This window comes from Nelusetta ayraudi, unplaced genomic scaffold (assembly GCF_046127955.1).
Source record: "Nelusetta ayraudi isolate G7.1 ecotype Tasmania unplaced genomic scaffold, CSIRO-AGI_Nayr_v1 ptg000017l, whole genome shotgun sequence".
In the NCBI taxonomy this organism is placed as follows: domain Eukaryota; kingdom Metazoa; phylum Chordata; class Actinopteri; order Tetraodontiformes; family Monacanthidae; genus Nelusetta; species Nelusetta ayraudi.
In genome coordinates, this window is record NW_027466067.1 from 9,061,802 (window position 1) to 9,205,026 (window position 143,225).

The 143,225-nt window shown below is 46.1% G+C and overlaps 4 protein-coding genes and 1 long non-coding RNA gene across 10 annotated transcripts in view; 3 read left to right on the plus strand and 2 right to left on the minus strand.

Moving 5' to 3' along the window:
- Positions 1–4,488: 4,488 nt before the first annotated feature.
- Positions 4,489–6,636, minus strand: LOC142887066 (uncharacterized). Its single transcript, XR_012926497.1, has 3 exons — positions 6,054–6,636; positions 5,837–5,958; positions 4,489–4,647 (listed from the first exon to the last, which is right to left on the minus strand). It is a non-coding gene; the product is annotated as an uncharacterized LOC142887066 (long non-coding RNA).
- Positions 6,637–8,994: 2,358 nt separating this feature from the next.
- Positions 8,995–54,787, plus strand: gli1 (GLI family zinc finger 1). The gene is made up of 13 exons (XM_076025268.1): positions 8,995–9,367; positions 42,464–42,573; positions 44,810–45,033; positions 45,676–45,777; positions 45,870–46,068; positions 46,222–46,390; positions 47,834–47,941; positions 48,225–48,365; positions 48,501–48,650; positions 49,022–49,186; positions 49,405–49,647; positions 49,759–50,068; positions 50,246–54,787. Exons 2-13 carry the CDS (start codon positions 42,503–42,505, stop codon positions 52,816–52,818), a joined length of 4,455 nt encoding a protein of 1,484 aa, XP_075881383.1. The 5' UTR covers positions 8,995–9,367; positions 42,464–42,502; the 3' UTR covers positions 52,819–54,787.
- Positions 54,788–59,019: 4,232 nt separating this feature from the next.
- LOC142887546 (zinc finger E-box-binding homeobox 2) lies at positions 59,020–93,474 on the plus strand. Its single transcript, XM_076025271.1, has 8 exons — positions 59,020–59,449; positions 82,789–83,097; positions 85,820–86,029; positions 87,160–87,353; positions 87,980–88,091; positions 88,354–89,720; positions 90,174–90,357; positions 91,278–93,474. Exons 1-8 carry the CDS (start codon positions 59,392–59,394, stop codon positions 91,847–91,849), a joined length of 3,006 nt encoding a protein of 1,001 aa, XP_075881386.1. The 5' UTR covers positions 59,020–59,391; the 3' UTR covers positions 91,850–93,474.
- A 2,317-nt stretch (positions 93,475–95,791) lies between these two features.
- Positions 95,792–136,558, minus strand: arhgap9 (Rho GTPase activating protein 9). 5 transcript variants are annotated; one of them, XM_076025276.1, is made up of 23 exons: positions 136,368–136,553; positions 135,935–135,993; positions 127,637–127,731; positions 122,321–122,657; positions 121,315–121,513; positions 120,826–121,220; positions 117,368–117,622; positions 116,816–116,899; positions 112,869–112,931; positions 110,378–110,518; positions 110,171–110,269; positions 109,008–109,069; positions 108,819–108,906; positions 108,386–108,481; positions 107,376–107,474; positions 106,627–106,732; positions 106,085–106,204; positions 104,171–104,269; positions 102,543–102,620; positions 102,285–102,338; positions 101,219–101,353; positions 99,033–99,138; positions 95,792–96,736 (listed from the first exon to the last, which is right to left on the minus strand). In XM_076025276.1, exons 4-23 carry the CDS (start codon positions 122,540–122,542, stop codon positions 96,550–96,552), a joined length of 2,688 nt encoding a protein of 895 aa, XP_075881391.1. In that variant the 5' UTR covers positions 122,543–122,657; positions 127,637–127,731; positions 135,935–135,993; positions 136,368–136,553; the 3' UTR covers positions 95,792–96,549. The 5 variants fall into 5 exon arrangements, with proteins under 5 accessions (XP_075881391.1, XP_075881390.1, XP_075881392.1 ...); XM_076025275.1 differs by lacking the exon at positions 135,935–135,993; XM_076025277.1 differs by lacking the exons at positions 102,285–102,338; positions 135,935–135,993 and having other exon boundaries at positions 136,368–136,554.
- Positions 136,559–136,864: 306 nt separating this feature from the next.
- mars1 (methionyl-tRNA synthetase 1) overlaps positions 136,865–143,225 on the plus strand; it is a 16,368-nt gene continuing 10,007 nt past the window's right edge. Inside the window, exons 1-8 of one of the 2 annotated variants that reach the window (XM_076025272.1) lie at positions 136,865–137,141; positions 139,593–139,683; positions 140,310–140,388; positions 140,538–140,669; positions 141,663–141,738; positions 141,914–142,098; positions 142,687–142,805; positions 142,946–143,062. In XM_076025272.1, the coding sequence (XP_075881387.1) occupies positions 137,039–137,141; positions 139,593–139,683; positions 140,310–140,388; positions 140,538–140,669; positions 141,663–141,738; positions 141,914–142,098; positions 142,687–142,805; positions 142,946–143,062 (902 nt within the window). In that variant the 5' untranslated portion in view covers positions 136,865–137,038. The remainder of the gene's footprint in view (positions 137,142–139,592; positions 139,684–140,309; positions 140,389–140,537; positions 140,670–141,662; positions 141,739–141,913; positions 142,099–142,686; positions 142,806–142,945; positions 143,063–143,225) is intronic. The other variant, XM_076025273.1, reaches the window with a different exon arrangement.

A 143,225-nucleotide genomic window follows, 5' to 3' on the forward strand; every position in this document is an offset into this window, starting at 1 on the left:
TTTTATAGCTATACGCCTAATATGGTGCAATCAAAATGCTCGAGAGCGGTTCCAGGAGACTCACTCTTGACTCGGTCAAATGAAATCCCTTTGCGCTGGATCACTTATTCAATTAGCCAGCTGAGATGTGGGCCACTACCTAAGCGCACACAAGTCCCGTACGCCAAACAAGAGTGCGTGAGGGGAGTGGAAAGTAAAGACGACTGCAGAAACCTTTTGCCCACGTACACTACAAAAGCAAAAGCACTTTAGCTGTGAACTCACATCACTGAATCAAAATCTATGCGGCTGGACGTTTGCAAGGGGCAAGATTTACTGTATAGATCTGCATCTAACGTATTGCTTTGAAAACAAGAGTGACTTATTACACTTAAACAAAGCCTCTTATTTACTGCATTGACTGCATCTAATTTATAAAGTAGGTATTATGGCACCATTTGAAAGTGCCCAGGCTTGTAAGTGACATTTCAATGTGCCCTGTCCCCAAGATAACTTAAATCCACAGGATAATCCCGTTAGGAACAGACCTAGTTACCTGATATATCTCTATTTGTTACATCAGAAGTTCCTTGTTACAGAACAACATCCGGCAAAGACAGCGTGACCTCGGGGAGAACCTTTTCCTCTGACCTGGAGTCGTATACTGTAGTTACCTCTCCGTCGGATGAATGCTGCCATTAAAAGAAAAAAGAGAAGAAATCCACATGGAGCAAAACATGTTTGAACGGCTTTTAATGATGTGAAAGTTTGACCAAAATTAGAAAGAATAGTAATTAAAAATATCACCTTTTTTTTTTAATCAAGATTGCTGCTGAAATTAGCTTCAGCATGAACTAGTAGTTAGCGCTGTCGCCTCACAGCAAGGAAGTTGTGGGTTTGATTCCTGGGCACTGTGCATAGCACAGTTTGCCTTTTCTTGCTGTGTCTGTGTGGGTTCTCTCTGGGCACCGTGTATGTCGCGGTCGGATATTACCACCGTGACCAGTGTGCAGACTTAATGGGATCCTCAGTTCTTTCCAGTCTCAATTAAAGTTACCGCAGGTTTTATTTTGGCAGTCAATGTGTTTCACAGGACAACGTCGACCTTTGAAACTGCAAACTGCGCTCTCGTTTTTGTTTATGTCGCACGTTAGAGATGGCATTATGTTGACGATCTTGGCTTGGGATTAAAGGTGAAAGGGAAAACTTGGATTTGTGCGAGTGAGCTGCTGCTGGAATGCTTTGAATCCGTTTTTACCACCCGAGAAGAAAAACACAGAACGAAGAATATTCGTGTTTAAACGTATCAAAATATGTACGCTTTAAATGCCTTGGAGCAAATTCCTCGCAATGAGGTTAATATGTAGGTATTATATCCACACTTGTTCCTGCCCAGTCAGGTCTGTTGATGGGGAATATATAATTTACTTGCATTCCTGGCAGCCTCTCTGTCCAGTTTGGAAAGGCACTAGTTACATTGACTTATACCATGCCAGCAGGGTGCACTGCAGAATTGTTGCTAGTCAATAAATAACAAAATGATTTTGAATCGTTTTAGGTTGACACAGAGAGGGGTTCAAACGAGTATATTAACCAACCAACCAATGAAAAATCAGTATTAAAAAAATAGAAAAAAATGTTTGTTTGATGATGAGTTGACAAGTTTCGACTTTCAGCTACAATTATCAATAACAGATGTCACTTTGTGCTGATTTGTGGTGATTACATACTTGTTGTTGTTGTATTTCCCTGTGACTGTGTGACCTGAGGCGCTGTCAAGCACCCACTTGATTTATCAATGGATACAGGGAAGTGTTCAGGAGACTTGAGGCGGGGCTCCTATGACGCTGCATCAAGATTGCCAAGATTTGGGGAACTGCAAGATTAAAAAAACAAGACAAGTACATATGAACAAATAACAATAATACACATCAAAACACCTACTGTGAGCTGAATCCTTTGAAGATTAAAGATATACATATATGCATGTATGTATCTATACACCGTTTCAACAGCACATTAAATCTCTTCCACCACTGTCTGACTCTTGACACAGAAGTGCTCAGATTTCCAATGGCAGCACGCTGCACCTTAGTCATAAATGCTTGATCAGACATGTTGATCCTGCCCATCAATATGTTTCATAAACCTGTTCAGCAACTGTTGCAGAGACCCAGTCTAGCCGACTGGCACTAAGGAGAAAAAAGCTCACTGTGAAATACCACTGTTTAAACTGTCAGCGACACCTTTTATGCAATGGTGGTCGACCTGAGCGGGTTGTTGCTTCTTTGGAAAGACAACTTTTGTTTGACTATTGTATGTGGGCGGGGGACAAATAGCACTAAATAAAGGATAAGGACCCATTTAATATGCAAGCATTTGAATAGTCATATCTTCAATAGTAAATATTGAATATATACAGTATTTCTATGAATATATATTTAATAGTATATATGATTGACAATTTGAAAAGCTATATCTTACTGTTTTGTTTTGTTTTACTATGTTTGCAAGGTGTGTGTATTGGAAGGTGCAGACTGTGAAAGTCCTCCAAAAGTGCAATTCACTGTCTTGCCATTAGAGGACACCAAAGTTGTTTGTTTTTTTTTAAGTGAGGGCGAACCTATGCCACCGATTTTAGAAATATAAAAAGGATTAAAAAAAAAAAAGTTCTTGACCATTGCTTGCAACCAACCATTGTATACAAATCTCTCTCTCTCTCTCTCTCTCTCTCTCTCTCTCTCTCTCTCTCTCTCTCTCTCTCTCTCTCTCTCTCTGTCTGTTTGAATGTTGTTCTGTGATGTAACGCCCATGATTATATGGGAGCTGCATCAGCGCAGCACAGGGAATTAATGTCGACACTTGTAGCTGTTTAGCCCTCAGCTTCACTCTGGTCTTACCACACACAATTACCTGTAGGGACCTAATTCTCTCAACAATCCATCCAATCAGGCTATTGAATGCTGGCCTCTATTGGAACTCTATTAGAACGAGCATGACCTCCTTAAGGGTTAGTCAGTGATGGTTTTGCTATGTAGTTGTAGTTGCAGTTGTCATTTTGAATTACAATATAATATTGATTAGACTGGATAAGGCAAACTGGGCTGGGCATTTTCTAACATTTCAGTAAAGTTAATAAAAAACATGGTCAGATATACAGTATATGCAAATATAAATGTATCCCAAACCCACCATGTCATTACATACATACCTTGTGACACAGTAGTGTGCAGCGAATAACCTTACCTGGTTGGATAAAATATGTTGGTGTTGAGATGATGCGGAATAGTTTCTGCTGGTTGCAATGGGAGGATTCTGCAACTGGCAAAATTCAACAAAACATTAGAATTCAAATCACAAAATTAATTCAAAATAAAACAAGGCAGTGTTTTTTGTTTTTTTTTTTGTCAAACTCCAACAAACAAAAAACAGACACAACCACATATTTGGGTTATAAACCAGATAAATAATATTGATAAGGCTACACTTTTTTGTATAGAATTTAGATATGAAGAATTTATTAAGAATGTCAGCACCAAGTGCATAGTGTTATTTTACATCATCATTAGTGCTACTGAGGTGTTAATGTCTGAACAAGTGTGTTTTACTGCTGTAATTTGCAGTATTCTCAGTCCTGTGTAATGCTGCCACCTGGTGACAGATAGACATAGTTTTTAAAGAATAAAATAAAATATACAATAAAATAAGGTACGGATATAGAGAAATGTTCTTATAATTTGTTCTCATATAAAACATAAAGCACAATATCAAAGCAAATTATGGCAGTCATATTCTGTAATATAATAATATAATAATATGCAGTATTTATGTTATGGGTGTTTTGACCACATTAATAATCCAGATTAAAAAAAAATATTTGAATTAAAATTAGCTGTTTATCTGAAATAAATCGAGCATTTACCTTTAAAATGTTTATAAAATCATTTTAAAGATACAATACATTGCAAATTCCCACATTGCAAAACAATCCCTTGTCAATCAATTGCTTGTTTAAATAGTTTTACAGACTACTGAACCTAATCCAGTCAAAACAGGAAGCCAGCTAAGACTCTTGTTCTGCCGCTTTCACTGCTCAATTAAATCTCTCCACAGCGCTCCGTTATAAACTTTAATTGAATGACTTTATCAAAAGTTGTAGTGGTAAAATATCAAAAAACACATTTATAAACTTTCTTTCTAATACTTAGAATACTTTTATAAATAAACTTTTATCCATTTTATTACTTAAATACAGTATATGTCCACATACCCCGTGCCACCCTGTTGCAAATCCTAAATCCAAAAAAAATAATGATTAAAATAAAATAATGTCATAAATATGCTGTAAAAATGTGCCGGGGTGGTGGGGAGGGGGGCTTGTATTCTATTATGATTATCTAAGACACGATAAAGGACATGTGGAGGCATTGTGAGTAAACGTCAAACATATTTGAACACAAAACTGATGAATGCATCTTGACTCACTCCTACCTTCCTGGGTGCACTGACTGCAGCGTCACAAGCTGGCAGACTTCTCCGGCGTGGTTTGTCAGACACTCTCTCCGAAACAGACTCTCCTTTTCTTCAGCGTGCAAAGTCTGAGGTGAAACTCGGTGCAGGCAGAGCGCGTGCCTTATGTAGTACCTGCAGCCCAATCAGCCTTTGACCCTGGACCAATGGGAGGAAAACATGTGCAAAGGACCATCTGCAACGGAAAAACAAATCCTGTAAAAAAAGATTTTGCTGAATGGGGTAATGGTGTCCAGCTGTCCTGCGTCTTAGTGACAGAAGCTTTCTCTCCTGCTTACTTGGCAATCCTGCACATTCATCTGAGTCCACCAGTGGCCCGTGATTATACAAACCGGGAAAGTACAGCATTTGTTAACTTTGTTTTTTTTTTTTTTTTTGCAAGTATAAAAAAAAACAAAACAATTACTGCATTGCATTCCTAATGATGACGTGGTGTGATCTCAGTGTCATGGTCAAGCTTTAGCTCTGGCTTCTTGCACCTTTACTGGCCTGACTCTAATCTGTCTCGTCCAGTAAGCCCTCCACGGGCTTTCGACTGAGGCATCTGCAACTTTTATTAGCATACTTTACAGGTTGTGATTCAGAGAGCATCTATTTACATGACAGGCAAAGCAAAAAAAAAAAAAACCAACAACATTGTGATTGATTGGGAGCAAAGAGACGATGCTGTGCTCGTTTCCTCTGCAGCTGCATATTTAGCGTACACTTTTGTTGGGTACATTCACTACTTATTACAGTCAGTTCAACTTGTTCTCATAGTCAGCAATAGTTAACCCTGCCAGAGTGTTCAGACCGCAGCTCTCAAGATTCTGAGATTTAATCAAAAGCAGATAAATGTCACATTTCATGTTTGATCATGTCTTTGTCTTTTGGAATCACACTGCAAGTCACGCCATCCTGTAACCTGACTGGGAATTTAAAATGCATTTCCACTGTGAGTGCCAACATTCAAATAAATGTTATCATGAATGATATTCAGTGCTCCTCCGTTGCTTTCTCCCCACACCTCAGCAGTTGCATGCATTTTGCACATCCAGAAGAAAAGGTAAAGAATACTTTGCAAGACGTGCAAAAGTAACCATTTGCAAATAAAACTTTTTTTTGCAGCTTGGTTTTGTTAACCAGTCAAAACCAAGGTGGGTATTGTCTGGTAGTAGTAGAGTTTACTACTACCTGTTCTGCAGTTTAATAATCGTGCATTGAGTGGATTGCATGTAATTAGTTTCAAAACAATCATTCATAGGAATACCTAAGGAAATAAACAGAGGTGAATGCCTTTGCACAGACAATCCAATGGGAACCAGGCTCACGGGATTTGCTGCCTTACCTTTAATCCCTCTCCATTGATAATCTCACGTGAAGCATGTGCGGCTTGTCGGCGCAGTCAGGTGTAGCATATGGCTTGGGCATCTGGGAGTTCATTTATATCCAAGGTTTCCCTGCTTGGCTCTGCAGTCGGAGGCCAAATAAAGACTAAAGCCTGTGACTTTCATTGACAAAATCAGATTTAACCGTTGGCCCGTATGTTCTCAATGGACTCTCACCTTAGTCCAGGTCACCAACTGTCCAGGACTCCGCTCACCTTTCGCTGTTACTTTCAACTGATCTGCTCTATGGAGAGATTTGTTTTATTTTATTTTACATTTAAAATGTATTGATGAATGCTAAAACCATCAAAAACAGAAGCATCGCTGGGCAAACACTGACCTTTGTGGTTACTGCTCTTAGTTTGTTGATGTTTGTTAATACTATTATATATGTCACAAAGCGATTATGGGGCTACAACATATACATCAACTACTTGAAGATATATATAAAGTAGGATCTACTACAAAGCAGACAGTGCATACAAACGAAATCTTAGGTGGCCTTCTTACCTTGAGATGTTCGAAGTCACTTAACCACACATTTTTAATCCAACAGTAACATAAATTTTAGAAAAGAAATTCAGTTCTCATTCTTGACCTGCGGCCTCCTTGAACACTTGAGTACATTTGCTAATTATAATGAGTGTGCCTGTTCAGTGTTTTTCGTAGTTTGTTTATGATCCTATCAACGATAGCGTGAAGGTGAAGATACCAGTACTACAGTCCACCACTAGAGGGAGAGCCAGATGTTTTGGCGTTATGATTTGCGAGCTCTGGTTTACCAGCTGTGACGCCACACATCACGCATATGATGTCAGGGTATAAAAAGTTCTGGTCTACAGCTGACACATGGTGGCCCACTACCTGATAAGCGGGTCCAGCCTTTATGTAAAGACAAATACTTAGTATAAGCAAAAGAAAACACAGTATTGTTATTCAGTTTAACTAATCAATCAACATTTATTTGAATTGTGTGTGTGAATGTGATGTACAATAAAATCAAGAAAATACTAACTTTAATTAAAAAAAAAAGAAAACTGACAACACAGTTGAAGTTATAAACTATACAAAGGAAAAAAAGGACATTCGGTGCAAGCGCTCGTCATTGCCATTTCCTTGGAAAATAAATTAAAATGAAAAGCAATCAAAAAATTAAAATGGTCTTTACCTCAAACAAACAGGAGAAAAAAAGTTTGAAGACAAGACATCCTGAATTTGGAATTAAAAAAAAAAATCCAGGTGCAAATAAGTTATTTGTCAAAAGGCCTTACTCTTCCACACAACAGCATCTGCACGTATTTGTGACTAGATGATTGGCTTGGATTTTATTCTTAGCGGTAACAAGACAGAAGAAATTTAGTGTAACCCCAACCCTGACCCGAGGACAGTAGGAACAAGCTGTTATTGGTTCATTCGTAATATCAACATTGGTGAAGATCCCACTGTTATAAGGTCACAGTGAAAACATTTAATACTGACAAACAACTACAATGACAATTAGAAAAGTAAAAACAGTTGTCTAGACATTTCCGAAATGTACTTATTGCCACCTCTATGTGAGTCATGATCTCACCCTGAGGCCACCCCGAGGAAAACATTCTTGCTCTGCCACCCCTGTCTTCATTACTACCTGTATTACCAGTATTAGATGAAGTGAAAACTGAGTTCAGCTATATTTTAAATCCACTTCATGCCAACAGATGCCTTTCAAGTGAGACACACAGCGTAAGAAAGTTCTGAATAAAATACTTCTAGGCTTTGGGCTGCACCAACTGAACTCCAGTCCAGGTTTTGTGGTGGATTTGAGCGGCCGTGCTCTGCAATCTTCAGCAGCCAGCATCCCCACACGTAGTCAGTGAGCCAGCAGCCACACACGCTGTCCTAGAGGCTGCAGCGAGACGTAAACACCAAACAAGTACAGACTGTCTAGCTTCAATTAACACATCTGATCGCTCTTGATACGGGCTGATCAAAGTGTGCGCAGTTGTCAAAACCGGATGCTGTGATGTGTTGTTTTGTTATTTCTTTAGACCTTTTAACCACACACACACACACACACACAGACACAGACACACGAGTGTTACCAAGTTCATGCACACGGCAGACTGGCTAAGGAATATACATATATACATATGTGCAATTTATGGAAAGGATAGCATGCTGACTGTTCACACACAGTATTGTGTGGCGTGCTCCTCTCCCTCTCTCTCAGTGGTGGAGCCAGAAATTTTTCCTTGAGGCGGCCACAGGGTGAGATTATGACTCACAGAAAGGTGGTAATAAATAGATACCTGAAGCGTCTCCATGACTGTTTTTTTTATTATTATTATTTTAATTGTTACTGTTGTTGTTTGTATTTACTAAATGTTTTTGATGTGGCCTTATAGCTGTCGACCCGTTACCATTCATATACATATATATGTGTGTGTGTATATATACACATATGTGTGTGTGTGTGTGTGTGTGTATATATATATACATATGTATATATATATATATATATATATATATATATATATATATATATATATATATACATATGTATATATATATATATATATATATATATATATATGTATATATATTTATATATATATATACATATGTATATATATATATATATATATATATGTATATATATATACATATATATATATATATATATATATATATGTATGTATATATATATATGTATATATATATATATATATATATATATATATATATATACACATATGTATACATATCTTAGAAGCAAATTTTCACCATTGCTGAATATCAATAGTAAACCTACATCATCTTGTTCCTCCTATCCTAGCGTCAGGGTTAGCGTGACATTAGATGTCTTCTTCTTTTGAGAAGAGCAGAATCCTAACCAGTCATCAAGTCAGAGAAATGTGCAAAAAAAGACATGGAGGAGATGGAAGTGTAAGACGTTTAGTCAAACGATCCCCCCGCCACGGCCAAACCCGGGCCACCACGTAGCTCCGCCCCTGCTCTCTCTCCCTCTCTCTTTTTAAGAAAAACAAAAAGTGAACTTCCTGTTTCGGGGTGGTCTGCAGGCTGCGGAGAAAGGGAGGGAGGGAGAGAGGGGGGAGGGGGAGAGGAGAAGAAGGAGGGGGAAAAAAGAAGAAGGGGGTGCGCATTCCCACATTGGCCGAGCAGCCAAACTCCGGAGCGTCGTCGTGCGGGACTCCCGACAGCCGAACATGGGGCTCAGTCTCGTCACCGCCGAGTGAGAGAGACCCGAGGGGGGGCAGAAAAAACTAGTTCGGGATAAAGCGTTTGTTCCATCTCCATCCGCGGAAGGAGGAGGAGGACAGAGGAGGAAGAAGAAGGGCTTTTTTTTTTTTTTTTTTTTTGTCTGTCTGTCTGTCTGCCTGCCTGTGTGCGTGCGTGCGGACTGGAAACCCGGAGCTTTTTTCTCGGGGGGGAACTCTGGGGAACCGAAGCCGAGACTTTGATGCTGATTATTCCCGCGCTGACCTGAGGTGAGTGGCGCCGATGATCCACGCGAACTTACGACGAGGCGGGCACGCGTGTGTCGAGGTGGGGACGGGACGTTGGTGTCTTGCAGCCTGTTGATCGCTGAGCGCGCCTCGCTTCTTGTGTTGCCCCCAGTCAGTCAGCCAGCCAGCCAGCAGCTACTAGTGGGGGATGATTCTCTCAACTGGCGCCCCCCAAAAAATACAGTTACAACAGAATGTGGCTGAGATGGGGGACAAGAGCGAGAGACACCCAGCCAGGATCCAAGTCTTCTGAACTTTGGCTTCCTCCAAGTGCCAAGCTGGGGGAGCCACACACACACACACACACACACACACACACACACACACACACACACACACACACACACACACCAGCTGTTTCTTGTAACCTAGAATAGTTGGGATGCCAATTTCTTTTCCAAATGTTGAGTTTCTGTCAGGACACCCACGCAGCAGCAGCAGCAACAACAGCAGCAACACCATCAGCAGCAGCAGCGTGTGAGGCTGGAGGAAGTCGCTGCAAACCCATTTAAAGGAGGAATCCAGCTCAACGCGTGGCTTGATATCGATTTACTTTTCACAATAGGGGTGGGGGGGTATAAACGATGGTGCGACGCGGCTGTACGACAGCCCTAATCTGCGACAGATTTGTTCTAATCTAATTATCCACCCCCCACCCCCTGTAAGAGGTGGCGGGAGCTGTTAATGTGGGAAGATTAGCTGCTGGTCTTCATGTAGTGGCCCTGGACTGAAGAGTCAAGTCAACAGTGGACTCAATAGAATGGCCAAACACTTATTTATTCTAAAGTGACAGTGGGAAGTGCTCGGCACACAGACCCGCAACCTCCGGGGAAAGTATTTGCACAGACACGCGAGCAGCGTATCGGAGTGAAAGTCATTTCTTCGAAGTATTAGATTCTAAAAGTGGAATAGCATTTTTTTTTTTTTAATCAGGCACAATAATGCTTGACGAGAGGTCTTAAAGTGCCTCGTTTTCAGATTTCTAAGGAAATCAACGAGGCTTGTTTGTTTTTGCACCATCGATTTCAAGGCCGCCGCCAAGGGGTTTTGATTTTTGAACGTAACTCACACAGAGAAACGCTCTTCTCGAGGTTGGATATACATACGGGTAATGAACTGGGGGGGGGGACGTTTCGAAAGTGCACTTGTCCTTTGGCCACGTGTGAAAAGCTCTACAGGGGTGCTTCCTTGCCCTCCCCGGTCTTTATCAAGTGTGTTAGGGCCAAAAGGCTCATTAATGGGAATGCTCTTAAACAAATAGACCAGACAGGAAGCGACTGTCCTGCTGCCCGCTCCCAGGAGAGGCTGATTGGTGCACTCACCGCCATATCAGGGCGCTGATAAGCCTCTATCAGGCTGAATACGACTGGTAATACGACTCACAAAAGCAAAGCGGGACACAGCACAGGCAATACGCCATGCAATGTGTTTTTGAGTCTTTAAATCAACCGGACGCACTCGCTGTAAAAACACGGACCCGTTCCCTTCCATGTTGCCACAAAATACCTGATCCGTGGTCACTTCATGTTCCACCCCCTCAGAAATCACGAGCCGTCCTCTCGCCGGACTTAATTATTGAAAAAGTCAAAATCAGAAGTGCAGCCGGGCCTTCCTGTAGCCCTCGGCCACGTCGGTGACGCGGGCCGAAACGTAAATTTGCCTCCCCCTCCCAATCACCTCCGAAACGGCTGCCACCCAGAGTCTGCAGGCAGCAACAAGTGGTGTGTTTTTGTCTGGATTCCATTTTGGTCCGCTCAGCAAGAAACATGCGTCACGTGACGCCCCTGCAAACCAACTCCCCCCTACCCACCCCTCTCCCTTTCCCAATCCCCCCCCCTCCCCCCACCCACCACCTCCCACCTTCCAGCGGGAGGGAGAGGGAGGAGGGGAGAGAAGGACCACCCTCACTGGGATCACAGCCCCTCAATCAGGCCCTTTCACACCCCGTGAACCTGAAACAATCGTGGTTTAATAGCAGCTGTCTGTCTGCGCCGGGCCAAAGGCAAGGCGGAAGGCTCGGCTCTCTGGCCGGGACCGATCAGCCGACCGAGGGCCCGCGCCGGAGGAGAAACAGAGCGGACAGGCGCGGAGATGCTCCAGAGGACACATCGCCGCACACAAACACCCCTTTATCTCTTCAATCCCCCCTGCTCGCTCTCCCCTCTTTTCCCCCTCCAATTCCTTCACTTCTCTGCCGCGCTCTTTGAGGTTTTTTCCCCCCGTCCGTTGTTTACAAACTGTTGTAAAAAGCTACATTTTCCGCCGAGCCGCGACGTCGCCAGCAGCAGACCTGCAATTGTCGCCTACAGCGCCGTTCTGTATACATTCGAAATATTTGCATTGTATCGGATTCCACGAGTTTCCTCCGGGGTAATCGTCCCCTTCCCCTCCGCCGCCACCGGCCCTCGCTCATAATTGAACACATCAAATGATGCTGAAAAGGTGAATGAATGACACCAGGGGGCAAAGGCATTAGAGCCTTTAAAGGAGCTTGAATTGCATTAACCAAAGGGCACGGACAATAGATGGGGGGGGGGTAACGCTTCAGTCATGGGAAATATTCGGAAAATCATTGTTCACGGTCACTTGGAACCTTCCCACCCATTAGGCAACGTGTCAAACAAATTGCAGCGGCGACGATAAAAAGGAATTACCTAGCGGGACATTTATTGTGTGTGTAATTATGTCAGTGGATGGATGTCTCAGGCGGCGGAGTTGATTTATTTTTTTTCTTTAAACTATATTAGAACTTTTGAAAATAGAGCTTTAGGGAAAAAATATTCACGCTCAAGATCGTGGTTAGAGCAAATAAACTGTGGTTACAGCATGGTAATCGGCTTCGGCAACCAAAACACTTGGTTAAGGACTGGAATTTGTTTTGAAAAAAAAAAAAGACCTAATAGCCTGTGTCAGCACAAACTTCACTCTACCATGTGGATGTCAAACAGTAATCATCCACCGCTCTGACCTCAAACCCGTCTCTCAAATATTACCTCACATGCGCTCGGATGTGCAACGGCAAATACTTTAAATAGCGACGTAATCCCCGTCAGCTTACATTCAAACCAACCTGGTTGTTAGGTATCAAAATTAAGTAGCAACCTGGCTCATATTGCTCGTGGACGAAAGAAAAGCACATTTAATAAGACGTACACAAAGGCACAAACAGTGGGAACTGGCGGCGCTTGTCTAACAATGTGGAGCAACTGTGCTTTTCCCTGAATGTGACCCTGGGCCTTTGCTGTCTAAGATGAAGTAAATCCTTTTCTGTTATTTTTACACAAGGAGTCTACAAATCTTTCATCATCTTTATCCTTGAACAAATCAGTGCTAATTAATTGATGCTTGATTTTATTTTTCACCAGACAGAATTCTACAATCAGAGGAGGATTAGTTTAGTGTTATAGCGTTATTACACTGTTATTACACCATAGTTATTAGTGTAATAAGAATAAGAAGCATTAAAAATCACAGGACTTTGTCTTCGTGGTCCATCTTTAAGTTACCTGCTAATTACTGCCAGCAGCAATCCTGGTGTTCTTCCCTAGAGAGAGAGAGAGAGAGAGAGAGAGAGAGAGAGAGAGAGAGAGGGAGATCAACACTGATCCATGTTTTCAGGTTGCAGTTTTTCACATTGAAGGCAAAGGCAACCAGATACTGCAAGCAGGATTTCTCGCAAATCCTGCAAGATTCAACGGCGGCACTCCTTATTTAACAATGGCCTTTAGTCGTTCAGTTTTCCGTGAAAGGAAATTTTCTCCCCATTCCGTGATGTTGAGCATCGATGGGTTTCAGTAGGAAGCTTTCCATGCACTCCGGACTTAAGTTGTTGTATTTGTTGAGTTGCTGAGTGATCGGATTGCACATTTGGTTTGCATCTGTTCAAGTCTAGCAGTTGAAATCAGTCAGCCCATCCTGTCCTGCCTCGCTTGTGTTACAAAGACATCCAGCATTTGTAATGATACAAAGTTCGGCTGCTGCTGCCAATTTGCTGCAAATTTTTTTACTGATTGTTCCAAAGAAAAAGCAAGTAAACTTGTTGAACATCCTTTTTAAGTTGCAGTGTAAAGAGCCATCGGTGTTGCAGGACGTATCAAGTTTCGCATTGTGTGCGTTGAATTCACCAGACCAACAAGGCCTCGCTTAGCTTTAAGAATATCCCGACCAATCAGCGTCTCTGCCTTTTAGGGTGGTCCCGATCTCCAGTCCCCCCCGCCCATCCGGTTAAGCCAGCAGCTCAGCAGTCTAATTCCAGACTACTACATATCAATGTTCGCAACACATTTGTCTCATATTTTGGGACAAAAAATTGGTGTTTCTGCTCCTGTCCTGGGACCGAGGGATTATTGTACTGTACTGTTGGAAGTGTGTGATACAGTTTTCAACATGTGGCCGACAGTAAAAGACCCCTCCGCTCTCCTCTCGTCCCGCCCCCTTCTTTGAACGACGGCGGCGGCGGTTCTCCCATACGACCGTGCGCGCACACGTGTGCCCGGGCAGCGTGGCCCTCCAACCGCCTCATGTGGTTGATATTAGAAATCAAACTAACGCTAATAGGATGCAGGTGAAGCCGCGGATCGCTCGCACACGCACAAAGGGACCCACCCCGACGCGTCCTCCTTTCCCGGCGCTCCCCCAACTCCCACCCGGCTCAGTTTGCAACAATGGCACTGTGTTTTGGTACTCTTGGTCGGCCACGGATGACAGAGTCGAGACTTTAACGCCATTCGTTCGTTTGGGAGTCGGAAACAAATGGTAACACGACCCGCTACTGGTTTCTTGCTCCCAGGTGTGACTCCACGTTCATTGTGTGTGGTTCTCCCACCACAATTTTTCAACTTTCTTCGGGCCATGTGCATTCTGACTTCTCAGAACCCGGTGACTCACGGCGGCAGGAAGAAAGCGAGTTGGTGGTGGTAGAGCAGGAGGAGGAAGAGGAGGAGGATGCAGTGTTTGTTATTTCCAAAGGTTGCTATAGCCACGCTGCGTTCGGGTGCTGCCATCTCTCGTGCAATTGCAAGACGTTCGCAGTGCGTGGGACGACAGCGGCCCTCTTGGCTTTTCCTCCTGCACCACCTCCCCCCCCTCTGACGTCCTTCCGTCTTGGTGCCAGGTAGCTTGTGAGAGTTTTGCTGAAAGCGATTTGAGGGAGCGCAAAGTTAACTCTGCTGCCAGATTAAAAGCCTCGTCATAGCCTCTGCAATCTCTCATTTCGGCGGACCACTCCTCCGGAGATGTTTGTGTGGAACTGCAGAAAAAGCCGAGTGCCAGTTTATGTGTGAGCCTGTTGCGACTCTGCCGCTGGTAATAATCATGTCCGACATCCACGGAGCAAAAGAGAGTTGGGGATGGCGGCGGGGTGGGGTTGGCTGGGAGAGGGCGCAGATCCGTGTTTCGCGTGTGCTCATGATGAGCCCAGTGAACAACAACACTCTTATCTGAGATGAGATAAAATCCCAAGATCCCTTGCAACCCGCGGTTCTACATTCCACACGCCACTTAATGTATACAGCGAGTCTATAGATAACCATCTACGACAGCGGAGCTGGCATTTATGACTGCACATGCCGCAACTTCTACTTCTACACATTTTAAAGATGTATTGTGATGTTGGTTTGAATAAGAAGAAAAAAAAAACTGCTTTGCACTGTGTGCTTTCCTGTGAGACTGAATTCAATTTAAGCTCCAGATTTTTTGTTTATGAAGACCATTTTAAAATTCCGGCGACGAGAACACACGCCAGACAATAAAGGCCTCGGTACTGGTTTCCAGTTGTAGAAAAGTCCCACTGTACCCAGTAAAGGTCTCAGACAGGAAGAATGGAGAAATCCCCAAATCTCCCAGGCAAAAATCAAAGGAGAACAAATATTATGCCCTTTTTTTCCACTCCAAATCAATCCGCGTTTAAAGCGGAGATCTCGACAATTGGGTAAACACGGTGAATTGCATTTGCCTACTTTCATACTGTATATTTGTCATGGAAATGGAGATTGTCTCCATGTGTTCTAGGTTTATAGAGCAACCAAAGCTAAATGCTAAACAATAGATTAACTCAACCACAATGGCATTGTTGCTCAAAATTGCATGTTTATGAGAACGGGAATGGTGTGGTCATCTTTCAGAAACCACACAAAAAAAGAGATTCTTTCTCCCCGTTTGTGCTCTTCTCCTTTTATTGCTTCCCACCCGCCTCTCTCTCTCTCTCTCTCTCTCCGCCTCCACTCCCTCGACTCCCCCCACCGTCCCCTCATCCCGCCACCGTCCCCGTTCCAACGCTGCCGTTGTTCCTCTGCAGCTCAGCCACTGGCGTCTCCTTTCTATTCCTGTTCGCCCTGCTCTGTAAGTAAGTGACAGCGGTGAGAATCTACAGTTGCCATGCTAACCAGATCAGATGCCAGAACAGGAAGTGGGTCCGCGTGCACGGACGCGGCACGGTGACACTCGCACATGACTTATTGCCGCCGAGGGCCAAATAGAGGGTCCGAGCCGTCACCGATACGCCGACATGATCTGCTGTGGGTCAAAGGTAACGGCGCTCTCCATCAACCAGCGTCGTGTTCACTAGGGCACCGTCCCCGTCCGCGCGGCTTTGGCAAATGTTGCAGATAACAAAGTCTAGTTTCATTTTCGTAGGGCAAATCTCCATTGCTCGTGCTCCATTTGCAGGCAAATCGAGACGATTTTAAAATTTGAAGCTCCCCAGTGCGCGATTAGCAAAAATTAATGTGTTTGTTTTGCGGGGCCTGTGTGGAAGTCAGTGGCTCAACCTTTGCAGCCTCAAATGTTTGTCAAGAGATAAGCTCCTTCTTGTTCTGTTGCATTAAACAACTTGAAACTGAAGCTTTTTTCTGGTGGGGGGGGGGAAAGTAGCTCCTCTTGTGAAACAACAAACTGTTGCGACGGTCGTTTCTTTCTGTGAGAAGCAATTCGATTTGTTTTTGCTAGTTTTTCTCCTTTTAGAGTAGGGGGAGAAGAAAAAAGAGCCCCTTATGAGGATCACAGAAAAACACGGTTCCTGTGCATTTGCTGTTTTTTTTTTTGTTTTTTTTTGAAAAATGAATCAAGCCTCAAGAAAAATAATGTTATTGGCACGAGCTGAGAAAGAGCTTTCCATTTTCATTAACAGTGGAATTTGTTGGAAAGGAAAGAAGGGCCGGGGAAGAGTTTGGGTGAGCGGGAGGAACATTTCATAGTGAGTGCGGAGGAGTGAGAGAGAGAGAGAGAGAGAGAGAGAGAGAGCGAGAGAGAGACATGCAGATTGTTTTAAATCCGCAGCGAGTCAGCCTCTCAAATTTATGCCCATGGGCTGCTTCTTGGGTGGGCTGCAGGGAGGAGCTGTAGCAGGGGAAAGTTGCAGACTCCAGACTGCTCGCCTTGCTCTGGAGCTTGGCTCTTCCTGCTGGAACACATTTTCAGCTCCACCGTCCTGACTGGCCCCGCTCTGCCTTACTCGACTACACCGACTTAACTCGGATCAACCGAGCTTTTGGCTATTCTGGCTCTATAATATATGTAACGATATATATTATTGTATCCTTTTTTCTGTCTTGGGTTTGATGATCGAATGACCGCTTGAGGCTACAGAAAATGTGTTTTGGTTTGCTGCTTTGGTTTTGTTTTTTTTTCACAAGGGACAAACGCTTCCATCCCCCTCAAAATAAGGTTTTTGATTTTGCGCCGATTTTGGTGGAGGAGCAGTTTTTACTTGAGAAATGACAGAGACAGCCCTCGATCAGATAAGGCACATTATGGCTCCTCTGTATTTCATACCAGCGCCGGCTGTTTGTTTAGCTCTGGGCCCATATCGAGCCTTTCCAAAAGATCTCCTGATGTTCAGCATGAGGGAGAGGAGCTCACTCAACAACAGGCTGTCAGGAAGCGTTTCTGTTTTGTAGGCTGGTGGCGAAGAAAGAAGCTTCAAACAATATGCACCATGTTGGAGTTCCGCCTCAGCTTTTACTGCACGGTCACACTCGCATGGATCCACAGCGTTCAGGAGCTTCGGTGGAACCCCTCACACGCTTCGCCGATTACATCACGAGCCCAATGATTGACAAACAAGTTTAGCTACCAGGAAGCATGTCGAGGTGTTTTGTTACCAGCTTCTTTTTTCTGCTACGCTAACACGCTTGTCAGGCTGCCACGTCAAAGAGCCGCGGAGGGAAACGCAAGAGCGCCAAGCCAAGTCGGGGCTCAGATGGACAGGAATCTTTCTAAAAAATGGTGTAGTCCAGGCTAGCGTAGTTCCGTGTGTTCTAGAAGCCCAGATTAAGGCTGGCTAATGCAAAGAGAAATTGGCTCTTTTTTTACATTCTGGAAATGCATTAACTGGAAAGCCAGCGTCCAAGCTTTTGTGAACAGGGTGGTTTCCTCCGTCTCCGGACGGCGAGCACAGCTGGAGGAGGTGATCAGCGGCATGTAAATCAACTCAACGGAGAGCCATAATCTAAACTTCACATTTCGAGGCTGCCTGGTCGGTGGCTTCACCACCATAATGTCCTCAGTTATACACACACGCACACACACAAAAAAGCAAGTTGCTGCTGTATGAAGAAGAATCAACGGATTGACTTTGTTTGGGCTCAAAATGCCTTAATCATCAAATAGTGTTTTTTGTTGTTTTGTTTTGCTTTTTTTTTTTTTTTTTTTACAAAAGCAAAGCAAAGCACATGTTGGCCTTGAAGTTGAAACATAAAAGTTATGAGGAGATCAGTTGCACGTGGGTGTATTCCTCAGCTCAGCCCCGGCTCCTTCCAGCCGGCATGTCTGGCTGCTCTGTGGCCTAATTCGCTCTGAAGGTATTACGGTTATTGGGAGGCTTGTAAACCATTAAATCTTTATTTACAAGAGAAAGAAAAGAGGGTCTGGGTGCCTCGCTACGGCCGCTGACCCCACTGTAAGAGATTGAGACAACCGAGCATCTCAGGCGGCGGCGGCAGCGGCAGCGACATCTGTTCCCGTTTGAGGGCGACTTGCAGACCTCTCCTCAATTACATAATTGTGCCTATTAATTACACGCGGAGAGGCCGTCATTTCCTGGTTGCCAATAGCTCGCATAAATGAGCGCTAGTAAAAAAAAAAAAAAGAAAAGAAAAGGAAGAAGAAAGAAACAGAGGCGCACATGATTGCAGCCTGCGGTTGAAACCCTCCCGTGTTCGCGAGCGAGGCCGAGTTTAAAATAAGAAGAAAGAAAAATTCATATAGAAAATTATATATGCAGTGAGATGCACATTGAGTGGCGGTGGGGGTGGGGTGGGTTGGTTTGGGAGACGTGGCGACCCAGCTGGCAGTCAGGGAGCTCTCGCATAAAAAAAAAAAAAATCTTGGGGAGTTTGTCGCTGCTCCCTGAATCGGGCATCCGCTTATTGTGGCCACACACACACTCACACTCGCGGCTGGGTCGCTGCCGCTGCAGGAGACCCGGAGAAACTCCTCACCTGCATGTTGTGACTGGGCAGACGCAGGTGCGACGGCAGGGGTGGGCTACATGCCCTGGCGGGGGCGGGGGAGGGGTTCTGTGTGAGTGCGGGCACTGAGGGCACTGAGGGCAACCAGGAGGAAGGTCTGTTTGGGGTTTTTTTTTGGTTCTGACCAGCCCTTATTCTTTTTAGAATGACTGGAAAACAGAAGACTTGCTGAAATGTAGGTCATGGGGGAAAAAGCGATAAATTCAGTCTCTGCTCATTTTGTCATTATCTTTTTTTGTGGCCTGATTTTCAGTCTGTTTTCGAGAAGATGCCCAAGAGATTTACTCGTCTTTGTGGCCAAAACAAACAAAGAAAGAAAGCTAGGTGGTCAATTTCTATCTAATAGTAGAATAAAATAGTTGCTCCTCCCAAGTTCTGACACTCTTTGAAATCGCCGCCTCATCGCTGCCACTTCATACTTGTCCTGCTAAGTTCTTTTGGCAGAAGATGCGATACGGTGCGAGTGACGATGCGGCGTCCTCCTTTTATTTCGCCCGTCCTCACGCCGCGAGCTGACCTGCTGCTGCACTCAGCAGGAGCCAAATGTTGGAATGACAATGCGGCCGTCGCAGCTGTTGTTGTTGTCTCACGTCCGGAGCTGTTGCACTCCTCCTCCTTGTCCTCCTCCTTGTCCTCCTTCTTCTCCTCCTGCACTTCTTTCTCCTGACACTCCTCTGGTCGTTGCCGCCAACTTACTGCCATGTGGCGACGGTGGTGGTGGTGGTGGATCAGCCTGTGGGACAGGAGCTCCCACGGCCAAAAGCACCTGCCAGCAGGACTTTGTCTGGGAGGGGCTGCAGTGAAAGGACGAGGCTGGGAGAGGGAGTTTCTCAGCCTTTGGAGGGCAGGGATGACGGAGGTACCATGCTGGGCATTCATGCCAAGGCTTATGGGACTCAGACTCAGCTGAATACACACGGGGACAACGGGGGAGCCACGCTCACTTTTCCTTTTCACACGCATTGCGGGGCTGCGCGTTCACACTGCAGCACTGCCGGTGACCCGCACAGTTTTGATTTAAAACACGAACTGTGTGAAAGGAACTCGCTCTGGTTTACATCCCACCTGTTTATCGGTTGTATTGAGAAGTCGAGTTGAAACTAAGGGTTGAGCACGGTGACAGTGCCCTCAAGATTCATGGGGTTATTGAATTATCAAACATTGATTTGCCAAATCTCTGCATAAAACCTGGTTATTCTTGTTTCACTCCACCAGCAACAGCCTGAGAAACTATGTTCGTTTATTGAACATCAAAAAATGTCATCACAGCTAAAGTATAAGATATTTATTGTGCTTAAATGTATGATGCCATAGAAATTATATTTAAAACTGAAAATGTTATTTGTGTTAATTAAATTTATTTGTCAAATATGTTATATAAGTGAAACAGCTAAATAGTTCTTTGGTGTTTCTTTACCTATCCAAGTTAACAACTATAATGAATTAATATGATCAATTAATTATTAAATCATAATATATATTACCACTTCCTTTACTTTTTATTTGGCAAAATTGTTCATTTAGCAAGTCACGGAAATTAATGATAATTGTATTTCAGCATTGAAATTTGGATTCTCTCTACTACAGACCAAAAACATGCATGTGAGGTGAATTGGAAATTCTAAATTGTCTGTAGATGTGTGTGTGTGTGTGAGTGTGTGTGTGTGAGTGCGAATGGTGGTTGTCTCTGTGTGGCCCTATGATGGACTGACGACTTGTCAAGGGTGTCACCCTGCCTTTGCCCTATGACAGCTGGGATAGTCTCAAGCACACCCACGCGACCCTGAGCTCAGGAGGAAGCTGGTATTTAAAATGAATGGATGGCTCCTACTTACTGGTGTATTAGCTATTACATAATAGTTTTTTGGTTTTTTTAGGAACTCTCAATGTTGGTATTTTAGGACAGCTGGGGTAAACCTTACGTTGGGCGGTTTTGGAAAACATTTTGCGAGGCACTGTGCATATGTGCATAGCTCAAATCTTCCTGAGGGTGACAGTCAAAGGAATAATGGTAGAAATTTTACGGACAGATTCAGCTCTGAGGTCTTTCACATATGATTCAGGAAGCGTTTCTCACAGTGACGACAGCCATAAAGCGTCAGCAGCGTATTGAGTTGATTGTTGTTCCATTATCACAATCTTCTCAATTATTCCCCTGTATTTCTGTGTAAATAGTCCTTGATCTGAATGTAGTCTGTTCGCTGGAGAAAAAAACCTCCTTGCAAAATCATGCAGGGCACATACACGAAGCAAGCAGAAGTAAGTGTTAGTAGCGTGACTTCTGGCTTGTTGGCGCTTGCAGCTTTTCTTTATTTTACAAGGTGTCACGAAGGAAGAATTGTGCTAACCACCAATTTAGCTGTAAACTTGCAGAGTTTGTTTTTTTTGTTTTAGCTTTGTTTGTTTTTAGTCGTTCCGCCATCGGTTTTATTGCCATGTGAGTGTGAGCGCGCTTTGCTGTTATGAATATTTAATAGAAATATATATATTTTTTTAATTATCCGGGGGGGGCGTAGGTTTGATTTTAAGTGTAGTTAAAACTTTGGAAGGCCTGTTGTCAGGTGCGAGCTGAAAACCAGCAGCATGACGCAGTTGTCTTGTTTTTTGTTTTTTTTTTTTAAGAACAAAAAAAAAAAAAACTCCTCTGGTCACTTTCTCCCGATTCGATGACGATGCATCAGGTTGACTGTCCATCATTCTGTTCCCGTCACTCCCACACATCACGGGACCTGCAGTTGTTCCTGCACCGACGCGTTTATTGGCCATCATTAGCTGGCACCTGCGGTCCGTTAAAAGCTCGGAAGGGTGGGGGGGTGGGGGTGGGGGGGGTTTGCTGACAGGACAGACACGCAGAGCTTGTTGGGTTGCGACTCGTGGGTTCGTGTCAATGGCGAGTGGCAGAGGAGGAGCGGTAACAGTGCCTGACTGGCTGTCGGCGGATGCAGACGGAGCGGCGCTCGAAGTCTGAGGTTCGTCGGGCGCAACGTGTGGAGGTTTTCAACGCTGCGGGACACGGTTTTGTAGGTGACCAATAGAGGATAGAAGGCAAAACACAATTTTCAGGTGCGATATTTCAGGCTATGGGCGGTAGTTCGTCGCGCTGCAGAGGGCAGTCGCTGGATGCTGGAAGTAGCAAACGGCTGAAGCCCGCAGGCTGGTATTCAAAGGGCTCATTTATCGAACCTCTTCACACAGCTGTGGAGCAGAAACGCGGTCAACGCTCGTGCGTGTCGGCGTGCCTGTGTGAACGTTAAGTGCCGGTGGGCAAAGGTTCTCAGACGTGGATGTTTTGCATAGGAAGATTCTGGGTTTCGGACCTGCGACCGGCGTATCGCAGGACCGAACGAAAGCCAATTCTACTGCGTGCGATCAAACTGGCTTCAGTGATTACAGTCGGTAGTTTTGAGTGGCACACCCATTGTTGAAGGGGGTAACTAGAGTATTTCAATTTAAGTTTAGTATTTTGGTGTTGTTTGATAGAGCAAAGTCAATAGATACATAGAAAACAAGCTTCTAATTTGTGTTGTTGTTACTATTGCGCTTTTTATCTTCAAAAAAAAGCTTCTACAAACTCTGATGTGAAGTGTGTAGTAGTGTGCAGCGAATGAATTTAAACGTCACTGAAATCCGTGTGGCCTGCTGTGTGGCCAGCCAGGCACACTCGTATCCACTTTTTAGACAGTTTGCTTAAGTGTTCCCTATTCCCTTCACCCTCCCTTGTCTCGTGTGTCCCAGCTCACACCCCAGCTTCCTGTGGGAGAGGGCCGTGCCTCGGGGCAGGGGGATGTCTGTTACCAAGCAGCCAGCTCTGCCACACATGCTCCAGCTTGTTGGCCTCAGTCTGTGTGTGTGCGTGTGTGTGTGTGTGTGTGTGTGTGTGTGTGTCCGAGCAACTAAGTTCTGCATGCGAGTGTCTCTACAGTGTGTCTTTTGTCTGCCAGCGTATGTCTGTATCCAGATCTTCAAAGATATGGCTGTTTTCTGTCTGTGGGTTGGAGGTGACTGCCTGGAACATGACGGCAAAATGCAATTATTGTAGGGCTTTCGCTGCCGTGCAGGTTCATCTCGGGCTGCCCAAACACCCCTGTGTGAGTTTTTATCTCAAGGACAACAGAGGTAGATCTCCCCCAGAAGCCTCGCTAAAACATTCATCGTCTCCTGTTACGACGGAAAATAAATACTAGCGCGTATGCGCCACACCATTACCAGGGCTGTTTATTGGTGTACAGCGGCTAATTCGCCTGAGCCAAGCACCGGAGAAAACTGTGCGCGTCTGGAGTGAATCTTCCCTCAGAGTTGCAGCTCACCCAATTTAAAATGTAAGAAGACTGCAACGAGACGCCTTGGATGTGTTTCATGTAATCGTTAATGCGTTTGGCTTAAAGCAACCGTCGCACATGTTAAAGATTATTTTGATTTTTCTTCCAAACAATTCCATAATTACGTTTTGACATTTGACAGCGCTTCAATCACTTCCACTATTTCACCTCAACGTTTGTACAGTTTTGTTGTTGTTTTTTGTCCGCTCAATGTGATGAACAGCTGACAGAAACACATTTGTCAAATAAGCGCTGACGTAGCAAACGTGTGACTCGTGCTTTGTTAGGTTTGGCCATCGACTCTCTAACCCTAGCCTTAACCCTACTGCCATGAGCATCCCCGACAGCTGACATGCCAGAGGGATGAGTAACTGGCCAGGACAAGATGGGCATCTAAATCGGACCCTTCCACTTCCCCTTTTGTCCTTTTCCCGCCGATTTGTTGGACTGCCGAGCAGTGTTAGCGTGTTCCTAACCGGTAAACATTGCCTAGCAACGTTGTCGGCTGCTGACGTAATGAGCTCCGGTTTGTTTGGTCAGTTGGATGGTGGGTGTAAAAACGCCAACTTGGCGGTCACGCCCCATGTATGTATACATACGTGTGCAAATGACCTCAGTTCTGGAGGGCTTTTGGTTCAACGTCATGTCTGATCGCTCATTTTCCCTCATGGCGGAAGACCGTCTGTGGTGTGCGCCCTCACAAACTTGGTTTGTGTGTTTAAGGAAAAGCTGTGTCTTGGAGTTGAACTTCCACACACATGTACACTTTCATGACCTCAGCGGTGCTGGTCGGCCATCGGAACCGACCGGGTGGTGCGTCTGAGGTGTGTGGCTCACCACCAAGTCACTGGCCGCAGGGTTCACGGCGTCTCTTGTCACCTGCTCACACAGACACACACAGAAAGAGGGAAACCCCACCATCAGCCTGAGCTAACATCAATATTATTTCACTGGTGCAGTGACTGTCATGGCATTATTGCTATTTATGGGTTTATTTTGGGGGGGAAATGTTTAACGGTGCTCATATGCCAAACAGTGGAAAAGCCTTGTCATTGACAACAGTAAGTGTTTTTGATACAAGCTTCCTCTCCGCTTTACCCATTGGCCATGCTTGCTAACTTAGCACATTGGAATGTATCCTGAATCCCTGCATCTGCAAGACGGCTGGACAAAACCTCCTGTCAACCACATTCAAAGCAGACAATCACATTGTCACTACTGGTTTCATGAGGCAGCTACCGCTTCAGGCATCTTATTGGTTGCGCGGCTAACGTCACCCATTCCTTGGAACCCTGAGGCACACGATGCACTGCGCTGGTTTTATGGGATGCGGAGTAGTTGTTGAATCCTAAAAACTACTGAAAAACACTTTAGTAAATCAACTGAACCCTACCTGGAAACAGTTTCAGCCTGATAACTAAGGCCCTGTCCACACGGGAACGTTACCGTTTTCTTTTTTTCTTTTCCGGGGTCGAAAAAAGTCGCGTCCACGCGCTGGCAGAGGGAGACGGAACGGTGGGGTGAAAAAGATGTAATGCTTATGCCACAACGAAACGTGGCGCTGTTAACAAACGCTGACACAGCCACCGGACCCAAGACTTAGAAAGATGGCATTTCCGCCACACATTAAACACACAGAAGACAAAAATGGCGAGGAGCAGGAACAAAAGTGAGTCTGAGGTTTTGTGAGGTCACACGACAGTGACGGTGCGATGACGTCGTCGTTTTACAAGGAAAATACTTTTTCACTGTCCAGACGGCAACGATGTGACAACGACGAAACGGCGTTGTCAGATTTGCCCACTCTGGGACCCGTTTTCAAAAACATACCGTTTCGGGGGACCCAAAACGCCGTTGCCGTGTGGACGAAACGCCTTAACGGTTAAATACTTTACCGTTTCCACCAAAAAACGTTCCCGTGTGGACGGGACCTAATTCTGACAAGCCCTCGGCTGGCAGCTCCTTGGAGCACCTTTGATGTTCGTGTGTGAGATTGCAAAAACATTGTGTTTTGTTTTTTTTTCTTCCCCGAAGACGTGCTCAAGCCTGGCATACTGGGCAGCGCAAGAACACATGCAGTTTGCACAAACTTATACATTCTTACCTCCACCTCTCCGAATGCGACCTCAGTCAAGTGAATGAGATAATTGACTGGTTTTCTCCTCTCCAAACGTTTCCTTTCTTCTTTTTTTTTTTTAATTTGGAGTGAGCCAGAGCTCTTCTGCTAACTGACCCAGGGCTCTGAGGAGCTGCACATAACAGGGCGCCCACATTGGCTTTTGTGTGCAGGAGGGTCTTTACATAACCCACGTAACCAAGCACATTGTCTAGCAACCAGCCGGCCACTGAAGAGCCTTGTAAATGTTGGAGGGGGTCTGCTTGAGTGGAGGCCAGTAGCTCAGCTCAGAGACCAAGGGAGCTAGGCTAAGCCATGACCAAAGGCTAGTTTGTTAGCGTAATAATGCCCCAAGGCTGCTTATGCAATGAGCTTCTTTCACAGAAAAGGGGTTACGTTTTCCAATTTAATTAGTTTCAGTATATTTTTTTAAGTGGTTTCTTTTTCTAAACTTTTTTTTTCTACCAAATTTTAGAAACCCCTCCCCCCCTTTCATTTCCTTCACTGCAAGCCATTTTGGGTTACCTAATCTGCGTGCCACCTACCCTGTCCCTCCACAAAGCGCGGCCTTCTCCACCCCGTTCCCAGTGTTTGGGCAGGAGCCAGAATTCCCTTGGAACTGCCAGGATGTTGAGGTATATTTTTCCTCCCCGCTCGCTACGATGATTTCCCCCCCCCCTCTTCTCAAGATATTTTCTTTTGGCAGAAGAAAAATGTTTGCGTGTCTCTCTCGTTGCACCTCCCAGATCACACCCCAGAGATGTTTCAGAATGTTTGAGAGCCTGTGCAGGGATTTTGGAAAGGTGGGGTGTGGGGTGGACCGAATTACAGCAACCGTTATGGACACGTTAGTTGCACTTTGGCGGGGTACAGAATCAAACTGATTATTGGAGCCGATCCAGCACTGGGAACACGTTAGGCCGTGGAAGAAGCAGAGAACTTCAAGCAAGACGTCCCTTGCTGCAGGAGCGTGTGAGGGTGGCGGAACAGCAGGGCTCCCACAGGTGATGTCTGACACAGCGACTCATTATCAGACCCACACGCCGCCTCAGATCACATGATAATGACCCATTTACCACCGACACTTGATGCGCTGTCACTCCTAACAGCTCCCCGCCAGGACAGAGGAAGCTTTTACTGCCGTCCCTGAGGTGTTGCCATTGTTTCACAATACACAAAGACAAGGTGTCCTGATGACCCCTAATGGCCCCTGTGTGAGTCCTCAGACGGCCCACAGTTGCACCACTGAGGATTTTCTCGCTATTGTCTGCCGGCGGCCAACAACCGCGGTGGCACGGTCGGAGTTTGGAGGCGGGGGAGGTGAATGAGGCTTGTATGGGCGCTTTGAAAAGATGTGTGAAATAGGAGTATGGGTATTAAGGGTCTTCGCTCCGTCGGGGGTCCATTGTGCTGAAGGCTGAGCCCCCTACCGGCATCCATGATCTCCTCCATTGACACACAAGCTGTGCTCCGCTCCCTGTGTGTGTTTTTTGTCAACCTCTTTCTCGCTACATCATCTCGCGCTCTCGCTTTCTGTCGCTTCTTCTTCCCCCCCAGAGACTCAGCCCGGTCCTCTGCTCTCCTGTTGGAGCCTCCCGTACTAATATCTGTGCAGGGCAAAGTTTACAATAGCTTTTTTTGTGTAAACTTTGTCTTTTACCATAGAAGCATTATGAAACTATCGCCCCATTGCTGTTGAACAGTGAAGATTTGCACTTAGATTTACACATAGATTATACTCTATAGTCGTGTCTTTATTAAAGAGGCCTGCAAATTGCCACCTAAAAAAAAATGCAGGACTTTTTTCAGCCGTACTCACACGACTGCCTAGCCGTCAAATTCCCTAGAATGCAACAATTTCACTTGGGGTTCATTTTTTCGGTGCAACACTCACCAGAGAAGCAACGTAAACCACATGAGACCTGGCAAAACAGGAAATGACGCAAATGTACGGGTCGAGACGAGTGCCGGTCCTCTGGTAATGCCGCATATTTTACTTTGGTGAACAGTGACACATTTCTAGCCCAACACTTCCATCGGAACAAATACAGAGCAGTTATCTTGTCATCAATCCACGGGATGCGCCTCTTGTTCTCCATCCTTGACTGTCATTATCAGCTGTCCTGCGTATATGAGTCACACAGTCTGATGATGATGAAGAGGAGTTTCTTCACAGAAGGGTCGTGTCTAAGGTTTCTCTCCCAGATGTCATGGCACTGTTTGCAAGCTTTTAAAATGTGAAACTTTTGCTGGCGAAAATGCGCAATCTCCGCATTTCCAGCCCACCTTCCTCGCCGTCTTGCTACGGCGAGCTGTGGCCGACACACGAGTGCGCACGCGCGTGTGGATGTGTGCACACGCGCGCATTTCATGCGGACTGTGAATGCGTGTGTACATACACCTATTTGCACAGCGTTATCCAGCTTGCGCGAGGCCAATGGGAGTCGAGCGATTGTCAATAGTTGAAGTCAATAAAAAGCCGTCATTGACAAAGGGAGAACAAACAGCTGCAGTTTGTTCAGGATTTCCTAACAAACACTCCACAAGGAGAGCCGAGGGATGGCCGAGGCGTAGAGAGCGAGGGAGAGAGAGAGAGAGGGCTCAGGGCTCGACTCGTCCTGTCTAATGGCAGATCAAACAGCGACGTCTCACTCCTCTGGTTATGCTACAGAGAGGGATTACTCCCCTGAAAAGGTGATAATCCATAAACAAAAAAAATAGCGAGAAAAAGTAAATCGTTACTGAAGGTTAAAAAGAACCTCCAAAGACTGGAAGAAATAATTTTAAAAACCTGGTAAAACAGGACAAGAACGTAGTTATAACAGACCTTTTCTTTTTCTTTTTCTTTTTTTTTGCGCTTGTCTACGTTGACGGAAAGACTCATTCAAATAAATAGGTGTCTTGAGCTGCTCCAATCAGACTGTAAAGCTTCCGTGGCACAGTTTAAATAGTCCCGATCTCAACGGACTCTTTTCCTGAAGTTAGATGCCATTTGTTGCCGCTCGAAACCCGCAAAAGTTGTCTGACGCTCCTCTCTGCCTCGTAAATGTCCGGTCAGACTAGGACAAATGTGCTGCCTGACCGCTTGTGGCCTGCGGGCAGAAAATGAAGGAGTACGCGACTTTGTAGGGAAAGCGCGCAGTTAAGCGTCTCAGTTTGGCTCTTCAGGAAGCCTCGCCGGCTGTGGTGGCCCGGAGCTTTTAGGACTCCTCTCTTTATTGCTTCCTGTGCCGTCCCCAACCAACCTTGGCCCAATGTCGTGCCTGCCTCTCTCTCTCTCTCTCTCTCTCTCTCTCTCTCTCTCTCTCTCTCTCTCTCTGGCTTCTACCTGCCGTCAGTCGAGCCATGCCCATTGGGGAGAAATAGGCGTAAAGCGAATGACGACGGTATCCCTAACTTTTACTCGTAGTCGAGGGGGGAAGAAAGCCCAACAACAATGGAAGTGAGGCACTTGGAGCCCTTGTGCAAACAAAGTGTCCTCGAATGGAGGGGCCGTTTAAAAATGACCGCACTCCACCAACAGAATGCGACCCTCCTCTCTGTCCCGTCACGTCCTCCCACCTCCTCCCTAAATCATTCTCACTCCCCTACCTCGCTCTCTTCCGTGCCCTTGTTAAAGACATTTGGACGGTTTTGAAACAAGTGTCCTCGTCTCCTCCTGGGAATTAAAATGGCCGTATCTGTGTCGTTTTCACAGGTTGGGTGGGTTGAGGTTTCAGGACGTGGGGGTTAAAGGAGAGAAGGCGCCACAGTGCTGGATATGAGCAGGAAACAGGGAATGAGTGGTCCGGTTTTGAGAGGAGAAGCTCAGATGTGAGGCGGAGTGCTTAAAATTCATCCCACGGTGCAAACAAAAGGGGGAATGAAAAAGGGGAGGGGGTGCAGGACAGAAGAGAAAGTGAGTGTGGGGGTGGTGGGCAAGATTTTCGGGGTGAAAAGAAGATTGTAAGCCTCAGCAGTTACCCGCACAGCCACCCCCCCACCCTTCCCTCCCCGTTCCCCAACTCCACCGACATCTTTCTCCCTCTCCCCTTTGGAGTCGTGGCAAAAATCCTCCCCAGGAAAGGCTAGTTGGATGGATGGATGGATGGATGGAAAGAATAAGAGCTTAGCACCAGTCTCTCCACGCACCCTTCCAACGTAGCCCAGATCTGCAGAGTCTGAACGGTAGTGGGGGTGGGGGCGGGTGGGGGTCAACCATTGACTCAATTACAAGACAAACTCTCCAAGGACACTACACGGCCACTCACAGCGGACCCCGCGGCTCTCGGCCCGGCCTGTTGATTTTTTTTCTCTCCGCCCCCCCCTTTTCCTTTCTTTGCCTGTAAAATGTTTGCCCCTCTTCAGGTGCCCCCCGGCAGACGTAGGAACTCCGGCCCTCAGCGAGACTTTATCCCTTTCAGCCGCTGAAATGATTCCCCCCTCTCTGTTCCCGCTGAAGGGCCGGTAGAGAGGGAGCGAGTGGAGAGGCAGGAGCAGGGCTGGGAGCCCTCTCTTTGTCACGCTTTATGGCTGGTAATGAATAAGAAACGTCTGGTGACCCGGGAAGGGAATTTTTTTTTTTTTTTTAATCCACTCACAGGTGGAATTATTCTCTCGTAGTCGCAAGTGGTGCGAATCCGATTCGCGTCGACGGAATAAGGTGAAATTTAGCCCGTTGGAAGAGTCCATGCGGCGTTTGAGGCTTGTGCGGCTCGAGGCGTTGGGTCTTGTAGTTCTGCTTCAAACAGATGTAGTTTAAGTTTGGCGGCTTTCCTGCTTGGAATCTATTAGTACGTAGCCCCCCCCCACACACCCCCCTAATTAAAATAGAAAGATATTGTTGAAAGTTGCTCAGCTGTGAATAGTCTCAGTATTCACAGCTAATGCGAGACAGATTAAGGGCAGCAGAATAAAAAAAATGTTTTACAGAAGGTCAAAAATAACAATCCTCTCCATTCTTTCAACATGCAAAGTTACTTTTCTTTTATTGAGTGGCCAAATTTGTCTTTTTTTTTTGTTGTGCTTTTACATGTGTAATAAACTGGATGCAAGTTGCCACTGGAACGACAAATTGCATTCTCCTCAGTAAGACAACTAATATTTTGTTAGTGTGTAATGTATTGACACTGACAAGTATGCAAAAATGCAAAGTGGTCTAAAAGCGTAGTGTTCCAAAATAGGAAACGTCACAAACTTCTCTGTTGAAATGGCGGCGGGTGATAATAATGAGTTGGGAAACATCTTTTAAGCATGACTGCTGTAATTCGCCACTGGTAGCTGAGCAGGGTCCGCTAGACATCATTAATATATGCTAGCTAGCTATCGCTTAGCCCGGGCAGCACTCTGGCATCGACTCTGTAATGTGCATTAATTGTGTTCAATGTTCTCCAGTCGCAGATGTGCGGTCGGTCTCTGGACCAGTTGCAAATACTTGTATAGTAAGTGTAATGGCTAGCGTTAGCCTTTGCAATTTTGCGACTTGGACGGCGCCGTGGAATTTAGCACGACCTGAAGTCCATCTTGACGTCACACGGACGACGACAATGCGCTTGCTCCTAATGAACACCTGTGTTTTCTATGTGCCGATCACACTGTGAGCATTCTCCATTGTCCCGGCGACCCTGCATTGATAAGGTCGGACAATACAGTGAGGAATGAGATTTCAACAATAGACCTCCAGTCCCTCTCTTCTTATTCAAAAGGACTGCTGAAGCATAGTGCCGCTCTCTCGCTCTCTTTCTCTCCCTCTCTCCTCCTTTTCCCCCTTTCTTCTGCTTCTCTTCCTCCATCGGCCTGCTTTTCCTCCAACTCTTTCTCTCTCCTCTGCCATCTCTGTCCTCCTTGCTCTGTCCCTTATTATTCAGCCTGTTCGTCTTTTGTGCAGGCGAGGCCAGAGCATAAATGCCACACACAGTCTCTCAGTCGCCTGCTGTACGGCAACATTACCGCTACCAGATTTTTTCCATCTGAAATGAATCACTGTCTTTTTTTCCCCCTCTGTCGGCAGGAAATAGTAGTAAAGTTGTGCTCTCGTCGCTCTCCTTATATCTCTGCTTTCCCCACGCGTCAAGCTCTTTGTTGTGCCTCTTGGTTATTTAAAAGCTTCCTGGCTGTTGTGGTCGCATGGGCACTTTTTTTTTTTAGACAGAATTTACACATTATCCTTGCAAAAACGGAATAAGGTTTTACCTTCTTTCTTTTATTTTGGTATGAGTGCCAGTGTGTGTTACAGTGGCCTAGCGAGCAAACTAAAACTAAACATGGAAGTCAATTTGCTGTGGCTAAAGCCAACGTACAAAACACTGGTGGGGTGATAATCTTAACTGTCTATGTGTTTGCTACTTTTTTTTTAATTGAATTTGTAGCAATCAAACAATTTCCACTTGTCTGGTGTGTACGATTTTCAGAACATGTGTAAGTTTACATGTAGATAATTGAGCTTTTTGGGGTAATTTGTCTTTAAATTACTCAGTTGTGCGTCTGCTGCATATGCGTGCGCATCACCGAGCACTGCACAGAGACACAGGCTGGAATTTAGGGCCGAGACTCAGCGAAGGGAGCCCCTACCCTGAGCATGAGATAGAATCAGTGTTTACACGCACAAATAGCTGAAAGCCTCAATGGTTGCAAACATATCCCACACTTTTGTAAACTGGAGTGCCGGCAGGAGGCTCAGCGTCTTCACCGGGCCCGTTTTTGTTAATGGAAAGCACTAATGCTGACTAATTCACCTTGATTGTGTGACACTTGTCAACCTGTTTGGGTTGATCGGGTTGTGTCTGGTTCCTGAAAGGTAAACGTCTGGAGGTCTGACAAATAGTAAGAAGTCGTAGAGATGGTGGCATTTGACTACTTGTGATCCCCCCCACCCCACCCCAATTTTCCTCCCAGTGCAAGATTTGTTATTAGTCAGTCTTGACTGATTAAACACAGACCCAACCGATTTATTTGGGTAGGGTTGTTTTGAAGAGAAAGTGGACTGGCCAATCACAGCCAAGCTGCTCGATCTGTTGCAGCAACAACAGTTTTCCAGTTCTTACTAAAAGCAGAACACGAAGCGGTCAGAGGCCTCTGCACCGCCTTGCAGTCAGCAGCCGTGTACACCTCAGCACTCCTGCGAGCTCGTCCTTGCGACGACGGTGCTCTGAGGTCAGTCTCAGACTTGGTGCAGAGCGACGACTTTGTGACGCATCCGCGAGATCCCACATTCCTTATCTGTGTGAGGTCTCCCACACATCGAATATGAATTGTGGTCTGAAGGATCAATTTCACAGTCAGTAAAAACAAAAACTGGGAGGAAGAAAAAATGGTTTAGATGTTTCAAATTCAATTTCCTTCATGTGTTGCCAGTTTGTTGTGTCTTTTTTCAGTTTCACCAGTGCACTGTTTTTCCTTCAATGAATGTGTGTGTATGCGTGTGCATCAGCTGTGTGCGAGTTCGTGTCCTCATGTGCGCGTTTTAAGCCCCTTACGGTTCACAGCCAGCTCAGTTGCCGATTTGTTGCCTTTTAGTTATGCTAATGCCACTTAATTACAGCCCTAGTGAGAACCTAAGACACAACCCCCGACACACACACACACACACACACACACACACACACACACACACACACACACACACACACACACACGGATTTGTCATTTGTTTCTGCAATCACAACAAATGTGTTGTTTTTGTTGCTGTTGTTACTACTCGGATGTCCCCACGATCTGACGCCAGTGCAGCAAAGACAACCGCCTGATTCGACTTTAGCATCCGTGTCCTGCAACGCAAGTTGGGTCAGTCGCTACAAGACCCCAGCGGTCTTTCCCGAACGCTTCTCCTTCTCTCCTCTGCGCCCGTACGCGACCTTCTCGATCTGCCGTATCCCCAGCAAGTCTAAATATCTCACACTGGAACGTTCAAGTAGGTGGATCCGCATCAGCAGCCTGGCGTCTGGCTGTCTTGGCCTCTCGGGGGATGCAACTCCGCCCGCGTTTGCGTGTGCAAGCGCGAATGTGAAATGTCCGCGTTTGTTTAGCTTGTCACGTTCCCTGGACAGCAGTGACTCGTCTCTTTCTGACAGCATGGAAGCTCGTCGGCTCCGTCAGACCTTCAGTGAAGCATCTCATTAGTTAAGGGAAAGTACGTCGAAGCATTCTTGTGCGTTTGTCACATAACAATCCCCCCCAACTCCCGCTCCGGGACCGCTGCCAATTGAAAGCCACTGCAGGCAGCGGACGCCTTGCCCCTCACCAACATCTGGGTGCAAAGCCAAACGCCTGCGATATATTAATTCTGAAAGCGGGACCACACAGGAGACTCGGTCTCGGCGATCCAAATTTCTTCAGCAATCGTTGCCTTGTGTAAATTGAGGTTGAAGTAAATGGCAAGCAGAATGAGCAGAGAGAAGAGCATTGTTCCCATCCCCGCTGTTTTGCATCAACGCATTTGTCAGCGATCACCCGTTTGTGTGTAATTGATTGTCTCTCCTCAAATTCCCAGTGTGCGCATGAGTCGCAGTTCGAGCCATGGGCCGACGCAGTTTGAAGTGAATCATGCGTTGCTTCGCTTATTCACGTGTAAATAATCATGTTGGAAGAATGAACTGTCAAAGCTCATGAAAGATGTTCTCCTCGACATGTAAAGGAGGGCGGAAAAGATGGAGGTATGGCATTTTGCTCTTTGCAGGGAAGGAACCAGAGCGAGCGAGAGCATTCAGGAGTGTTCTTTTAGTCCTACGGTTGGAAGAGGTTGGCGACAAGCCTCCACATGTGTACTCAGCTGCCGGCGGAAATTTAAATGCACTCACCGTGCCGAGGTGAACCACCAAACTTCACACGTCAAGCTGGAGAGTGACTTCAATCACAGCAGAAAGAGCATTCTCACTTTTTTTGAGAAGCAAAAAATTCTGCATTTTGCTCTCCGCTTTGCTTTGACTCTGGGCTGCTGGGACGTTAAGTTTGCAATCTTTTAGATCTTACATTTAAAAACAAAACAAATCCCATCTGAATCATTTAGTCAGTTTAAATATTACAAAGGAAGGGGCTGCTGTTACCAAATGGCTCCCTGGTTCTGATAACATTTAATGGGCTAGTTTTAGCTTGAACAGAGAAAATGTCTGTTGGTCAAAACATCTCACAAGTTTCTAAGATTGGTAAGATGTTTTAAAATACAACATTTTCCTTCACTGCATTTTTAATTATTAATATATGTGAACTTGTAGTGCCCGCGTAGAAACACAACAATGAGAAAATGAGTGGTAACCACTTGACTAGACCTGCTGAACTGGATAGTCTTTGCTGTTTCTTCTAGTTTTCTTTGTTTGAGAGAATCTAGGAACTCATCTGGTGGCCTCATCTGCGGAGTGGTTACACACACACACACACACACACACACACACACACACTCACACACACACACACACACTCACACACACACTCACACACACACTCACACACACACACACTTTCTCTCCACTCTCCAGCCACTGGAGCCCCTCTTTCCTATGTCTCTTCTCCGTCATGGGTTTTCCACCTCCGCTCTCTCCTCCTTGACTTCCAGCTGTGTTACACGACGAAGGAATATAAGTAACAGCAGGCCGGCTATAAATATCGCTTGCCCACCCAAGACTGTTAGGATTATTATTTTCCTTGTAATCACTGCGGTCCCTCTAAACCGAACAGGTTATTATCTGGTTCTCGTTCTCCGGACCACAGTTCAGCGTGCGGTATACATCCCCAGTAAAATCCGTCTCTGGTTGCTGGTGTCAGGGACGATACTGACCGGAAATGATTCACAAGGCCTCGATTTGTACTTGGCCACTGGAGTGACAGCGTGGACTCGACGGCGGAGAAAAGCCAGGAGGGGGGGGGGGCATGGGAGAAAAAGGAGTCACATACAGCTGGATGGGATCCAGCAGTGCTGGTGAAGCCCGTTGCTTTTTCTTCCTACAATGACAAAGCGCAGTCCTTTCCCCGAAAATGGGGGGTTGGGCTCCGGGTTGTTTATAGACGTAGCCTTTCTCTGAGCGTCGGCTCAGCCTACAGCTGGGAGCCAGCTGTGTGAATCCACCTCCCCTCGTCTGCTTTATCCATCCATGCTTCTCTCCCATGTTCCTTCCCCAATCTCCTCGACTCCCTCCCTTGTCGGAGGAGTTCAAGGAAACGCTCGCAGCCGGGGCATCGCATACCTGAGCCACAGACGCGCAAAGGAGTATTAGCAAAAGTCGCCGTAGAAGACGAACTGGGGAAGCTGGGAGGGGAGAGCGTGCTGGTAGCTGTTTAGTAAGGATTGTACAGGGAGAGGAAGGAGAGGAGGGTGGTTGGGGGCTGGAAACCACAGGTATGCGCGCGAGTGGGTGGCCTTCGGAGAGGACAGTAGAAAAGTCGAGTTGTGGGAGAGCGAGAAGAGCCGCGATTCTTACGGGAGCTAATGTGCGCGGATGTGGATCGAGTCGTCGGCAGTCCCTGGTCTCGCCCCTGCAGGACGTCTCGCCTCCGCCGCCGGTGGCCAGAGGCGCAGAGCTCAGCCGATGCAAGAGAGTGAAAAGGAGAGGCAACCCACTCCTGATCTTAAAACAAACAACAGCGAGTCACCGACTGTTCGAGCCAACAGTCGCGAGAGCACTAAAACAATAATCAGGACGGTGGCGAAGGCAGCGCGATGCTGTACTACAAGGAAGAGCCACTTAATTAGGGTCGCTACTGCAGCAAACGGGCTCCTTTGTCAGCGCGTCTAACCAGTAATTTACCTCCTCCCGTGTGTGCCAATTTTGTTTTTAACAATATAGACCCACTCCTCCTCTTCCACTGCCATCCTTGAACGTTGGTGTTGATCAAAAAATATGGCTTTGAACCGGCTTCAAATCAAACAGAATCCTCACTGGGTACGTCTTGTCTCTCTCTCTCTTCCGCTGGTCCTCACTTGAACTGCAGCGTGGTGGCCCTCTCGTGCCCCGATGTCTGTCATCAGTCACTCGGTCTGTGTAGCAACAAGGGATCAACGTTTCATTCGTTTCATAGCATCTCGACAAGGTGAGAAGCCGAGGAATTGAGATGTCAGGCTTCCGCACCTCGGAGTTTACAGTACAGGGAAAGGGGAGGTGTGAATGAGCTGACTCCAGTCAACTACAGTGCTTGTCTAGTAAACATTAGTTTAGGGCTTTAGGGATTCTTGATTCTCAACTGCAACTGCCAGTTTACAAGTTTGTACAGTTCTGAACTAGGAGGGCATCCATAGTATTTTTGACCTGGGAGGGAACTTTGGCTCAGGCAGTCTCTAATTTGAAGAATGTCTTGAATGCTTGTGTTTTCACCTCTTGAAGTTTCACTCATGAAATTTGTTTTGTCCCCATTTTGAGGTTGTATGCCTTGATAATATGTTTTCTCATTGTTTTGTTCTTTTATTCTGGTCTGCGGTCGCTAAATGCTAATAACGCGAGCGATAGTAGACACAATCCAACAGGTCTTTGGCAGTCCGGCGATGTGAAAGCTTTGTCCGTAAGAAGTCGTTTTTGCTTTCCATCTGGCAATATTTTGTGTAGAGGCTGCAGCAAAAATGAAATGATTTTGCGTTACATTTTTAGGTGATTACCAAATTTAGATCTGAAAACAAAACAAAACACAACAGTTGTTTAATTTAGTGTTGAGGTGTTTCTGCAGATACTGACTTTGCATAAGCATTCTCACACAGAATTTAAATACGGTGTGCGGAAGTGACCACGTTTGTCATATCGCAGTAGATTTTTCCAAACATTCACACTGCATACAAATGCACCATCCAATGATGACGGGTGGCGATTCTATCACATGATTCAGCATTTTCACTTTATTTGTAACGCATCACTTTGTTTGTAAAGGCCTTTAAGGCCCTGTACGGCTATAATTTAGGTAATATCTATTGAGTAAGCTTAAATGCACATTACATTTCTTTCCATGTCTATTTGAATAGACAACTAATGTGGCTATAACTTTTAACTAACATAGCAATTAAATATGTGCACCAATTTTGTTGATACTCGGGATTGGACTGGTAACATTTGATTATTTTTAGTATTTTTTTGGAGATATAATGTTAACTACGGACATGTATTTGAGAGTGATGCTGATTTCTAATTGGCAGAGCTTCAGCTGGACAGGCTTGAAGGCCCTTTCACTAGAACTCACTGTAGCTGTTTAACGAGATATGACGCTGATCCTCCGTGCAGCAGGTCAGTGAGTAAGGCTTACTGTGCGTTACAGTGATGTCTCCGGCCGTGTGGCCTTACAACGGTCACGCCAACGGCCCCCCATCACATTACAACAGCTGTGAGGAATTTACAGAGTCTGGGTAAAAGGGGCAAAAAAAAGACAGGAGAGGGAGGGTCGGTGGGGGGAAGGAGGAAAGCGGGGGGGCGGGGGGGAATGCGGCAAGTCAGTTGTTGGGTGGAAGGGTTACAAAAACATAGCCAGATATTGAAAACAAAGTTTACCACTGAAGGACAACAACGGGGCTAGCAGAAGTCAGTGGGTGAGGAGAGAGAAAACAAGAAAGGAAAAGGGGGGAGGGAGAAAACAGCAGATGAAGCTGAGGCAGACCCTGCAACGTGGTTGGCTGAGAGGCCGAGTCCCGCCTCTGTCTCCTCCCCTGCCCCCTCCCTCGCCGAGTCTTCAGCCTTAACACAACATAATCCCCCACAAGCCCAGCCACATCAGGAACGGCTGGCTACATTATAGCTGCCATTATCGTCTCTCAAGTCATAACAGCTAGAGAACACCCACCTCGACTGCTGCTCCGGCAGGCGGAGGGGGAGGGGCGAGGAGAAGCCACAGGAGCAGGAATGAGCTGAGAGAGGGAGAGAGGGAAGGGGAGCAGAGGGGAGGGTGGAGGCGGTAGCGAGGTGGAGATAGAAAAAGCAGAATGAGACGTAGAAAGTAGGTGCTGACAAGAGAGCGTCGCGGAGCAGGACACGGGCTAAACATGTTGCTGCCGTGTCATGGAAGTAAAGCCATGTCAAACGAAGTGCAAAGTATTTGCACATTTGTTGAACATTCCTCAGTGAGAAAAGGAGAGGTGACTTTTAGAGTCTATCATTAATTGCCACTTGTTGCCTTGGTTGAGGAGGGATAAGAGCAAAGGATGTGTGATCTCCGGTTTACGCACGAGTGGGGGAATGTAAAAGTAACGTGGCGAGGATCACTTGTTGTTGTTGGGTTTTTTTCTTTTGTGTAATGCAGCCAGCGACTTGTGGTAGCATTTATCTTCCCTCACAGGGGGGAAGAACTGCCACTTAATGGGAATACCACAAATAGCCACCCCAAGCTCAAACACTGTTTCACTTTTTACATGTTTACAGCGATCAGGAAAGACACGGGAATCCTTATATTGGGAGTTTCTGGCCAAAAATAAAGCACACAATTTTATATGTTCTTGTCTGGCTAGTTCTTACCCGACTAATCAAACGATGGCTGCGTCCTGGTCACGGAGCCATGAGTCACATTCTTAAGGTATGTTCTTCGAAGTCGTACCGAGACATTCGGCGAAAGAACAGCACGTAAAGAAGTCCCTTCATTTTCACACAACTATAATAAGAGGTTGCACTTTAAGGTACTTTCCAAAAAACATGTTGGCTTGCAAAGTGGAACTGGAACACAACTCCTACCCAGGAGACCTGCCTGAGACCAGCAGTCACTAGTCATTGCCGGAACCTAACCAACAAAACTTGTGGCCAAAAGCGAACCACAGGAGTCGAGCTTTGTGCTTAGCGTAGCCTTTTTTTTTCTTCTTTTTTTTTTCTGCATCAGAAGGATACTAGCATCATTCTGTGAACAAGCCTTTGTGCAGTTGTGAGTCAAACAAAAGGTAAATTTAACTGGCTTGTTTCAATCGGTTCAAAGGTCTTGCTTGATTTTGGATCGGATCACAGTCCGTGTAAACTGTGACGGTTCTGTAACGTCACGGATAAAGATATTCGCTCCGTGTTCGTCTCCTGCTGCTCGTACTTTAAACAGGGAGGATGTTTCTTTGCTGTGGCAGTTTCAAAACAAACAAAAAAAGAAATACAGGAAGCTTGATTACTCTAGCTAACAACTCTATAGTCAACAGTGGTGGGCTTCTGGGTATAGCTGGATGATCCCACACATAAGTCTGATTAAGTTTATCCAGTGTTCATGTAAACGTGACAATCTGGTTTCTCAATTTGAAACAATTCAATGAGATTGGCAAAAAAACAAAAGTGGCCATGTGTACGCACTTGAAATGGTCCAGACTATATCAGATCTAGTTGTTTTTTTAGTTCTGCATAAGTTTCTTAATGCATCAACACAGACTCAGACTGGCAACTTTGACTTTTGGGGGTTTGGGTCCGAAATGTCAAGCATTTAAAAATCAGATTACTTCTCTGGGGTGGTGATGTTGGCGACTTGTGTACCACAAGTGTTTAAATTGAGTGGTTTTATGTGTATAAAGTGAGTGGACATCCTGTCCTCATCCTCGGGACCTTGGTTTCTGACCAGCTAAGTGTGCCACAGTGGAGCAGGCTTGTTTGGTTAACCGTTTGATTTACGGCCTTGGGGTTTTTAATACGCTTCTGCACCATCCCTCTTAAACCTAGCACCGCAAAATTACACGAGGGACTAAAACTCCCTGTAGGTTACTCACAAAATATTGTCCTGAAATAGCACAATGCCATATATGTACCTACACACCTGCGTGAACACACAAACTGGGCGCCTCTATTTATGTACGCTTGTCTACGTTCATAGGGATTATTTAACAAAAGCCTGCACATATTTACAAATGATGAATTAGAGAGGGTAATCATTATTTTTTTTTTACAAATACGCAGATGAGTCATTGCTGTTCATAGTTATCAAGAACACTGGCACCTTTCAAAGATTTTCTGATTTGATTGCAATGGGCATCATAAAAGTTTTGAAATTTAGACGGCAACTTGACAGAATTTCGCAGGTGAAGGAGGCCCTTTGTAAGAAGCTCTTGAGATTGTGGTTTTGGTCTTACACTAATTTGCGTTCATTAAATAAAAAATAAAAAAAAGTGCATACATTTAGTTTATAGGCGTCCATATTTAAATAAATATTCAATCTGTTGACTTATTTTATACATGCACTGAATTTCCAGTAATTCACTTGAGCGCAGGCCAGTTTCCAAATGAATTGCGAAACACACAAGTGTCCATTTAGCTACAACAGTGAGACTAACTCACTAACTCACCGGGGACGCTCTCGCAAACATACCTTTCAAAAAATTCCTGCTTGCTTATGCGCTGGTGGTCTCATAAATTATTCACAGATTCACCACCATTTTTCACGTCAAAGCGTGCGCGCACGCACGCACGCGGATACACACACATGCGCACACTTGTCCTTAAAAGTTCATTCTACACCTGCCGCTGGGCTTTCACAGTGCAGCTTTGGAATAGTCAGTCACACTCACTCTCGTACACTCAAACACTGTGCAGACATACATGGTGGCCACTACCCCCTGCCATGGCTGACAGGTGTGTGCATGTGTGAATATGTGTGTGTGTGTGTCCGTGCGTGCGTGCGTGCATGTGTGTGCAGGTCAGGCTCACGACCCCTTCTTGGTATTTATTAGTTTTGGACAGCTGAGGAGCTGGCGAGATCTCTATTTAGCACTTCCTGCTCATTATCATACACACGTCCAAAGGCAGCAATGGATATGTGCAATTAGCGCTGCGCCGCCCACGTCACTTTGCCACTCGCGAACTTAGCGCACCAAATCCCTGCGGTGGCTTGCGGGCTCAAATAGGTCCCCACTGCCCTTTTAACACTTGTGCTACTGCATAGCAAACATGGCAACCTGTAAAACTGGCAACACACTTCTGGTATCTGCAGTAGAGAGGAGGGCTTCTCTTTTCTTCTTTTTGCAATGTTTGGGTGGTTTCTTTAAGAAGGTGTTGACGGTTGAAATGGCTGGATTGCGAAATTGACACAAACAAAATGAACTGAAGCGTTTTTATGAGTTTTCTTATGCGTTTACGGTTGCCTGGGGAGAACGAAACATACAAAAGACGTTATCAACAGGTTTGGGATTAGGAGTCATTAAACACTTACCATCAGTCTAATAGTGAAAATTGCTGTGCACGAAATATTTATTTCATAAATATGAACAAATTAGGACTATTAAACTATTTCCCCTTTTCCTGTTGTTGGGATGTTATGGCATCATCTTTTACATCAACATTTTGATGATAATTACCTTCAAGAGCCCACAGTCCTGACTATTTAGTATCTGCACTGATGTGGTTGGATGTAATGAGCAGGTGCCTGTTTCCCAAATCCCACAGCTAGAATTACCCTGCACATGCCCTCTTGCTGAAAGATAACATCTCAATATGACTTCCACACAAAAGGGGGGCTTTGTCCTTCTGTCGGTTTTTTTCCTTTGGTCCTAGTTGCCACTGTCCCTGAACGTTTTTTGATTTGCTTTTTTCTTCTATGATTGGTGGTAAAACTTTAGTGTTTTGAGCATCTTGATGTTCAGATTAAGCTGCTTTCCGGGATGATTTCAAAGTTAGGGAGAGTTGTTGGTGATTATTAGCAGTGTTTGAGGTGGATTACAGATTACAGCCCAGGCAGTTGTTGGTGTCAAACGGTTTTAACTGTAAAGGTATGTTAGGGCACATGAGCACCTTCACATGACCTGCTTTTACATTGCTTTTTCACTGAGGGCACATGCGTATCTATGTCTAATCTTTAATGCTTGTCTGCACTCTATGTGTGTCTTTTGTGCCTGGACATTAGGTCTGCCAATAAAGAATTATTATTTCTGTTGCTTTGTATTTTGGTTTGCAGGTGAACAATTTGTGAAGATTAATGTTAGAACATGTACTGTAATTATCTCACTGGCTTTCGAATAACCTCAAATAAAATGTATTAAATTCACCCTATATTAAAGCAAAATTAAGTTTTATTTGTCTCCTTAGCTTTGGTCATGCATTTCCTGAGGAGCACCAGCTCGGTTTAAAATGTGTATGACTCTGGCCTTTTTAGAGAAAGCTTACTTTGCGCATAAACTGTTATGCTTGCCTGCTTGGCTTGACCTGTTATTAACATCCTACATATTCCCCACGTCCCCAACCACCTTTGTTTTCATCTATTTACCTTTGCTGTCTGCAGTAGTGTAGGTTGGTCGACTGTGTTTGGTTTTCCTGTCCTCAGCCTAACCGAGCTTGTGTCTTTTGTGCGTCAGGTTCAGGGTCCAAGGGGAGCAGTCGGTCTCAGAGCTCCAATGCCTGTGGACATGCAGCCACACCAGGGGCTGTATCACTACGAGACCTCACCCAGCCAGCCCTCTGGAGGGTAAGACGCCACTCACCACGTCCTAGCTGCACACACAGCACTTAACTTTTGGCATTAAAAATGCTTTTAATTACTTTGTTGTTAATCTGTCTGGCCTTTTTTTATTTTTTATTTTTTTGCATTTTGACAAGACTAAAATTGTAATGCAATAATATAAAATAAAATAAAAATAAGCGCTATTGTAACTAGAGAGCAGGACATGCCAAATGAAATTAGGTTAGCATAGCTTAAAAACTTGTTCAAACCCCAGTCAGGTACATGTATGGGAGGTACCTGTTTTGTGTCACCATTTCTTCAGGCTAAAAATAACACAAATAAATGCCTAACACCAGATACCAGATATTAACCAGTCTCTCTAATCAATGAAAGTTTTTTTTTCCTTTTAGTTAGTTTAATAACATGTACAAATAAAAAATAAATAAATAAATATATATACATATATATATATATATATATATATATATATATATATACATATATATATATATATATATATACATATACATATACATATATATATATATATATACATATACATATACATATATATATATATACATATACATATATATATATATATATATATATGTATATATATATATATATATATATATATATATGTATATATATATATATATATATATATATATATACACACACACACAAAAATAGAGTTCTCACTGGTTGGACAAATATCGTCATTGTTTTAAATTCGACTACTCTCTTTTTTTGTTTTTAGAAAATAATTTTCTGAGCAAACAGCCTAATTATTGCATCACAAGTTGGAAGATCAGGAGATTATTCAGGCATACATGCTGCTACCTGTTAAAATGCTTTCCAAGAGTCGTTCGACTCTGATCACTTGCATATTTCCCCAACCAAACATGACATGGATAAACTAATAAAAAAAAAATTTAAAAAATCATCTGCCGCATTTAAGAAAGTAGGGTGATGATTGGGCGATGATTGAAAGTAGTTTGAGGGGCTCAGGGCACCGCTCCTATTTCCATCCCCGCTGATATTCAGAGGGTGCAGAGTCTCCCCTACAATTGTTGTGGACACAGAACAAGCTCAGCCCGTCACTCCTCCAGCCTCCTCCTCCTCCTCCTCCTCCTCCTCCTCCCCCTCCTCCTTCTCCCCACTGCCCTCCGCTCCCTCCCTCATGCCACCCAGGTTGTGGGGTGGACTCAGCCTCTCTCTGACAGCTGCTAATTACAGGCTGACCAGGCCCCGCTGCGCTCTGCATGACTGCCTCGCGCCCCGCTCAGGTTACCCAGCAGAGAGAGAGAGGGTGAGAGAGAGAGAGAGAGAGAGAGAGAGAAAGAGACAGAGAGACAGAGAGGGAGAGACAGAGAGAGATGGAGAGAAAGGTGGCTTGGCAGGACAGAGAATGACAGAGGGAGGAGGTGGGCGGAGGAAAAAAGAAAGAAAGTAAGGGGAGGCAGAGTGGCAGAAAAAACAGAGGGGGTGAGAGAGGGAGAGAGAGAGAGAGAGAGAGAGAGAGAGAGAGAGAGGGCTGCAACAGAAGGGATGAATGGGAGACGGGAAAGGGAGGAAGAATGGGAGGGAGGAATACTCGGGGAAAGCGGCACAGTGGATTAGAGAGGACAGATTAAGCTCCTGTTTGGAATACACGTTTGTAGTGAAAGAATTAGAGAAAAAAAAACTGAAAGGAAGACTTAGGCGAAGGTGGGTGAATGAAGTCTGTCCCTGTAGCAGAAAATGGAGGGAAAGACGGAGGGGAAATAGATTCAGTTGCATGTATTTCCCCCCTTCTTTTTGAACAGGGCCCATTGGGACTTCAGAAAGATCCAAGAAAATACACAAAAGATTTCTGATTGAAAAGTACAAATGTTGATCCCCATCAGAATCAACCATCTTTTTTTGTATGGTTGTTTTGGTTTTTTTCCGTAGGGGAAACCCAAAATGAGAAACTTTCAGTTCAGTTCAAAAGCCAAGAGTTATACTCCATCTAGTGGTGGGAAAGAGACATTGCGCCATTTTAAAGGTCTAACGAAAAACGTATCAGTCCCCGTAGAAGTACATCAAATTTAGTATCCATTCTCAAAAAAGCCAAGTAATATTTATTCACAGCTCTAATCCTGCATATGCAATCTTACACACATTAACTGCTATAGTTTACTGGGAACGTATAAATTGCTTAGGTTTGTATCTAAAAACTTTTCTTTTTTTTTGTTCTCAAACGTTAATGTCTGTTGTCCTGGTTTATTTGCAGCCTGATCCCATCAGACCAGCCCCCCTACAGTGATGTGTCTTCGCTGCGCGCCCCACTCCCTCCCCAAGACTGCCGAACCATGTATAATCCCATGACACCCAGTATGACTCATGGTTCTGGGCCAGGACAAGGGATTGGCCACTGCATGGATCAATACATGAGGCCACCCCAGGCTCCTCCGCCACACAATATGATGGGGCACAGAGGCATGCTGCCCACGGAAGGTGAGTCAGAGTATCTCTTACGTCTGTTTAAAGTGAGCAGCTGCTCCTGATTTGAACTTTTAAGATACCTGAGAGGCTTAGTCAGGCACGACGGCGGAGAAGATCAGCGGGCGGCAACTCTGCTGTAGGTTGGGTCGATCGGAACAACCGTGTTTACTTATGGAAGGCGAACTGAACGTGAAATAAAACTTTTAGCTTTACACACACATAGAGACAGAATGGGTGTCGTTTTTTGTTCTTTTTACTTGGCTCACCGCACCAGTGCTTGGAAATGGCCGGTGTGTGTTCTGCCATTGTGTTCAGTCCCTCGGGTTTCATTCAGCAACACAATCTTCCTGTCTGAGTGAATAAGCTGAACTGGTTGAAGTGAAGCTGAACTGGTTTAGACTCTTAGACCGTCAAGCACAGTGTATCATTTTGAACTTAGATCAGACTAGTTCTGGTTGGCAGTTGTAAAAATAAATAAAGCAATAAATGAGCCAAACAGTATAATTTCCTTCGGAATGAAGCTGAATTTGTCGGACTCACCAGCAATGTCAAAATTGATGCATTGCTCTTTTTTTTTGTTGAATTGAAGAAACTCAAAGTCTTACGTCTGAGGAACTGAGTGCAGCTGCTGCTCTTTATGTCAATGTCCTCCAGGTGGCAACAGCACCCCCTACTGTAACCAGAACAACATGATGTCCTCTCAGCACAATTTCTGTCAGATTCCACCCAACTCTGACCAGATCTGCTCAAGTGATGGTGAGTTCACAACACCACTGAAACAGCGGAAAGCGATTGACCTTACGTGGTCTGACCCCGACTCGTGTGCTCTCCTCTTGTGCACCATCAAGGCTCGAGGTTCTCCACACCTCGCTCCATGCTGAAGCTGAGCAAAAAGAGAGCTCTGTCCATCTCCCCACTGTCTGATGCCAGCGTTGACCTACAGACTGTGATCCGTACGTCCCCCAACTCCCTAGTGGCCTTTGTCAACTCTCGCTGCAATCCCAACGGTGCCAGTTCCTATGGTCATCTCTCTGTGGGCGGCCTAAGGTGAGACGATGCTCTTTTCTGTCATCCGTAAAGGCCGTTTCTCCGTCATCACCTTATGATGAAGCGACTGGAGTGGTGTTTTTTTTTTTCTGCAGCATCAACTTCAATTACACCACAGGTGTTAATCGGTTGCGTTTTTTTTCCTCTTCACAGCCCATCCCTCGGCTATTCCAACAATATAAACTGCCAGTCAAGGCAACAAGGGTCCATGTACGGAGGAGGTGGGGTGACACCTCTGGGGGTACACCCTTCAAATCCCTGCCAGGCTTCCCGCTTACCTCCCCACAATCCTCGGCTCCATGCACCACCCAAGCACGGACATGTAAGACGACCTGATATTCACTTCAGAAAGTAGTTCAAGCAGTCAGGTCTGCACAGCATCCAGAATGGAAGATAAATAAGAATTTGATGCTAAAAATGCATTTGTTTTCAAACTTTATTAGTATCAAAGTGTCACCCATCCATTTTTATTTTCATCTCCTTGCACTCAGAGTTGCTGATTTCTATCCCTGCCGCCTGGGCTAGAAAAGGATAGTGATGTTACGCTCTGGACAAGGAGCTAGTTCAGGGGTGTCAAACATATGGCCCGCGGGCCTGATCAGGCCAGCAAACTGTTTTTTCCGGCCCATGAGATGATTTTGCAAAATATAAAAATTGCAATTTATCAATGAAAGAAAGTGCTGTTCTAAATGTGTCCACTCGGTGACACAATACTCAATACTGGGGCTGAGCAAACTGGCACAAGTACAGCCACTCACGTCTCCTACTGGCTACCCTCATTGCCCCAGAACGTCTCCTACTGGCTACCCTCATTGCCCCAGAACGTCTCCTATTGGCTACCCTCAGTGCCCCAAAATGTCTCTGTCGAAACTGACAAAGTTGATGCAGAGCAGTGTTGCCAACTTGGCGACTTTCTCGCTACATCTGGCGACTTTTCAACTCCCCATGGTGCCTTTTTTTCTTTTTTGTCAAAAGCGACTAGCGACTTTTCCTGGTGTTATTACGTTGTGATCAAGTGCAAATGGTCAATTATGCAAATTAGGCGATGACGTCATTTGGCTACTTTTACGACAGCCAATAGCGACTTTCCTTACTGAGGAGTTGACAACACTGATGCGGAGTGCAGAGCGCTGAAATAACACAAACAAAGTAAAATAAAGAAAACAACTGGAAGTTGTTGTTATTTTTACGTTATATTATTACCATACCATGATTTTACCGGTCCGGCCCGCATGGGAATAGATTTTCCTCTATGTGGCCGTTGAACCAAAATGAGTTTTACACCCCTGAGCTAGTTTATCACCAAGGTCATGTTGAGACAATCAACCAACCACCGATGAGAAATTTAGACTTGCCAGCTAGCTTAATGTGTATGCACTCGGACTGTAGGAGTAAGCCAAAGTACAGGGTGAAAACCCACTCAGACACAGGGAGAACATGCAAACTCTGAAGGACTGGGAGGATGTTCCAAAAGCTCTTGTTTTAGTGTCCTTGCAATCTGATTGCAAGTGGATGAAAAGTCAAACAACAAAGTAAAATGTACCTGTGTGGGCATGACTAAATACGCAGAAATATCAACCGGAGGTGTGAAAAAATTAGGGCAATTGAATAGCTGACGCAGAGGGCAGGCGGGAGTCAACAATATAAATAAGAGAATAGCAACCACAAAGTGAGGAGAGGAAATAACCCAAATCTGCACATTGACAATGAATGGTGAGGAGATATTCAGAGACAGAATTAAATCTGTACATACTTTTTTTTGCAGCTGAAGACGGAGCCAGGTCTTGGAGGCGTGATGGATGGAATGAATGTAAAGAGTCTGGAGGAGAGGTCAGAGGGAGATGTGGCCAGCCCATCTTCTACTGGAACTCAGGTACAGTCTTCAGAGTTTATCTACCCATTTTTCCATTTGCTAAATAGCCGGGAATACAGGAATATTAGACTTGTATCCCCAATATCTGGAAGTGACATAGTAAACATAGAATATGCACAATTATGTATATTACTCTTTGTTTGCAAAGAACCTGCGCCATACCACACAAATTGTGTTATCCAATGTAATAGAAACATGGCCTGTGTTTAATGTGCTTAATTAAATGAGGTGTATTTCGGTTTATTTTATCATCCTCATGTCATGAACTGTCTGTGCCCACCAGGACCCCCTCTTGGGTCTTCTGGATGGTAGAGATGACTTGGACAAGGAGGACGGGAAGCCTGAACAAGAGGCCATATATGAAACAAACTGCCACTGGGAGAGCTGCAACAAGGAATTTGACACACAGGACCAGCTCGTTCACGTAAGTCATACATTGAGCAGTTGAAGATGTGGCATAGTGGCGTTGTTAACGGTGGCGATGCGGAAAACAAATACACTGGTAAACCCGCATCTGTGCTAAAACGTGCGTCCGTTTCTTTTCATTTGTCACGAGCAGCACATCAACAACGAGCACATCCACGGAGAAAAGAAAGAGTTTGTGTGTCACTGGCAGGAGTGCTCTCGAGAACAGAGGCCTTTCAAAGCCCAGTATATGTTGGTGGTTCATATGCGAAGACACACGGGGGAGAAGCCACACAAGTGCACTGTGAGTTTCTAGTTCATTACACGTACAAGCGCTCCAATGGAAAAGCCTTGAAAGCTGCCGCCCACAACATCAGATTACACGTTTGGTACATTTATCGCTTAACAGTGGATAGAATGAATTGTATCAAATGGAATTGAATTGTGGTCTGACAAAGTGTGAGGTGAAAATACATCCAGAAGTCTGCCAGTGTACTTTTACTTAAACATAACAACAAAAACTTAAGTAAGCATTAGCTTACCAATAGTAATGCTGGTTGGGAAGAAAGCAAAAGTCATAGTTTAGCCGTTTCTGGTCAAGGGTTATTAGCAAAGATGATTATATTTTCTTCTACTTTGCTGTTTTCATAACGATGTCTCATGGCCCTGCTACAGTTTGAAGGCTGCAATAAAGCCTATTCTCGCCTGGAAAATCTGAAGACCCACCTGCGCTCCCACACCGGAGAGAAACCTTACGTTTGTGAACATGAAGGCTGCAACAAGGCTTTTTCCAACGCCTCAGACCGGGCCAAGCACCAGAATAGAACTCACTCCAATGAGGTACAGTATTTGGCAATATCCATCCGTTTCCCGTGCTGCGACAATGTTGTATTCTGGTGATCGGAGCTGTAAAATACTCACTGAGACAGATATTTGGACCTGTCATGTGAGCATATGTGTAGGATTGAAGAATTGAATCCCATTCACAGCTATTTGCTTGTTTCATTTGGTGTGGAAGACTATGTATACTCAAAATATTTTATATGCTCTTCATACAGAAACCCTACGTATGTAAAATCCCGGGCTGCACTAAGCGGTACACAGATCCAAGTTCTTTGCGTAAACACGTGAAAACGGTGCATGGGCCTGAAGCCCACATTACCAAGAAGCATCGTGGCGACACGGGACCTCGAGCCCCAGGGTCAGCCATGACTCCTGGTGGCCAAAACTCTGAACTGTTGTTGGAGAAAGAAGAGACTCGAAGGGATGACTGCAAACTGCTTGCTCCCGAGACTGCTCTGGTGAGTGAAAAATACATGGAGCAAGTCTTAAGAAATAAGCATAAACTGAAATGTCAACCACCAAACCATAATTTCCATGTACATGACAAGATATTACGAAAATTATTTCAGAAATCCCAACCAAGCCCTGGTGGTCAGTCATCCTGCAGCAGTGAACGTTCTCCCCTGGGGAGTGCCAACAACAACGACAGCGGGGTGGAGATGAACCTGAACGCAGCAGGCAGTTTGGAGGATCTCACAGCTCTGGAGGACGGAGCAGGAGGGGGAGGAGGAGGAGAGTCCGGAAATGGCGGAGGAACCATGGGAATGTCAGCCCAGGCATTGAAAAGACTTGAGAACCTAAAGATTGACAAACTTAAGCAACTTCGCAGGCCAACTCCTCCGACTCGCTGTGCAAATAACAAGTTACCTGCACTTCCTGGTATGTTCTATAATAAAATCAACGAAGTTAATCATCACGTTATTATAATGTAAAACATATGACTTTTCAGTCAAATAGTTGTTTATCTAAATCAATTATTTAAATGTTACACTTCAGTTAACTGTATTGGATTGCCGGAATTAAGTTCCTTCTTCTTCCTTCTGCATAACATTGCAGGTCCAGGGGAGAATATAGGAATGTGTGCCCCTTCTCCTCTTCTCTCCAACCGACGAGTGATGGAGTTATCTAATCATGACTTAGGAGGTGGTACATCCATTAGCTGCTCTTCCAATGACAGGAGAGGAAGTGGTACCAGCAGTCTAAGCTCTGCATACACTGTAAGCCGTCGGTCATCCATGGTGTCCCCTTACTTGTCCAGCCGGCGCTCCAGTGAGGTCTCACAAATGGGAGGAAACGCTGGAGGTGGATGCCACCTCTTTGACTCCGATCAAAGTGGAGCAGATCCCCTTTCTCCTGAGACCAATCGCAGAGGAACTTCATGTCCTGGAGGAGGGGGCGGAAGGTTACCAGGTCTTCCAAATCTGACGCCTGCCGAGCAATACAATCTAAAGGCCAGATATGCTGCAGCTACTGGTGGACCACCACCTACTCCTTTACCAAACATGGAGCTGGCAGGTACTCCAGCGAGACGAGGAGGTGTTTTGAGTGAGTACCAAGGGCAACCTCTGCCACCGTTCCTTCAACCTGGTGGCCCACGTAGGCATAGTGCCAACACAGAGTATGGCACTGGTGTCATCTACCCTCATCAGGCTCCAGGTAACAATACCAGACGAGCCAGTGACCCAGTTCGTCCATCACCAGATCCTCAGACCATGCCGAAGCGTTTCAATAGCCTTACTAATGTTGCCCTAATGAGCCGCAGGAATGCATTGCAGCACCGTGGCTCTGATTCCAGCCTCGCCCGCCACATGTATTCCCCTCGGCCACCAAGTATTACGGAAAATGTAATGATGGAGTCTGTAGTTATGGAGCCCCAGCTTGCTGACTCCAGGGAACGTTCTATGATGATGCCACCAACTGACCGAAGCTTTATGGGATACCAGCAACAGCATCAAGCTCACAGAGGAGTGGGAGGTGGGACTTCCCTGTCAAACCAGCTGTCTCCAAGTCATGAATCTCTGAACTGCTCTGATCAGGTTTTCATGCAAGGGCACTATCAGAACCAAGGAGGGGAAATTACATCTAGGGCTACTGGAAGCTCAATTGGACAGGCTAGGCCTATACACCCAGAGGGTATGTCTAATTCCCTCCTTCAGCAAGCTGAATACAGCATGAGTACCTGCCAGCTCAGCCCTTCAGCTCCTCATTATCCTACCATAAATCAAAGTGGTAACACTGGAGGCCCTTGGAATGACACCCACAGCCAAGTACAACCTCCCAGTCGTGCTCTCCAGAACCAGCGAGGGATGCAGTACTCCGATACCAGCTTGCAGCCGCAGACCAACTTCAACAATCAGGCAGCACTCTACAATAGTCCTGATGGAACCCACAAACTCATGATCAAACCTGAGCAACAGTTCCACCCCGGGATGGGAAATGGGGATGCCTGCCAAAGCGCAAAGCTCCAACAGCAGCGGCTGCTTCTACAGCAGACTCAGAGTTACCCACAACAGACAGGCCAAGTTATGATGAGGAACTCCAATAATCCCAATTGTGACTTCCAGGGCCAGAACCAGAACTCTTTTGCCAGCGGAGGCGGTGTGAGCTTAGGCTGCTCTGGGAACATGCTCTCAGATGGGCAGAGGTCAGAGACCCCAATGATGCAGGTAAAGGAGATGATGGTGAGGAACTACGTTCAGTCTCAGCAGGCACTCATGTGGGAGCAGCAACAAGAACAGCAACAACAGCAGCAGCAGCAGCAACAGCAAAGTGGAATGAAACCTCCTTTATCTGATAACACAGATGCAAACGCCCAGACAGCAATGATGCTTCACAGTCCTCAGCACAAAAGCCAATCGGTTTACTCCAATCAGCCGTATTCACCTTACACCAATCAGAACCTGGTCGTGAGTCCCCACAGTCGAGGGCCTAGCTCTGTTACGCCTAAAGACCAGCAGCTGACAGGTCTCCAAGGATCATGTTACGGTCAAGAGATGGTCGCACCCAGACCTCCTCAGGGACGGAAGCCTCTTAGCCGTCAGAACAGCTTGTCACAGGTAGGAGGAGTCTACTTGGGCAGCCCTCCCCACCTCAGTCCTGTCCAATCAGCTCCCAGCCCCAGGCGAGGGGTCCGACTCCCTCCAGTTCAGCATCCTCAGCACCCGCAAAGTGAAATGTTCTCTCCTCCAAATAACAACAATATCTATTGCTCAGGTCAAATGAACATGGATATTAACAAACACATAGACCCCCAGAGTGGGCCCTGTCTTAACCAGCAACACGCTTTAGGCTCCAACCTTAGTCCAGCAGGTGGCACAAAATCTGATCCCCTGGCTCCATATCCTGAATCTGGCCCCATCTCAAATGCCTTGGAAAATCTGGACCTGGACAATGCTCGGATAGACTTTACCTCTATCATTGATGATGCAGAGTCATCCTCATTCAGCCCAGTCAACAACAACCTTCAAGGACAACCAGGCTCCTCCCAGGCGTCATCTCGTCTTACCACACCCCAGACATCTGTTACCCTTGCTGTAGGCTCTGATATGTCAAACATGGCTGTGGGTGATATGACATCTATGCTAACCTCACTGGCTGGGGAGAATAAATACCTAAACACACTATCTTAGAGAAAGACTGAAGTATAGTTCTTAGCCATGTCTCATCTGGTCTTCATCTGAAATGAAATTTAAAATCTGTAGCTAAGTGTCAATAAGTAAACAGCCATGAGTTTGAGACCATCTATCATTTTTCTGTTGTTTGTTCTCTTACATGAAAGTCCGACTGGGGTAACACATACAGAACAGGTCAATGATTTATCAGATAATGTAAAAATCACTAGTGTGCAACGCCAACAGAAATGTCAAGGCCGAACTTCCAACACAGACAACCTTAAAGCCAAAGGTGCCTGATCATCCTGCCATGCTGTATTGTTTCTTTACTGCCTTGGTACTTTGTGCTTTTCTGTGTTTATATAGAAAGCACAGAACTATATGCCTGATATAGAAATCATAAAGCAGAGTATGAACTCTTTCCAAACAGGCATTCCAGTCACATAGGACTGTGGTAATAGCGGAGCAGGAATGGTTGAATGTACATATGTTTTATATACATTTATTAAATGTTTTGTAAATGACAATGAGACAATGGAAACGTCATCCCTGTCTTTTGATTGGTCCCGAAGGCTCAAGTTCAGAGTGCTACAGTTTCTAAAATGGTGGTACTAAGAACTAGGCTAAAGATGAGATATGTGCTATTATTGGTTGAGAATTCATTTCTCTGGGCTACTTAATGTAATCTGTATTGCTAAGGGGGCCCTCCTTGTCATAATACATTTATCACAGTGGCATCATATCAGTATTCCCACACTTGCACATTACAGTTACAGACACACACACGGCCTAGACACAGACACTCAGGGCTTGTTGGTGTTAAAATCTCTAGTGTTCAAGTTAAATGTATTTCATAATTGTCTTTCCAGAGAGTTTGCACTCTACATGTTTACTGCAAGTGTTCCTTAAACAGATTTTGTATTATTTTGTTGGTTGTGTACAAAACAGAAATTGCCTCCTTTTTTCTAAGGTACATACATGATTTAGAACACATCATCCTTCTTTGACTCAATATTAACACAACATATGACTCACATGACTGAGCTAAGGATGGTAATTTTAACATAGGAGGGTCAGCTTTTTTTTTTCTTTAAATCTGCTATCCAATCTATGCCAGTTGCCTACATTTAAGGAAACAGTGTTGCTGCATTTGGACTCAAATCCCAAAGAGAAAGCATTGGGAAAATCTGCATTACTAATTAAGAACAATGACTCAGAAGTATTAAAAGATACGGCCGTCTGACAACAAACGTAGCTTTGTGCAGCATACTCTCCGGAGAGGTCTTCAGCTCTTTTAGGAGATTCAATTTTTATACTGTGGCTTTGCACTGACTATGGCACTCACTGTCTAATGGAAAGTGATCCATGTTTTCTGTTCATTATTCACACAAAGTTCATTTTGATAGCAATAAAATAACATTGTATGTTAACATTGTATAAGTCATTTAAGAAGACAACTGAGCACAGCTAGACCCAATAAAATGTCAGTTAACTATAACGTCAGAATGAAATAGACTTAATGGCAAGTTTATTACACCTTAGCCCGACTGAACAATTCTTCATTTTGTAAAGAGTACAGCCTACCAAAGACACCTTAAAATGACTGAATAAAAGATGCACAAATAGTTTATTTTTAACAAAACACTAACATTAGCAATAAGGCGTATACAACTGACTGATAGTGCTGTTCTTCAGAATGTATGAAATGTTTTGTATAAAAGTATCTTTTATATTATTAGTCTTTATGGATGTTGCTTTGTATGTGAGTGTGAGTTGTTTTTTTTTTTGTTTTTTTAATAACTGTCATCCTTCATTCTGACTTTTTTGCTGGCAAAAGAATATCAGCTTTAGCAACAGAAAGCTATAATAGTAGTGTTAACTATAATAGACAAAAGCCAAGTGTTATATTTTGTGTACAATTTTCTACATTTTTATACAAATGTGCTATATTTTACCATTTTATGAATAAACCTGATCAGAGGGATGGATGCAAGATATTTGTCATTCTTATTGACTGTTATCTATCAATGTCAAAAGTGACATACCACGATGTATTAATGAACATCTGAACAGTTTGGATATATAAACTTCTATTATGTCATTTTAAGTTTCGGAAATTAGTATCTACGAGACAACGCTCGAGAAAAATATGTTTGTATTGTCTGCTCCAATTTGTGCGACAAATAAGTGCAGTTTCTTCTTTTCTCCAATAGAGAGCAGCACAGCCTGAGCTCAAAACCTAAAAGTCAATAGTTCTTCATTCACAACAAATGAGGCCCTGCAACAAAAGTGTGATGCTCAATGGAAACAAGCCTCTCTTCCTCTCCTTAAAAAAAAAAAATAAAATCTTTTTTCTCTATCATTGAGCTCAAGAGTCCTGTAAACAGCTAAACCAACTATATTGCAACCAAAAAGCAAGTTCAGAATATTCATTCAAAATCAGCACAGTTGGAATTTGGTTTTGGCAAAACTATTTTAATCTGCATAAATAAGTTGAGTGGGTTAAAACCAAAAGCATTGGTTGAAGTAAGAATGATTTGGGCCTTTGAATATGACCATCATGAAAGATATTCTAAAGGCAACATCAAACCAAAAGGGCTAAAACTTTGTGAGGGACAACCTGACAATAGTTACATTACGTGATACATTAAAGATAAATAAATAAAATATCAATAACTCAAAAAAAAAAAACCCACCTTTTTCTCAGTTATGCATTTGTGACTGTCTATTGATTTCACACTGTGTTCGAGTGAATTATTAGAATTGTCAGTACTGGGTAGTTTTCATGTGAAAGAGGGAACAGACATAACGCGTGATTTTCTGTGACAGGCGTCTCATTTGCCGAATTAATAGAGTACCTCGCGCCTTTCAAACAGATCATGGCGTATCTCTACCATAGCACGCAACGCTGTTTCTGCCTGCAACGAAAGTACGAAGCGTTAAAAACCTAAAACGAAGACGTACTAATTAGTCGGTTCTTTCTGTTTTCCTGTGACTGAAAACGGTGGGACGCGGTTTCTACGCAGTTAAAATTCCTGTCAAAAACCATGTCAACATCAGCGGCGGGTCACGAAAAAAACATACTTACCCCTTCTGCACTACTAACAGAGAGCGAGACACATCACGCGCTCACTTTTTAAAAAACTTTCTGCCAAATGGGAGGGAAAGCCCCGGAAGTACAAAAATATCCGGGTTTTTTTTTTTTTTGTTTTTTTCTTATTGTTGTTGTTTTTTTTGTTTTGTTTTTTTCCACGTATCACGTTCTGGTCGCACTGTCACTTAATCTTCGGTGTTTGTTGAGTGTTCAAATATGATTTACAGTGCGTTTTATGTAATATTTTAAAACGGTATCACCACCGTTGCTTTTTACAGCGTTGGCTTATTTTGGTTCGGGAGCCGCAGTGTTCTTGGAGCGAGTTCTATTGGCATTGCGGTGTTGTGGCATGGCTCAGTGGACTCACGGCAGCCGCCGGCCGCAGCCTGGCACTGATGCTCTGGTTGACTCATTCGCTCCAAAGCAAGGGGGAAGTTCTCCTGACGGGGACCACTGATTTACAACCTGGCACATCCACACTTGTTATTTGAAACAATAGATGAATCTCAGCCACAGGGTCAGATATGATGTTTGTTTGTAGGAAGAGTCTGTGCGGGTAGAAAGGTGAAAAACAATGACATCTAGAATACACAGTATTATGGGAACAGACGTGGGATGGACATTTTTGTGGATAGCTGCAGGGCTTTTTTTTTTTTTTTTTGCTTGGCACATTTGTAAAGGCAATCATGAACCTTTTTATCCCTCCAAATTTTCAAAATGTAATTACTCTTGCAGATTTTAACTCTGCAGGGCTCATTATCGTATAGGTGGAATATGGGTAATAATAACAATATAGTGGAGCTAAAATAGGACTGCTGCCTGTGCACTTTTCAGTTCTTCATTGCACCCCTTTTCGGACACAAACAACCTTGCGATTTGTGAAATTCAAAACCATAATCGTGGATGGGTTTGTACCAGACAGAAATTTCGAGAGGGGGAAAAAAATTACAAAGCACCAATGTTGTGATTGTGTTTCCTCGGATTGTGTGTCAGCTCTCTACACTGTGATCCCAGCTTATTCTGCAGAGTTACAAATGGAAATGCCAAAATAGGAACGGAGTTTTTCAAATGCAAAGAAGTGGGCAGAATAATGACTTTTCTCTTTTCTTGTCATGCCATTCAGAGAGAGGCTTTTCTTTCCCTTTGTCACTAAGGTTGGCATATAATTAACTCCTGCTTAATATGCTGTTTAAGGGCTCTCCTCCCCATGCAAGAAGCTTTGAACCCATAGACCGCAGTTGGGGACAAAACCCCAGTGGGACTGCTTCCTTCATGGTCCTGGTGTGTGTGTGTGTGTGTGTGTGTGTGTGTGTGTGTGTGTGTGTGTGTGTGTGTGTGTGTAGTCGCCTTAATGGTATGTTGTGTCTTTGTACCTAGTGTTAAACAAAAATGTGTGCACAAAAATCCGGTAGCAGGTTTACAATGCAATGATTAAGGCCATTGATCATTGATCATGGCACAATTAAATGTATTTCACCTGGTTGATATGAGGTAAAGGTGTGTTTACAGAGGGTTTGGAGCAATATATATGTATTTTTATTTTAAATTCTTTAATGTAGTCCTGTCTCTTGCTTGCGTGCAACAACAACACTCCACAAAACTAGATTTGTAATTTGTTTTTCCCTTTTCAAATCAATAGATATTTTAACAGAAGAAAAAAAAATATTCCAATTAACCTGAACCAGTGAGGTGATGTGTGAATATATACCAGCATAACAAAAAAAAAAAAAAAACAGCTCCCAGGACCTCTGAAGCACCTCTGCACCTCTGTGACCCTGATCTGTTTCAAAGTTTATTGCCCTCTCCCCGACCACCTCTTCTCCTCCCTCTCCTCTATCCATCCCAGCACAAAAAGCCGTGATGACCCTTCTGTCCCTCTCTTTCTCTGGCCCACTCCCACCCCACCTTCAGGATGCTTTCTCCTCCTGAATCCATTAAAGCGCGAACCCCAAGCTGGGTTTTGCTGGGATGCCTGAAAGAATGAAGGGGGCTCACTATCTCTCTCCTTATGGTTTCTAATCATGAGCTGGTGATGTTTTGTGTTTTGACTAACACATACAGTCACCGTCAAGGTAAGAGTCTGTTTGTTGCACAACCATATACAGTAGCTTATAATAAATTTTATTTTGCGAGTATTTTAACTTTTTTTTTATTATTTTATATTTTATTATGCATTAACGTGAAATCACATGTGATTAAACCGACCGCCATGTTCTTTCTTTGCAAATCCATCTGCCTCTTACTTCTATTAAGAAGCTCCATTAGGTTAGTGCGTTTGACTGCTCTGACATTGTTACAACACTCAGACCAAGACTATGCTCCCTGATTGGCTGCCAAAGCCAGCCTGCATTATCTCCCAGAGATACCAACTGCTGCTGGTGGTGGTGGTGGTGGTGGTGTCTGCGTGTGTGTGGAGGGGAGGTGAGGTGGGGGGTTGGGTGCTCACAAGAAAAGCCAAGGTGGGGGTCCTGAACAGCACGTTGAAGTTTTATTTCGGATGTTTTTTTCAGTTGCAAAACAGATTACAGCGCGGGTTGCAACACAAAAGGAGTGCCAATGCACCACTTCCTACAGCCATCCAGGAGTGAATGGGCCGCAGGACGGGGGTCCTCTCCGGGATACCGGAGCGCAGGTGCGACGTGCATAACAGTCGAGCCCAATAAAACTCTGGAGGGGTGCGCGGAAGGGGGCGAGGGGCGTGTGGGGGGTGCGCTCATTACCTACTTCCATTAACCTGCGGCTCATGTTAATCGAAAAAAAAAAAAAAAAAGAGGTGGGAACGCCGCGAGATGAGAAAAGGTAACACCTGCACCGAACCTATTAGAATACGTGAAGACGCCGCGCAGTTAAAAAGAAAGAAAGAAAAAGCTGTGATGTATCGAATTAATCGAAAGAAAGGTTAGACGTGCACCCGTGGAGAGATCAGAAAAAAAAAATGCACAAAACAAACAGGAATGAACAAAATAAAAACTTCAGCACTTTTGCCGGTAAGTTCCTGTTCGGGTTATTTTTTTTTTTTTTTAGAGAGAGAGAGAACCGTCGGAGTGAGTTCCCCCCTGTGCAGAGGAGGGGGCTTGCGAGGCAAGCACGACTTCTTCGGGACAAACTTGTTGTCAAAGTGCGTAATAAGTGTCGAGCCACACGGAGCACTCCCACCCGAAAGGGGCTGCATGGTGAAACCGCTGCGCGAACGCGGATAGGTGCGCGTTCTTTTTTTTTTTCTTTCTTTCTTTCTTTTTTTTTTTTTTTTTTTTTTTTTTTACGATGCCAGTAGTGACCCCGGGGCCAACCTTTGGTGCTGACATCACGCCTCCTCGCTGCTGCTCGTCGCCGCCGCCGCCTGGAGTCCCATCAACATGTGAGCGTCCCGCTGTGACCCAAGGCGATGCCTCCTCCTCGCCATTCATTCTCAGGCAGCCACTCGGGACAAACACACAGTCGCACCGTTATCCCACCCGGACCACTGTTTTCCTGCAGCGAAATAAAGCGCGACAAGCATGACAGAAGAAAGTCGATGTAAGCGGCGGAAACAAGCCAACCCCCGGAGGAACCGAGGTAAGAAAAGACGCTGGTAAAGTTTGATTGTTTTTATTTGATTTGATTTGATTTGATTTTTTTTTTTTTTTTCCGGGGGGAAGTCGGTAAATGATGCGGCTCGATGTTTCCACGGACCGAGCGGAGGCTCTCAAGTGTCCCTCTGATTCTTTACTCCACACTTTCTCAGAGGGCAACAACAAAAAAAAAAAGAAAAGACGCGTGTCACTCTAGCAGTTTGTGTCAAATGTCCGCACAGCGCGTCGACAAAAGTCGTGTTTTTGGTCGCTTTTTTTTTTCCTCTCCTCCTTTCTGTTGCGCGAGTTGTGTTCGGGGTTTTGGGGATTCGCCCTGAGGCGTAAATAGCGGACACAGGGAGTCTGACTTCCGCTAGGATGGCACACAGAAGGATTATTCATCACGCGCACGTTTACAATGTTGCTCTTAAAACGTCTATTGACTCAAATCTAAAGTGTGGAACTCGATGTAATGACCTGTGGCGTTTCGCCACAACTTCTTGCTCCAGTTGCGCATTTTTGCCAAATTCGGCTACATGACATAAAAGTAAGAAAGAAATAAAATAACTTGTGGTGTTGAGCAAACTACAGATGTGACTCGAAGGGTCGAACACAGTCTTAAGGCTTTTTTTTTTTTTTTTCTTGGAACTTCTGGCGTGTTTTTTTTTTTTTTTTTTTTGTCTGACAGAAAAGTTTCTTGTAGTTCCCTGAAGTGTTGCGTAAAGAAAGCGGTAGTTGGGTTGCTTTTTAAGCTGGCCCAGCACTTTCTAGGATCTACAAGAGGATCTTTCATGGTGTGACATGACTGAAACTCGCCTGCTTCCATTAAAACATCCTTTTTCTGGTGGCAACACTCTTTCTTTTGACCTTTACTTGAAAATAAAACAAGAAGATCGTGTTGATGATTTATTTATTTAATTTTAAGACGTTTTAGATACATTTTTGATTAGATAAGGTTGAAACTCTTGCAGGAACTCACTTGACAAAAACAAATGGTACAGATAGTAAAAGTATTTCTCAATTGTGCTCTTCATATGTAAAGATTTACAACCTATTTGTGTAATTTCCACCCTGTATAAATCCTTTAAAGATGTTGCATTTATCCTACAACCGGCATGTGGAATGAATTCTGCTGCACGTTTTTTCCTTCTTCTTTTTTATTTATTTCTCTTCGTACGATACGATCAATCATCTACCTATCAAAAAAAAAAAAAAAAAATAGTGGATAAACTTGAGCAGACCTAACGTTTTAGATCAAGGCTTTACTTCCTGCAGTGGTGCGGAGGGAGAGCGAGCGAGAGAGAGGGCGAGAGGGAGAGAGAGAGAGAGAGAGAGACATCTGGGCACGGTGGTGATTCGAGAGCGTTTGTTGAGACTTTGTTGCTCGTGCATCAGACGGGGGGGGGGCGCGCCCTGTCTGTATGTGGCTCCGAACTCACAAACAAGAAGTTTGTGCATGCACACACGCGTAAACATTTGCTCTTCTGTCCCGCTGATGAGGCCCGAGAAGTTATGTCACAATGAAAATCTTACTTCCGTAAACCAAAACAAACAAGAATTTAACGCAACGCTGACAGACGGCCGAGCCCCAAATGTGGCCCGAATGTTAAAAACATAAATACACATCCAGCTATACTTCATCGCTAATGGGGCAGGCTGCAGCTGCCGCTCTGCCCGATCACTCGTGCAAAGGATTTGTTGCATTGATGCTTTGAGATATATCCTTTAAAAAAAAAAACACACACACACACACACAAAAACCCCATAACCATAACCTCAAAGACAATCACAACCCTGAACTCAGTTTGTCATTGGAGTTCTTCGTGTTTCCCTCGCAAGAGAGGATACTACGTCCTGACACAAACACACACAAACACGCACACACGCAAACAGCGGCGAGCTTATCGGAATCTCCTCAGGCCCACGAGAGGGTCTCGTTCGAGGGCCTCCGATCCGGCACGCGGCTGCCCTGAACCTATTTGCCGCGAGTGCCGTGTTTACTTTTATAGCTTACATTAGTTTGCTGTAAGCGTTTCCTCATTTGATTCTGAGAGGTGTGAAGCTCAGCAGGAGTGTCACCAGGGTGAGATCCTCTCGTGGCTTCAGAGTAACGGGTAATTGAGCGTGCTCGCGCGTGCCCGCACACACACACACACACACACACACACACACACACACACACACACACACACACACACACACACGCACCCTCTCACCCTCTCACCTTTGACTGTCATGTGGCAGTTTGTCGACCAACTGTAGTCTGTTTCTCAAATCGGCACCACGGTGCTGATGGGAAAATATGTCAGTGAGATGACACCCTTACTGTCAAAGATGTGTGACTTTATTAGAGGACCTATTACCTTCAGCTCGGGTCGGTTTCGCTGCAGCAGGCGAAGTCGCATCCGAGTTTTTTTTTTACAAGTCGGGAAGAAGCGAGAAACGAGTGTTCCGTGGGGGACGCGCCGTGCGCGGCGACTCGCCTTCACGCTTCTCCTCCGCAGTGTGCGTCGCACGTGCGAGCGGCGCATGTGAAAAGTTGGCGCGACGCGGCCGCAGAAATGTGCGTATTAAAAGCTCGGTAGGATTTGGAATGCGCTGGAGGCGCTTGCGTGAGCAGGAAGTTTGAAGGTCCTTGATAAAACCCCGATGAATTTGGCAGGCCAGACTCCTGAGACGGCGATCCGGGGATCCTCTCCAAACCAGAAGAAAGCGAAAACGGCATAAAAGTATTTTCCCCTCTGTCTCCGAGGCGCCTATTGATTAGGGCCCCTGTCTCCTCCAGTAAAACTGCCAATGTTCAGCGATGGCAGACGGCGCGATGAGATTACCGCTCCTCGTTGGGGCCAGATTGAAAGCACCTTTGAGGCTAAGCGAAGGCACATGTATGCGCGAGATGATGACCCGTGTTTACGGACCGTACGGGGGTCCGGTTTGAGTTTCAAAGAGTGCGAATTAATAGCCGAGGAGCGATGGCCAAAGTTTTATCATCCGTCCTCCGGGCCTGCGCTTGCTTAAATCGATGCTTTCTGACACTGTGGGGTCGTTTGTCTTCTTTTATTGAGATTCAACAGCGAGACCTGTTTTCCCGGGAAGGAAAAGTGCTGATTAATGTAGAAGGGGAACAGGAAACGACATTTCATATTCCCCGGGAAACGCGGCGGCGCACAGTTGTGCGGCATTTAACGGCGCATTCTGTCTTAATGACTGTCACAGAATCAACACTGTCGCCGCGGCACTGACATGAAATCCTATAATCAATCTCAAGTTGCGTGACGCTTTTCCGCTCGCACCCGCTCCTCGCCGAGCGTCTTTCCCAGAATAACCTCCGAACGGCCAACGAGACGCGTTCGGACCTTTTTCGCTCTTAAATCAAAAGGAGGACTCCTGCTTCCTGGGCGCGCACGCAAACACACAACCGGCCCGGTCACCTTGTGTGTTTTGCTTGCTCTCGCCCTCTCTCTCTCTCCCTCTGTTCTTAAGCTGATGTGCCTTTTGAGGAACCCCCCCGCCCCCCTTCTCCATGTTTCCCTCAGTCCCTCTTTCTCATTTTTCTCCTTTTTTCAAGTGCCAATTTATTTAAACTCCTTCCCCCCCCCTTTTCTTCTTTCTCCTTCATTGATTTCCAAACCCCAGTCTTTGTATGCAGCTGGAGCCCAGCTGTGTGTCTGTGACTGCCTGTGTGTGTGTGCGTGTGTGTGTGTGTGTTGTGTGTGCGTGCGTGCGCGTACGTGCGCGCGTGTGTTTGTGTGGGTTTTTTCTGGCACGGGGCTGCGACACTGAGCGTAGCGCACTGTACACAAAGGACTTGAGCAGCAGAAAAGAGAGAGGAGGGGGGCGGGGGGTGGGGGGGGGGGAGGAGGAGGAGTTTAAACATTAAAGACTGATGTGCTTGTACTGTAACAGAGCAGAGGGGGCTTTTTTATTTTTTCTTCTTCTCTTGGACCGGGCCCCGGGGTTAACGGCAGATGTATCGGCGCTCTGGGATGAAGGGGTGGGGACAGCGAGCGAGACGGCACCACAGGTTATTAGCCGGACTCTTGGAGGGGCTCAGCCCCGGCGTCAGAACCAGGCAGGGCGGGCGGGCCGGCGGCGGGCGGGGGCGGCTGGAGTCACAGTGAAAACGGCTCTCAAGTGTGCGATGACAAGAGACGGAGTCGCCCAGACAGAATGTGTGGTGGCGGGGGTGGGGGGGTTGGGGGGGGGGGGGAGTCCGAGCGGCGTCTCTCCTCCTCTGCTCCCCGCGCGGCGGCGCGGATTCTCTAATCCTCCCTCGATTGGAGTCCGTCGCTCCGAGTGTTTGCCGCGCGGGTCGGGTTGTCGTATCAGTGTCGCGGCCCCCCTCAACCCCCCCCCACCGGGTCTTTGCCATGTGTCAGTCGGCCGGAGGGTGGGGAGAAAAGCGATTTGAAATGCCTTGACAAAAAAGAGGAAAAACAAAACTTTCTACGCTCGTCCGAGGCGGTTCGGCTGCGGAGGCTATTTATGCTAGGGGCCGTCTTTCCGGGTTGACTGCAGCGAGCGGCCATATGGCCTGTAACAGCAGCAGCGACTGATCTGCGTCGACGTGCAAAGCTCCAAAGTGCGCTTCATTCGCGTCCATGAAAAAGTCAAAATATCTCTCGACGCTGTAAAGGGGCCAAGTTGCGAGTTGCTCAGCCGCCAAGCCTCTTTATTTTTCCACGTGGAGGCCTCTGCTATTTCCTGCTCGTTGCAGGTGGTAACTAGCATCGAGGCGCATTACTGTAAGGAAGATGAAAGGCTACAATTCCTTGCGTTTATTCGCTGTCCAGTCAGCTGTCAGCAGATTCGCGTTCCGCCGTATTTCCGGTGTTTTGGGAGTCTTGCGCACACGCGGCGCTTCGCTATCAGCTCCGTAAACATGCTAGCTTCGGAGGTTGCACGTCCATCTCCCCCCTGCGTCTTTTGAAAAAGGAAATGATTAATCTTTTTCATCAGTTTGAACCGTAAAAACAGGCTAGCGAGGTCGCTGCGTCAGTAGGGAATCGCGCAAGCACAAACTGTAAGACGCCGCCGACACCACTCAGCTCATAAGGTGTGTGTGAAATGTGTTTCGAGCGCGTGCTGAGGTTGGCACTTTTTTCGCACGTCGAAAATCAACTGCAGTCCTTGTGGCTTCTCACTCGCAAACCGGCATCCCTATTTTCGTATCAAAGGTGTTTCTGTCTCTTGCGAGCGCTTTCTACGCCGCGCGCCGTAGATTGATTTGGTTTAGTTTAGTTAGTTTAGTTTCGAATGAACCTCTTTCTATTCTCAACTTTTCCATGTGCCGCGTTATTTTTTGCGCCCTTTGTCATTGCGCTGGCAAGACTTCTCACCATTAAGTCTATTTGCGGCACTTCCTTTTGCGCTGGCCGCTGCCTTGGGTACCACGCGTTTGATATCCTGCACATGTCTGACAGAAGAAAGGGCTTGGAAGTCATCCGCAAAAGCCGGTTCTCTGCGCGCAATTTATAGATATGTGCTCTTTTATAACACCTCAAATTAAATTTGGAGACCCCGCTTCAGCTGTCATGTATTACAAGGCCCAGATGGGTGGCAGAAAGAAAAGGAGGCTTGGAGGGAAGCCGGGCTGAGAGGCAAAGCGCCACTCCGAGCCGCCGCGGATTGCCAATGTCTATCAGGAAACTCAATTAAAAGCTCGTTAAACAGTTCGACTGCAAGTGGGGGAACTTCAGTAAATTACAAATTAAAGAACAAACTCAAACTCAACAACATCTGCAGCGCTTTCTTGCACCTCGTCACGAAGCGACACTCGTGGTTCATCACTTTTTTTTTCTTTTCTTTTTTTTGTCCAAGAACTTTCTGTCAGTTAGTTCGCCTCCGCTCTGCACCTCTTTTTTCCAGCCGAGGCCGCTGTTGGGAGTGGGGCAGAAGGGGAAGTCGCTCGATTTCCAATCTTTAAAACCCTCAGTGCGGCTTTATTCAAGTTTGCGTGTTTGGTGCGGCTGCGTCATCTCAGAGGCTGACATTGATTTGTTCAAACAAGCTTTAAGGGCTATGATGCTAAAAAGCTACAGAATGATTGATGAAATGTTCGAGCATCCCTCTCGTGGGGTCCTTTAGGTTCTGTGGTTTCATGGGTTTTTGAAAGAACACGGTGCATTTTCTCTCATTGTGTCTGTAACAAGCGCGCCCTAACCTGGCTGGCCAGATGGATCGTATCCCAAATCTGAGAGATTTTATGTCACACACCCCACTGGGAAGAGCTCATAAAAGGGGAGGATTGTTCTAAAAAAAAAAAAAAGAAGAGTGGAATGTGATTGGATGAACGTTCTGTCGGCAGAGTAGACCTGCGGTTTTTTTCCCCTACTTCTTCTTCCCCACTGCGTGACGGGCCGCTGCCGTCGCTTACGTGTCCTGCGATCCAACTGAAAACCCTCCCGTGTGGAGAGCTCGGAAAGGTGGACGTACTCTACGAGATCCATCGGCACCGGCAGTTTAGCCCCGCCGCCTGCCGTCCTCGGGGAAGCTAGTCGAGATAATTCTGTTTGGGTGGATTTCAAAGTAGCAGCGAGGCGGCTGAAAGAGAGAGCGGGCGAGGAGGCACAAAATAGTGAAATGAGAAAAGTATTTTGCGACTGTTTATTTCTGTGGTTGTGGTCTCCCTCCTTCATATCCCTGGCTCCCAGCGCTGATCTGCCTGCAGACCTGACCTCCTTCCATCCCGGCAGCCTTGCCCTGTTCCCAGGGAATTTTGCCCAAGTCAAAGGCGCTTCCACACGGCTATCTGCATGCGTCATTCCCCCTCTGATGTCTCGTGGCGGTTGGCAAAACAGCTCGCCTGTTGTCTCCTGCATGCGAGTCCAGATGTGCAGCTCATCTTGCAGCAATATGGATAAATTTGTTGCCGCCACTTTATTTTTAGTTTTATTATATGCAGTAGCAAACCCATGCTGTGGCAAAGGCTACGAGTCAGTAAACAGAATCATGTTCTCATTGTAAAACACTTAGTATGTTTACATGACGTTTAGGGGGGTAAAAAAAAGTTAATTTAGTCTTTCAGGCAGGATGAAGCTGCTCTTTCAAATTACGTGTAAACACTTTGGCCTGACTGAAATCATGTAAAATAAGATTTCTCATGCTCTGACTAAAGCAAAGGCTGCTTGAACGGCTGAGATGTCAGTTTTGCGCTCTTTGCCAAGCTCCTGTCAAGCACTTTCAGACGGTCTTCATCACACATCACTCAATGCAGCCAATCAGGGACCACAGCAGGAAACGGGGGGAGGGGGTGAGGAGGGGGGGTGGTGGTGAAGGACGCATTAAAAACATAAAAAAAAATATAAGACGTGAGAGAAGCCGAGAAAAAGTTTTTCTCATCAAGATCTGGGTGGCATTTCTTTAAACATTACAAGAAGCTAAGAATGGCACTGAAGGCTGCTCTTGGTGGGAAAAGATGGTTGTTGTTTTTTTTCAGTTTGAATGGCTTTGGCAAGAGTTTGGTCCAGCACGATGGTACATTGTGGCTCAATGACAAGTGTGAGTTGTCATATTCACCAAAAGGAAGCGCAAAGCTATTTACTAACTGACCTGAAATCGAAACAAAGACGTCGGGTTGGTCTGCTTGGCAAGTGCTCGCCAAACGGTACTTAAATGTTTTCTACGGGATGTTCCTCTGATGGTCACGTGATATTAATCCAGTCGGTGTAGAAGATGTTCTACCATGATAGAGCATGCGTAAACACACGGAACTATGCTGCCGTTTAAGGCAACACGAAGACCAATGAGTTGGCTAGAATGTCCTGGAAGCAGTCCACAACGCTGTCCTCACAGCCCGTTTTGCACGTCTCACACGCTAACTCTCGACAGCAGGGCATCGGGTCGGGTCGACTTGCGCTCAAGACACTAAAACCGCAGAAATCCGTCATCGGTTACAACTTCAGGTGCCTGCCACGAAGTTAACGCTGCGGTGGCTACTCTCACAGCGGCATCAATCAGAGGTACTGTAGGTGCAGGCACTGTCTCACCAGGCTCTTGATTTTGCTTACAGCCAGGTGAGAAAAAAAGAAAAGAAGTCAGACGTGCATTGCGCTGGCCAACGAGAGCAGCCTGGTGGAGATCAGCCAGCCGCTGCACTCCCTCCATCTCCTTGTACCTGCGATCACCTGGCACCACCACCTTCGTCTGACCTCGACTCTCTCTCTCTCTCTCTCTCTCTCTCTCTCTCTCTCTCTCTCTCTCTCTCTCTCTCTCTCTCCCTCTCACACACACACACACACACACTCACACACACACAGATACCTGGGAGGGAGTAAACACATTCCATGTTGGAGAAAGCACGGCCGACTGGTTTTTTCGGGCCCACCTCTCCCTCTCTCTCCAGCTCTCTGCCTCCTCCATCGCCCGTTCTCGCCGTACATCCTATTTTTATGCATTTCCACTTTGTCCCCACCCGTTACTTGTTGGCCCTGTCCACATGTGCGCGGGTAATTTTTCTCTCTCTTCAGCTCTCTCTCTCTCTCTTTTACAAATGTCGGTTTTCCTTTTTGTGGCTTGGCCTTTTTCGTCTGCAAGCAAACATATTTGTAGGACAATGCAAACGCTTTGGGTAACCTAAATTTAGGGTGGTATACTGTAGGGCAGTGGTCCCCAACCACTGCCCTATATTTTTTATGTGGGCCGCACATAAAAAATAATCAACTTCCGTTAAATTTATTCCGTTTTATTTATTATCTGAGACTGTACAATTTTATTTTGAAAAATTTACCGGATTCTCTCCGTTACATCCATCTATGGCTCAACTCTCGACGCATGTCAAGGCGCTTGTCTCGGCCTCGTGATACGTTACCGCTAGGTTAGCGGCCAGCAAGCTAGCTAGCAACATGAGCGAAAACAAACGTGTTTGGAAAGAGGAAGCGGCCCAGTGAGGAAAGAAAAAAGAACGAAAAAGAAAGCAACGTTTCACAGACAATACCAGGAATCCTGCCGCTAACTTTATCTCGTCAGAAGAAGAGGCAATGAAGCCTTCAAAACTGCTTCGCCACTCAGGGACCCTGCATAAAAAGACCTGCAGCCTTTGGAGTATTGGGGCAGGGGGGGGGGAAGGTGTATGTTACTCATGTTATGTTGTCGCTGTGTTAAGAGGACGCTGCTAATAAAGTTCCAAACGAGTACACATTGGACTGTCTCACATTAAACCCGGGCTGTGGTGCAAAAAAAAAGGTTGGGGGTCGCTGCTGCAGGGTTCTCTGAGATTGACTGCGTGCTTTTGTGCACATCCATGTTGTTTGACGTCATGTTGTCCTGTGCGGCGGTTTGAACTGCCACGCCAGTTGAGCGTCTCCTTCAAAACGACCTGTTTGCATCTACCCAGACACATGTACATGTGCTACTCACCCGCCATCTTCCCCGCTCAGCTCAACTCGACAACCGCTCCACGCACGACGGCCAGTTTTGCCGATGATGAACCATTTCCTGTGAAACGCAGCGTTTCCTCTTTTCTTCAGGGCTTCTGATTGGCCACCGTGTCCTCACGGCCAGGGGTAATATCGCCACCTCTTGGCGTGGCATCTGCTTGACATCTGCCTGACGAGCTGCACGTGCGTTTCGTGTGCGTGGCACATGACTTCAAACAGCCGACGATAGGTAATTAATTAACTATCTCTTTTTGACAGGCTCGTTTCCATTGATTTAACTCGACAGTTTCGACGACTGCTTCTTCCTGTCAAAAAGAAATAGTAAATGAATCGGCCGTTGGTGTTGGTGAGAATTTGTTTGCGTTTTAAACCTTAAAAAAAAAAAAACGTAAAAAAAAAAAAAAGAAAAAACTCACACAAACGCCTCGGAGATAGTGAAAACTTTTCCTCTGCGGATGCTTCACCACTGCAGACGGGCCGGCGCTCGCTCAGCCTGCGCGGCTGCCGTGGCAGAACCTCGCAAAAGTAAGCATTTACCGCATCGATTGTGCATAATAATTTGGCTGTCAGCAGGTTTCTTGAGCATCGCGGTTCCCACTGACAGGGCAAACTTGCCTCATGCATCTAAAAGTTGAACTTAGGTGGCTCAGGTACGATGAGTAACAGGGTCCATCCACCGGAAGCTCGAGCGCAAGAAAGGAAGCGACAGAAATGTGCTATCAGTAAACACTTCTCCTCTCTGCTGTTCATCACACCGTTATCTGCTAGATGATCTCTGTTTTTAACCTTTTTATCTAAAAGAAAAATGAAAATTCGAATTTGTTGGTATTGCAAATTCTCAACACTCTTTCAAAAAAAGGCACTTTTCCCCCCAGTATGAACTTATAAGGACACAGCGTATCCTGAAGTCACATGGAACGAATTCCTATTTTCTATTTTCAGGGAATTTTTGTCTCTCGGGGAAATGTGGTTATGAGTATGCGCTCCACATTTCCAGCGTAGCGGCAATTACGGAACGGGACAGTAGGTCACATGGCAGCCTTTTCCGCGTTCAAGGCGGCGGTAACGTCATCTGAATGATAGAAATAATGCTCGGCCGTGAGTGTGTCCAGGCCTGATATTAAAGCCCGATCTGAAGGGTTGACTTCATTAGGCCTCATCTGCGCTCGGGTTCACTCTTCCGTCCACCTTCTCTTCTCTTCTCTTCTCTTCTCTTCTCTTCTCTTCTCTTCTCTTCTCTTCTCTTCTCTTCTCTTCCAACTCCTCAACGTGATTGCCATCATCACGCCCCTCCTCCTCCTCCTCCTCCTCCTCCTGAGCGTCTCCCTTGTCCCACTGACACCACACACTGCTCCCATCCCCCGAAAACCACTTCAAACAGCCAGCGCCATCAAAGCCCGCAGCCAGCCAGCCAGCCAGCCAGCCAGTCAGCCAACCAGCCAGCCAGCCAGCCAGCCAGCCAGCCTTCTGCTTCGACTTAAAATTACTGTCGTCCAAGTCGCGAGGCTGCTTTCCTCTTCTGATACACATCAAAGATCCCCTTAAACTCCCAAAGTTTTCTTTTTAAACCTTTCTTCTTGTCGAGTCGTTTTTTTTTTTTTTTTTTTTACACATACATTATTTCATTGGTCGAGCTTTATATCCTCGCCCCTTTTTTTCTTCCCCGCCTGCCGCCACTCTCCCTACCAGAGCGGGCCAGGTCAGTAATGACATGTGTGGATGTGCTGCCTTTGCATTTTCATCCGTGACTTTAATTAGTTTCTCTCTCCAAGGCGTTGGTCCAGGCCCTTCACATGCACAGCACACATCCAGGCACATTTAAAGAAAAAAAAAAAAATTCATTTCCCCCTCTCTCTCTCTTGTCTGCCTGTTGTCTCTCTCCAAACACTCACTGTACATTGACTTCCCAGGGCCTCTGACACTCAGCCGTCTCCCTTGTGTTTTGCTGGAGTAAACACGTACATATTTTTTCTCTCCCACGCCGGGACGTGAACGATACACAGACGCAGGGGCCAGCGCGCGCAGCAACTGTCAAACTATATCCATAAATGTAAAGTAGCGCGCGCTGTGTGTGTGTGTGTGTGTGTGTGTGTGTGTGTGTGACTCACGCGTTTCCCAATCAAAACTGCCCGAGTGCAGAAAGAGCAGTTTGAAAGTCTGCGTTCCTCTTTCTTTCTGTCTGTATTTATTTATGTGAACGGGGAAGGGGGAGCGCGCGGGGGGGGGGGGGGGGGGGGGGGGTGTAGTCGAGAGAGAGAGGGAGAGAGAGAGAGAGAGAAAAAAAAAAAGCCTGAGAAAACAAAGCAGGAAAAGAGACGCGAGGGAGGTACACGCGGCGTTTGTTTGAAGATTGTGATGAGCGGCCGGGGAGAGAAAGATGGCGAGGATAAAAGCAGAGTGACACATTAGAAAGGCATCCCTTCAATCTCTCAGCAGAGGCACGGAGGTCACATGTGGTCACTCTGGGGCTGTCTCAGCGGCGCGCCAGGGTGCAGTGTGGACGCAGGCCAGAGGATGGCGCCCCCATCTGTATGTTCGGCAAACAGGAAATGACTGCCTCGTCTCGTCCTCGTTCTCACGCGGCAAATTCAGACCGCGAGAGGCCTGGTGTGTGACACTAGACTGGGATTCACTGGCTTGAAGCAGGGATAAAAAATATAGAGGGGGAAAAGAAAGAAAGAAAATTGGTTGTGGTACATCAAATCAAATATTATTCATCAACATGATTTTTTTTTTTTTTTACATTTTTATTATTATTAGGCACTGTTAAAAATATAATTTATATCTACGGTAGTTGAGAAAACTGATCTGCTCAGTGTTTTGACTGTTTTACAGCGACATCCCAGCCCATCCAAAAGAATAAAAGATCAACTTCAGAAAACAAAGATCAACATTAACCATGCTTGAAATGGGCTTTCCTTAGAATCAGGAGCCACTAAATCTCACACACGCAGATTGATGTCTTCATGACTGCCAGAACAGCCCCAATGTTTTTTTCCTCTTTTCTTTTTTCTTTTCTTTTTTCTTTTCTTTTCTTTTTTTTTTTTTTTTTTAAAAAGGGTCAACATTATTATTAGTCATAACTGTAATGGAAGGAAGAGCCGTCACAATTGTTAAAAGACCACTGTCGTGACTGATGGACCCTCTCTGATCTTTTATATGGTGGGTTCTTCAGAATTCCTGTATCTTGTGTTTCAAATTAGCTTCGGGTGGTTCAATGAAGACATTTCGGGGCTTTAATGCGGTACATTGTCAAGAACACCACATCTTGCAAAACACCTCTAACGGACCTTATGGGGATACCAGGCATACTTGTTTCAGCCTCAAAACAAATCTCCCATAGTAAGTCCCTAAAAAAAAAGTTGCCGCTTGGGTTGAGCTAACCCCCGATCCCACATTGTATTGCCGTTAAGCTCGAAAAGAAGTTTTATTTAGCATGCGGCCCTATTAAAAAAAAAAAAAGGGAAAAAAGGAAAAATCCTTCAGAACCTCCGCGCTCCGTCGGAGAAAGTTTAATATTCAGAAGAAGCCTATATTGTGTGGTTTCTTGCGCCAACGTACAAAAAGCGGAGCCACATCAGAGAGCTGGAACCGCTCCCTGAGCATTTTCATGTGTCGAGGGGGGAAAAAAAAAAAGAAAAAAGAGGGAAAACAAATTTCGGAGGTGGGGGGAGGGGGGGCGGAGGGGAGATGGGGGTATTTATAGAGTGGTGTGAGAGTCTTTGCAATGACAGGAGCCTAATGAAGAGCAGTTTCAGGCTTTAGATTCACAGTGCGGCGAGCCTGCCCGCCGGGTCCCCGCGTGACCGTTGCCCAGCGTAAGGTTCAGAACCTGCACGCCAAGAGAGGGTGACTTAAAGGAAGCGCTAATGCAAATGGGCGGCGTGCCAGCCGTCGCGAAGCAGAACTCGGTCGCACAAGTTCCCTATCGGCGGAGCACATCTGGCCGCGTCGAACGGCGACGCGTCGTCCCAAGACGGCGAGAAGCCATCGGGAACTTGAAACGAAACCTTTTTTTTTTTTTTTTGCTGTTGTTGTTTTTTCAGAGCTGAAGCCTTTTGCGGTCGAGACCTCTCAGCTCGGTGGGTGGTGTGAAGGCTTTGGCTTGGGACACGGTGTAATGATGTGTTTCTGGGAGGCTTGACATTAAGAGGAAAAAAACAAACAACCCTTGACCGGCCTTTTCTGACACTTTTTAGGAGAACTGTCCCTTTAAATCACACACACACACACACACACACACACACACACACACACACACACACACACGGCAAAGCTTCACTTGCCGCGTGTGTGCGACGCCCTGAAGCCAGCTCGTGAATCACTAAAGGTATCGAGTGACTCAAATGTCACAGTTCGACATGACATAACAGGGAAGTCCAGAATGAAGACAGCGGCTCGTCCAGAGCTATATTTGCCAGATTAGTAGAAATTTGCAGCGTGCGGCGGGGTGTGCGGGGGAGTTATTTAGAGTTGTGTAATGAGGAAGCGAGAAAAGGAGGCGATAGATTATGCGCGAGGCAGTGGGGCGTCGCATTTTCACCAAACAATCGTCCTCCACCTGAGCAGTTCTGCCTTTTATTCTTTTCTTTCCCCTCCCCCCGAACATCATCAGCGACGGCTTCCAGTTCACTTCTGAAGAAAAAAAAAAAAAAAAAAAAAAAAAGAGCTCTGCGGACGGCGCACAGCAAGCGCAAAGCCAAGGCCGGTGTCTGAGGTTTTTTTTTTCTCTCTCTCTCTCTCTTTTTTTTTTTTTAGCACCGACTTCGCTGCTTGTTTCCGAACAACATGTCACCGCGGTGGTCGGCATGACAGGTGAACAGTGGCGAACACGCAGGCGGTGGCAGGAAACCTCCCAAAGAAGAACACTGGCGACCGCAAACGCTTCTCTGCACACCTCTCCGCTCACCTTGTGTCACTTCTGAGCAGCAACAAAAAAAAAAAAGAGAGAGAAAGAAAAAGAAAAGAAAGATGGCAGCATGCCGGCCCTCTTCACACATTTTTTTTTTTTTTTTTTTATTGAAGAAGAAGAAGTGCTTTCAACTCAGGTGCTACTTTATGACACCCGGGTTGCTGTGGCCCCCCTTCTAATCAGAGGAGCAGCAGGCAACTTGCAGCTTAATTCTGCACTCAGCACTTAAGCTGTAGAGTTTTACACCCTGCACGGCTTTATGTATATTTATATATATATATATATAAGCAAAGAAGCTAAATGCTAAATCCTCTGTCATTTTCCACTTCCTTCCTTTGCCGTTTTTAGCCCTTCATGACAAGGCACGGCGCGGACAATGAGACCGACTTACTCACTTTTTCTTCTTCTTCTTTTTTTCTTCTTCACCCGCCTTATGGTTCATTCTGGGTCAACTGCCAGAAAAAAAATAAATAAATAAATTAAAAAAAAAAAAAGCGGCGGCAGCGCCGTCCGGGGCAGGAGATCCATGGTGTAATTACGCAACAAATGATAAGCCAGCCGTGTGGCGGCGGGTGTCGGTCGGTCGGTCGGTCGGTCGGTCGGTCGGTTGGCGGATGATTGCCTCCTCGAGTTCTACCTGCGAGAAACGCTAGGCCATTCATTTTGAGGGTTTTTTTGGCGTCGCGCTAAAAGCGTTTTAGGTTGCAGACGTACGTCGCGGATGCCACCGCAGTCTAAGAATACAGCGCCAGGGTGGGATTATACTGGGGGTGTCGGGGTGACGGGGGGAGGGTTGAGGAGCACAGACCCTTTGTGTGGTTGCGTTGGTGTGGTCTGCGTTGGTGTGTGTGTGTGAGCGCTTCCTTGCCCTACCTCGACTCAACACACTGCAGTTTCCTCACTCTGCTGCTGCCTGTTGCCCTGATGCCCCCGCGCACCTTCACCGGGCTTTTATTTTGTTTTTTTGGACTCGTTTCCTGTCCGTATCGACTCCCATCTCCCACTTTAAACACAGTTGGCACAACGGACGCAAAAGCACAGACGTCCAGCTCCCTCCGGCGGCACGCGAGGAGGAGCAAATGTCAGGAAATTTGTAACGGCTAAATTTGTTTGGCTGGCGGCGGTGGGGCGGTGGGGGGGGTGGGGGGTGGGGGCAGTGTGATTCAAGGATTCAAGCGTAGGGAGACAAAGACGTCTGCTGTTGTGGGGAAAAGACCAGAAGGACGGCGACGGAGTCGTCACACTGTCTCCGTCTCAGTCCGTCCCTCGTTAAACACAGAAACACGTCGGGGGGGTTTGTCGACGCACATTAGTTTCAGTCCCTCCTGTCGTCTCATCTCTCTTTTTGAGGTCGGAGGGCGGCAGGTTTCCGCCGAGGTGCCTCAACTGTTTTCTGCGGCAGGTTCATAGATTACAGATTAAAGGGCAGGCGCCAAGAGAAACACAACAGCAAGAGCAAGAGCAAGGAGAGATCACAGCCGCTGATTAGGGCTGTCGATCGAGGTTTTGTTTTCCAGCTGATCTCTTCAAGTGTGTCCGCACGTGTGTGTATGTGATTCTCGAAAGTGCCGCCGCCTGCACGGGTTGCACTCAAAACGCAACACGCGACGAATCTGAGCGGCTCTAAGCGAGCCAAGCCGAGCCGAGCCGAGCCGAGCCGAGCCCGCTAGCTTTCGTTGTTAGCAAGATGCCCCGAAGGTTGACATCACATGGGACGTCACATGGGCCTTTAATTGAGCAGATCTGAAAGCAAAACCAAGAAAGAAGGAACAGAAAAGAAAAGAAAGAAAACAAGAAGAGGAAGAAGAAGAAGGAGAGCCTCAGCGGCAGGTTTGTTCCCGGTCGACACAAATCTCTCGGATCGACGAGGGAGAATTTTTTGTTCGCGTTAGCTCAGTGTTTGTGCTTTGCCGTGCTTTTTTTTTTTGTTTTTTTTTTTTTTGCGCTTCCCGTCCCCTCCCCCCGTCGCTCCGGAGCGCACATGTCGCCCGTCTGCTGCACATTCTGCGGTGACACTTGGGATGATCTGACGGGGTGTTGTCTCCTAATGAGAGGGACGTCTGGAGGGAGAAGCTCCTCCAGCCCTCACAATCCGTGGAGTGTCTCTGTCTTTTTCTCACACGCACACACGCACACACACACACACACGCACGCACACGCATGGCCGCTAAGACACACACACACAGACACACACACGCACACGCATGGCCGCTAAGACACACACACACACACACACACACGCACACGCATGGCCGCTAAGACACACACACACACACACACACACACACACACACACACACACACACACACACACACAAAGACGCAGAGTCATTGCGTTTCATTTCTTTGCTCTCTGATCTTGTTGTGGTCCCCGCGCAGTGGGCCGCTCTCGTTCCCACTTTTGTGCGCGCAACACAAAGTTGTGTGTCGTCTGTTGTCCTGCATTTGGATGCGCTCACACTCTGCGTGTGTGTGTGTGTGTGTGTGTGTTCGAATGCGAGCATGCACTGGGGGAATTTCCCTCTGTGTTGTGTTGTTTTTTTGTTTTCTGTTTTCTGTTTTCTGTTCTTACTCATCGGCGTTTTGTCCAATTTGTTGTTTTTTTTCTGAATCGTCTTCTCATCTCGGCCTCGGGTCCTCCGCCGCCGCCCGTTTGTCGCTCTCTGCCACCACCTCTTGCTTTCTCTTTTTCGTTCAAGTCTCGACTTTGATCCTCCATGTGCTAGTTTCTTTCATTATTTATTTTTTTTCAATCTCACAGGTGTCGCTGCACAATCGCCCCGGCTGTTGCCACCTACTTTCCGTCACAGGCGCACACTCACACTCACACACACACACACACGCACACACACCACAGGCCTTTTGAGCTGCGAACGCTTAAAAAAAAAAAATCCCATGTTGCACTGCACTGCAATAACACGAGTTTTAGCGTTGCGCAGCCTCCCCACTCTCACGATGACAGTCAGCGTTTTCACGATGCCGAATCTTCAGCCTTATTTACCTTCAGTCGCTAGCAGACTTTAAAGGTCCAGTGGGTAACATCTTTGAGGGAGCCTGGCATCTTCCTCAAAGAGTGGTGGCGCACAAGCTAGCAGCTAGCTGGGAGCAAAAATACGAGAACCGAAGGGTAGGTAAGCCAAATCACTTTCATTGTACTGCGTGTGTATACTTTTATTGTGTATTATGTATTTATGGGCGGTATGTTCCGCTTCTACCAACATGAAAGTCATAAATCAAGCTAAATGGACCTTTAATGAGATGACTTTAATTTACTGACTGCGAAATCAAAATGTGTTTTTTTTCCGCACCGTAGCGAATCTGCGCCGCCATTAGCCAGGAATGTTTTCCCGCCACCTCCAGGCCGCCGGAAAAGCAGCAAAACAAACGCATCGGTGTTTATTCTTATTGGCTAGCACGTCGTTTGGCCCCGTCCCGCGTCGCGACCGGCTGTCAGCGCGCATGATTCAATCTGCGAAGCGCTTGGACGACGAGAAACCGGGTAGTGGATGAAAAAAAAGAGAGAGAAGTCGTCGCCGAGTGCCCGCTAGCGACGGCGTCATTAGGCGATAAAAGCCGGTGGGTGAAACCGCGGGGTCGACGACGATGCTGAGTGACGTCAGGTGGGACGGCGGTCGGCCGAGAGAGAGAGAGAGAGAGAGAGAGAGAGAGAGAGAGAGAGAGAGCGAGAGAGAGAGCCGTGATGGAGATCAAGGTGGGAGGTGTCAGCTCCTGCTCGCGGCAGCACCTCTGACTCATCGTGAGAATGTCACACAGCACACGGCAGCAGGCCAGCTGCCACAGTGACAAGGGTGTTTTTCTGTGTGTGTGTTGTGTTTTTTTTTTTTTTTTCTTTTCGAAAAGGCACGGTTAATTTCTCAGAGACGTGCGTGCGTGCGTGTGGATGTCAACATGACTGCGGTGCGCAGAAAAACAAGAACTCTCCTCGTCCCTGAGACTCCTCTCTCCTAGGTACTGTAAAAAAAAAAAAAAAGAAAAAAAACAAACTCACGACGCTCTGTCCTGCTTCTTGCTTCGCGCCCGCGCGGGCACCGCGACCCCCGTGTGGTTTGTTTTGTCGAGCTCAGGACTAGCAAACTTAGCGGGTGCTCTTCTGGAAAGGGGAGGGAAAAAAAAAAAAAAAAGCCAGTGCAACTGCAGCTTTAAGTGGAGTGGAAGGAGATTTGCTTTTCAAGATTTCTTCCTTCTTAACAAAAAAAAAGGTGTGGTGAGGTTGTTTTATTCTTAGCAGCCTTTATCAGGAACATGTGGCGATCGGTATGGCTGTAATCTGGCGGTCGTTTCCTCTCGCAGTGATCGTCTCGCTGCAGATATTTTGTGATGAGCGCACGGGGGGCTGTTTTTTTTCTTCTTCTGGGTTCCTGTTGCAAACTTAGTCAAGTGGCGAAAGAAGAAAATGAAAAAAAATTGATACAGAAAAGTGAAGATGCTTTGAATTGCAGCCGGATAACCCTGAGAAATTTGCTCTCTGACGTTTTTGGCTCGTCGTGCATTTAATTGCGAGGTTTGTGAAGTTTTTCGAGATGAGTCTCTCGGCAGTGGAAAATGTGATCTTGGCGACGCAAGTGCACCGTCCAGGGCCCGATGTGAAAAACTCCCCGTCCCTACGCAAAAGAATCCGTCAGAGCTTCGTCGCGACGACGTTACGTCGCCGCGCGTCTGTAACTCAATCAGCCGAACGGCGGAGAACCACGCTGTGTGAGTGGCAAATTGAGCCTTACCTTGTTTGTTTCCATTTAAAACCATAGAAACAAACAAGGTAATTTCTGGGTAATTGCCGCGTGTTTGCCGTCGAGCCACAAAATTACTGAGTCGGTACACAGATCGCATGTGCGCGTCGTAAAATAAACTGCGAGCCGAGCGGGGTTATCGTACCGCTCGGTGCCCTGCGGGACTCGGCGGCGGCGTCGGGGGGGGGCAGGGAGCGGAGGGACGACGCGGCGGTGGACGATGATTGATGGATTTCTCTTTGTTTATCCACTGGAACTCGCGCCGGCTTTCATGTGGCTTTTGCATTGTAATGCGGCGGCGCGGAAAGAATTTTGTTTTCGCGCACACGCGCACGTGCAAGCCCGCGGGGACGCGTCGGGCCGCCCGTTTTCTGCCAGGGGTGCCTTGGAAAGACAATGCAAAATAATACTTAAAGGGAGGAGGCGGCGGGAAGAAGGGCGGGGGAGGGGGCGGGGGGGCGGGAGGGGGTTGGGGGGTTGTGAAGCCTGGGATGGGATGGGCTGCCGAGATGCGGGGTCGGTTCCAAGGCGACGCTGCACACACTCGCACATTGTCGCCGTCGAACGCAGGGGTTCCCAAGAACTCCGTCCGCTCCATTGGCCCCCCACGGACAGCGTCAGCAGCCCCCACGGACAGCGTCAGCTCCTGGCTGGGGACCCCCGTCGTAAAGCAGCAGGCAGAAAGAAACATCAACTTTTGGAACATTTGCTCTTGCTTTGATTTGTTGTTCAATTATTGCTCCATTTGTTTAGAATAAGGAGACTATCAGCTAACAACATGTTGCTGATCGTGGCCATGTTTTGTTTTTCTCAACGTTTGCTGCTTCATATTTTCTTACCTTAGCTGGCCAATTCTCAGGGTTTTTTTTTTTCAGCAGTGTTTTCCACAGCTGGGCTGTCTTGTCTGTTGCTTCAGTCTCTTTGTTCTATCTGGACCGGTTTGTGGAGAAAACGCCATGAACAATGTTTTTGACCGGGCTGGCAATCAAATGAAATCCTATACATATAGCACATAGATATAGATTATATAGAGATTAAATCTCATAACAACGATTAAACAATAACTAGATCATCTTTTCTAACAAAAATAATAATAAAAAAAAAGATTGTATTATTTATTTATTTGCATTATTTGTTCTTATCTTCTCTCCAATTTCCTGCGGCCCCCGAGCGGTCCGCGGCCCCCCCACTGTGAAAACCGCCGGTCAAAGCGACAGGGGACGGTCGGCTGAGGTCGGCATCTGCACCTTGGAGACTGATGCAGCACGGTCGAGTTAGCGCTCGGCGCTTCGATATGAGTGATACGATATGAGTCACGTTCGTCCCACGCACGCTAAATACAGTGCATGCACAGCAGCAGCAGCAGCAGCAGCAGCAGCAGCAGCAGCAGCAGCAGCAGCAGCAACAGCAGGGACGGCCGCTGCCGCCGCTGCTGCCGCTACCGCTGCTGCTGCTGCTGCTGCTGCCGTCTTATTTCACACTTTTACTCGGGTGAAACCGTCGGTTCCTCCCGCCGCCCGCCGCCGGCCTCCCAGCGCCGTCTCAGGATTTCTCTCCTCGGCTCCAGCGAAAGAAGACCTACGTGAAGGACGGGGACGCCTTCCAAATAAATAAATCAACGGGGGCCCCGGTAATGAAAGCCATTCCGGGGCCGGTGCCGCTTTAATGACAGCACATTAAAGGCTCCGTGTCGCTCGCGAGCTCCAAATTTGATCAAATTTCGACTTGATCCAGAACAGATTTTTGATTCTTTTTTTTTATTTTTTTGGTGCCTCTTTTGTAGCCGGGCAGCAGTAACTCCTACAGGGCTGATAGGTCGACCTCGATTACGTCATGCAGCTTCGCGTCTGTCTGCTGCAGGGAGGCATAATTTGATGGCCGACGTAAAAACCCCCTCCCGCCCTGCCTGCCCCGCCCGCCCGGCCCGCCCGGCCCGGCCCTCCGTGTGTCAGCAGGGCCGCCCGGCGCCGCCGACTCTCCGAATCGGGGTTTTTGCATTTTTGCGGGCGGTGGAGGGACGGAGGGTGCAGAAGCTGATTCATACAGATAGGTACGTAGGTGGAGGTGTCGATACGCTCAGAAGGAGTTATTATTATTACACCCAGCTCGGCTCTGAGCCGCATCGCCGCGGCGGCGGGGGCTCTCCCCGCGCGGCGCCCTGTGGTCCCTTTGTGCTCTTCCAGTAACACGGTGCTAATACAGCTTAAACGCGATAAGCTTAGTCGTTAGTTTAGCTATTTGTGTTTTTTTCCTTCCCCCTAAGAGCGAAACATCACGTCGGTGTTGCCCGCCCCCACCGAGCGTCGAGGGCACCGCTTGGAAGAGCTTTAAATGAAAATGACATTTAAAAAAAAAACACATTAAAATCAAGCGTGAGCCAGAAGTTGTTTTTTTTCCTGACAGCCGAGCGCGAAAAACTTTTTCTCGCTTTCAACCGGTTTCGCTTAATGAGGTGCGAGGCCTCGTTTTCGCTCGCTTCTCGGGAGAAGACTCCCAAGGATGAGGGAGGAATTTTTATATTTTTTATTATGTTTCGCCGCTAATTGGAAGCATGACCGCGTTGATGCGAGACCTTCATCGGACGCCGAGCAGAACTCCGCAGTTTCCTCGGAAAATAAAAAAAATAGAGTGGCGGGCCGCGCCGCGACCCCTCCCCTCCGCGACCGACTCGGCCGCCGCGGTCTCCGTTTCGCCTTTCCGTGGAGCTCATCCCGTCAGCTCAGCCCGTGATTGGCTACGGCCAATCAGCGCCTTCGGGAGCTCAGAGCGCTTCAGCGGGCGCTCTTGGAAATAAGAGAGTGCAGATGAAATCCTTGGCATGTGTTTGTGATTCTCGTATTGTCTTTGTCATGGGAAAAAGTAATGCGCCTCTCGGGTTGCCGCTGCAGTCTGGGCACCGGCAGGCCGCACTACTGCAATGTGTTATTTGTTTTTTTCTTGACTTTCCCCCCCCGCCCCCCTTCTTCTTCGTCTCGCTGCGGCACCACAGGCTCAGCCGCATCGCGACACGCACACGGCCCGACGGGCCAAAGAGTGATCGATTCGGAGATAGAAGTCAGATTCCGCCAGCTTCAGAGCACAATGCGCGGCGGCTGAGCGGTTTCGCTTCAGACTCCACCAACCCCCCCCCCCCCTTTCTTTTTTTTTTTTTTTTTAAACACGCAACGTGATTTACTGTCCTCACAATCGTCGGGGAAACCTAATGTGCAGCCGTGGCCTTAGTTAGCTATGCATACTTTAATTTGATTTATTTTGATTTATCGCCGGGGTTTCAAATGAAACCCACATTTCACTCGCGGCGCGCTCGGATTAAAGCCACGTCTTTGGAAATCACACCGACGCTGATTCGAATTTACTATTAATGCTGGATATTTCCCCATCAGAAGGGCGGCACACGGGAAAAAGAAAAAAAAAGAAAAAACACTGACACGCACACACGCGCGCGCCCGCACGAAACGTTTTACACGTACGGTTCTCAGGCTCCATTCGCGCAAATGTGAACCTTTCACGCTGAGCCTGCTTGTATTGATCACAATCCACCAAAGCCATAAAAATGTCCCGTGATATGAAACACATTGTAGAGCTTCGCATGGTTCAGCAGCTTCACTGCTCTCTCTCTCTCTCTCGCTCTCATTCTCACACACACACACACACACACACACACACACACACACACCAACGAAGGCCAGTACAAATAAGTGGAAAAATATAATAGCCAAGTTGTGTCTTTGCATTGTTCTCCAAACAACAGGTGGGGAAACATCTTCATGTAAGAAAAAAAGACATTTCACGCACACTTTCTTGGATTCAGAGACTCAGCGTGTGAGACTCAGCAGCGTCTCTTGGACGCAGAGCATGTTGCAAACAATGCTAACGCTAATCCACGATGATCTCGCATCTTTCGTACGTGACATCATGGTGAAATGTTTAAATCCCAAGCAGATCCACTTTCTGGGCTACTGTGGATACGCGGTGGCCTCGGCATAACAAGTGGGCCAGTTTGTGTTCATTTCTGAAAGTCTTTTAGTAAATGTTGATTTTTTTATTTTTTTATTTTTTAATTTCATGCCAATAGATCCCTTTGAAATGTCACAGTTTTTTCTTCTTCTTCTTTTTTTTAATCGTAGTAATTTTGTATGATTATTTTCAAAAAAACTCCATATGAAACTTAAAGGGACATTCCAGTCAAAATGAATTTTAAATCACGCGGCGCATGTAACCGTATCATTCAAAATGTCACCATTCCGAACGGCTCGTCCGCCTGTCAGTCAGCTTCTCTCCCCTCACCTGGTCCTCTCCTCCGCAGTGGATGCCGCCCAGGTGAGTTCGCTGGGGTCCGAGGGGGAGGATGAGGTGGGCCTGTGGGGCCTGGAGCTCCAGGAGGGCGTGGACAAGACGAGCCTGACCCCCAGCGAGGGCACCGAGGAGCCCGGCAGCCCCTCTCGCTCCTCACAGCCGCACAGCCTCAGCCCCGGCAGCAGGACCTACTGGGGGCAGGTGGAGGCCGAGGCCGAGGCCGCCGAGGAGGAGGACGACGCCGCCGCCGCTGCAGCCGCCGCCGCCGCCGCATCCATCGCAGACGGGGACGGAGAACAGGAAGCACTGAGGATGTTCTGTGAGTCCTGAAGTGAAAAGAATGAAAATATCCATACATACCAGATGTGGTAAAAGTATTCACATTCTGTACTTATGGTAAAAATATGTATATGTATATGTATGTATGTATACAAATACATACATATATACAAATACATACATATATGTATATATATATATATATACATAGATATAGATATAGATATAGATAAATATATATATATATATATATATATATATATATATATATATATATATATATATATACATATATATATATATATATATGGATATAGATATATACATAGATATAGATAAATATATATATACATATATATATATATATATATATATATACATATATATATATACATATATATATATATATATATAAATATGTTCTGTTAAAAGTAAAAAAGTACAAAGTAAAAGTACTAATTCAACAAGTACAGGTTCTTTACTTAACTTTACTGTACTTCAGTAAATAGACACTACAATACTACACTGGTTGATGATTTTGCCAAAATGAAAAAGTGACACAAAAGTCTGGGCTGCACTGACCCGAGTGAAGCTGAGATATCACCCACTTTTTATATTTAACTCCACAAACAGCATCGTTCAAATAGCTCCGCTGTCAAGCAACAAACAACAAACATCAAATTACTGTCGACGCAATTCGCATCTTGTAAACGCTTTAAGACACAAAAGCAACCGGCGTGTTTTTCCATCGTGAGCGACGTGGAAAGTATCGATATTTGTACAGATACCTGAAAAACCGAAGCAAGTCAAGTACAGTACAGTGGGTCAGTCATCAGCACGCTACAGCAACAAAGCATTTGTACTCTGTTGCATCCCCATCTCTGGTGTCCTCCGCCATGACTGTACACACGAACAAGTTTACATTATGTGTGTGTGTGTGTGTGTGTGTGTGTGTGTGTGTGTGTGTGTGTGTGCTTTTTTGCTGTGGGGTTTTTTTGGGGTCTGATGCAACAGCAGCCCCCCCAGTCTCACAACGCCCCCCCCTCCCCGCAAGATACACCTTCGCATCAGCCGCTCGTGAAACCGTGCCTTCCCTGCGAGCCCCCCCCCCCCCCCCCCCTCTCTCTCTCTCTCGCTCGCTCCTCTCTTTGAAAGCGCGGCCCTTCTGAAAGCATGACAAAAGAACTCATCCCACACAATGTCACAATATTTCCATGCATCAAAGAGGTGACGTTACGGTACTGAAATCAGCGTCGCGCGACGCGAGGAGGCTTTCCCTTTTATTTAGGCGAGATCAAAGGCTCACGCTTGCCTACTAACAATCACTTAGCTCCCTCGCCTCGTGTGATTTGGCCCCGGCCCGGCGGAGGCAGAGCCCAGTTTTTACAACTCGCGACCGCCAGGCTCTTCCACCGTCGCCACATGAAAAAAACAGCTAAAAATATGCCAACATCTGCAAACATTTGAAAAAAAAAAAAAAAAAAAAAAAGATCTTGCTCTCAGAGTCGCTGCGAGCCGACTGGCTTGATTCATGATAAGAGGCGCCGTTCGTCTCCCTTTTTCTCATGGCTTTTGTCTCTTGGCCCTCGCTCGGAGGAGCTGCGCGAAATTAAAAAAAGAAATTCCCAAAATATAGCTTCGACATCTGGCCGAGGCCGGCAACCGTGAATATGTTGTTTTATTTGTCTGCCTTCAGAGTAAACAATTTTGTTCCGTCGCATTGAGTCAGTGGCCCAGACAGATAGAGAGAGAGAGAGAGAGAGGGGGAGAGAGAGAGAGGGAGAGAGAGAGAGAGAGAGAGAGAGAGAGAGAGAGGGAGACTCACGCTTGCACATTTATGAAATGTATAAACAAATGTATGTAAATTTCGCAAAGAATCCCAAGAGTGAAGCATCGTTAAGTAATTGGATTCCTAATATTTAAATGCAAATGCAGCTGCGGTTTAGAGGAGAAAAATGCCGAGCGGCTTCTTAATGAAAGCTTGAATAAATGTTTGCGTTTATTTCCACGCTGGATTTAGGATGTGTTGTGTTTTTGTCGTGTTGTGTTGTGTTTTTTTTTTTTGCGTCGCGGTCCTCGAGCCAGTTTCCGTTCCGCGCTGCAGAATGCTCCCTTCTCAGCACAAGACGTGTATTCAGTTCAATAAATTAAATTAAAAAAAAAAAAAAAAAAATACATATTACAGCTGAACAATAAGGTCCTCATTCTACATCCTTTTTTCAGATGATTAGTATTCATCATGGTCTCCAGGGGATCGAAGTTTCACAGATTCTCTGAAAAGACAAATTCTCAGAAAAATCTTCACAAAAACAACTTCCTGCAATATTCATTTTTAACGTTTGAAGTTTCTCGGAAGAACTGATACTTTTGAAATGGGTGGGGGGAAAAAAATGGAGCAAACAGCAAACAGCAAACGTTGGAGGAGTTCTGAGGTTCACACACGTCGGTTCCCTTTGTGACATCACAAATTGATACAGTACGATGGACACTTTCTGAAAAGTGAAGCTCGGAAAGGAAATAAAGGACAGATTTTTTTGATTTCTAGGTCGTTGGCAGGCTGTAGACGCAATTCATCGTTAGAATACATTGCTTAAGTGAATTTTGTATATTCTGGGACTTTAAATGTAATTAAATGTATTAAAAACAAATTGGATTATTTAGGTCTGTTGGCCACAGTAAAGCTTGAGGATGCCCCCCTTTTTTCTTTCTTTTTTTAGACGCTGCTTCACAGACGTTCTGTCTCCCCCTTCGCTATGTTTCAGGTCATAACTCAGACTCCCAGAATGCCTTGGACGACCTGACACACCTTGAATTTCTGGCCCACCTGAGGAAGACCCCTGCCTCCGCCGCCCTCTTCGATCATCTCAACCACAACGGCACGGCGGCAGCGTACAGCGCCGGCGCCCAGCACGACGAGCTGCCGCCCGCCATCTGGTCGCCCGGAGCTCAGCGTCGCTCACCTGAGCAAGGAGGTGAGCCAATCGGCTGCAAGGACCCAGGAAACTAACAGGGTGCAGCTGGCTGCAAATATTAGACCTACGCAGATCTTGGAATGACTTTACTGAAAAAAAGAAAATCCTGAATGATTGAATTGAAGACTGCAGTGTGGTGCACGTAGATCAGGGGTGGACGTGCACGTTCTGACTGGTGGGCCACAATGGGTTCTAAAAGTTGACAGAGGGGTCCGGACCATGAGCAGATGAATGGAGTGTTTTGGTGGCCCACCTCATAGGAGGACCAAAGCGTTGCAACGAATGATCTGTCTTTGAAGCCACGCTGTGTTTAGCTCTTGATTGAAATGACTCTTAAAACACTGCAATGGATGGGATGCAGCTATTTTATGACTAACTTACTATGATTAGAATTTCTTCAAGTTTCAAGTAGTTTGCCCATGCCTGATCTACAGTGTCTGTGTCTGTGGGTTTTTCATGAAAATGTGAAAAAGGGTATTTTGTCAAATCGATGGTAATGTTCAAATAAAATGTTCATCTTTAATTAATTTCTACTAATTACATTAAAATGACTTCAAATATGGATTGTGAAACAGCGAAATCTCAAAAATAATTAAAGTTCAATATGTTAATTGGCTTTTGTTTTCAGTCTATAAAGAGGACAATGTTTGTAAACATAATTATCTGATATTGTTGTATTATTCTATGTTTAAACGTATTCCAGTCTATTGTCAGTTGACAGTTTTGGAGCCAAGAGTTGGAGTTGGAGTTGGAATAAATACCCGTACATGTTGTTTTCGGGAATAGAAGCCAGTTGTCGACTTAACAGCTGTGTCAACTCCGCATTATTTGGTATTGCTGTTTAACAATGCAAAAGTATGTTTTATTAGATTACTCAATTAATCGTTGAGATAATCTGTAGAATCCTCGATTCTAAGAAATATTCGATAGCTACAACCCTAACTCTAATATTATGATATCGTAATTCACAAGCAAAACACCTCGTGCCATTTTCAATAGCGAAGACGGACTGAAGAAGTTACATCCATTAGAGTTTGTTCTTTTTAAGATAAATGTCTCGCGGGGCGGTGGAGGGGCATCTGCGGCGCACGTGTGAAGGTTACTGACGCCATCTCCTCTCTGGGATCCAGATGCAGCGGCGACCCAACAGGCCTGTCCGCTCTGCCACAGGATGTTTCAGCGAGGAGCCGCTCTGAGGGACCACATCAAGCGCTGCCAGGTGAGGGAGGGGGGCCACATGGCGTGCCCCCTCTGCGGATACACTGCCACCCATAGGACGCAGATGGAGCAGCACCTGGCGCTTCACAACCAGATGCAGGACAAGGTGGGAGAAACATTCAGCACCGCGGTAAAATGTGTGATATGGTCCCCAGGTCCCCAATGTCTGTGTGTTTGTATGTATGTATGTATGTATGTATCCATTTACCTATCTATACATACAGTATATACAGATATGACTATCTCTCTCTCTCTCTCTCTCTCTCTCTCTCTCTCTCTATTATATTCTCTATTATATTATGTATATGTATATATACATATATACATAGATGTATATGTGTACATATATATATATATATATATATATATATATATATATATATATATATATATATATATATATATACATATATATATATATATGTGTGTGTGTGTGTATGTATCTGTATATATATATATGTGTGTGTATATATATGTGTATATATATACATATATATGTATATGTATATATACGTATATATGTATATGTATATATATACATATATATATACATATATATATATATATATATATACACACACATATGTATATATACATATATATGTACATATATACATACAAGCATATATAGATATCTAGATATGTATAAAGATACATACATAAATTTGTTTTTCTTCATGTAAATCAACGTAATTACGACATTACCAGCCAGCTGTGTCTTCTTATCCACAGGGGGCCATCGCTTTGGATCAAGCCGCGGAGAACAGGAAGTTCAAATGCCTGCAGTGTGGGAAAGCCTTCAAGTACAAACACCACCTCAAAGAGCATCTCCGCATCCACAGCGGTGAGACAAAATAACATCAAAACAGTCGCTCTCACCCATCAATTTGCCATGCGCTCCGATCGTGCAACCCTCACTTACAGCGCGGTATGAAATTACACCTAATTTTACAGAAAACAAGGCAAAGTGATTCACGGCCGCTGACGGGCGGAGTTGTCAGATTATGTCAAAGGTCGCACGCTCGCAGCTTTTTGTTCCCCCCCCCCCTCCCCGCACATTGCCTGAACGCCGCCTCAACCGTCTCGCCTGTCGTCCTTCTCTGTAGGGGAGAAGCCGTACGAGTGCACCAACTGCAAGAAGCGCTTCTCTCACTCCGGCTCCTACAGCTCGCACTTGAGCAGCAAGAAGTGCCTGAACGGCGGGGGAGCTGCGGGATCAGGATCCGCAGCGGCTGCAGCCGCCGCCTCCTACAACGGACACAGCCAGACCGCGTACCACTACTCCTTCCCGACGTCCCCCTCCGCACCCGGCGGCAGGAAGATCGCGGAGAAGATGAGAGACGGTGGCAAAGCTCTGGGTCGGGCGGCGGCGGACGACCATCATCAGGACCCCAACAACAACCCGGCGGTCTTCCCCGGGGCCTCGGACCACCTGGCGCACCTGTGGGACCCGCTGGCGCAGCTCTCCCTGCGGGCCAGCCTGCTCAAGGGCACCGCCCTGCTGCCTTACCTCAACTCCGGGGCCAAGTTTGAGCAGATGCTGCAAGAGATGCTCCACCGGGATCTGAAGAAAGACGCGAAGACGGAGAGAGACGGCGGCGGCGGTGGCGGCGGCGGCGGAGTAGAGGGGGCTCACAACGGGGGCGGCCCCGACAGGAAGCCGTCCCCCTCCGCAGCGGCTCCGGGCGAGGGCGAGCGGGGCGTGCTGGGGGTGATGTGCCGCTGGTGCTCCCAGGTCTTCCCCAACGTGGCCGTGCTGCTGCAGCACGAGCGCTACCTGTGCAAGGTGACCCGGGAGGCGGCCGAGGTCCCCGACGTCCTGCTCGCCAAAGATCGGCCATCGCCGCCGCCGCTGCACCTCTCCAGGTCGGACGGCGGCAACGGCTGCTCGCCGCAGCAGGTGCTCGTGGCCATGCACTCGCCGCCTCCCCACCACCACCACCACCACCACCAGGACGCCTTGCGCTCGCCGCCGTACTGGCCCAGCCAAGAGAAGGGCAGCCCGGGCCAGCTCGCCCTGCGCTCGCCCGAGGCGTCCTCGCCGCACCCCACGGCGAGGAGGAGGGCTTCCTCCTCCGAGTTGGGCTCTCCGGTTTGCCTCGACCTCACCAGCTGCCCCCCCGACCTCTCCCCCCGCAAGAAGGCCGGCGGCTCCTGGTCTCAGAGCGAACCGCTGGACCTGTCCCTGCCCAAGCATCTCTCGGACAAAGAGGAGAAGGTCAGGGCTATGAATGGGAGCTCCAAGCGAGAGGCCGGCGCCCCTCGGAGGCCCAGCCCGGCGCCGCACCTACCCTTCCACCACGCGGTCTACGGCGCCGCTGCAGCTCCCGTGTTCCCGGGTCCCGTCTACAACGGATTCCCTATTTTCAACCAGCCGGCCAACAACGCATTTCTGCCGCCGATGGCGTACATGATGGAGGCCGACACGGAGGCGGCGCTGAAGAAGATGCACCAGGAGCGACAAGCTCTCATGGTGAGTTCGCTTCTCTTTCTTGGGGAACTTGAAAAGAAAGACTTCTACTTAAAACATGTTCAGTGTTCCCAGAGTCATGAGAAACTGGGGAAGACTCATTGAATTTTGTAAAATCACAGAAAGTTTTGGAAAAGTCGTGAAATTTCTTTGTTGTTCTACGCTAGCATAGGCTATGTGCTGCCCAACCCTAGCCCCATGACCCTACATTCATACATTAAACCGAAGGCTAACATAAATACTGTGTTTATATTTTGAATGCAATTATTGTACCATTGGCAAAGATTTGCGTGTCTTTAAGGATGAAAATTCTGGATTTATATTCAAATGTCATGCAAAGTCATGGGAATTTCATGGGAAACTTTTGAAACTTTTATCAGTGAAAATGAGCGGGAACCCTGTATGTACCATCAGAGCACTGAGCGTAGCGTTTCAATCATTGTGTCCTATACGCAGAGCGACGTGTTGGGCCGCGGGGCTCTGGATTACGTCTCGCTACTGGACGACGGGCTCGACGGAGACGGAGGACCAGGAAGGAAGCGGCTAAAGAAGACTGACGAGGGGCTTTACGCTTGTGACATATGTGAAAAGACCTTTCAGAAGAGCAGCTCACTGCTCCGACACAAATACGAACACACAGGTACGTCACTTGCGCTTCCCCCGTGTGGTGCATTGAGTTCGTTGAACATTTCATTTGGTGAAATGCTTTTTGAGTCATCAAACAGACCATTTTGTAAAGAGCCTGTAGTGTAGTAGTGTGGTTAAAGAGGGAAAAGTTGTCTCACATTTAAGGGGACCAATCAGAGTTGTTAGTGTGCAACATTAGTCATGTGTTCGGTACTGCAGCCAGCCACCGTGTACTAGACTTCAACCTGTGGTGTTAGCTTAGCTCTCGCCTAAACTAACAGTCAAACAAACCAAAAAAATTGTTGTGTAAAGAGTCTTTAGCGCTGTTTTTACACCCGTCTTGGAAATACCACACAGTTCTGATAAAACATCTGTAGTAGCATTTCCGCTAATCTCTTTCGGAGCAACCATGGTTCACTACCTGCTTCTTCTACCTTTCAGCGCAGTTTCAAACAGTCACCTGTCACTCTCCAATGACTAGTTTAGAGATCTGATGCAATTTTAAGACATGATTGATTGCTTTCTATTAGAGGTTGGCACGATGGATAAGTTGGATTCCGGACTTTGTAGATCAAACTGCCTTGGCAAAGTTTTTACCGTTTACTGGCCAAAAACCCAGAGTGTCGATAGAGGACATAAGGCGATTGCTTTTAAAAAATGTTTTAGTTTTAGGTTAACACAGAGTTGCAAATACATGATTGATGAATTTCTGAGTAACTCATGACTCTTCATATAGCGAGTACCAGGAAACGAGTTGGTGTTACATTTATTGTGAGTAATAATACGCCTCCATAAACAATACACGGTAATCATATATGGTTCATCCCTCATTAAAGGTTGATGAAGTGATACATTCTCGCGCGTACTAAAAACACGTCACCACGTGTGCCGTTTCCTCACTATAAAGTCCTAACTCCTCTGCGTCCTCTCCAGGCAAGCGCCCCCACGAGTGCAAGATCTGCAACAAAGCCTTCAAGCACAAGCACCACCTGATCGAGCACAGCCGCCTGCACTCCGGGGAGAAACCCTACCAGTGCGACAAGTGCGGCAAGCGCTTCTCGCACTCGGGCTCCTACTCCCAGCACATGAACCACCGGTACGCCTACTGCAGCAAGGAGCAGGACGGCGACCAGGACGGCGAGGACATGCTGCTCAGCTCGGCAGCGGGCGGCGTGATGGCGGGGCGCCTGGCCGACCAGACCCCTCCGCCCGCGGAGGACGCCCAGACCGCTCACTCCTTCCTCAGCGACTCCAGTCTGGACGGAGCCGGGGAGGCCCTGAAGGAGGAGGAGGAGGAGATGGAGGAGATGGAGGAGGAGGAAGAGGAGGAGGAGGAGGAGGAGGACGGCCAAGAGGACGAGGCGCTGGGAGGAGCTCACTCAGGGGAGAACAGGTCGGGGAAGGAGGGCGCGGGGAGACGAGCGTCGGCGAGCAGCGACAGCCGGGACTCCAGCGGAGACGCGGACAAATGTGAAGAGAGCGAAGACCAAATAGCCGGAATATAAAAGACTTCAAAGTGACTCACTCGCAGGCAACCTGTGCAATGCATACGCACGCTTCACCTTGGCACAGTTTCCCTGTGGTGCACAGACAAAGTCAGCTCCAGAGACTCGTTTCAACACAGCCTGAAAACCGCACAAACCAATGGAGAGCCATTCAGAGGATCAAGCCATACAAAGACTCTTTTTTTTTTAAAAAAACAAAACAAAAACAAAACAAAAATCTTTTTGTTACCTATCAGTATATATTACCAATACTTGACTAGCGTTTCTTTGCTTTGTCGGACTTGCTGCTTCGGAAAGCTTCAACTGTCGGTTCATCTTGTGTTATCAAATCTTGATTTTTGTGTGCTTGCTGCTACCGAGTCTCGCAAAACAGGATCCAGTCCATTGTCCTTAAACTGTCTCTTGAAACAGTCATAGTGGTATGCACACTCATAACTGTGCCCAGTAACAGGGCCCCTGGTGAACAATGACAGGATCATGTGCTGGGTGATACGATATTTAGTTTGTTAAATTAATGTTTACCAGCAGTTGTCTGCTTACGATAGTATGTCTTTCATTTCCAGTGTTTTGCGGTATAACTTCAGACATTTTAGCTCTTTCCTAATAAGACAGACAAGAACACACACACACACACACACACACACACACACGCATCTATTCCCGTTTCCCAAATCTGTGTTTGCTGCCAAGACGTTTGAGGTTCATGCTGTGAAAAAAAAAACACCAAGCTCATCTCTTCAGGGTTAACTGTGGCCACGCTCAGTGGCTTTAACATATCAGCGATACATGTCGTGGCGAAGAGGAAGCTGCAAAAAGAGGAAGAACTGCACTGCGCTTATTAATTTATTTCCTAAGCAAAAGGCAGTGGACTGCACCTTTTTACAGTAACCGCCTGCCTTGCTCACGCAGGGCTTTTCTGCAGCAGGTTGAAAAGGCCAAAAGGCGAAGTAGGTCTCTTTGTTATTCGTCCCTCCGGCAGACCGGCTAAATGCTTGCGCAGTCTCACGGTCGGCTCTGAAACTCCACCCTCTTTAGAAGAAAAAAAAAAGAAAGAAAAGAAAATAGAACCAGGACAAGATTCCGTTTCCCATCATCGGCGTCATGGCGTTCGGTCGAGGCGGGGACGGTCGCAAAGGTCGCGCCGACGACGGCCAACGTTCTCTCGGTCACACGAAGAGTCACCTGGATGTTGTGACACATCTAACCAAAGCCTCGACAGGACGAGATAAGAAACACAAGTCAACCAAGAAGTGTCTTTGCGCGAGTGCCACAAGCTGAGTCACACCCTCTCGCTGCAGCGCGCGAGTGTGTGGGCTCATCACCAAAGATATGCATATGTGACACGCTAACTGCCACTCCACTCTTGCATACTTCCTACCTGATATCTCTGGGTTGAAAAGGCAAAAAAAAAAAGAAAAAAAAAAGAAACAAATAATAACATTAATTGTAATAATAATAATTATAATAAAATATCTCAGTTTAATTGCAACTTTTTTGTAGTATGAAGGAGTGACTTTTTAAAAAAAAAAAAAAAATCTTTTACTAGCACCTATGCAACTTTTGTACCAACTTTTATATGTTTCTTGTTTTGCATGTGCATATTTGTAATAAAATTGTACATATTTGTCTCCCGACTATTGTGTGCCAACAATGTATTTATATGTATTTAGAAAATTCCAGTTCAGGAAAATGAAGGGCAGAGTGAATGCTACGTCTCTGTAATGTCAGAGTTGGCGTTATCAGGCACAGAGCAGCTCTGAGGCCGGTCATGGCCCGGCGCCTCAGTTTCCCATCACAGTCAACAGTTTCCACCTCCCCTCTTGCAGCGCTGCTGCTTTGTTTGTGGCTCTGCCTGTTTGCATGATGATTCATCTCTGAGCGCCACCGTACCTGCACACGTGCGGCCTCGATGCATTGAACTGTTCAAGGTCTTTCTGCAGGTCCTGTTGGGCAATGCAGGGGGGGGGGGGGGGGGGGGGGAGAGAAAAGGAGGCCAAAGACTCGGCGATGTTGTCGTATTGTGTTTGTTGCGTCCGGAAATGAGTAACATGACATTTAATTGAATACAGGGCACACTTTCCGATTTTTGCGGTGTCGAAACAAAGTTGCCGCAGTCAGACAGCAACTTCATCATCAGCATCATTTGCAGCCTGCTGCTGCTGCTGCTGCTGCTGCTGCTGCACGCCGCATCCATGAGCAAGAGATGGCGGCGGGGTTGGAGGGGCTTTCGAGCGCTCTTCAGTTTCGATTCCCATCAGACGGACCGCTCTTGGTGATCACAAACAACAATTTGTTTCCACTGTGAGGAGGGAGGAGAAGCTAATAACTCAGCCCCAAGTGACAAGTCAAGTGGCCTCCCGGCCTATTAGCTTCTGATTATCAGCGTTAGCGGGTGAAGAAAGACAGTGATTCCACCCGTCCAAATTGAAAGTAATTGTTTTTACACAAACATTCTCACAGCGCGGCATGAAGTCAACAACTGCAGCAGAGTAGCTGTGCAGTTGTTGACCATGTGTCTCAGAGCATTGTATATACATGACTGGGCTGTGCAAGCAAACTACTCAACAAGAGCAACTCATGAAGCTCAAGGATTTCAATCTGTTTGGAAGGCCGAGAGGAAACTTTGCGCCATCACTCGGGCTACGCACACTTCCAAAGCGTCAATTTATATTCTGTATTATTGGTCCTCCTACTCCTTTATCATTGGAAATGACGCCGTATTATTACGTAGCCGTGGGAAAGGGAGCGGCATAATCAATATTTTATCAGCGGGGCTGAACCGAACACGGCGCGGCGTTTGAAGTGAAAGGGAAATGACAAGACAACCAAAAAGAAAGGAGAAGAAAAAGCTTCAGAGGAAAGGAAGCCAGCGAGAGAACATGGAAAGTAACGGTGTTGACTTTACTGCTGGCTGATTAGGAGGGTGGAGTCCTGGATTGTTTGATTCTATTTTGGTTCTTGATTAGCGAGTGAAATAAAACTCACGGCGCAGTTTAATGTGGCGTTTTTTTTTTTTACTGAACGGAGAGCTGCCATGTGGTTAAAAGGAAAGGGCTACAGTAAAAACATCAAACTAATTGAGCGTTTGCAAGTCGGATCCCAGTCGAGTGTTAGAGAGGCCATGCAAACTGGCAAAGAGTTAATGTTATACATGCAGTGATCAAATATTTAAGGCCTTCTCCCCCCCCCCCCAAGGTGTTTGCAATTTCAGCAGGAAAACCTCTTTCTTTCTTTTTTAATCAGATCTCCAGTCCAACTTTTAGACCGTTCAATCTACGCACACACACACACCCCCCCCCTCCACTCCTTTCTTTCTCCTGCTCTCTCTCTCTCTCTTTTTTTGTCTTTTGCCAAAGCCACAGTCAATATAAAATTACTGAAACCACAGACTGAGGAGAGTTTCAGGGGGGAAAATCCACATTTTGAAAACATATGCATTTCCAGTTCCTCTTTTGTTCTGTTATTAAAAGCAGCGCTTTGCGCCGATCACAGAGGGGATGCCTCCGCCCAAAGTACCTCAGCGCACGTCTGGCCCGTCACGCGAGGCCCTGCTAGCTGTAAACAACCTGACAGGAGCGCCGTGGCCAAATCACACACACACACACACACACACACACACACACACACGCACACACGCGAACAGAGAAAAAAACAAAGACCTGATCAAACCTTTTCGCTCTCTCTTTTTTATTGCAGGAGAGTCAACAATCGGGGCCGTTGCGCCGCCCGTTTCCGGAGCGCGAGTTTGAATTGGGCTACGACATGATGTTACGGTTCACACACACGTTATGCGAGGTTGCTACCAGTCGACACAGAAGACAGCATGTCACACATATGTACAACTTCAATCATTATTATTATTATTATTTTTTTAAACTAACCTAAAGGGATTTGCACTAATAAAAAAATATACTGTAGAGGGCAGATGCAAATTTTTTCCCCCGCTTTTGAAAGGTCCACACGCTAAAGAGTACTGTTTGGTTACAAAGGAACAGCCGCTGCCCTCTTGGCACGTCGATCGCACCGCTGGATTCATCCTCCTGTTTTGCAATGAGCGTCCCGCAGAGATAAACGTCGGCCGGAGACGCGGAGACACCCCGCGTCGTCCCTCCAGTTCCCTCCAGCTGGCGGGATCCTGTCCGACGTGGCTCCAAGAGGTTGCGGCGCTGCCTCTTTTTTTTTCACAGTGAGATGGTTCCGCTTCAGTGCTACGCTAACGCAAGTCCTTCTATGGTCTATTAAAAAAAAACAAAAAAACAAAAAAACAAACAAACAACTGATAAATAGCTGTCAAAGTGCCCCAGGTGGAGAGAACATACATGCAACACCTGTATGGCTTTCGTTTATCCTGAAATGTCAAGTCAGGGAAGTGGCGGAGGGGCGGGGGGGGGAGAAAGAAAGTGACACGGAAGCGTCAGTTCACTGCAGTAGAAGAAAAGTCAGCGGGGGCCTGGATCCACATCTGCAGCCAAACACACAAGCATCGCAGCTAAAATTGGTTGGTTTTAACTATTATTGTTTTAACGTGGCTTTATATTTAGGCCAGATGTCAGGACGGGCAGCCCTCTGTCCTGGTTCTCTTTACCCCGTAATTATCTTTACAACGGGAGGCGAGCAGGCAAAGAGGACACACGCTGCACCACTTGTGCTTTTTGTCTGGTCTGGAGGAGCGCTTTTCAAGCCCCCCCGCTCCCAAAATATCAGGAGAGGCCTCGCGTCCCGAAGATGTGGTCAAACTGGCTGAGGATGAGCTCCACCGCCTGGTTCTGGTAGACCATGTTCACGGCCATGTTGCCGTTGTCCCGCTCGGGGCGCATCAGCGTGGGTCCGAACACGATGCCGATGTTTTGGGTGGTCATCCGGTTGGCGTCGGAGCGCTCCAACACTCTGTACAGAACACACACACACACACACACACACACACACACACACACACACACACACACACACACACACACACACAGCAATAAAGATGGAGAAACATCTCGACCGCCGGTTTAGAAGACCAGAAAGCTTTTGCATTGAAGCCGAATTCTGAAAATCTGGCACATCCACCGTGAGAAGCTCCAAACCGAAGCGCTTTTCAGACGGTCTCTGTGTTTTGCAATCGGCCGGTGTCCTGCGGCGCTGGCGAAAGCAGGAAACTACCGCCGCGGACTTCCCCCCCTGAAGCCCCAGAAGAAGATGAAGAGGAAACACGGGGTGTATTTTTGCACGAAAAAAAGAAGAACACAAAGGCTTTCGGAGGGGATGTTTTCCTCCCGGCTCGGGCAGGAGTTTGGCTCCAGCAGGAATCCTGGAGCCGCGGCTACCTGGCTCAGCGAGCGGCAGAACATCTGATTGTGAATGTTCTCAGATGGACGGGTCGTCCAATCACCTTCACCGTTTATTTTCATACGGAGGGTGTGGGCCCCCACCCTGCCTTCTCCAAACACGGTCTACAGGCCCTCCACACGTGACGCGACTGCATCAGCCCGGGGAAGGGTTCCGCCTGGCGTGCCAGGTTATCTAAGGATAGTCGTGTTGCTTCATCCACACATCTCAGCAGCCGCGTGATGGATTGCCTGAAATTAAAGGTCTCGGGATGATGTATCGCAAGGACAGTTGTGGCTTTTCGGTGAAATTTCTAAACAGCTCTGGGATGGATTGCCGTGGCATTTGGCACATGGTGAGAAAGGATTGTAATAACTTGTAATAATTCATACGTAAACACCGAGGATCGCTGCGGCCGGGGGGAGGGTAGGGGTGTGGGGGGGGGGCGTCGCCTTCTTGTGCGAAGATTCCCCTCGCGGCCGCAGACTCGTACATTTGTTTCGCATCAAGTGGCGAACGGTGGCGTTGCCCAAACTCGGGGCTCTGAGCGCGTAACACAAAACGGCGTGACGGGAGTGCGCTAGCGCGTTCAGCGCTAGCTTGGCTGGGGACGCGGCGCTCGCTCCCGTGTCGCAGACACTCTGACGAACTCGCTGAGCTGGGTTCCGCGCCGCCACTCGAACATCTTCCCCGCATGCGAGGTGCTGCAACCCCCGCCACCTACAGCGGTGCGCTGCTGTGTGTGAGTGATTGGGAGGGGGGGGGCGGGGGGACTCGGGAATGGATCGAAGCCACAGCATGAGGCATTCTTCTAAAAATGCCATTCCCACCAAGCCGCAGAGGCAGCCAGCAATTGCTCAAAACTTCCACATTAAAAGGAGGGAGGAGGGGAGGTGGTGGGGGGCGGGGGGGGGAGAAAGAGCGAGTGAGAGAGAGGAAAGGGAAGAGGGAAAAGGGAGGGAGAGAGGGTGAAGAAAAAAAAGAGAAAGAAAAGAGAGAGGGAGAGAGAGGGAGAGAGAGAGAGGTTCCAGTGGTGGCGGCGGCGGTGTCGGTATGCCTTCCAGCAGACAAACCACAGGGCTCCCATGGGACCTTCGAGGCAGGGACGAGAGCAAAGGAGGGCGGGAGGGGGGGGGGGGCAGAGTGAGGAGGGGGGGGGGGGGCGTTGGAAGTGGAGGGACATGGGGTGGGGCTGGGGCTGGGGGGGGGATTTGGGAAGGGACAGAGGGAGGAAGAAGAGGAAAGGATCACGTGTAATAGGGAAGGACGGAAACAAACATGGGAGGCAGGAAGAAAAGGAGGGAGGAGGGAGGGAGGAGGGGGAAGGAGCGGCGGTCGAGGTAAAACTGAGGGAAAGACACAAAGTTGACAAATTCGTGGAGCCCACCACCACACCCTGGCGTGAGCACGGCCCCTCGAAAAACACAGCGCGCTAGCCGTCGCTACGCAGAAACCATAGGTGGTAAAACACACACACACACACACACGCACACGTGCGCACGCACGCACGCACACACACTTTACGAATCCGTAAAGAAAAAAAGAAAAAGGGAACTGACTCTGAGAATGTTCTACACCATTCATCTCCATCCAGCCTTTTCATCTTCACAGGGACCCAAAGTTAAACAGTGTGACTGCGGAATGGAGCCAAACTTACAATGGCCCGACATTTAGAAAAAAAAAAATCCTGACAATAACGAGGAAACGGCCCCCTCTTGTGGTCGTCTTCTTTTTCTGTCGGCCGCATCTGACTCAACCCGTCATTTTTTCTTCTTCTCCTTCTTCTTCTCTTCTGTGAAGGGGCCTCGGGAGCCCGACTGCCCCCCCCCCCCTCCACCCTCGCGCTTCCACCCGCGGCGCCCCCACTCACCGTCTGAGATGGCGACATATGAACTGCAGCGTGTCGTGGTTGGGAGGAGGCATGCTGAGCACCAGACACTTGAGCCGGTCCACCTTGTCCATGAAGTCCGTCATCTCTGCGTGGGGGAGGGGGGGGGAGAGAGAGAAGGTTCAGAGATACACGTCAGTCCGACGCGGCGCGCAGAGAAGCCTGATTCGCAGAGTGCGAGCGCAATCAAAAAAAAAAAAAAAAAAAAAAAAAAAAAACCCGGATCTAATCTGATTTAGATGAGAGCGATTCCCACTTATCGACACCGTTGTGTGAGGAACCCGAACGGGGATGATCCAATTGGATTAGGGCTCGCAGTCGAATAAGGAACGCTATATTGAGACAGCTGTCGCTGTTGACGGCTATGCTTTGATTATCTGTTATTTTAATTCATGCGCAGCTCTGCTTCCCTGTGTAATTTCATTTAAAGAGGCAGATGATCTCAGTTAATGATAAAACATCTGCGCCTCATGCATATTTATTGATAAGGGAGAATTAAAACGAAGAAAAAAGAAAAAAAAAGAAGCTCAGTCTTGTTCTTCATCTTAATTATCGATGGTTTATTCTCAACACAAGACAAGATTAACAATGTAAATCAGTGAACTGAACCATCAGTAAATGGTGAACCAGAGCCCGGGGTGGCGGGAAAATGAAGTTTTCACCGTTTATTTTAAGCCGACCCGACATTAATGTCCTGCAGTCCTTAAAATGTCCGACTTGCGAGCCAAATTTGTCCCCCCGCCCCCCTGACCAAAATACTCCCCGGGAAGTACACAATAACATAATGGCGCTATTTCAATTACAGGCCGATTGTTGGCGAGTTCTCTGTTCTGTGTCAGTTAAGCACATTTTAAAAGAGGCCAACCAAAAAAAAAGAAAAAAGAAAAAAAGGCAGAGTTCTGCAAGCGGCTTTAAATATAAGATGCAGCGGCGCGTCGCAGTCGAGGTGGGGAAGTTGTAGGTCAGCGCGCCACAAACTGACACACACTTGGTTTTGAGTGTTTTCACGGCATCTGTCGACACGAGGGAGGGGGGCGGGGGAGGGGGGAGGAAAAAAAAATTGACACCAGCCTCTGCCTTTAAATAATGGTGTCAGGACTCGGGATATGATTGAAGCGCAGCTCAGCTTTAAGGGGAAACATCCCTTTCATTCAGCGCGACTCAATAAATTTCACTTTAGTCAACGTGTAATTATTCCTCTTTCCCCCCCCTGGAAGCTATTTTCTTTTTGGGCAGCATCATTTTTGTTTTACCCTGCCCATATATCTCTCATAATTGACTCATGCATATGTGTATATTTAGCATAGCGCGACGTCTTTGAGGGGAGGAAACGAGCGAGGAATACTCAAAATTCTATAACGAAGAAAAAGCACTTCGACCGCAGCGAGACAGAATGCAAAGCAGAGGGAAACGGGGGGGGGAATGAACTCTTTGACTCTCCTGGTCTGGACTGAAGACGGTCCAAGTTGGAATCCTTCACAGTAAAAGCACATCAGGGGCTAATAATTAGGGCCTAGTACAGGGGTGGGCAAACTCTTTGACTGGTGGGCCACAATGGGTTCTAAAACTTGACAGAGGGGCCGGGGGGGAAAGCAGATGGATGCAGTGTTTTGGTGACCCGCCTCATAGGAGGAAAATACAGTATATCGTGTGATACATGTAAACATGTGCTTTAATGTCTATTGAAAATGAACCGTTACAAATAAAATGTCTTTGAAGGCCCTATTTAGCTCTTTATTGAAATGACTCTTAAACCCTGAAGACATTGATGAAATACAGCTATTAAATTACTTATGACTTATGATTATTATAATTTCTTCAAGTTTTGCGGCCGGATTGAAAATCTTAATGGGCCACATATGGGCCCCTAGCCTTAGGTTGCCCACGCCTGGCCTAGTATGAACTGTAGTGCTAAATCCACCTTTACTCTTTTCTGCAACAGTATGTCTCACTTATTGAAAATTAAATGAAAAAAAAATCATGAAATATATTTGTCCAAAATGTATTTTCATTTAAGTTAAAAAAAAAGAAGCTTTTCTCAAAAGTGTTTCACTGCTTTTGTCATATTGAGCCGACCAAGCACAACCCATTGATTACATGTTTAACCACATATGTACAAATAAGGGCAAGAGGAACTGTTAGGCGGGGGGTTGAAGCCGGCTACTCACTGACTGTCTCCACAATGTCCGTGAAGAAGCCGAAGGGCACCAGGGGCTCTGGGAGCTCGCGAAAGAACAGTTTCAAAGCCCCCGTGATGACGTGAATGTCCTCCCAATCGCTGGCGTCCAAATTCAGCTTTTCTTCTGCGACGCCGGGGAGGAGGGTGGGGGGTGGAGGGAGGATAAGAAGAGAGGAGGAGAGAAGGAGAAGAGGGGGGAAATCCAGTCAGACAAGAAGTCGGAGGATGTGCACAAGAAGGAAGTGGCGGTGTGAAAATGAGAACGGACTTAAAGAGAAGAAGAAGAAGAAGCATTAAAGTGAAACACAAGTGCTGGCGGCTGCAGGAGAGAGATAGAAATGGCCGGTTCACACACGAGCACACAAAAAGCGCGCTTTTCTCTTAAACAGCCAGGCCTGACAAATTGCTTCCGGAGCGGTTTCAGCGGCTTTAAGTGGCTTTAATTCGGAGGGAAGACGGCGAAGTGAGAGACGTTAAGTCAGCTAGGGCGAGCGGGCTGCTGCTGCTCCGTTTCACCCACTTGGTGGCAGCCACACACTGAGAAGAACACAACGCTGTACAACCTGCGGTGCGTTATTACATCAGAAAACATAAAGCCGAGCAACACGCACGCAAGGCAAAGCGGCGGCACAAACAGCGAGCGACCGAGCTGCTGCTCGGCTCCTCGTGATTCAGCGAGTGGGCCTCACACACAGACACACGAATACGGCACGTGACAAAAATAAATAAATAATTAAAAAAAAAAAAGAGCGGGAAAGTACGGAAGCGCATTGCTGCCACACTAGAAACAAAAAGGGCCCAGTATCACGTAACGTCAAACTTTCGCGTTTTTACGTGATGATTTTCCTGTAATAACGCGATAGTTTGTCAATTTTACGTGATCATTTTCATGTTATAATGTGAAATTATCGCAAAAATAACGTGATAACAGAGCCCTGTTTTTTTTTTCTTTCTCTAGTGTGGCAGCAATGCGCTTCCGTAGGAAAGAACAACGCGTGAAAGCGGAATTTTCTTTGGTTTGTTTTTTTTGTTTTTCCAGCCAGCCTGAGAACTACCTTGCACCAAATCCGCGGGGAACATGTAACGGCCGTCAGTGGTCACAGCTCGCTCTGTAGGAAGCAACAGTTTGCACTCAGGTGGTCACTCATGAGGTGGTGGTGGTGGGGACAGTTCATGTGTGTTTGCATGTATCAAACAATTAATAATGGGACTGAAACAACATGAGACGATGAAGTCTTTTCCATTCAGAGACAAACAATGATTGGTGCCGGCTGTCCTGACGGAGGGCACAGTCAGGCTCCCTTCATCCTCACCGTGATTCACCAGGAAGCGAAGTTTCTGAATCACTGCCAGGTTCCCCGACACCCGGTAGATGCCGTCAGTCTCCAGGCCTGCAAACACGTCACACAACAGTTGTTCTTTTTACTTGGAAAAATCTTGCCTGGTGTGTCAGTCTACAGATTGGAACATTTATAAATCTAAAAAAAAACAACAACAACAACAACCCCACATTCTGAATGTGTTATCTGATCCTCAGTTGCGATTTGTACACCTGATTTAACACCTGAAGCTAGTGTTTCTACCCAGAAGTAGTTCCAGCAGCAGTTTTGGTGACACAGCACCACCTGCTGGCCCTGCACCGCAATTTATTTGGTTGACTGCCCGGCACCGTCTCGATAACAACAAGTCCGTTGCTTGGCTTCTCTCACTTCTCTTTTCGCATACTCCTACTTCTTTGGTCTCTTTGGCCCAGGCCCCATCATTGGATGGAGGGAGCTGGCAGGAGGTGTTGATGTCGGCGTGTGAAGTGCTGCCATAAACTGAGGCCACTTCTGGAGCACTGTGACACGCAACCAAAGCTACATACGGTCTGGTTGCAGGCCAGTCAGGGGGCAATGCGTCCATGGCAGGGGGGAAAATCTCTCCATCACGGAGTAAATAAATCAAATAATAAATATACAATGTTAACTAGAATAATGAAACTCCTTTTAATCCTACAGTCACGAGAAGTCAGTAATTGATGTGTTGCTCTGTAACAGCATGACATGCAATTTACAGGCAGATTTTTTTTTTAAAATTATTATACTATGCTACAACTGGCCACTTGTTTGCACAAAATTGTGTTTGTCTAAAATACATTTTTTTCTATGCAAATGCGCACGTCTATAAATCCATGCAAAAAATATCCAAGTCAGAATCTCTCTCAATTAGTAGTATAATCTGGTATTAGTATAGTGACAACAAATATATGAATACATCCATATATTTCTTCTTCACATAAAGCCTCATGCTGGTGGTTGTGTTGTCATTTTAGCTTCAGGTGATTTCCGCACACAATTTTCTTCCATCAGCAAATTCCCCCACAAAGAAAAAGCCTCTGAGAAACTTTAACCCTTGTTTTTTTTTTCTAAGGTCTAATAATGTATTAATAATGATTAAAAAAAAAAAATAATTGTAATAGTTTGTGCTCTAAGAAGTGAATGGTTCAACCTTGATCCTTATTTACATGAAAAATACAACTCTGTCCTTAATGTTTGTTTGCCCAAGCCTGCATTTGAAAAAAAAAAAAAAAAAATCAAAACCCACTAGAAATATTTAATTCATCTAAAGCTGTATTTTTTAAAGCCTCTGATCAAAAAAAACTTTTTCTCCCAGGTGTATTAAATATTTATTTACAGCATTGTTTCTAAACACTCCCCAAACAACTCCCATTTTCTCCCATTTAGATCTCCCTGGCTGGCTGGCAGCTGTCACCACTTCTTCTACATCAAGCAATCAAAAACAGTTTGGGTCAGTCTTTTTTTTTTTTTTTTTTTTTTGTCGTTGCATGATTTATGTCACAGGCTGAGCAGCGTGAGGCGAGCAGCTACTGTATATATATTTTTTTCTTCCTGGTGGTTTCTTCCAGAGCGTTCTGTAGCGGAGCGGCGGATCTCATTACCTCTCCTCTCCACCGCCTCGGTGCAAAGTCTGACGAAGCGAGGGACGGTGCTCTTCTCCCTCTCGCACAGCATCTCCAAGCGACAGCCAAACACCTGATCTGAGGGGCCATGACAGTGGGGAACACACACACACACACACACACACACACACACACACACACACACACACACACACACACACACACACACACACACACACACACACACACACACACACACTGATTTTTAGGTCTGTTTAGAGGCATTTTCTTTCGTGCCAAGACATGATGTAAGCGCTTGGGGCTCATATTAATCCAGTGATAAATTTACTGTTTATTATGGATGAAACCCTCACGCTCCCAGCAGAGATGAGGAGAGGGGGGGGGGGGGAGTTTACCCTTGATGATGCAACACAAGCTATCAACTGTACTGTATAAAGACTATAGGGGGCAGGGAGATCAATGCGAGCCTTTACAGTACACTTCAATGCCTCTGGTGGATCTGAGCGTCTTTCACTGGGACTGTGGTGAACTTACTGAAGCAATGTCACAAAAAATGAATGAGTCTGATGCAGGGCCTTAAAGGCGGCGCTTTAAAAGCACTGTCATCAAGTTGATTTAATTCTGCATACCTACATCCTCTGCTGCAATGGAAGAAAGTACGCCTCCTAGTGGATAAGGGTGTCTTAGAGACGAACTAACGTGAGCAGCTTTGCCACAGCATTACTTAGGAATTAAAATGGTTGTATAACCTAGGCCTTGGGCTTTTTTTTTTAAATATAAAAAACACAAATGTATAATGTATAGAAATGTATATCCATCTGTCAGTATGTAGGTGTATGAAAGCTGAGCAAGGAATTTATTTTACCAATGAGAACCACTCGGTTCTCGCAGTAGCGCTCCGCCACTGTGTGACGCTTTCAGGGGACACAACAAATGCAGCTACTGCTGGTGTGTCAAGGCTTTCTGTCGAGCCAGCAGTGTTTAGCAATGCCAGAGGCTCGGGCCATTATGAAAAATTCACACAGCCATAGTTATACATAGTTAAAGATAAAGGCCAGGTTAAAAGCTTCTTCCTTCAAGGAAGCAAAATCCTCTCGGAGCTGTAAAAAGAGTGTACGTGTGGAATGTTTTGTTCAAATTGTTGAGTTGCTGTATTACCCCAGGAGATCTGAGGAGTCCTTTTAAATAGATAATATATACAACATCCAAGGATTGAGTCGAACTGCAGCTGGTTGTAAGAAGCAGCCAAGACACCAGAGAAATACTGCAGGTGTTTATGTTTTAGGAGATATGAGTTGAATTATTTTAAATTTAAAATATAGGAATTTAATGTAGGTTTGGTTTTAGAAAAAAAAAGTTTTATAAAATGTATTTTATTTAGTTAGCTTTACTAATAGTCATAAAATGAATGATGTTGGCTAACCATCAAAGAAAAAAAGGAGTTGCTGAGAGGAGGTTTTAAAAAACTGCAAAAGCATCACTTTGTATCATCACTGGTCTACAGGCTCACCTGTCACATTTGTTAAGCTGACTTTCTCATGGAATATAGAAAAAGACAAAACAGCAAACCATGGTTTCACGCTTAAGGGAACATCCATAAAAAAAATAAAATGTTTTGATAGTGGTGTAATCAGCAGACAAGCGCTGCAAAAACCTTCATCATTTGGGGAGAAACTCTCACTAAACACGTGAGGCGGATTGCGATGCGCGCTCGCTCGCTTTGGGACGCGGCGTTGCTGCGGGATGAATGCTGGAAGTTTCCCGCCAGCCGTCGCAACTGAGATGCGGCTGCACGGAAAATTCCGAAATAGATTTAGCTTCCCGCAACAGAAGTCTGCCCGAGGGTCGACGCTTCAGGAGTGCGGCGCAAAAGATTGCGAAATTTGTCAGCGAGAGCGAAAAGAAGGAAGACACTTCAAAAGGGAATCCCACCTTTAATGAGGCCTTTCTCCTGCAGCGCCTGCAGCGGAGGCCTCTTCAGCATCAGCTTCTTCAGCCGCGTCTTCACCCGCTTCCGCTCCGTGTTCTCCAGGTTGGACGACGAGCGGGGGACTGCAGGGGGAGCACGGAGGGAAGCGGGGGGAGAGAAGGAGGAGGAGAAGGAGGAGGTGGTCAGTGCGGGGCGGGAGAGCAGGTGAGCCGGAATGGTGGTGAGGACGAAGAGCGGAAGGGCCGGCCGGCGGCGGAGGTGCGACAGGACGGACGGGGGGATGATCTGCCACGGCGGCCGCGTGAAAATGTAAGAGGGCTGGACGGAGGAGAGGATGGAGGAGAGGATGGAGGGGTGAGGGAAGCCTGTGTAGGAAGTTTAGAGAAAGAGTGATGATGACGATGGCGATGGCGATGGAACCAAAGGGCCGTGAGACAACTGATGGTGGGGGTGTTGGGTGGCGGGTGGGGCCTCGTGATGTCATGTGGCTGCGGTGGGAGGCGGAGGTCGGGGACGCAGGAGGCCGCAGGAGACTCGGACTTACGAGACGTTCGCCGGTCGTCCTCGTCTCCGCTGTGCTCCAGCATCTCCACGCTGCCCGCTCGCCTCAGGGAATACAGGAGCACGTTGTCCAGAGGGTTTTCCCGGTCCTGCGAGGCGGGGAAAGAGGGAAGAGAGGATTGGACGGAAAATGTTTGCAGGGAAAAAAAAATACAGTGAGGGATGAAAAACAACAATTTGCAGTGGAACCATTATTCCACTTTTGCCCGGTTTGGAGTTTGGATGCTGAGAAGCTTGGAGCTTTGGTTTAAATGGTTTCTGCCAAATTTGGAATTTGGAAATTCATTATGCTAAATCAATATCAAGAGCCCCAAACATGTCCTTGGTAGGACAAATTTAAAATTGTTGGCTTTTGAAAGCAAGGAAAGAGGGAGAACCACTATCTTTTCTTGTGAGTCAATTGGACGTGTTTAACAAGGTAAGCACCTGTAATACTACAATGACAAATCTGAAAAAGTATCAATAAAAATTCCTTCAATGATGATACATTTAAATCTTATTTTGCATTCATTCATCCATCCATTTTCAATGAACTCAGGGTTGCGGGGGTCTGCTGGTGCCCATCCCAGCTGTCATAGGGCGAAGGCAGGGTGACACCCTGGACAAGTCGCCACTTCATCGCACTTCATCTTATTTAGTAAGTCACGAAGTTCAAAGTACAGAGGAATCATGTGGAAACGGACATTAACATTGTATTTGTATTTGCACGTGTGTGCATGTTATGCTACTGACCAGCCTGTCGATGACGTTCTGGATGGTGTTGAACCACTCCCTGATCAGAGAGTCCGTCTCCGACTGCAGCAGAAACTCGTTTCCAGTCACAGTTCTCAGCTGCAACACACACACACACACACACACACACACACACACACACACACACACACACACACACACACACACACGCACGCATTAACTAAACATATGACACTGGATTAATCTGTCATCAGCTCCATACTTCACCTTCCTCTTCCTGACTGGTTCAGCTTCACACTCTCACTTCTCTCACTGACCTTTCATGGCGACAATCCAAGTTTGTTTGAAACACTGGTGGAGCCTTTTTTTTTTTTTTTTTTTTTACAATTCGCAAAGGGACCCCTGTCAATGACACAGCACGTCCAGGGCTGAGACGATGCAGCTGCAGTTGCCTGCCCAGCAACCGCAATTGTACAGTCAGGCTGAGTGGGGACTGGATACAAACTTAGCTACTTTGTTACAAACTTTTTAGATACTCTGGTTGCATACTGCGTCAGTGACAGGGCTGCCCTGCCACGGTTACTAGTCAATAAATCCTAAAAAATGCCTTTAAAGGGATTATTTTAAGGTATAAAAACTATATATTGTTGATTCTAATGCAATTATACATACAGTAAATATATATATATATATATATATATATATATATATATATATATATATATGTATATATATGTATATATATATATATATAATAATATGTGTGTATATATATGTATGTATACAGAGATATATATACATACAAACACACAAACACGCATACATATATATGTATATATATATATATATGTATATATATATATATATATATATATATATATATATATATATATATATATATATATATATATATATATATATATATATATATATATATATATATATATATATATATATGTACATACACACTTATACACATATACTGTACATATATGTATATAAGATGTTTTTTTTCTTTCCATTTCTGCAGCAATTTATCTGTCTGTCACCTTGAAGACGTTCTTCTTGCTGGACAGCTCATTGGCCCAGTGAAGCTGTGCGCCCCTTAGATCCACGCTGCTCTCAGGGCGACTGTTTCCTGGTTTCTGTTTAAAGAAAGAAAAAAATAATTAAAAAAAAACCCTTCCTTTTCTACATGTGCTCTGCATAAGCTTTCATTGTTTCCTGCACACGACGGCGTGACTCCTCAACCTTCAAAGAGACGTGAGCAGCGCGTTGTATATTTCTGTGCAACACTAAAGGTGGATCTGAAGGAAAAAAAATCAATTCTCCAGAAAAATTGGCCGGTGCACTTTAAAATGACTCACAAGGCCTGCATGTTGCAATAACATAAATTTTCCCTGTGTCAGAATCTCACTTTTATTTATTTTTTTCACAATGGGAAAAAAGACAGCTTTTTGCCTTTGACAATCTAACACTGACCCAGCTGGAGGGTGTCTGCGATTTGGGATCTTTAAAGAAAACCAGACTGTTCCCGACCAGGACAACCCAGGAAGGGCTCCAATTCTTCCTGTAGGAAAAAAAAAACAAACACCACATGTGAAACGGCAGGACGGATTTTGAAATGTGCCTTTTTCTGTGTGTTCAATGGACGCTGCCAGCGAGCTTCACCTCAGCTTCCTGCCGCCTTCTGCAATCTTGGTCTTGTTCAGGAGCCCGGCTTTCTCCAGCTCCTGGCGGCACAACATCACATCAGGAGGTTTTAACATTCCCCCCCCCACCCCAAACTCCGAGCACCGGTGCGGTCGCTAATAATACCGCGGAGAGCAGCCGCGGCATCTCCTCCTCGCGTGAGGAGATGCTGAAAGGTTACTGGGAGAGAAAAGCAGAATGCTATTCCTCTGAGCAATGTGCCGCATCCTGAGCAAAACCCATTTAACTCCGCTGTTGCGTCATTTTTAAGGAAAAAAAAAAAAGAAGGAGGGGAAAAAAAACAGGAGGAGAGCTGCTCTGAGATCTCCCACTGCGGCGTGGCCCCGTTTAAGGTGCACGAAAATAGACTTAATAACAGAGAGGTTAGGGAAGTATATAAAGTAGTGCATATCAGGACGGTGGGGGACCGAGACGAGAGCTGCTGAGGCCTCCACGTCCAAGAGCCAAACGGTCACTATTGATTTTGTTCAACTTTTACGCCACAGCTGTGGAAAGATGTCGTAAAATAATTTTTACACTGCTCGCTGTGGGTCTGTGGCAGCGTTTCTCAACTGCTGGGTGGCGGCCCAAAAGTGGGCCGCAGAGCAGTTTCAATTCAATTCAATTCAATTCAATTCAATAAAATTCAATAATTAAATTCAATAATTTCAATCACTTATTTATTAAACTTGACAGAAAGTGAGCTAGCGTTTGTATTTTTGTGGAATGAATGTGAGTGCTGTGGAGTAAATTTGGGTCACGACTTCGTGATAAGTTAAAAATGTGGGTCCTGAGACTCCACCAGTTGAGAACCACTGGTCTACGGTAAAGTATTGACTGTAAAATATACATGTGTATGTGTATATATATTATACCCCGCAGGCAACCTGAGTTGGAAATGTTGCAAGACCTGTAAAAATAAAACCAAATCCGGCCAGCGACAGTCGAACGTTCACTCCTCTATGTTATAAAAAGAGTCGGAGGGAAAAAAAACCAACAAAAAAGCAGAAGGAGGCTGCTGGTGCTGGTTTAGTGCGCTGCGGCGCGAGCGTGCTCACGGTCGCCCGTGTGCTTCCGTTAGTGTTTTCCGCGTATCTGCGCGCTGCACGGAACAAACGCGAAAAGGTCGCGGCGGCTCTCACCGGAGTGCAGCCATCGCTGTCGGGGGAGCTCTCAGGAGACGGAGGCTCCACCACGATGTTGGTCACGTTCACCGAGAGCTCTCTGCACTGCTCGCTCTGCTGAAAGCCGGGGAGAGAGGGAACATTACTGGCTGGCTTTTATACATTCTCTGAGACTCTATTTTGGTCTCCGCTAAAAACACACGGGAAGATTGTGCCCGAGCGTACCTTGCCGTTCTCCGGCAGGAACATGGACTGGGAGTGGCAGAGATGCAGCTTGGTGTCATGCAGGGCTCGGTGGGCCTGGCCGTCGCCACTGCCCAGCGCAATGGTGCTCAGGGTGTCGGAGGAGGCGGCGCGCTGCATGCTCTTCACGGGTTGCGAGACGTTTCATTCCGGTGGGAGAGAAGAGACACACAAGGGGAATGGGGGAGTCAGGGATTACAGACGGGAAAACTAAACACGAGAGTTGACGCCACCGCTCCTGCCTGGCGGACCAACACGAGCGGCGTACAACGCAACCCACAACGAACAGGCAACGCAAAGGTCAGAACCTCTCAAGACGAAGCGTCAAGTCCCTCGTCCGGTCCGTAGCAGTAGCGTTTCTTTTTTTTCTTTTTTTTTTACATTTCACTTTGCATTTCAAATTCAGTTCACCCAAATTAGCATGCAAAACTTGCGCTAGCGATCACACTCAGATGCCAAAACTCGCACACTGTCCAATTACATGATCATATCATCCAGGGAGAAGCAAAAACTCATCGACCTTAAAGAGGGTTGAGCAAACTTTTTGACTGCTGGGCCACTGTGGGTTCTAAAATTTGACAGAGGGGTCGGAGCAGGAGCAGATGAATGGAGTGTTTTGATGACCCACCTCACAGGAGGAAAAAACTATGTTTGAGGAATATGTAGAAAAATTTTAATGTCAATTGAAAATGAACAAAAGCAAAGTTACAACGAAATCAGTGTCTTTGAAGCCCCTACGGTATTTAGCTCTTTATTGAAATGACTCTTAAAACATTGAAAAATGAATTGATGAAATACAGCTATATATATATATATATGTATATATATATATATATATATATATATATATATATATATATATATATATATATATACATATATATATATATATATGTATATATACACATGTATATATATATATATATATACATATATATATACATATGACTTGTTGCTATTAATGTCATTCCTTTAAATTCAGCAGGCCGGATTAAAACGTTTAACGGGCCGCATATGGCCCCCGGGCTGTAGTTTGCCCATGCCTGGTCAAAGCAGTGGGCATATATGACTGAAAGGTTCAATAATATACTTATTTTCAGATGTTAATTTTCCATTCCAAGCTCCAGTGGTGCAGCCCGAGCAGCATGAGCGCATATTCAGCACTCTGTTTACAGCCTCCTGTTAAAGCCTGTGGGTTGAACTTCCTGCAGAAACAGTTTTTTTTGTTGCACCTTCGTGGTTTGGGAGGTAAGAAAGCGTCGAGCACACACTCACTGAAACGCAGAGCAAGAAAAAGAAGAAGAAGAAGTAAAAGCTGAACTTTTCTGATGTCAGTTTGTTGACAACAAAATTAGAGAGTGTGACACGCATCACTGAATGCCAGCGGACTTCTCAGACGTGTTGCTAAATGCTAATGCTACGGTACAATAACGGCGCTAGCAGTTTATCTGGGTCTCAACTGTGTCGGAGTGTGTAACACACTTTCTGCTGTCTCCAGTCTGGATGAAATACTGTAGTTTTTACAATTCTGCATCATGATTAATTTGAATAATTCCAATATTCAAATAAACTTCCCCATACAAGTGAGCGCTGTACGCTAACAAAGACTTTCCGTTCTTCTTAACCAGTTACCAATACCGTTTTTGATTTTGCGGTGGATTTCCCCGCCCTACGGGCGCAAGCCAAAGTAATCTCTTAAGAAAAATGCAGTTACACAACTTCTCTCACAAACTAACAATCATAAGTGAGTGCATTTCCCAGCCCCGTGACCCACTTCCAACCCCGGGACTCAGTATTCCTGCTATGTTGCCATTTTTCTTTTTTCATGCAAGGCGGATTAGCACTAACAGCCAAATCTGCTCCTTTGCTGAGAGGAGGCCTTTTAAAAATGGCTCTAAAGCGAGCGCACCCACACCCCGCTGTGATGCAACGTGTTGCAGTAACAACTGCTTGGGTAATAGCCATTCTCTCTACACCGTGAATTGCTATTTCACCACCTTAATATGCATAAACGCTGATCTCCCAGAATCCAAAGAGCATAGCTGGCACTACGCTAATGTATTCTACAGTAATACAGTGGAGATGCAGTTTTTGCAAATCTAAAGACTCCAGTTCGTTGCTTATCATGAGGAAAAGAATTGTCGGAGGCCCTTGAAGTTGCTGATAAAACACTTTGGATGAGCATCCCGGACGGGAGGAGCGAGCAAACAGCACGGTGGAAGAACGGGAAGGCAATGACAATGACGGTGACTCATAGATGCTTATGTGCAGTTAATGGCTGCGGCCGTAACTGCGCAAAGCCAAAGTGTCACACAGCACCTCCAGAGTGGTGCGCAAGTGGCAAAGCGTGCATCGGCATCGCTTCCACGTGTGCGTCTCACGGCGGGAGAGAAAAGGTGAAATTCAAGGTGAAAAGCAGCTGCTGTGAAAATGCAGCAGGTGGATTTTTCTCTCTTTCTTTCTTTTTTTTTACCTGTTTCATCTTCCAGCCATCGTCAGGCCTCTGGTGGCTCCCAAAGTGGAAATCAGGTGACAGCTAATGAGAGGACAGAGAGCGAGAGGATGTAGGAAGACAAAGAGGGGGAGACAAAGACAGGAAACACACATGAACACGTTTTATCTTTATAATAGCGAGTCTTGAATTACCCTGAAAAAAAAAGGGAAGTATTTTTTTTTTTTTTTAAACTAATGACTGAACAATGCAGCGCACAGCGTGAAGGTGAGAGAAAGAAAAACGGGAACCGGGGGTCACTTTTCAGAGCAGAGGTCTGAAGGTCTGAAAGTGTGTTTCAGTTAGGATCGACCGCGAAAGGTCCCCGACACCGAAACTCTCTTCTAACCGTCAGCACCGCGCACATCCTGCCGGCTTCAATCGCTCTTTGATTCATCACAATGCCGCGGAGCTACACACACACACACACCTTCACGCACGCACACACACACACACACACACACACACACACACACACACACACACACACACACACACACACACACACACGCGCACACAAGGACACAACCCATATTACAGGTGTGACTCCGGTAAAAAAAAGCTGCCCAACGCCGACTGAATCCCGCCGGTGGAAAACCTGCTCTGACAAAGCTAGACGCAACTCTGCAGCAATGGCAGGACAACAGGAAGTAAGGAAGTAAGGAAGGACTTACAGTAAAAGTGCTCATTCTCACTGGTCAACCCGCTAGGGGCCGACGTCTGAGAGTTATCCCTGCCCTGCCGCGGTCTTCAGCGCGAGAGCCGCCTGCCACTCCGTTGCCACGCGAGTGCAGAGCCGCCCGACCATTCATCTGCCTCCGTGCTGCCCCAACACTTCCTCATTCTAGAGGGAAGCTCGCCTTATCAGCGCCGAGTTCATTTTTTCACAGCCAGCGCTCGAAATAATAATCGCACTCGAGCTTCTGCCGACAGGGAAGTGTCGACCACAGGCCGACAGGTTTCCGTGTGTTCGTTTTTTGTTTTGTTTTTTTTACCGGTCGGCAGGCAAAGAGCAGGAGGGCGCACGTTGAAGCCACGCCGCGCACACTCCATCATTGAAATCTAAAATCACTAGTTGGTCTTGTTTTTAATGTTGACTTGTCACAGAGGACGGCAGCACTGCCGCAGACACATCTGGGAGAAGCTGGGCCACTGAGGAGTCATAGATAGATAGACAGATAGATAGATAGATACCGTACACACACACACACACACACACACACACACACACACACACACACACACACACACACACACACACACACACACATAGTGCAGAAGTCTTTGTGGATAAAGTGCTGTTTCTAATGGGGCGTATTTGCATTTTGTGCAACTACTATATATTCTATCTCTATTTGTTTGCTCTATTTATGCAGGTTTTTCCAATATATCATATTATATTTCCAACAGAAATCCAATTGAGTCAGCATAAAGCTCATATGGACAATTGAACTAAGCGATTTCAATGAGTAAAAGTTGATATTGTGGGTTTGGTTGCAAGGAGGAAGCAAAAAAAATACGAAAACCAAAAACGAAAAAGGACGGGAAGTCGCCGTCAGAACTCAGACTTATAATTCGACAGCTTCGATAAACACTTCCCACCAGCGTGAGTCCTTGCTGACACTTTGATGGCATCCGCAGCTGTTCACAGCATTCAGAAACCACTGAGCCAGTGAGAACAGCATTTGCATGAAAGGGACACGCAGCAGAAGCACTTAGGCGATGGTGGCTCAAACAATCAAGAGACAATTAATCCAGATAATTCACTCTTCATATCACATTACATTATGAGGACAGACTAGATTTAAAATTGTGACCCTACTGTGACCCCATTGGGAAATTTGTTTTTGGTCTCAGTGGTTTGGTGATAAACCCCCCCACTCCTCCAAAAAAAGCTGACAACACAATGACCGAATTGACAAAGCCAAGTTGAAAAGGAAGTTGCACAGCTGCGTTCAGGATATTGAAGGTTGAGATAAGAGTTTTGCATAGAGACAACCTCATTTCAGTCGTCTACCTCACTTCCTGTTTGATTTTGCCATTTATTTCCACGAGTATCAGGCCACGCTTCGCACATCCTGCCTGTCCATTGTTCTTCCGTCTGATTTCACTCGCGCAGTTGTCATTTCTCGTCTCAACACCGTGTTCCTTTGTTCACAGTGGTTTCAAGTATTTTCTTGTTCATCCAACGCTGTGAACACGTGGCCTGAAACTGTGAAAATGCGCGCTCAGTAAGAAATGTAAACAGTTAAGGTTTCGAAATTTGTTACTCGCTAAATAGCATTAGCATTAGCACCAAAGCTTTGTATAGTCAATCAGAGATGCAAGTTAGATGGTTAACTATTAGCATTATTAGTTAGCTGGTTGTTAGCTGTGTACTTCAGTTAGCTAGTCGTTAGCTGTGCACTTTTGTTGCTGTTGGTTTTGACGACAAATGAGAGAAAATTGTATTAACAGTAACGACTTTTGCTGAGTTTGGAACTTCTCCAGTTTCTACAACCTTAGGAACTTTATTGAGCATTTCAGGAACAATGGACCACCAACTTCAGTTCTTCCTTAGCTCCTCGTCTGAGGCAGGTGTTTTGACAGTTCCATAGAAACCAATTTAATGTGGGTGCGTTCTATTCGGCGATTGGTTGAACTGATTGCGACTATATTGCCTGAAATGAATTATTGGTTTTTGTCCTATTTTGTAATAATAAAACTGGACCTGGCTTCCACAATGATTCCAGCCTACATTGCAAAATCTACATATAACCTAAATATAAGATCTCAAAAACGAAAAGTCAAATCAAAGTCAAGTGAATTAAAAAGTTATTGCTATCAGTAAATGTCCCCTTTGTATTCTATCTAAATAGGTGATGAAATCACAGGATGGCCCGCTGACAACAACAGTGCATTATTGGGGTTTGCTGAAGTGAAACGTTGAGGGTTAATACTGTCTACACCATTGAGTTCACACCCGGGACAATCCCTCATGCGGCGTGCACTCTGCATTATACAGTATCAGTGTCGAGCTTCCTGCTGCTAGATCGTGTCGCTCGGAACCAAGAGTGACAAATGTGGGTCAACAAAGGCGTCTTGCGCTGACTTGACAGGGGGGCTGCCGCCGCTTTGATCCTGCGGGTCGTTTTTTTTTTTTGATGAGCTACATTAAATTTGAAAAAGTGACGCAACGCTGATGCAAGGCAAAACAGAGATGCAAGATGCGTATCTCAATCACGGCCCGACTCGGCCTTGAGACGCTCCAGCGCGCAGTCGAGGGCGTGGGGGAACGGACAGACGCGCGTCGGCCCTCACGTCTCAACCGGCAGAGGCATCAGAGAGCGTAAACACGTGGAGGTGTGACCGGGAGGTCAGCGCGGCTGCAGAGAAGGTTCACCAAGTGGTTCGAATTTGGCAGCGTTTGCAGTTCCCGCCTTTCCCTCCGCGCGGCTCTAATGGCTCCTGCTCATCTGCATCAGATCTAGATTCATTACCTTGCTGTTACCCTCAGGGATTAGCCCCACAAAAACTGAGTTCCAGAGGGCGGCTGTGCCCCGGGGCAGTTAATACATCAATAAATGCATAAATAAGTAGGTCAGCTAGCTGGTCCATAACCAGCAGAAGAGCTACAAAGATGTAATCCTCTTTTTAATTTTAGCCCTGTCGCAGTGTTTCCTTTCGGCCATAATCTAGGACGCAGTCCTACACCAGACCCTGTGACCATGTACTCTGACGTGTGACCCCAAATAACCTTTATCAAGAAATCAGTGACTCCAGAGCTATAAAATGACAGAGACTACCAGTTAGTAGTGACCATCGAATCACCGAAGTTGTGAAATGTTCTAGTGTCAATTAACTAGGCTAAAGTAAGCTAGTAGTAGAACATTTCCTTAACAACATCAGTTGTCAATAATCAACAATTAAAGTTGAGTTTTTTTACTCACCCTGCGTGTCATTCCGTTTCCAGCCTCTGGAAGCTGCAGCGCCAGACAGTTGGTTTCCTTTGGTGATGTCTGTGCTGGACTGGCCTGTCACAGAAGCACAAGAAATGTTTGGAAAAGCTGCAAAATCACATAGTGGCTGAATCTAGAAGAGAGTCAATAGAAGATGATGGCGATTAATTTAAATTCAGTTTGAAATCATGTACAAAAAGTTTGAAATTGATCTTATTTTAACTAACAAAGTATGCATACATAAAAAACGTTTGAATATTGTTTTATTCTTTTATGGCAGAATATGAAAGCAAAAGCTTAAACTAGTGATAAAAGCTTCTGTGCTGGGTTCTAACATTAGGTAGACTTCCTTTGACATGGATGTGTGATCATTTTTGTGTACTTCCCTCCATGGGCTTTTTTCCAATGTGGCCACAGGTCAAAGATCAAAGAATAAATTCCAAATAATACAAGTTTTACTATTTTATTCCCGCTACACCCAAACATTCTATCCTTTCAGAATAAATGTCCAGCGGGACCATCTTCTCCAAACCATCGTGCTACCTTGGTGGGGGTCCGTCCGCGGGCCCGTCTAGGAGGCTTCCAGGACCTCTCCTTGGTGACGCTGTTGACATAGTAGCTCCTCCCAGTGGACGGGTCAGAGTATTGCTCCCAAAGGTCAATGACCTGGAGAGGCTGCTGACCGGCGGTGGCAGGGCAGGGCGGCTCCGTCTGAGACAGACGCTTCTCTGGCTGCATTTCGGTGTAAAGCGGGGAGTCCTGCCAGGACAGCTGGGCCAGGTACGACTCTGTCGGCACCTTGGGAGGAAAAATTTAATAAAAGGTGAAAATGTGGAATTGGAAAGAAGAACAAGAGGCGAACGGGTGACAATGAGAAAATGGCTTTTAAGAGCAGACTGAAATACATTTTTCTCTCAGTGCAATAAATAAATGCCCCACCTGCTGCCATAGAACAACGTGCAGGATGTGTAGGATTACATTCAGAGCTTATAGGAAGTGTGCTAGAGGGGAATGAGGAGAGCAGCTACGAGCTCCAGTCAATCTAAAAGATGTGAGCGAACGGCCATCACCACTTCCAAGAAATTTAACTGAGACATAATTCACTAACTGGGTCTGAATCTAACTGATTGAGCGGCTGCCTGGTTGATCCATGTTGCGTAACAAACGCACGGCGTTTTCGGATAATGGCCGGCAGAGCGTGGTGTGTGTGTGTGTGTGTGTGTGTGTGTGTCTGTGTGTGCTCGGGTGGCACATGTCAATGGATTTTTAATGGATTTACTCCACGCCAGATATGAATCTGAAGCTCACCTCCCACAGAACACAGACGATGGCCGGCGACACGTGCGGATTATATTTTCATTTTATCAACCGTCACTAAATGGAAGCTCGACGGCCTTCCGACGGCTACACACCCTATGTGTATGGGCCAGGAGTCCCGTGTCAGCCGTCTTACAATGGTTTCCACTATGTATATATATACATATATATATATATATATATATATATATATATATATATATATATATATAATGCTTTCAAATCCACTCCATAATCTTAGAAAGCCTCCGAACAGCCTTGCTCCAAAAGATCTGACTTTTACTCAGGCAACACTAAGGCTCTGTTCACACTTTGGTTAGGCACAGCCTCTGGGTTGCCTGAGTTCGCAGACAACACGTGCTTCTCAGCTCAGAGTGGTCATACTGAAAACATTCTGCATCCACACCGCATTCGCAATGGTTTCTGTCCGTTTCTATTTGGTTTCTCTGAGGTTTAGTTTACCACGTGTATCCGTCAAGTAAACTGTATTATCTGTGTATTTACGTGCATATGCGCGTGCATGTGTTATTTTTGCATTAGTAATACTAGCCTTGTGAGTCCCGAAAACTTTACACCATACTTTTACATTTTGGCAGCCCTCTTTGCTTCCAAGCAAACAAGCGAGAGAAAGAGTCAAACTGATATTAAATCTTATTTTGAATGACGTAGGTGCCCAAAGACCTGTGGGCGGGTTGACGGCAAAAACTAAAGCGTTTAGTAGCCGTAAGTCTTCTGACCCTAAATGAAAAGATTTTACTCCAAAGGGACGAGGATTTTCATTAGAAGTTTGTAATCGCCACGTCGGACCCATGCGAGGGTGAGGATGTTTATTCAACGTTTGAGTAAAAGGAGACAATGCGAGCGAGTGTAATAATCCCGCTTACGAGCATTAAAGGCTCAAGGAAACAACAGAACCGAACCTCAGACGCAGACAGAGAGAGACAGAGACCGAGAGCTCTGAGGCCAAACAAAACACCACACAAAAAAAAGTTTTTAGGCCACAGCGTCAGAAGTGACAGGTGGTCGACTGGTGCAAAAAAATAATAAAAAACAATCCTTAAACAGGAAATGAGGCGGGCTTAAAGGAGCTGCCCTCAGTGACGAAAGCATAACCTTCCCATTTGTCTTGTAGTGGCAGCGCCTTGTGTAACCCAGCGTGATGTAATCCAGGGAGACTCGGACGTCACTGCGCCGCTAAATTGATTGCTGCTTTTTGGTGCAGGGTGGCGGCGGGGTGGGGGAGGGGTGGTGTCGGGGTGGGGGAGATTATTATAGTTAACTACGGACCAGGATCAAGTACGTGGCTACGCTCAGCCCGTCCGCTAGGATCGCAAGCCTGGACCGGTGGTCCTTCCTCCACCTTCCACACCACCTGCTCGTCATCAGCCTTTCATTCACACCACAGTATCACCTCCTCTCCAGTCTCTTTAGCACCTGCTGGGTCGCCCCTCGGCACATACTGGTGATTCAGCATTCTGGCCCATTTCTGACTTCTTCAGTCAGTCCTGTCTAATGTTATGCTGCTGTCATTAGAAGCAGCCTTGCAGCTATAACATCACTTCTCCAGGAGTCTCCTTTTCATTGGAAAAATCAATACTGTTTTATAATTGATGTATGTGATACCCATATCACATAACAGTGACTATTCTTTTTTTGAAATAATAATAATCTTTCGTTCACATTTTTTGCAGTGATTGGGACAAATAAAATCAGACTATGAATGTTTGAGGTAAAAATTGGCTGTCAGAAGAACATGCACATTCATCTATTTTTCACAGCAGTGGAACAACTAATGACAATCAGGTGCAATGTACACTACAGAGTCTGTGCTATGTTATTTACCCAGAATTATGAGCTCTGAACATTAGCGTAGACGTTTTGTTTAGTCTTTGCCGCCATTTGTGAAGGGAGTCAGTCTCACAATGTCAAGATTTCTCTTTTTCATGGAAATCTGTCGGCAATGAATAATTGGATTTGTACCATGCTTTTCTAGGTACTCAAAGCGCTCACATTAGCTGCGTTTCCATTACAGTTTTTCGCAAAATAAAAGCGATATTTCCAAAATTTCGACAAAGTACAATTGCGATTTGCGGGTGTTTCCGTTGAATGGTGTGAAGCGCATAAGTCGAAAAATGCTTCTACGAGATTTACGAGAATTATGTTTGTCTTTGTTTGTTTACGTTTGTTTGCTGTGAACAATGGTTACTAACATTTTCTCTTTGATTACGGTACTTGCAAAAAAATAATCTGTCTCCTCTGTCCAAACACAACGCGCCATTTTTACTTGAAGTGAACTGATCATGTGACTCCTGTAAATCACGTCCGCGTACCTTTTTCAATGCATATTTAGGTTTTGATTGGGCTGACTGGCGGTTGTCAATCTGCACCAAGCCGACCCCTCCGACCACAACCGCAACACTTTCTCGCATTGAGACCAAGTGACATGGGTGAAGCGTCTTGCCCCAGGACACAACGGCAGAGACTGGGATGGGTCAAAGGTTCGGACTGCTAATCGACCAGCTCCACTGTGGCTGAGGGAGTAGAGCCCTTGGGAATCTTGACCTATGACCTCTAGCTTTCCAAAACCAATCAGTCTGACATACTGCAAGCCACCTGCTCTTTAGGCAGTACCGTTGGTGTCTTGGTCTCTGGTATATATGGCCGAGCGTCTCTCTCCTGCTTACCTGCAGATGGTTGCTCTTCCCCGAAGATCTCAACATGTCCCACTGGCTGCACGACTTCTTTGGCATCTTGTAGTTCATGTGGCTGCCGAGGCTCCCGCCCACCTCGTCGTACAGGTTCTCCGCCGTGTTTTCGGGCAGGTTGCTGGAGCTCTGGCTCCGCGTGATCATGGGCACCACCCTGTGGTTGCGCGGCACCGTCTGAGTGCTGAAGGCGCCGGCTGAACCGGGGACCATGAGGTGGCCTGACGGGGAGGTGGGACAGTTGGGGGTGAAGGAGAATCCGGAGAGCGGCAGGGTGGGGAAGTGGCCGCTGCCCTTCCCAGCGTGATCGTCCTGTCCGTGGAAGGCACTGCTGGAGTTGAGGTTTTCCATGGAGCGATAAATGGGTTTATTCGCTGAAGAAGGAAAGAAAGAAAAAAATCCCCAATCAGGAACAGGGACAGCGTGCCATTCGGCTCCTCTTGGGCAAAAGAATAAAACGGTCTTCACCTTTCCGCTGTTCAAGAGCAGCACCGGTTGACGGGCTGGGGGAGAGCGACACCCTCGGCAGGGTCCTGAGGTTGGAGTTGAGCGAGGTGGACATGACCAGGCGCTGAGGGGAGGGTATCGGCGCAATGGGAACCTCGGTCACGTACGTGGCTGGCACGTAGAGCGGCTTGGTTTTGCTGGCTGCGCCAATCCTCCGCACCTGGCCAACGGAAACATACCGCTACTTAGCGCCGCTCAGCTTCACAGAGCGCTAGCTGAGACGTGAACGCGAATGAGATTTTCCACACTCTGTTTCCTGCAATAGTTCTGTTCTTTCAGCGTGATGGGACTTGTATGGGTGTATTGGCTATTTCTAGTTTAGCTGGACTCTGTTGTTCATGTGATTGTTGGGTTCAAGAGATTAACCAAATGGGCAGAAAAAGAAGTTGAATTTAAAATACATACTCAATTCGCAACATAGCCCAAAAGACAATACCTATCAAGTGCTGAAAGCTTGGTATCGCATTGCAAATACAATCTTTCTGACCCCGGCTAGCACTTTCCAGTGAGGCTTAACATTGTTTTAACTTACTTTATTGGTTCCTATTAACTCAAGAGTCCCATGTAAGACTGAAAAAGCCTTCCCTTCAACTGAAGAAGCATTTTGGATGAGAGGCGAAATGTCTTCAAGATCGCAAGAACAAGTCCAGTTGCCTCAACTTAGCCCTTCTCCATTAAGATGACCTGGACGACTGAGAACCTTCACAGACATACTGTTTAAAGCATACATTCATTTAAAATTGAGATTCTATTTACCGTCATATAAAAGTCTATAAGTATAAGTATATAAGACTAGATTTATACTCAAGGATCAAAAGTTGGACTTTTGTTTTTGTAAAAATTGAACATGACTTCATTTACTGTGTGTTAGTTATGTTGCACAACAGTTTGACCATAAATAAAAAATAAGAATTAAAAAAATGCTTAATGTACTACAAAATTCTGGACACATATAATGAGCTCTCACCTGCCACCAGTCATCGTTGGTCTTTTTCAGCAGAATGAATCGCTCGCCCTCCCGGATGCTGACCTGCCGTCCGTCAGACCCGCGGTAGTTGTAGTCATACTGGGCCTCCAGAACCACTGTGCCACTGGGGACTCCGCACACTGTCATCCCCCTAGATGGCGCCGGAGAAGACGCGGCTGACTGCGGGTGTCCCGCCGAACGCCTCCAGGACCCCGACAGCATGGCTCCGCGGTCGAGATCAGCAAGTTGTGCAAGAGCTGCGCTGATGGTTGCCACTGGCGGTGCTGGTCAGGTTAGCGCAGGGCAGGCGAGGCAGGGGCCAGGCCAATTCCATTCTCTGGGAAAAGCAAAGAGCGACACAGGCACAAGTGTTTATTTTCAGCCGAGACACAAAAATAAGCTCTATAAATAAAAGGATGTAACGAGATGAGAGGATCACAAAAACATTTACTCATTCGGTCTAAAGATCCAACGCGGTCTAAAATGATTCCCATTTCAGGTCATTTTTATTATTGGTTTAACAGATTACGCAGTAAACTCACTTAGATCTATACAAAACAGCTTGTTTAGCCCTCTCTTAACAGTCTCCTGCTCAAACATAGGTCTGACTTCCTGCTAAAACTGATGACTTGTTATACCTGCCACATGTTTCATCACTGCACACTGCCCGCTTTTGTGCTTTGATATGTCACTTCCTGTAAAACGCACACTGGAACAAGTCTTTCGACAATACAGCGGTTTCACCGTCTTCATCAGAAAAAAACAACAACACTCCGAACAGCACACAGTATCCGTTTTATACGTGACTGAACTTTGATTCAATTGTTCACCTGAAAAGATGTGGGCAATGAAAATTAGCAAAGAAATCTTGAAAAGAAATCATCTTGTCAGTGAAAAGATAAGAAAGTTAGTAAGTAAAACTTTATTTTTCATTGTGAGTATTAACTTAAAAATACGTATCTTTTACATACTAATGCATGATCGAAAACAAAATGTATTGAATCAGGTGAGAAATTCCATTCAATAAATGATGAAACCTGCTGTTGCATGGGTTTGTAACCCCAAACTCTGACACGGGGTGGAATTCAGCAAATAAAACTTTGATATCCACAGATACGTATTCATACACCACCTCGTCTATTGTCTTTCCACCCTTGCGGAACTAAAAGGACACGTGTTATTGAATAACTCATGCGTCTGGAGGAACGCAGTGAACCCAAAATAGCATCCGTCTCCGTCTCTGCACCTGAGCCAGCATCCCCGAGCTAAAGGCCCCTGCTCTACCCAGCCCAGACCCGCTTACATAAGAGAGCGTCCAACTTTCTGCCAGACACACAGATAGCAACACAGCCTCACGTCGCACATGCATCCACCCACACATGCACACATGCACAAGGCGTGCGCAAAAAAAAAAAAAAAAAGGGTTGGGGCGGGGGTGGGGTGCAGGTCCTTGGCTCGTAGCAACGGTGCGAGCCAGACGCCACCTACCTCAGCCTGGGTGTGAAAGCAGCAGACACGGCAAAGACCAGAAATACACCAGAGACTCGCAGGTTTTTAGAGCAGATGGCAAGGCGCCGGTACGCGGCGACGTGTAGCTAAAGGGTTCTAACGGGAAAAAAACAAAAAAAAAACAACAACTGAGCAAACGTTCTTCACGTGGAAGCGGGACGAATGTGAGACTTTTGATGCGTCCGTCAGCCGGGCAGGGTTGTCTGGCCGACCCTCGATAATCCCACTGTTATTAAAACACAGGAATGAATCTGTGACCCCTTACCACCGCGGAGAATTACAGTGAAATCCCTTCGGACAAGCGTGGAGAGCAGAGGGGCCGCCCGGAGGAGATGACACCAGTGATTGCTGATTGCTTAGCGCATGAAGGGATGACCTAAAAGCTCTCCCAAAAACTAAAGACAAAATTGGAGCAACAATAAAGGTCGAATCTCAAACACGAGCGTGCACTCGCACGAATGCACACTTTTTCGCCACAGTTATAAAACTAAATTATGATTTAATGTATGATATAAATGTACCATAACTGTACCAGTAAATCGGCAGAAGAAGAAAATTAGCTCTTATCCTGGTGTTCTCCAACATGTATGACTGAATGGTTGGTGTGGCTAGAAGATGTGATGCTAGCGAAATCTTTGAAAGATTTCCTTTCTTGTTTCATTACAAATACAAGGAAGAGTCAATGATGAAGTAGCACGGAATAAGCAACATTTTGCCTTAAATACAGTTCTAAAACATACAGTATCATACTGACTTTTAATGCCTGCACCCATATATCGAATAGGTTTTTCTTCTCAGTGCACGGAACACTTCAGTCAACACGTGCGAAGCGGTGTGTCAGTCAATACTACGAGACAAGTAGAAGAAAACAGGAAGCATGCACACATCAAGGTTGCGCCACAGTGCGGGTCACATCCTCTCCACCTCACCTTTTCATTGTGAGCGTTGCCGATAGTTTGATTGCAGCCCCATACGCTGGTGCAATTAAGCAGCAAAGCACTTAACGGAACTAAAATTACCCATCAGCTCAGGTCACAACAGTGTCAGCGCCTTTGTGCCGCCTGCTCATTTTTGGTTCGCACAGACACCGCAGGGGAAGAATTTAAAGCTCACAACAGGCACACACTTTAAAAGAACTGCAATTGAATTTGCTGAACCTGGCCTCAGAAAAGTTACGAAACATGAGGCAATTGCAGTGTTTTTTCCTGATTTAGCCCCTTGTACAGACAGTCGCGCCGTGGCACCAGAGGCTTTGCCAAGTCATGCCTACGTTGTTACTGCAGAGCTGATCTCTCCAGAGGGATCTCCAGAGATATTCCCAATATGTGGGACGAGGTCGCAGAGCATCAGCTATAAGCTTTCAGAGCTTCGAAAAGCAGTCCATTCATTTCTTAAGGAGCTCTAGTATTTACATCAAGTGAGAAGAAAAAAAAAAGGTCAAATTATCAAAGGATCCCACAGATTTTAAAATGAGGGCATAAATAACCCTTTGCTAAAGCTGCCACAGCTTAGCAACATTCCACCGGATGCAGGAACATAATGTGGGTTACAACTTAAGGGACAAGCACAGAATTAAACTGACTCTTTATACCACAGTGACGCAGGACTTTAATCTCACTGTTGATTGAGTTATACCAGGAACCTCGAGGGGAGCCTGAGAACAAGACAATTCAGATGAAGAAAACCAACAGATCATTTACCTTCAGTTCAGTTTCCCCCTTGGCCAATCGGGTCAGCATAACGTGAGTAATCGGCTAAAGTCTAGTTTTGAAACCAACGCACTAGGCAGCATCATAGCAGCCTCAACACATGACGACAGCAGCAAACCGCACTGTTCCTCTTTCCCTGGAACAACAAGTATTATCTGTGCGGCGTGAAACACCCTAAAAAGACTACATATGTTTTAACACTGACGGCAAAAGGTCAAAATGACAAAAACACAGACGTCTAAGTTTTGCTGTCAAACCAACGGGTGGCGCCATTGCCATCGTGTGGGCAGACACGACGTCACGGCACTGTTGGCTGAACTTGTCAACCCAGCGACCTTCACTAAAAATAACTAAAGGTTGATTAGAATGGCAGGAAATAGGAGCTAAGACAAAAATGAAAAATGGAGCTATGTTTTGCATGACTCATTGACGTTCAAACTCATTTTACGACGCAAAGGACACCCGTAACTGTCTTGTCGTAACGACAGTTTAACGTTTCTGCTTGTATTATCTTTCCTTACTGCGCAGCGCCGTAAGGAAAAGAGCCCGACAGTTTAACGTTTCGGCTCGTATTATTTCACGTAAGTCTGTCGTCGGGCTCTTTCCTTTCGGCGCGCAGCCGCTTCTAAGCTAGCAGCTAGCTGTGAGGGGCAGTCTGTCGTCGGGGAGTTGTAGGAAGAGAGGGACATGCGTCTCATTTCAGCCGATTTATTCTTGTTGTCAGTACTCCTACCTCATTAAAAAAAAAAAAAAAAAAAAAACATCATTCACCTTCTTCTACTAAGCGGTCACTGCAAATTCTTGTCGAACTGCTGACTGCTGGAATTTTTCTTTTTATTGCAGATCGCCAACGTAGGAGAACAGGTGTCCATTGGCATATAATGGAAGTTAACATCATGTTGTTTACGTTATCAAATGAGTTTGAACGTCAATGAGTCATGCAAAACATACCTCCATTTTCCGTATTTCCTGCCATTTTTAATCAATCTATAGTTATTTCCAGTGAAGATCGCTGGGTTGACAAGTTCAGCCAACAATACCGTGATGACACACAATAGCAAAGGAGCCGCCCGTTGGTTTGACGGCTAAACCTAAATCTGTTTTGTGTTCCATGTCTGCTTTAAAAGGAAGCTGTTGATATTTCAAGTCACTAATGTAAGGAAATGCACTTGTGCAATGGAAAAATTACCCATGTGCGCCACACCCAGCTCACAAAGGTCAGCCTGGTCAAAATGTGACCGGTCTGACCGATCAGTACGTGGACCAAACACGCAGCAGATGTGCTTTAGTGCATAAGCACCAGATAACCAGGACTTGGCCTGCTGGCTGGAGGTCTTTATGGTGCTGTAAAAGTCACATGAAAATTGATTGAGCCTAATGGGTTATTTGGTGTAGCTCCACCCACGGCTGTTCTCTTCTAAAGAAGCTACTCAAGGCATCTGTCACTAAAAAAGCTCCTCTGGGAAATATATATATATGACTCAGTATTATTGTTGAACAGCTGGTCCAGTGTGTTTAGCAGCGCTGTGACGTAAGATTTCAGGTACAAGGAAATGCAATAAAGGTTTATTTTTTTCCTTTGTTTCTTTGACGTAGCATCATCATGGGCACGGCAGTCTGGGATTTGCCTAAATAAAATCTCACTGACAGATTATAAGGAAGGTGTTTGGACGATGAACGCCGACTGCACAAAAGGAAAGAAAGAAGCCAGACTGTGCTTCTATTTGTAGGTCAGAAAACAGCGGAGAGGGCATTGGCGTCATAAACCCAAACATAGAGGGAGGCCCATATGGCGTTGGGAGACGGACTCAGGCACCCCGTCAGGGCTGATGAATGATAGTCAGTGCTTTGGAGCCCGAGTCACAGGATTTGTGCCCTGCAATCAATGAAGCAAATGAAGAAATAAGAGGAGGACGAGCACGGATGAAGAAAGGAGGAGGTCGAAGAGGCCAAATGTTATCGTCTCTGCTTAAGTGCTGCTCTCAGCCCGGCTCGCACTGCGTGTTCCCAGGCTGCACGCGGCAAGAGCAGCGACAGAGAAGTGCACAATTTGTGAATGCAAGCGAGAGAGGGAGGAGGCGAGCGGCGAGCGACTCACCGTGCTTCCAAAGGCGTCTTCACATCGGTTGGTGGCGGCGGCCTCCCTTCTTCGCTCCGCAGTCGCGTCCGCTCATGCACAAAGTCACTGACGAACTGATGGAAATAAAAATGAAAAAAAAAAAAAAAAAAATCTTCTTAATGCCATTCACACTCTCACTGTCGCGAGCCTGGGGGGGGGGGGTTTACATTAAAGGTGTGGCGGCGAACTACCTAAGTAGATGGAAGCCAGCAACTCGCCCAAACACACACACACACACGGACTGACACACACTCTGTTAATCCTATACAGCGGAGTGATCCTCCCTCCACTCAGTGAACCCCAGATGACCCTTCACTTCCCTTCCCTTATTTCCACCTTCCCTGGTTTATCCACATTTTTGCTTTGAGAGACAGAAACAGCGAAAGCGGCAGGAAGTGGGAGGCTGAGGGCGGCAGCAGGAGCAGCAGCAGAGGCCGCAGCTGGCTTCCGCCCTTTCACGCACATACGCCATAATTAAATACAAACACAGTCAAAAGGGGACCCATGTGCGGAGCACGCCGGAGCAGCAGACCGCTGTCCAGCTCATTGATCGGGTTCATTGATCCACTCGCAGCGACCAGCTGGTCGACATCGGCGGCGGACACCAGAGATGCAGAGCACGTCCCACACATGAATATTAGAGTCGGTGATGATGATGAAGACAGCATGCATGTTTATTTAAACCAGGCCAGGAGTCATCTAGTGCTGCAAGCTTGATTTGAATATGCATATGCATAGAGGTTCTAGTAAAGCGAGACTCAACCGCTCGCGCATCGTGATAAAAAATGAATGACTCGCTATAATGTCTCTCATCTTCAATACTAATGATGGGTGGGGGTCTTAACTGAAAGAAAAAAAAGAGTTACTTCAAGGCCCAGCGTGTAAGATTCAGATTGACATCCACTATTAATGCTGATCTCTCCTTCCTGGTGTCTCATTCCATTTCACATCTTCCTTACAGCGGCTGTGATGTCAGGAGAAAATCACTGGTCAACATTCTGGGCTTGTGCTGATATGTTGTTGCCTCCTTAAATGTTCATCATTCGCAGTGTCATTGGGATTACTCCATAAAAGTAATCCAACTACCGATTACTCCTTTTAAAAAGTAATCTCATTACTTCTTTAACTAATTACTTTAGTTAAAAGAAAGATAAAGTAACAGTTGCTGAGTGCTTTGGAATGAACTTTATCAAAGTGCAAATTTTGCAACTCCAAATATTGTCGTCTCGTTTCCTGCACGTAACCTACAACGAACCACAATATTCTTTGATTTGGACGAGATGAACTCAAACTAATGTTTGTATTTCCAGCTGTCAAGCGCAATCGCTGTTGTTTCTTTTGCCGCCGCCATGCTTGTTTCGGTGCGTCGTCGCATATCAGTGACGTTGCATGCACGGCTGCATCATCAATCTGCGACATTGCTGTTTTCACGTTGTTTTTCTAAATTTTAGACATTTTGTGGATAGTAAGTAAGAAAAGAAAAGTAATGGAATCGTTACTTGATAAAGCAATTATGAAATAATTACCAGTTTTGCCACAGTAATCCCGTTACATTACTTTGTTGCTCAAAAAGTAGTTTACTTACAGTAGTGGATTACTTTAGTAATAGATTACACGCCAACACCGATAATTAGCAAATAAGAACATAAGCTATTCAAACAGCATCTGACCAAAAAAAAATACCCAGTGTGTCAGTTAGACGTTGCACGCTGGGCCTTTAACCGCAAACTCAGTTTTCACTTCTCACCCCAAGTCACACTTTGTGGACCTGCACGAGCTAAACTTAGCTTAAAAGCGGTGGGGGCCCAAGGAAACCTTCTCATCTCTGACACCCACATCAACCGAAGGTCAAACATCTTCAAGAGGCACTCCAGCATCTCTCGCTCTTTCTTTGGCCGAACCTGAATCTATCATCAAACGGTACGCACGCAGGGAAACTTTTTGTTTTCTGCGCTTCAAGGGCACGTTGGCTCCGGTGTAAAAAAAAAAAAAAAGAAAAAATCAAAAACAACAAAAAAGAATCACCAGGAGAAATGCAGGGCTCTTCCTCACAAAGACAATATGGACTTTTACGGGCAACAGCATGCGTAATCCCCCCCCCCCCAAGAGGTTCTGGGACAGCAGAGATGATGGCGGCAAATTAGAAGTTAATAAAATAAACAGTGGCGGCGGCGGTGGTGGCGGTGGTGGTGGTGTGGGTGAAAACAAACAATCGTTTGAGAGCAACTGGAGAGCCGGCGGATGAGGAGAAGGAAGAGGGGGAGGAGGAGGGGGAGGAGGACGAGGAGGAGGAGGAGGCCGACCACCGGAGATGATGCGCGGCACCGAAGGCTGTGTGGATAAAACGAGAGTGTTGCAAGAGACGAAAACTAAAGGGCCGGGGCTCCCGCAGAAGGCGTCTCAGATCGCGGAGGCCCATATCAAACGGCATCACGCCGCAGGAACGGGAGCGCGGTGAGGCGCGGCGGTGGAAAGTTTGGCGCCGTAGCGTATCCATATTCATTCCATATGTTTGAAGTGGAGAGACAGCGCCTTTAATAATCATTGCTACATGCTGTTCAAAGGCTGAACCGGGGTGCATGAGGAAGAAGGGTATGGCGTGAATGAGGAACTTCAAAGGCGTCTTTACACCCACATCCGTACACATCACAAACAGACACGCGCACGCACGCACACACACTGAGACTGTTTTTACATGTGAACGCATGACCGACAGGCTTCTTCACAGGGGGAAAAAAAAAAAGAACTATGACGATCAGGTTGCTTCACAAGTGTGACTTGGAGTTAGCCGTGCAGCGGATTTCATTATCTGTGTCAGCCAAACAGCTGTTAGTGGCTGTTTGCCGTGACAACAAGCCATGTGCATTGTCTCCTCAGCCGGCTGTTGGGACCCAGCTGGGAGTCGAGCGCGGCCGCAATGAGGAGATGTTGCATCACATACCCACTTCATACATAATGGGTAAACAGAGTCGTAACAACAGCAGCGCCTTCTTGAAGAAGCGCTGCTGAAGTGTTTTTGGTTTTGTTTTTTTCTAAAGTTTCTCATTGTCAAACCGAGCAGCAAGCAAAACTTTACAGTCAAGGCAGCGGAATAGGCTTTTGCAAAACTGGCAAAACTAACCAGACTTATATACTCATTTTATATGTGTGTTTTCACGGGGGGGGGGGGCATTTAAGTTTATTCAGATATAAAGAGAAGAAATTATGAGGAGGCTAATTAAAGCTTATAGGGGGGGGGGGGGGGGGGGGGGGCTAGACGTATAACAAGTAACAACACAGACACACAAACAACAAACAATACAATACACCACAGTCCCAGAGAAAATCTCACAACAGTCATTTCAGAGTCTGAGAAAGAAGGGGTGATTCCAGCATCCATTAGCAACCCTGAGTCAAAAAAGTAGGTAAACGGCAAACAATGCATCAATAAATATATTTTTTTTAAACAGAACCCGTTTAGATAGATTCCCCTAAAAAGCACATTAGCGTAAAAGCTTCCAAATTCCAAGATGGAAAGTTATCTGGCTAGTACTGAATATCACTAGAGTTGCTAGTCCTGGTTCATAACAACAGGATGGATGTGGTGTAAAAAAAAAACAACCAGATGAGATATTCGCTTCAAGGTCATACTGGTACGTTCCGCTTCTCTAAATGTTGTAAAAAGTACTCAAGATACCAGGTTTGCGTGAGAACATTTCATCAATCAGACAGCTATTGATGAGATACTGAGCAAACAAATGGTGCTAGATTCAATCATAACTGGCTGGGTTTTTTCTAAAGTTGCCTTCTTACGAAAAAAAAAAAAATCCTGATAATAACAAGTGGACGATCCTGATTGATTCTGACCAAACACTCTCCAAATTCAAAGGCAATTGTGCTGTTATTGTTATCCGAAGCTAACATTTACCCTCATATCCTCTGCCGGCGTGACTAGCCGTGCCCGCGCGCGAGGGGCGCGTTCGCCCTGCGCGCGCCCTCGGATGTATAGTTAAAATTACACGCGCCGATGTCTCTCGCTCCATATGAGACACACGCCTCAAGCCAAAACAGCCTTTCATCCTCCCAAAGCCATGCATTATTGATGACCGTGCCAGAGAGAGACACTGACACACACACTGTTTCCCACTGTGACGCCTTGCATACGCCCGCGTGCGCGCAGCGCCAGTGTCTGCGCATGTGTGTGACTTAACAGGTGGGTCAGATCCTCTCGGTGATTAGCTGTTTGAATCAACAGGCGGCCAATCGAGAGGCAGACAGGGACGGCGGCGCTGCCATTGGCTCCTGCTCTCCGCTATCATCATGACAACAACCTCTGTGACCGACCGGCTCCCCTTCCTTCCTTCCTTCCATCCATCCACCCATCCATCCATCCATCCACATCCATCCATCCATCCACATCCATCCATCCATCCGCTGTGTCTCCGCTTAAGAGCGCCATTTGTCGTCTTGTTGCATGTAACAACATTTCGTACATGTGATGCCATAATTTCAAGGGTGAGCTGACGCAACGCGCCCCGCGGCCCGCATCGACACACAACAAACTTCACTCGTTCACTCCAATAATATTCCAGCTCTCATTTTCCCTTCATTCCGATGCAAACACCAAAAAGAAAAAAAAAGAAAGAAAGCAGACGGACCAGTTTGGCAAAGTCGTGCAAGACTGCTCGGGGGCGGGGGAGGCTGGGAGCGGGGAGGGAGGCCGCTCTATAACACTTGGAATAATGAATTCAAAGGTTCACATTTTTAATTAGCCGGCGCGTGGAAGGTGAAAAAAAAAAATACACACAGGGGTCTTGTATACTTGCAGGGAAATCATAATGCGCTTATTCCAGCGGCAGGGATCAGATTAAAGGACCTGCCTCTTGTTCCAATAAGTAGCTTTTCTAATGTTGAGCGAGTCACCTTATGGTTTCATTCTGGAAAAAAATAAAAGTTTTCATGTTTAATTCACTGACAGCCAGATAAATAAAAGGGATTTGTTCAGCTCGAACTACAAAAAGAATAATCTGTGGGATTGATTCATGTCCGTTTTTTCTCAAATATTCAAACCCCTCTTCTAGGAAACAAACAATTCCATCCAATCCAAAGACAGCAACTCATTTCAGCTAATAAACAATTGTTTAAGACAATGTGGCAGCAGATATGTCTGACATTTGTTGAGCTAGGATTTAGTTGTTTGTGGCCCTTAATGGCAGCATTGTAGAGATCATACACTATACCATACAACACAGATATAAATAGGTTTTATAAGTGAGGCGCCCAAAAATCTAAGATCTATAGGACCATAAACGATATCTTATTAACCAATTATTTCAATCAGGGTTGTGCATACTGGTGCCCAAACCATCCCTAAAAACCAAATTAAAACCCTTGTTTTTCGAAACCACATTTCGCTGCTAGAAAATACAGCATCAGCCAAAGTCAAGGCTGATCTTCAGCGAACAAAATAAATCTTCGCCCTCAGCCTGGGCTCAGAGGGTTTGCTGCCGAGCCTGTGGGAATGTGCGGCACATTGATGTTTCTAATGAACAGCGCTGAGCTCCATTGATCCGCTGGGGATGAGAGTGAGCTGTCAAAAGCTATCAGGCGAGTCAAAGACCCACTTTCAGCCCTGCGCAGCCCAAGTGAGAGCTCTCGCGCTGCAACCAGTGCGCGAGGAAGAGCGGCGAAACCTCCCGTGGCACACACGCTGCAGAGGGAGGCGCGCACTCGCAGGCGGCGCCGATGACTTCACAGGCCTAACTGGGTTATTTGTTGGAAAATAAATAAATATTAGACTAGAATACTTACAGGTGAGGGAGTGTCAGACACCCGGGGAGCGCGCGCGTGCCTGTGATGCCTTCGGGTGCCACCGCTGTTTGATGCAGCTGATTTTTTGCAGGAGTGAAAAAAAGAAAATTCTAAAAATTCTCAGCTACTTTTCCCCCACGTTTCACAGACGGGTGTGAAGAGATGAGCTGTGATTTAGAAATCTCTGTCATAAAATGGCTGGATTCATATCTGGATTAGATTTAAATGATTGATTCCATGAAATGTAATGTTTCCCCCCCTCCCCCCCAAAAAAAATCGATGCGTATTTGTCTGAGGGGCAACATTTGATACAAAACGTGACACAACCATTATTTTGATCATTATTATATAATAATTTCATAATTTGTGTGTCATACTGACCAATGGTACCATGACTTAATAACTCTGCTCTCTATTAGATTGTTAGCGATGCAGCGGCGCTCGCTATTATTTGACACGGCCTCCTTCCATTTTGGATTTTTTTTTTTACACTTTCAGTCACGACGCGTAACACAACGCCGTAAGAGCAAATCATCACGAGGACACAAAAAGTAAATGGAGGATTACGCTGGATTAAAACAGAGCACAGATGCGCATGCAGTCAGAGCTCCTTTAGTGCGCAATGGCGGTAACGTGGACAGACGTCACAATGAGCGCGCAGGGAGCCTTTTAGCTCTGATTGAATTACGGTGCGTTCCAATCAGGGCAGCGACGCTTTAAGAATGTGCATTCCGGAAATGAACTACCTTTTGTAATTTATATCGATCTATTCGATGTTTAAGCAACAATGCATTGAGAAAACTGTAGGTAGACAACATTGAAATGCAGACATCCAGACTCAGTAGACTCTCTTTTTTTTTTTTTAGCCGTAATTATAGAAAAGGGTGGATAGCAGAAAGAATAGAATCTCTCAGTATGACTGAATACTATTTAATTACAATAGAAGTGCAATTTCACGAGCGAAAGTAGAAGTTTAAAGAGAAATTCTGAGCTAGCTAGCTAGCAGTGACTAATCAACCAGACCGGTGTTTTATAAACACCGACACGCATCATGTGTCCGAGTTGCTGATTGGTTGAGCGAGTCACGCGACAGCCTCGGAGCGTTTTGTTGTTGAAACAGCCGGGGTCAAGGAGAGGAGAGGTTTGAGATAACCACAAACCGGGTTTTGTCAATAGAGGATGGCTAATGTTGTGACCTGATATAGAAAAGAATGCACGACACACAGTGCAAATGTGGTGTCTGTTTTCAAGGAGTCAAAATGCTTCTGCAGACACAGCTGTAGCGGAGCTGTCACCTGGTCCACGAGGCAGATAAGGGTTTTGGTTCACAGCTGGTACAGCACCACGCAGGCAAGCAGACTGCGTCTCACTCACCAGGAGAATTAAATAGATGACAGCGAGTCCAGTAGTGTGACCAGCGTGACACACCATGAGATGTATCGGCCTCTCAATCCGTCTTGGGCAGCGGCCCTCGCAGGAGTCGAGCAAACCAGCAATTACGGCGAACTTGTAACCCCCTGCTAATGCCGCACATGGTACGGGGCACTTTTAATCAGTCAATGTTGCAACTGGGGTGGGGGGGTGGGGTTATAATCTTTCAAGCTGGTGTCGTCACAAGCTGGCGAAAAGGGAGCAAATCTCCCGCTTTGCATGGACTTAAGAAAGATTATGAAAGACCAAAAATGCAATGCGTCAGTCAAACTGTTTCCATCACAGTGTGGTTAACCAGGCCGTACGGTCGCCGCGAAGCAGGCGCCAGCCCGAGCGCGACAGTAGCATGCAAATATTTCCACACTGACAAAGGTCTGGCACGATGCAAAGTGATCTGATCGGTGATTGTTGTAGGAGCGACATTTGATAAGAGGGAGACAAAAGCGAGAGGCCAAATGAGATCAAGCGAGGGATAGCTCGTCTCTGGCTTAAAGGCTTTGGCCAAAATGAAGCAGACAATGCAAACGTGTAGAAAGTTGTTTGCTTTTAAAACTCTACGTTAAAACTTTGCACCCGGCGGCAAAAAGTTTTTAAAGGATAAAGCATCTGAGCGCATGAGTTGAGGCCCTCTGTGGTTTAGGGTTTGCGAGAACAAGCCTGCATTTCAAGTGTGGTTTTCACACTTATAGTGCGGAAATGTGTGCCGTTGGGTAAAGTGGGTTATTTAGAAATGTAAATACAAGATGCATAAGAGATCTAAGGTAGGGCCTAGTGTGAGCAAACACCTTGTTTTCTCTGGTTGCACCATCTTTTTATGTCCTGACCTGACCCCCCCCCCCCCTTTTTTTTTTTACTGAGTGGTAAAATAATGTACATAACATTTTTTCTATCCAACACGGAGAACTACTACTAAATACTTTAAATATATTGCAATATTTGAGCAAATCTCACGTATCATCTGACTGCCTCATCCTCGTGGGGGAAGTCTGTTGGTTAGCAAATATTAAAGTTGCACCATCCACATGCAGTTTTGTTTGTTTGTTTTAATGCACTCACTTCACAGGTGATGGGACCGCTGAGTTTGGTCTGTGTTGTTTTCCAGTCAACGTTATATTCTATTAAAAAAAAATGTCAATTCTGGATTATAAACAACCTTCAATGAAAAGCAGTAGCAATTTAAAATCTAAAATGTTAATATAGAGGATGCAGTTAAAGCTAAATTGACAGGAGATGAACTCGTTTGCAATGCATGTGACGCGATCGGAAGGACTGAGCCCACTCCACGCTTCAGAGGAAACCGTTACACACTTTTCAACACGTTATTCGACAGTGCGTGAAACTACCGGGTTGCGCGACGGCCAAAACGCGTCATCTCACATGAAACATCCCAGGCGCATTTAAGCGACATTCCTCCGAGAAATGACAAAGTTTTCGGGCTTAATAATTCTGCATGGGAGCGGTATCTGCGTCCCCGAGAGCCAGTACTCACCTTGCAAAGGGACGTGACGCCTGAGTGAAGTGCAGAGAGTGCAGGAGTTGTCGCGGTGAAAGATAAAATACTGATGACTTTACATAATTCAGGTTGGCGGAAGCGCGAATTAACAGTCACACACACACACATGCACACGCGCGCGCCACAGCAATAAGTTGCACGGTGCAGCCGATGACAACATCTTGCTGCCGCTTTAAGGAGACGGTATAGCTCTCGCTGCGTGCATTTATTTAGCGCTTCGTGATTGGACAGGAGCTGTCTACGCGATTAAGGAACAGCCAATGAAATCCCTGTATGTTTAAAACACAGCGTCGCCCGGTTGTGCGGTGCGGGAAGAAACGAGAATTGTGCCGCCCGGCAAAAATACTCTCTGTACAAAAACAAACGCCACAAGCACGTTGAGCGGCACTGACCAGGAAGTACAGAACGGGAAATGTAGTCATTTAACAGCCAGCTCCCTTTTATTCTTTAAACGTTTAAGCCGCTTCAAAACTACATTCCGGCCAAATCTGAATGAACGAGGGCTGCTTGCATCAGCGTGTGGAAGCCACACACACTCTCTCATTGGCAAAGTTTAACTCGGGAGTTTCTTTTATAAATTGTAGAGCGGCATTATTGTTTACGTGAAATTCAGTCCCGGCGGTAGCGGAGTAGTGAGAGAGGAACAGATGAAGCTCTTCGTTAGTGAAGGAAACCCGCATTGCCTGAAGGCGGTAGCTGCCTTGGAAGTGACAGGAGTCAAGTGTGACGTCCAGTATGTCAGCCACGAAGGTAAGACACGCATGGTTTCGTCTTTGACGTGCCAGTCTACTTGTACTAGTGGCACATCATTTCAGACTGACTTGCGATGGATGGCCACTCGGCGTGTTCCTGGTCGTGCTTGATACAAGTACGTTCAGCCACTTGTGCCTTTGAAAGGGCGCTGAGCTAAGGCTAGCTGCAGTCAGGCGTGTGGCTGTGGTCTGTCACTGATGAATGGAGTCAGCAGCTGCACACCTGAAGCAGCTAGAAAACTCCAATGTACGTTATTACTGTGTTGTGTTGGCTTCGTACGAATGTTCGAACCCGCAGCCCCTCTCAGGTCTTTTGTTTACCAGGTTCGAGGTTGTTGTTGTTTTGTTGTTGTTGTTGTTGTTGGGTTTTTTTTTTTAAAAGCACCCCACTAGAAGCTAATGAGCCAAACGTCTGGTGAAAACTGTTATGGTTTCAGGGATTAAACACGTTGTAAACAACGTTGTAAGATGCTACTGTGTCTGCTGTGTTAAGCAGACACAGTAGTACAGGTAGCACAGTATTTATTTATTTATTCATTCATTTTTTACTGTGAATTTCTCTTGGAGATGAATTAAGTGTCTAACTTTATATACTTTTGAGACCAAAATTGGCAAAAATGATTAGTCCCCTGGCCATTAATAGTCAATTGTGTACCCTTCCTGAGCCACAATTGAACACAACCTCTTAAAATAGTGCTTCATTAGGTAGAAACAGGTCTCCCTGGGGGATTTGGGACCATTATTCCATTGAAAATTGTTCCAGCTGTGTTGTTTGCAAGCATGGCCATTCACTTAAAGCAGAAGCTTGGACTAATTTTCATGTATGCTTTGGGTTTTTGTCTTGTTAGAAGGCCCAGTGACAACATACGGCTAGACTACGAGCAGTTGTCTGCATATCATCCCTCATAATTGCAACATAGTTTTATATTTTCATGACACCGTGCACCCAAACAAGGCTCCTTGGGCCCCACACATGATGCTCTCAACCTAATGTTTAGCTGTGGGAGCTGTGTTGTGTTAGGTCTGAAGTCCTCTCCCTTTTCTTGGCCAAACAGAAGCAACATCCATGTGCCTGAACAGTTCCAGTTTTCCAGTTGAGTATCACCAGACCAAAGCACAGAGTACCAGAACTCATCCTTACTTAAAAAAAAAAAAAAAAAAAAACTCAGTCTGCATTTCATGTGTCGCTCTTTGGGTAAAAGGGAGCTTGTGGAATGAAAATAATGATTAAAAAAAATCATTGGCTTGTAACACAGACAAGAATGTTAAGATGCCCTGTGGCGGGTTCAGTCGACCTTTGCTCAGTATTGTTTTATGTAAGTTGATATTAATATCATAAAGGTTATAAAACATATTTAACCAATATCAGAGCGGCTCAGCCTCCTCCTTCCTCCCAAGAGAGGAAAGTAAATAATCACGACCAGTACCCGGCAATTCATTCCTCCTGAGTCCTGGGTCACATTTATTATTCAGTGGAACTTCTTGTTTTGCTTCACATTTTCCTCATGATGAACCACGATGCAGGGACGCAGGCTGGACAGACTTCTGGCCTCCAGGTTGTTCCCCGAGTCCCAGATGTGCTCTTGGCTTCATTATTAGAAGCTACATCGAACGGACGAGTAATCAGGGCTGTTTGACAATGTAGCCATAAAGTGTGACTACAGTTGACATCACTTTATTACATAGTCTGAAAACAATTGCCTCCTCTTACAGGGCACTGAAAGAGTAAAATGTTCATCTTTATTGTGGAGGCATCACTGCACTTACAATCTCTAGAGACGTTGCAAGTCAAGACTCTGGTAAAGTTAAAACTCAGTGAAACTGGTAAGTTGGCTCGTGTGGCAGAGCGTGATGATGCCTTGGTCAAATATTAGACAATGAAAAAGCAGACTCACTCTGTCTCAGCCAAGCAAGTCATAAATTAAGTCGGGCAGACGGTGTAACCTGTTGTGCCTCATTTAAGAGTTAGTTTCCCATTAAACAAGTGTGAGAGGATCCGTCCCTCACTAAGCTGCCTCGAGTGAAACGTGAATATCTGCGAGTTCTACGAGTCTCTCAACAGCTCATTGATTGGTCTTGGGTCTCCGAGGCCTATGGATTGACCTCATCCAGGTTCTAATACATCTTTGACTCTTAGTTTGACCTTTGCTTTTCTTCATAGATGATGCCGCCGTCGCTGATGAACATTGCATCGGAGAATTTGATCCTGAGATTATCCTCAAAGCTTTCGCAGAGTTGCGCGTTAGTCCCGCCTGAAGATGCGGCATTAAAATGTAAAATAATCTGCGCCACGAGGGGCGATGAAATTCATTTAATCTCTTTCTTTAAAGACGCGGCCATGCCAGAGAGAGGATTTGGAGTTTGGACCGACACATTTCAACCAGAGATGCGTTCACATCTCACCGGCCCGGGAGTCATCTTGATTTCTTTGTTTGTTTGTTCGTTCCAGAGAGAGTGGTGCCCTACCTCAACCGTCCAGCCTTACCAGCCCTGCTGCTGCCAAGTGGAGTGCACCTTTTCAGCACCAATGCCATCTGCCGGTCAGCAGATTGTACTTTTTATTTGCCCTTGTGTTTTTCATCAAATGAGGAGATTTTCTTTCCAGATATTTGAAGTCTTTGAACACAATACAAACAGACACATACGTGGACTGGAGGGTGTCAGACAGAGAGTGACATGCAAGCTTGTTTACTGTACAGGGTAGGACTTTATCTCCCTTGCTGCAACCTGACTGCCGGTAGCAGGCGCTGGGTCGAGGTTGAAGCTGGTTTGATATCCCAGAACATTTATGCCACTGAAAAGCAACTTATTTATTTGGGAGGCAAAAAATATGCAAGGCCATTGGATCGTTTTTAACTAGGTCTCAACACTTGAACATGTTAAAAAAAAACATGTCGTTCTTAACATGCATTTGAAGGAATTTTGGGATTTCAGCATTAACAGCCCATGACATCACTAAAAGCTTCAGATACTGTGGAGAAATTTCTGAATTTGTGTTGCGAGGATGAAAAAAAGACACATTTCTCTGTACCACTGTGTCTTTTATCTTCCTTAAATAATTTGTGAGATTCCTCAATGTGGTTAATGTGAATGTAAATGGTACTTTTTTTGGGGGGGGGGGGGGGAGATTTAAAATGAAGCCCTTTCCATCTTTTGTACGACGCAGGTATCTGTTCGAAGTGAATGGCCAAGAACCCAGCAGTCTCTGCAACCAGTGGCTCGAATGGGAGGCCACAGACCTCCAGGTAAGATCAGTGTTGACGAGCTGACGAGCACAGGCCTGTTACATGCAAAATCACAGCTAATATGTAGCCAGAAAAGCTCCAAGTAACAGTGAACTTCATCAGTCTCCTAACACATCACATGACGCTGTTGAGCCGTTCCGTCTGTCCAGCCAACAGTGCTGCAGGCCCTCCACTTGGCAGTGCTGCAGGGGAAAGGGGCAGAGGCGTCCAAGCTCCTCCAGGCGCCACTGAGCTACCTGGAACAAAGCTTGAGCAAAGGGAAGACTCCATATTTAACAGGGGTATGTATGTCGTTCACACGTCCCTTTAGGCTGCTGGGCCTCCTCCCTCTCACCGTTCATGCACTGGCTGTCAACCTGTACCCTGAAGAGCTCTCGGCAAGCGTTCGGTCAAAAGTCTATTCCACGTATATTATATTGGTTCAGTCAAAAAGTTTGTAATGTATTTTTTTGGCAGGTCCTCCTCAGTGTGGCTAAAGGCTGCTCAGGCCCTTTTCCTGCTTCCTGCCACAGCAGCTGCAGCCGAGCTTGTGATGTATTTTTAAGAACAGTATCTAGAGGGCAGAGCCGTCATGCTGCGGTGTGGATGGGGGAGGGGGTCACTCCCGTCAGCCTGTGGGTGTCAAACTGTGGCCCGCGGGCCAAATTTGGCCTGCAGTGCAATTATTTTTGACGAGCAGATGTCCTGCTAATGCTACAAATCCCAGAATCCTCTGCTGGTATATTTGGCTCACTATTCAAACTATTTGCCAGAGTATAATTAACGTTGTCTTTATGCACTTTTCTTTTTGCACGTTCATTGAAGGATATTATTATTAGTTCATTGATTTATTATTATTTTATTTTTAAATGTATTATGAGCCCGTGGAAAAAGGTTACTTCTGAAATTTAAATCAGAATGCTGCAAATTAAAAAGAGGCATAGTAATTTTTTATTTTCATTTTATTCATTTTGATGTTTGTTTTTTTTATTTTGAAATTCCATTTTGCAGTTGCAAGTTATTTATTGTGTAGTATTAAGCTTCACTTGTTCCATATTCAGTGTTGATGCAAAACTTGTTATATAATAACCATAATAAAAAGGTTGGAGGATATCAATGTCGGCCCACGACTTTGTCCAAGTTTTACATTTTGGCCCCTGTGTTAGCCAGTCACTACACATACACTCACTTATCTTGTGTGTAGCTGGTTGATGTGGATTTGAGGAGCTTTTTATTAAAAATGACCTTGTATTTCTTTCTTTATGTGACATATTTGACCAAATGAATCCTTTCAGGAAGCTGTTTCAGTCGCTGATGTCGTGGTGTGGGCTGCGCTCTACCCTTTTATGTCCGACTCCTCACTGGCACTTGGTAAGCTTTGTTCTTTCTTTTCTTTTTTTTTTTAAGTCATCTCCAGTCATTTACAAATCCTCCTTTCACATCCATCGTCCAGAATTTGCTTTTCTTTCCTCCTATTTTCCCCCAATATTCTTTACTTCCCAGTTACCACGCAGTCAGTGTTCGAACCCTCGCTTTGCTTTTTCAGGTGAATGGAAGTGTGTGAAGACGTGGTTTGACCGTGGGGCTCTCATGCACAGTTTCCAGTCTGCTGCTCAGAAAGTGCTGCAGGGAAAAGGCCTGCAGGGCATGAAGAGCTACATGCAGAGGCAACCTGCCCCTCAGAGCAGCCAGTCCAGAGAGACGGCGCCATGCAACAGCAGCCCTGCTGAGGTATTAGCCGGATCATTGGGATAGCTATTAGACTCAAAGCTGCTCGGAGAGAACATTAGGAAAAAAAAAAAAAAAAAGAAATCTTCTGCCTAACCACACGCCTCAGGAAACATGTTCATCCTGTCTGCTCTTCCAGAAAGTGTATTGTCTTTTTTTCTCTGCCTGAACAGATGCACAAACACCTTTGCAAACGTGTTCACCAGTCGTCTGCGGTTTTCGCTACCAGGGCTGATATCTAGCTTCCCGCTCGGGGAGGAAGTTCAAGCTCGCTTCAACCAAGCGAGACCTCTCCTGTTCAGCAGCGGCAGTCTTTGTGAGAGTAGACCCGGCTTCATGAAAGCTAAATTAAGGATCTGGAACATGCAACATGCAGGGGTTACATCACTATTTCTTTGTCCTGCAGTCTGAGCATGGCAGCACTTTACGAGGTGTCAATCAGAAGTAGCAAAATGATGATTGTTTCAGCTGTTTGGCATTAGATCACATGTGCAGCATCAGAGAATCGGCCCAATGCAGCAATTAACTCGGAAACAACACAAGAATAAAGGCATGACTAGGAAGCCATTTGACCCAATGATCCTCCCGCAGTGTGCGCAGGCTGAGGAGTCTGAGCGGGCGGTGTCTGAGGAGGAGATGGAGGCAGCTGCTCTCACCTGGAGCAAGGGTTTAACCAGCGGCCCTTCGCCTCACCAGAGGCAGCACCCAGTGTGAGTCATTAGACGCCTCGCTTGCCGTTGTCGGAGCATCTTCAATTTTCTAACCTCGTAACATGTAACAGTAAGTGATGACACTGATAGATTAAACTTCCTGTGTGTGTGTCCGCCCCCGCCCCCCGGCCGCCCTCCAGTCTGCCACAGGAAGGCAAGCGGAACGTGCTTGTGACCAGTGCGTTGCCATACGTCAACAACGTCCCCCATCTGGGCAACATCATCGGCTGCGTGCTCAGCGCCGACGTCTTCTGCAGGTGCCAAATTATGATCCTGTGGCTTCACAACTGTCTGTTTCAGTATTGACAATTTTACAATCTGTTAATTATCAATTCATTTCAACATTTAGAGAATGGAAAATTCTGTTCTGTTTTTGAAATTGTACGTTTTTTTGCTGCCAACCTCACGTTGGACATATTG

What these genes read in the sequence shown, in the direction of transcription:
- gli1 (XM_076025268.1), top strand. Translation starts at nt 42,503, where the DNA reads ATGCCTGTGGACATGCAGCCACACCAGGGGCTGTATCACTACGAGACC. An exon ending in AGAAGCCACACAAGTGCACT is followed by an intron (nt 48,651 to 49,021) that starts GTGAGTTTCTAG and finishes GCCCTGCTACAG; the next exon opens with TTTGAAGGCTGCAATAAAGC. An exon ending in ATAGAACTCACTCCAATGAG is followed by an intron (nt 49,187 to 49,404) that starts GTACAGTATTTG and finishes CTCTTCATACAG; the next exon opens with AAACCCTACGTATGTAAAAT.
- LOC142887546 (XM_076025271.1), top strand. Translation starts at nt 59,392, where the DNA reads ATGACAGAAGAAAGTCGATGTAAGCGGCGGAAACAAGCCAACCCCCGG. An exon ending in CAACCCCCGGAGGAACCGAG is followed by an intron (nt 59,450 to 82,788) that starts GTAAGAAAAGAC and finishes TCTCCTCCGCAG; the next exon opens with TGGATGCCGCCCAGGTGAGT. An exon ending in GCATCTCCGCATCCACAGCG is followed by an intron (nt 88,092 to 88,353) that starts GTGAGACAAAAT and finishes CCTTCTCTGTAG; the next exon opens with GGGAGAAGCCGTACGAGTGC.
- arhgap9 (XM_076025275.1), bottom strand. Translation starts at nt 122,542, where the DNA reads ATGCTGTCGGGGTCCTGGAGGCGTTCGGCGGGACACCCGCAGTCAGCC. An exon ending in CCAACGATGACTGGTGGCAG is followed by an intron (nt 121,514 to 122,320) that starts GTGAGAGCTCAT and finishes TCCGTTGGCCAG; the next exon opens with GTGCGGAGGATTGGCGCAGC. An exon ending in ATATGTCGCCATCTCAGACG is followed by an intron (nt 96,737 to 99,032) that starts GTGAGTGGGGGC and finishes TGTTCTGTACAG; the next exon opens with AGTGTTGGAGCGCTCCGACG.